The sequence below is a fragment of the Rhamphochromis sp. 'chilingali' genome (assembly GCF_963969265.1).
Source record: "Rhamphochromis sp. 'chilingali' genome assembly, chromosome: 7".
NCBI lineage: Eukaryota > Metazoa > Chordata > Actinopteri > Cichliformes > Cichlidae > Rhamphochromis > Rhamphochromis sp. 'chilingali'.
This window is the reverse complement of record NC_137934.1, coordinates 30,461,246-30,605,424: the sequence shown is the minus strand read 5'-3', so window position 1 is coordinate 30,605,424 and position 144,179 is coordinate 30,461,246. Positions and strand designations below refer to the sequence as shown.

At 39.8% G+C, this 144,179-nt stretch overlaps 1 protein-coding gene and 1 long non-coding RNA gene across 4 annotated transcripts; one reads left to right on the top strand and one right to left on the bottom strand.

Annotated features, from left to right (window-relative positions):
• Nucleotides 1–23,697: 23,697 nt before the first annotated feature.
• On the bottom strand, nt 23,698–24,812 carry LOC308400105. Its single transcript, XR_013972312.1, has 2 exons — nt 24,525–24,812; nt 23,698–23,946 (listed from the first exon to the last, which is right to left on the bottom strand). It is a non-coding gene; the product is annotated as an uncharacterized lncRNA (long non-coding RNA).
• A 41,250-nt stretch (nt 24,813–66,062) lies between these two features.
• Nucleotides 66,063–134,272, top strand: LOC308399183 (BMP/retinoic acid-inducible neural-specific protein 3-like). Of its 3 annotated transcripts, XR_013972084.1 has the most exons (10): nt 66,063–66,690; nt 92,701–93,069; nt 110,242–110,432; nt 112,902–113,092; nt 118,964–119,069; nt 119,246–119,482; nt 123,930–124,152; nt 130,112–130,454; nt 132,024–133,159; nt 133,815–134,272. XR_013972084.1 is itself a non-coding variant. In XM_080886248.1 (9 exons), exons 2-9 carry the CDS (start codon nt 92,849–92,851, stop codon nt 132,792–132,794), a joined length of 2,283 nt encoding a protein of 760 aa, XP_080742374.1. In that variant the 5' UTR covers nt 66,063–66,690; nt 92,701–92,848; the 3' UTR covers nt 132,795–133,311. The 3 variants fall into 3 exon arrangements, 2 of the variants coding, with proteins under 2 accessions (XP_080742374.1, XP_080742375.1); XM_080886248.1 differs by lacking the exon at nt 133,815–134,272 and having other exon boundaries at nt 132,024–133,311; XM_080886249.1 differs by lacking the exons at nt 66,063–66,690; nt 133,815–134,272 and adding an exon at nt 67,766–67,843 and having other exon boundaries at nt 132,024–133,311.
• The last annotated feature ends 9,907 nt before the right edge of the window (nt 134,273–144,179 follow it).

The window sequence follows — 144,179 nt, the reverse complement described above, 5'->3', positions numbered from 1 at the left end:
GCTGTCTCTCCCCCAGATCTCATTTAGGACATTGCAGAGTCACACCTTGTTATAATAAATTACCAAAACTAATGAAATGAAAGTAAAAAATCTCCATGGATACCTTCAGCAGGAGATGTACAGTACAGATAGAATCCATATAGATGAACATAAGCCCATGCTGCTGTTATAATTCCCCCCCCCATCTATATCAAACACATTCATATGAGCAGCGCCTGGTAAAGCACAAACAGGGCTTTTAGTTTAATCCACAGTCTGTTCCCAGCTGTGACAATTCATCTACCAAGGAAGTCACATGGGGCTCTTCTTTCCTCTATCCAGAATAGTCAGAGTGAGTTTTACATTTTTATTTCAACCTCTGCATTTTAAGGCACTGTATGTTGAATGTATGTAAACAGATCTATACGGATGGCTGGCAAATAAAAGGAAACAAAAACGTACCTAGAAAGCAAGGACTGAAAACGCCAACATGTATTAATAAGAATAGCAACAGCAAGCACAAAAAAAACAGCCTATCACACCGGCTGCTAATTGAGACGTGCTCAAGTGGGAATCAACATGGCATTTGACCGTCACTCCGTTTTGAACTGAACTGGGGTGTCTGGGTGCATGTATGCATTACAGAAGGAGAATCAGCCACTGCCAGTCTCCAAGGAGAACACTGTTGTAGGGAATGATTTATGAGAGTCACACCAAATATCACAGCATGATGTAGAAATCCCATGCAGAAAAAAAAGAGGCCACTACTTTGCCGTAACCTCCAATGTATCTTTCAGTAACATTGTGGCATTTCATTTAAGACAGTTATCCAAGGGTGCACATACTGGGGTGCAAAGCGCAGCAAGACGTTGGGTCTGTCACTCCATATGCGATTGGAAATGCACAGTTGCAGCCGACAACACATTCCACAGCTTTGCTCCTGTTCTCCTGGGTCTCTTCTCAAAAAGAGAAACAAAAAGGGAGCTCCCTCCCTCCCTCCCTGCCCCCCACCCAACCCACCCATCAACACGCCACAAAAATAGAAAACATGATTATTGAGGCTTTTTGATTTTCAATACAAGAGCTGACACTAGAGATGTAGCCATTACAGAAATACCACTCTTTTTTAAAAATTTATTTATTTTTTTAAGAGACAGCGCTCGTAACTGTGGATTCTTGCTGCACTGTTGCTCAGGGGAAAATTCAAATTTTGTTCCTTTTTTCAGCTGTCAGAATACACAAGAGACAAAACCAGCTGAAGGAAAGATGAGAGACTTCAGTTGCACTGTTCTTGTTCTGATTTGAGGACATGCTGGCTGAAGCTGCACGATGTATGTATGTATGTATGTATGTATATACAACTTTATACTTTAGTCGATTGCTACAATGGTTTCTGACACACTCCTATCCATTGCTGTTATTTAACATAAACACTGCTTTAAACACTGACATGGTGCTGAGCTGAAATGCAATTAGAAAAGCAGGACTGGAGGGAGATGTGGCAAGCAGTTGACTGCTTCACATTAAAATACCCAGTCACACAGCATCAACAGATGTTTTTAGTGCACTGATTCCTCTTTGTAGTGAGAAAATGCACTCTTAGTCTGAAAAGAGACCCCCACCCCCAACCTACCCTTATTAGCGAAACACAATGAAGAGTTCAGAATTTGATGAAATTTGTTTAAAAAACAAACAAACAACCCCCCCCCCCCCAAAAAACCCCCCCAAAAAAACCCAAAACAAACAAACAAACAAAAAAACGAGAAATGTGAAGTTCCTGATTCTGTTTTCCTCAAATTACTTGCAGGTATGTCTGACAGACAAACCATCTCTGGTTTCCATTAGTGTATCAATTTAAAGCTCTTTAAAATCAGAGTGCATCAAGTCTGAAAGGCATTAACACCCTCAAAAAGGCCAAAGAAATGATAAGCAAAACATAAGCACTGATGTATATTCTTCCACAGTAATTAAGAAGTACCTTCCAGTGCTTTTTGAAGCCATATAAAAAAAGGCTTTATCAAAGCATCAGGTCCACAACATCTGAGCAAATGTTCATTAAAAAGTAAAATTCTCATTTTACAATCTGATTCTTTTTTTCTTCTCAGATAACTTAATTAGAAAAATATCCATTGACTGTCAGTCATGGGCCGAATGCTTTTGATATTACAGGCAAATTGTGTTTTCTAAGTACTTTTATTCCAGTAATTTGATAGTGGTAAGAAAGAAAGTTCAAGCTCCTTAAATGTCAATTTTAATTATACACAAAACAGCATGCACAATGCATATTACATATTTAAAGACAAATTCAACACTTAGCTTTGTTTTTAGTTCACAGTATGAGGGCTGACAGGTGGACTACTTGGACAAAATTGCATTGACCACTGGTTGTCCTTGTAATTCTGTGGTGTCAGTCCCTGTATGTGAAATAAAGTGCATGTACAAAACTATTATATGATAAACAAATGTGGCTGTTATGATTACAGTTTGCTACAAAGTTGATATTTCACAGAGAATTTACTCCAGCCTCAGTTTTTGAGTTTATAGCCCCAAACTTTTGGTTTGGTCCCAACTCTGTGATTGTCTATACACACATGGTAGATGTTTTGCTTTAATAAATACATACATACGTATAATCTCTGACAAACTCACTGTATGTTATGCTTCTAGTAATAAATGTAGTGGTGGAGACCAAAAACCTAAAAAAAAAGAAAAGAAAAGAGTGGGTTTAAATCTCCTAAATTGAATTGAAAACAATCTTAATTTCACAGTGACTACTGGTTGTAAGAAGTTTACCATTATAAACTTAGCTCGCTATTTTACTAACAGGCCTCCAGAATTAATCACAAAAATTGTACTGAAAATAATAAACTATTGTCATTTTTTATTAATGAACACTTCATCAACCACATTCCAGTGTTAGAGAAAGATAACAACACGAGCTGCAATCAAGCATTTGTGATAAGTAGCAATGAGTCTTTCACATGGCTGTGTCCCACTCTTTTTTGTAGAATTGTTTTAATTGTTTGTTTGTTTTTGTTTTAAAGAAAGACTATTTTAGTTTTCTGCCAGATGTAATGGGACGCAAACTTTTTGTTTTTGTAATTTTGGTTTGTCAGTCCACAGAACATTTTCTTTAGAAAATCTTGGGAATCATCCGAGATGTTTTCTATCAAATGTGAGATGAACCTTTCTATTCTTTTTCACCATCTGTGTTTGTTGCCTTGGAACCATATCAACCATTTTTACACAGTCTCTTTCTTATTGTTGAATCGTTTTAACCAAGGCAAGTGAGGCCAGGCTCGCAGTTCTCGGTTCTTTTTGACCTCTTAGTTTTTGATGCACTCGTTGAGTATCTTTGGTATAACTGTGCCAAGTTTTCTCCATTTATGGCTAATGGTTCCTAACGCATTACCCAATCCATATCAATATATATATCCTGCCTATTATTTTTTCATTTTTTACCATTGAGCTCTATAGCTATCTATCTATATCCATTTCTATAAGTAAATAAACTTTGCTTAATCATTACTACATTTGTGCTCAGAGTGTGTCACAGTGTTTGTCTTCCACCATGTGAGGAATGTTGCATCAGTGTTTCAATTTTCTGTTTGTTACCTTTTCATCATTCGGTGGTTGTTATTGCAAAGCCATAAATGAACATCCTCAAAACTTGGGTGGCTGAGATAAAAAAAAATGTGAACAATCCAGGAACTTTGCCAAAAGATTCTCGTAATCAGTTTCTACTCGATTGCACCATCTGTTAAAGTCAACAATAATTAGCTCTACAATTACCGGTGAATATATAAAGCTCTTTTCATTCCACGTTGCCATGATTACTTTACTATATTTTCACTTTTTAATGTTACCAGTGCACATCTGTAGAGGATGACCAGGGAGAATACAGGAGACTCCAGAGATTTTCTTTCTGAAGATGAGAATACATCATTTAAACAGAATCTCATTTAGGCTTCAAACTCTGAAGTTTGTAGAAAGAAATAAGCTGTTTTATGCCAGCCTGCAGATGAGCCCAGTTAGGTAACCTGAATGACTGCAACAGATGTCCATATACTGCAAAGCAAAAGAGACATATAGGTTTAAATTCATCACAAGTTAAAAAATATGCACATACGTGTACACATGGTTACACTGTAAGACGTATAGTTCAGAGATGCAAATATAAGAAAACAAAGCTGGACAGGTGAACAGTTTTCCTCATTTATATTTATTCATTTCTTAAAGAATAATCACAGCTCGCTACAAATTTCCACTGTGTTCTATTTCAACTACTAGTTCTATTAGATATTAAATTATACATAACACTGCAATCACTAAAGCAATTACTGAGATCTGGCAATGGGGCAACAACAAATTAGGTCCAACTGCGAAACAAACACTATCAGGCATGTCACCATCGGCCTGGGTTTTGCACACATGGTTTTTCCTGTGCAATAAAACATTATTGCAGCATCTCTTTTGGAGCAATGCCATTATATTTTGCCATTTTACCCTTTACTTTTCTGATGAAACGATAATAAAGCCGTCAAAAAGGTAAATGGATCTTTAATAATGAACAACAAATTGAAAACGCCGACGCCTGACAAAAAAACAATAAGAAACAGTCAGAAGAAACCAGTTACACGGTCCAATTTTGCGGTAACTAACAGTGAGACCAGTAAGACCATGTAATTTATGTGCATGATTTAATGCTATAGTTCCAGCATGACTTCCACCTGTGCACCACTGGGTTCACCAAGACTTGGTTAGATTTGAAATCTACTACTTTTGTCCAGTAATTGCCTGTTAGGAAGAAGACCTTTTTAAAATGTATTTTCACTTTATACACTCCCACTCACTTTCCTGTTTTCTACAGTGGTATGGTGGTTATATTCATGCAAATGAGCAGCAAAAATGTATTTTTACATTATATTTGAACAAGGTTTCTTCGCCCGAGGAGAACACAATGAAATGAAAGTTAACTCAACTTATTTTCTACTTTAGTAGTGCCATTTTCCTTGAAACAAATGTCATCTATTAACTATATTGCAAAAATTTACCACTGTGCTTGCTGCAAATTACTGGTGTGAAGAATGATGGAAGACATCAGCGTTATCAACCTTCAAAATGACCTTCACAAACAATTCTCCACTTGCTTCCTCAGAATATACAAAGTAAAGTTTTCCATACTGTGAAAGTGCTCCTAGGATCAAACATTCTGTAAAATTGAATAACTTTTTCTCTATAAACATTCAATCAGATTTCATAAATCAATCAACAACGTTTGTACTTATCATTCATCATCAATAAAGCCTAATCACAGTTAAATTGGGAAGATAATTTTGAATGACACATTTGACAGATATTCTATTTCTATTAATAATGTTGTATAAGCGATTATTTTAACTTTATTGGCTTTTCCCACAGATGGCTTTATTTAACTGTTTAAATTCTCATCCCAGCTATAAAAATACATTTAGATAACTTTAATCTTCAATTTGTAATTTGATTGAATAATGATAAACATTTATTGGAACATGGCATATGACGGAAACATCAGTCAAACTCAGGAAATATCATGACTTGGACTAATTTAGTTTAGACTTCCAGATCTGTTGATACCTTTGCAGAAAATGATTTAATTTGATGAAACTCAGGTGACCTTCTTTCAATATCCTCTTGTTGTGCTGTAGCCCATACTGTAAATTCTCGATGCTGAGTCTGTCAGCAGTGGCGTGTCTAGAAAATTTTTGTTGGGGGGGCCAGGTAGGGGCACAGATTTGGAGAAGGGTGGCAGATTTAATTGGCAGATAATGTTTTTAAAAAAAAATTCTACCAACCATTAACCATAATTCAATAATCTTATAAACCTAATAACCAAATGCACTTTTAACTCTTATTAGAATGAGATTTTAACCACTACGGTGCAAAGTTTTTAGATACTGCGTTGATAAAGTACAAGAGATACAATCAGTGCTTTGTCAGTGTTTACTCAGCATTCAAGGACATCAATATTTGCATAGTATTTTTACTGACATATAGTGCACATATGTTTTGGGCAAAAACATTTTTGAATATTAAAATACGAACATTTGTAACAAACAATTGACAAATTAGCCAGTTCCAATGTAAAACTTTCTCTGCCTGTTAAAAAAAGAAGATAATCTTCTCACAAACTGGTGTTTGATTTTGAAACAGGAAAAAAGTGGAGAAACAACTGAAAAGACTAACATTTGAATAAAACCTGAAAGCAAGTAAATACTTTCTATGCTGCCTTATGGTAAACTTTGGTAATATTGATAAAGAACAGCACTGGCTGATGATGAAATACAGTCAGCTGGCATGGTGACACTGCCAGTATAACCTGCAGGGCTGGACTGGGACAGAAAATTGGGCATTTTGACTACTGACCGGCCCACCAGGTAGTAAAGCCATAAAGACTTTGAATGAAAACAAACGTTGTGGTGACAGTGATGTACAGTCTTTTTGGTATATGTATGATTTCTATACATTTTACGTCAGATAAAAACTTTGGTTGTAAGATTTAGATAATTATTTAATAAAAGCTAGATATTTAAATTGAGAATAAGAAAGAAAAGTATGTCTTTGTGCCCCCTTTCCCTGTTAATGCCCTACCTGGCCCCCTGGCAAAACTTTGCTAGACCCGCCCCTGCACAGTTACCAGCTGTCAGCTACTTAGAAAAGGATCCTGGTGTTATTTGTCTCTCAGAAACAGTTCATAACTTCCCTTCAACTCATTCATGTCACCTAAAAGGTAAACCTGTTTCTCCATCACCTGTTCAGCTCTGATGATTCAGTAAGGACATCTCCTGGTTTCATGTTTCCCTCTCACCACATATACAAACAGACATCATGACCAGCAGCTTTACAGCTGTGGCTCCAGCAAACATCAGCTGATACTAGAAATTAATATTAAATACATTCTAACAACAGCTGATCAAGCTTAAATGTGCTGCTGTTGTTTAGCGCAACATCTGCTGGTTTCCTGTTTCTGGCGCAAAGTGGGCGATAAATAAACAAGAGAGAAAAGCTGATCAGCTGATCATTGATCAGTTTCATGATTGAAGTAGCAACAGGAGAGGCAGGGGAGAGAATGAGAGAAGAGGCAGCTGTGCAGCGTAAAGACAGAATAAATCCAGCTTTGTGTCTTTTTCCATCCTAGCTGAAGTTCGGGACAAACTGCGTCTCTTCTCAGCTCAATACGAAACGTGTAATATTTTCTCTGAATGAGGGACCATTCCATTTTTTTTAAGGAGCCGTTGGCAACTCTACTAACTAACCTTATGAATAAAATAAAGTTCACTATCAGTAACATCATAGCAACCGAACAGCTGTATAAAAACTCCGTCAAGCTGGCTAGAACGCAGTATGAGTTATTGCAACTGACAGTAAAAAGTCAGCACAACGAAAATAAACTCCACCTAAACTTAGTTTATATCTGACCCAGATAGACTGAACTTCTTACCTGAAGTTCAGTTCACCTGACACTCGGACTGGTGGCTGCCTCGGGGCTCTCCTCCTGCCTCCCCTTCCCTCATCCACCTGCTGCCTCTGTGGAAGCCCCGCCATAGCCACCACCAAACAACGGAGTTATTTCTACACATCGACCTGCATCTGGCCAATCCACCACCTCTCATTGTTCATGCCGTTACAAAAAAAATAAAAAATAAGTCAAATAAGCCCGATGGCCAGTCCAGCTATGTTAACCTGCAACCAAATCTGCAGCTCCATACAGCAATGTTACGACTTAGATTACATCTTATAACTCATAACTCTTATGTTAGCTGCCCTCAGTAGCATACTGTCTGAAATATTCGACGGCTGCAATAATTCTTTAAGTGTTATTTTTTTCCTTGGTATTCTAATTTCACCGAAGTTTACTAAACTCAACAAACTTAATATTACTTACCGGGACATTTATTCTGTCCTCATTTTCTTTCACCGAAAAATTGTTTCCTGTAGTGCCGTCTTTCGTGCTTGGCTCTCCTACCTTTGCTAACGTGATGCACATAGCGCAGAAGCCGATGCTGCATTCACTTACACTCGGATATCTGAGCGTCACCGTGAAAACATAATCGGACATTTGATATTTGATTGAATTTTATTGTTTTGCCTTTGGGGTGGCACCTGGGGTGGCCAGTCTGGTTGGGGGGGGGTGGCCTGTGCCCCCCCAGGCCACCCCGCTGGACACGCCATTGTCTGTCAGTGAACACGGGCCTATTTGAGAGTCTGTTGGTGTGCTGTGTGGTGGTGCTAGGTCTTGGCAGATGCATGGGATGGTGAAGGGCTCTCACAGAGGTGATTAATCAAAGCTGACATTTGGATGGAAATGAGCTAAGTTGGCGGGCTCATCTCAGTAATAACAGAGTGCTGCAGAGCCATTGTCCAATATATGGAATTTAACTTGCATGAAGTATTGCAGTGAAACCATAACTGCTTTATGTCAGCCATAATATAAAAGAAATATTAGTCCAAATAGCTCATTGGCTGTATTAAATATACACTCAAATCAATTAAAGTCCAAGTTTTATTCAGAAACTCAAAGTCTTAATTATCATAAGATATTTCAACTGAATAAAAAGATGGGCACTCCCTCTACCAAGTCATTATTAGCAGCATTTTCAGAAAATCGAATTAATCAGAATAACAACAAAAAAGGTTTTTCAGTATAAAGCAAAGTGACATGAACTTAATAGTTTATTCCTGAGGGTCCACTTGCTGATTTACTGATTTTTGTTTTTCGTTCAATTCTCAAAGCAGCAATCTGTAGATAAATAACAGATGGGTATACATTCAAGGATTAGATATTTAATTCACATTATAATAACTGGACCATTTCCAGAACAACTGAGCAAAACTCCATCTGCTGATGGAAGTTGTTAAGACACATTATTTGGACGGTCACTAATGAATCTAAATGTTTAGAGTGGAGTAAATGTATGTTTAAAAAAAGTTGATGCACAGACCAATCAAAGCTCATCAAAACCAGAGCTTTATTTCCCTAATTCATTTTTTAAAAAACATTGTACAAACTATTAGGATCTAAAGTATGTCCAAATAGCTCTTCTTAAACTGAGTTTATGATGCCATGCTCGATGGGAAGTGCTTATATTTTTGCGAAGCACTGAATTTATTCCACAGGACCAGGCTGAAGTTATTAAAAGTTTCAAAACCACTTTTCACCTTACATAATCCCCACTTGTTGTAGTTGTAGGGACTTTTTGTGGATTTACAGAGTAGGTCTCTGAATCACTATAGGTGCAAAGCATGTACATTATGGATTCATTCTGCATATAAAGCAGAGTACGACTGAAGGCCACCCCAGCCAAAACGTTAAGTACATGGACAACTTAAATGCTTAGAAATGATATACTGCTGGGATGGGCAGTATGTATGAGCCTGTGGTCCTTCAAAATGCTGAATAGATCAGTAGTTGCGACTTTCTTAAAAACAGAATGTTTGTATTATAGAATTGCATGGCGTGACAAGGTAAGACATAAAATAATGATTAGCATATTGGTAGGAAATGCAGACTATCTATCAATGAAAAATTATTTTCAAGGAAGTTTTTGCATTCAGATTTGTGCATGTTAGACAGAAGATGACCGATGGTGTTATTGACCATGACACCACCCATATATCTGTGTACAGAATTTTAAAGTTGGCCACCAGGGTTAGTTTAATTGGTTGTATAGCAGTCACACGGTTTATATGTCAAGGACTTTAACTGTGAAAGGAAGAAACCGGAAGAAGCCATTTTTACACAGAAATGGAGCAAAATGAGTTTTGGGCAGTGACTGTTCTTAGTTTTTATTTTACAAACTGTCACTCACTTATAGCATAGATAATTTGAGCCCCAGCACATGAAACACTCAAACAGTCCCCTTTGGAATGCAGCTCAAGACAATAATTATGATTGGCATTGGTATTAGAAAACTAAACTAAAACTAAACCAAAAAATCAAAAACAAATAAACAAACAAGCAAAAAATCCTACATTAAATGTTGGTATCAAAGTTTGATATATGACCATGTGAAAATCCAACATTATGCCACGATGATTTGCACACCTTCCCTTTGCCCTGTTGGATTTTTTCTCTGTACATTGAATTTAAAATAAATGAAACACTGCACAGTCCAATATGAATGGAGGAATAGGGGACGGGTATACTCACTCTTTGCTGTTTTATGTACAGGACCTATACTAACTTTAAAACATGGTGCTGTTAAACACAACTCTCAGAGGTGCAATTACACAATTCAAATAAAATTGCAATACCACTGAATCTGTAGGCCCCACATGGAGATGCTGACTCCACTGAGATCAGTTTGCATTTAAGGAATACATAAAGAGTTTTATGTCAATACCATGTATTGTTGATTTAATCCCTGAGTCACTATGGCCTTCATCTGACTGCTGCGTTTTGGGAACAGCTTTGTGTTGCTGAATTAAAATGATTTCCTTAGTGTTAAAGCAGCATGAAATTGGTTCTGTTTGCAGGCAGTTCCTGTGACACATATTTCTTTTAAAGAGGAACACTAATCAGAAAACTCTATGTTCACCCTCTATGGAGATACAAGACAAATTGGAACTCACTGTTTTGGCTCAATCATAAAAAAAATAAATAAGCAGTGACCTCATGAGATGGCCTTTAATTTTGCAAGTCCTTAAGGAACTGACTATAGCACCAATGTGTGCTTATAATATTTTTTTTTCCCAATACGAGAATTTAATTGCTTCATACTGGATAAATAAAACGAAGCACAAATTAGATATGTTTCCTTTTACACACAATCCTTTATCCTTATAGAGGTTGCATTGCTTACTGCGTATTCTTTGCTGGACATAAATAGAGTATTTAAAAAAGAGATTTTCTTACTAATTTAAAATAAATAGGTTACCACATATGGCCTTTTTTTAAAAAGAAAATGCATAAGTGTTAACTGGATGTAACTGAGGCATCGCAGAAACTTCACTATTGCATTATCAACAATTCCATAGGAATCGTTCAGTACTTCTTTTACTGCATGACAATGTAAGAAAATGTAAGAAAATCAAGAAATCTTGGTTAATGTAGGACAAATGTTATGTTTTTATTCTTTTGTTTTTTTATTCTGCAACAATTAAAATGTAAAACAAGTTCAAAAACTGTTCTGTGATGCACTCAAAAGTTATCAGATTTCATGAACAAGGTTTCAAATGTCATGCAGTTTTTCGGGGTACTTCAACATGGATGTAAAGTAGTACTGATCTAATGCAACCAAACTTAAACTGTTGTACTTGGCATAATAAAAGATATGGATTATCCTCTCTACACAGTGGCATTGCTACTGGCATAAGACAAGTGCTAATTTAGCAAAAGCAGGGACAAGAAAATGTAAAAATCCCACCACCCACTCCTGGTAAATTGCACCGTTTATGAATTACTAGCCATGAGAGTAAATCACCTTAGTCTTATTGCATGATTAAAGGTAATTTTACCCTCTGCTTTTGTTACTTTTGCTGCTAAACTGTTATAAAATGCAACCAAATATGATTTTAATGAAATTCAGAGGGGTGCATGACCATTATCTGGAAAGAACTTTCAGAACTTGAGTTTAACTGTAGTTGAGTTCACCATGTGACAAACAGGGGGAAATGGGGTGACCTGTTTATTGTTTGTGACATAGCTAGTTTTTTTTTTTGCATGGGAAATGTTCCATATGTACCAAAAAAGAGAAAACTATCCAAAGTTCATGCTCTGTTTACATAGTTTTTAATTCTAGAATGTTTTTCCAAGTAACTTTTTCCAACACAGTGCAGTTTTGAAGAAATATAAATATGCACAATACGTTCTGGTGGGATTTCTTCATTGCCACAAACAAACCTATTTTTGCTTTTGAAATATGACTAATTTTGCTGGGGTAGATTATTTTCATCACACTGCAGCTCTATGCTGAGACAAACATGTAGCTGTTTCTTGATTGATGGAATATGGCGTACGCACGGTCATATTACTGTTGTGACAGCTGGCTCCGTTTGAGTAATTGCTTGCTCGTGTATCTTCTTTTATGAATAATTGGAGGATTTCTTTGTCAACAGGGTTCACTTTGTGCCCATTTTGACTGTTACAGTTTGTTTGAGGAGGCTGGATGTGTAGTGCCATGTATCTTTCCAGAAAAAAAAAAGGAAACACAAGTAGTTGTGTGGGTTTGTGCACATGTGCAGACTGCATGTGTGGGTGGATGTACTGTCAATACAGAATATATTAAACCAACAGATTGTTGTGAGCAGTAACACCATCATTTAATGAAGCTATCTGCTTGCTGGCTGTTCTTTGGTGGTACGCTAATGGTATAATTCCAAAAATAATGTGAAAATGAACCTGGGAAGACATCTGGTTTCTGTGTGTAAATTGTTTTTCTTAATTCATGCTATACATATAAAAATACAGTATGGCCCTTCAATGTAACACAAGACTTAATTATGCTGTTTGCCTTAATGTATTGGGATAGCTTTCACTAAAGTTGGATTCTGGAAACTTCATGTTAATGAGGATAATTTATAGTATATTCACACAAATCTCAAACATCCTATGCAAATATGAACATAATGGCTGAGGGAAATGGAAATATGAAAATACTTCAATTTTTATTCTCACTGAAAAAATGTGTGCATGCTCAGAGGTGTTTTGTCTTAACGTGGGAGTAGTAAGGCCACTGAAGGCAGGTGCTAACAGCAGCAGCTATAATGAAACTTCACCTGTTTTGATTTCCTATTTAAGCACCAATAGAGGCAGTAGCAGTTGAGGCTCCCTGTGCCTGATCGCCTCATTAAAGAGCCATAAAGCAGTTTGACACTCACAGGATGCCAATCCATCATAGCTAGGCCACTTCTGATAGGGGGGAAACCTCTGGGGGAGGAAAGCTGCAATGGCTGGAAGGAAAGGAAAAAAAAAAACAGTCCATGTCAAACTGAGCTGTCGTCTGGTGAGCTGAGATGCCAACACCCCTGAGGCGGCAGAGCTGGATCCAGATCCAGTAGTCGACTAACACGTCCCACAAACTCATGAGCGAGGCAATTAGCAGGAGCCCCTGTGGATAGCACATTCCTCTCCCAATGATTGTTTCCCTCCCCAACCCCCTCTTTCGTTTTCGTTTTGTCTTTCCGTCTCTTAAAATTCCTCTGCTTTCTTGCCAGTCCAGTGCTTACAATTCAGCTGTCATTTCAGTGCAGCGGTGGTTGTCTCCCCAAGCACAGTTGTGTGGCCTGTTGTTGTCTAACAGCAATGTTCCCAATTACTCTAATTACCTCTGCAGGAAAATAAAAAAAAATAAAATTTCATTTGGGTAGCCAATTAACAAAATGGAAAGTTAAGGAGGAAATTCAGTTTGTAATTAAGTTGTCAACCATCTCATCATTTTGTGCAGCATTTTTTTTTTTACTGTAACTCTTGATAGTTAAAAGTTAATGTAAAAAGAAAGCATATATCTGTTTTGCATACACTCATGGGGCAGGGATAGCTCAGTAGGTAAAGTGGTCGCCCCATGATCGGAAGGTCGGCGGTTCGAATCCACTTAACGGCTACCCTGAGGTACCCCTGAGCAAGGTACCGTCCCTACACACTGCTCCCCGGGCGCCTGCTTAGTGGGCTGCCCACTGCTTCACTGAGTGAATGGGTCAAATGCAGAGAAAAACAAGTAATTTCCCCATGGGGATCAATAAAGTATCCATTATTATTATGATGGGACTTTTAATGATTTCTTTGATTTGTTTTTTTTCCCATGGTGAAATGATTGTACAAAATAAATCTTTTAATACCTTAAAAAGACAGTTTCGTACACAAATTTGAATGTATTTTGGATTTAATCTAATCAATGCAGGGAACAAAATTATACATACTGACTCAAATACACAGATATACCCCCACCAACGTTTGGATATGTCAGGCGTTGTGTGGAGGCGAGGAAGAAGGAACCCAAACGCAGGACTGGCAGGTAGGTGAAGGTTTATTATAGGGAGTGGGTGAACAGAGGGTGAACGGACACTGACTGGCTAGACAACTGAATGGCTGACTGAACTGAGGGAACACACGGGAAGGACAACGTAACATCAATGACATGACAGTGAACGAGTAGAAACAGAGTGCTTAAATACACAGACTGATGAGGATGATAATGAGAGACCGGTGAGTACACAGCTGAACATAATCTGGCTAATGACACAAGACGAGCTGACACAGGAAAAGCAGGAAGTGAGCACATGGAAGTGGCAAAATAAACTGAACATGAACAAAACTGAAAACACTGGGTCACCGACCCAGGAACCCTGACAGGATAAAGGTCCCGTAGCAAGTTGTACCTCATTCAGATGCTTTTGATCACCATTAACAAACTTGTTGCATAATTTTGGCAAGATATTTGACCACTCTTCTTGGCAAAAGAGGTAGACTTCATTTAAATTGGTTGATTTCCTGGCATGGAACCAGCTTTTATACATCTCCCACAAAAGTGGGTTTAGGTTTGGGCTTTGAGAAGGCCCGACCAGAACCTTAATGTCATCCTACTTTATCAATTACAAAACCAGTTTTGATGTGTTTCGGATAATGAATCATGAAATTGGTGAGGGACACCCAGCTGTGTCGATGTTTCAACTGTCTGGCTGTTGATTAAGGTGAATTTGATGAATTTAGAAATATATATATATATTAAAAAAAAAAACACCCAGCACGCCGCTGCGGGCGGTTTATCCTTCAAGCTCGGGTCCTCTACCAGAGGCCTGGGAGCTTGAGGGTCCTGCGCAGTATCTTAGCTGTTCCCAGGACTGCGCTCTTCTGGACAGAGATCTCCGATGTTGTTCCCGGGATCTGCTGGAGCCACTCGCCTAGCTTGGGAGTCACCGCACCTAGTGCTCCGATTACCACGGGGACCACCGTTACCTTCACCCTCCACATCCTCTCGAGCTCTTCTCTGAGCCCTTGGTATTTCTCCAGCTTCTCGTGTTCCTTCTTCCTGATATTGCTGTCATTCGGAACCGCTACATCGATCACTACGGCCGTCTTCTTCTGTTTGTCTACCACCACTATGTCCGGTTGGTTAGCCACCACCATTTTGTCCATCTGTATCTGGAAGTCCCACAGGATCTTAGCTCGGTCATTCTCCACCACCCTTGGGGGCATCTCCCATTTTGACCTCGGGACTTCCAGGTTATACTCGGCACAGATGTTCCTGTACACTATGCCGGCCACTTGGTTATGGCGTTCCATGTATGCCTTGCCTGCTAGCATCTTGCACCCTGCTGTTATGTTCTGGATTGTCTCTGGGGCATCTTTACACAGCCTGCACCTGGGGTCTTGCCTGGTGTGATAGACCCCAGCCTCTATGGCTCTTGTACTCAGAGCTTGTTCTTGTGCTGCCATGATTAGTGCCTCTGTGTTGTCTTTCAGTCCAGCTTTGTCCAGCCACTGGTAGGATTTCTGGATATCAGCCACCTCCTCTATCTGCCGGTGGTACATACCGTGCAGGGGCCTGTCCTTCCATGATGGTTCCTCGTCTCCCTCCTCTTTCTTGGGTTTCTGCTGCCTGAGGTATTCACTGAGCACTCGGTCAGTTGGGGCCATCTTCCCAATGTATTCTTGGATGTTCGTTGTCTCATCCTGGACTGTGGTGCTGACACTCACCAGTCCCCGGCCCCCTTCCTTCCGCTTAGCGTACAGCCTCAGGGTGCTGGACTTGGGGTGAAACCCTCCATGCATGGTAAGGAGCTTTCTTGTCTTTATGTCAGTGGTTTCTATCTCCTCCTTTGGCCAGCCTATTACCCCAGCAGGGTACCTGATCACGGGCAGGGCGTACGTGTTGATGGCCCGGATCTTGTTCTTACCATTCAGCTGACTCCTCAGGACTTGCCTGACCCTCTGCAGGTACTTGGTGGTTGCAGCTTTTCTAGCGGCCTCTTCATGGTTCCCATTCGCCTGCGGGATCCCCAGGTACTTGTAATTGTCCTCTAAATCAAAATCAAATCAAATCACTTTTATTGTCACATCACATGTGCAGGTACATTGGTACAGCACATGTGAGTGAAATTCTTGTGTGCGAGCTTCACAAGCAACAGAGTTGTGCAAAATACAAGAATGGCTACATCTGAAACTAATAAATATATGTACAATATATAATAGTATATGCATTTCTGGATGTGTATACTAAATATTTTTCTACGTGTGTGTGTGTGTGTGTGTGTGTGTGTGTGTGTGTGTGTGTACACATTGTTTACAAATTAAATAGAGTAAACAATAAATAAAATATATAAAAATGTCTGCAATGTTGCCTTCTGGTAGTTCAATCCCCTCAGTTCTGACTACCTTCCCTCTCTTTGTTACCATCCGACTACACTTCTCCAGTCCGAACGACATTCCAATGTCATTGCTGTATAGCCTGGTAGTGTGGATCAGTGAATCGATGTCTCGTTCACTCTTGGCATACAGCTTGATGTCATCCATGTACAGGAGGTGGCTGACAACTGCTCCGTTCCGTAGTCGGTATCCGTAGCCAGTCTTGTTAATGATCTCACTGAGGGGGTTCAGGCCTATGCAGAACAGCAGTGGGGACAGAGCATCTCCTTGGTAGATCCCGCACTTGATGGTGACTTGTGCTATGGGCTTGGAGTTGGCCTCTAGTGTTGTACGCCACATCCCCATTGAGTTCCTGATGAAGGCTCGTAGGGTCCCATTGATCTTGTACAATTCTAGGCATTCCAGTATATATATATATATATATATATATATATATATATATATATATATATATATATATATATATATATTAGGGGTGCAACGATACACAAAACTCACGGTTCGGTTCGGTTCGATACTTTGGTGTCACGGTTCGATATTTTTTCGATACAAAAAAAATGTTCATGCATTTTTTATTTGTCATTTATTAAAATTATAAATATATATTTTAACTCAAAAGTACAGTTTTTAAATTTAACCCTAACCCTTGTGCGTGTTTTTTATTTTGACAGCGAATGCGCACCTGCGGACCACTTATGTGCAGCCCTGGTTATTTAGCTCATCATATTGCAGCCACAGAAATTCTTTTGTCCATGAAACCATAAAGCTGCACTTTCTTTTTGCCTTATAGTCTGATTTGTCATAACTTCTCCGTTTTGTGGTAAGCTTTTCTTTGGCTGTCACTTCTTCACCCTGACCTGTCTTATTTGGCTCAGCAGAACTGAAATGCTTTTACACATGCACTCACATAAGCTCAGCGATTCTCTGCGCGATCAACCTCTCACATGTTTAAGCTGCGGGAGATTTCACTTGTCATGTTTGCATAGTAAGCTAACGATTAATAAGACGATGTCAGAGGAATTGGTGCACAAATTATCATCACTCACAGATCAGTGCTGTCGCTCTCTATACACAGTTCGCACGATTGCAAAGTGAAAGCAAAAAAACAAGCGCAAATTCAAACGCGACTTCAATATGTCACATATTGACAGTGGCTCACCGATGCCAATGACATAATTACCCAGCTACATTTCTGAAAGAATGCAAAAGCATTGACATATATTTTTCCTACAATAGCCCGACGGGCAGGGAAGAGATAGATTTTGGTAGCCCGACTGAAAAAATCGCTAGCTCCAGGATGTCGGGCTAGCGATATTGCGAGCCCTGTATCTGATTGAGGAATCACTCATCTTTGGAAAAGAGAGTTTATTACAGAGAAATGGCTCTTTCCAAAATAAAAGCTATACTATCCGCTTCTTCTGGGCTATATTCTCAGCAGCATAAGGAGAATCATGTGCTAACAGCTGTCTAAATGACTCGGCTAAAGTTAGTAGCATGCTTGTTGTTTTTGTCTTTGCACTAGGATGATGTCGGCGTAAATGTGCAGTCATATTCGTTGTGTTCCCACTAGTGCTTTCAGGTTAATCTCGTTGAAATGACCTTAACGCCACAACACGGCAAATCTCCGTTAACGAGCTACCGCCGATCGCTCCGTGCATGGGGCTAGACGGCCAACACGTTAACGAGCTAACTGCGCTAACACACTAGTTCACACCAATGTAATTGAGCATTGCATGGCACATCCAACATACTGTTTTACTTTAGTCCATGACTCGCTTACCTTCAGGATCATACGTCACATGAAAACCAAAATAATTCCAAACGCCAGATCTGAATGAGAGTGGGGGAGGTCCATGTTAAAAGGAGAGCTTAACTTCTGTCTCGCTAGCTTGCCCTGCGCTCTTCCTTCTGACTATGCTGTCTGTGTTGAGCGCTCAGTGAATCTGCATTCGACTACTCCGCCTAGGCTGCACTGTCGAGCCTAGGCGGAGTAGTCGAATGCAGATTCACTGAGCGCTCAACACAGACAGCATCGTCAGAAGGAAAATTGATAAAATAAATTACAAATGTTGTATTGTTCGATACATATGCGTACCGAACCGAAAGCACTGTATCGAACGGTTCAATATCGATACGAATATCGTTGCACCCCTAATATATATATATATATATATATATATATTGTGGAGGGTGAAGGTAATGGTGGTACCGTGGTAATCGGAGCACTAGGTGCGGTGACTCCCAAGATAGGCGAGTGGCTCCAGCAGATCCTAGGAACAACATCGGAGATCTCTGTCCAGAAGAGCGCAGTCCTGGGAACAGCTAAGATACTACGCAGGACCCTCAAGCTCCCAGGCCTCTGGTAGAGGACCTGAGCTTGAAGGATAAACCGCCTGCAGGGGCGTGCTGGGTGTTTTATATATATATATATATATATATATATATATATATATATATATATATATATATATATATATATATATATATATATATATATATATATATATGTAGCTGATCTACAATACGGCAACAGTGATCAGTGAGCTGCTTGGCTACAAGTTGAACAGCGACAAGGGGCAGTACCCTCCATGGAGAAGGAGGCTAGAGGGCAAGATCAAAGTAGCACGGAGGGAGGTTAGCCAACTAACGGAGTTGCAGAAAGGTGCGACAAATAAGGTGCCTAAGAAATACAGCAAGCTGTCCATACCTGAGGCCTTGGAAACTGCCAAGCAAAAACTCACAGCCTTGGCCAGCCGCTTGAGGAGGTACACCAGAGAGATAGAAGGCAGGAGAATAAACCAGCTGTTCTCCACAGAACCAGCAAAGGTGTACTCTCAGTGGCAAGGGAACAATAAGAGAACAGCACCACCAAGGCTGGAGACGGAGCAATACTGGAAGAGCATATGGGAGAAGGATGCAACCCATAACGGCAATGCTCAGTGGCTAGAGGATCTGAGGGCTGACCACAGCGACCTCCCTGAACAGGGTCCAGTAACCATCACAGTGGCAGATATCCAAGAAAGGGTCTCCAGTATGAAGAGTTGGACAGCACCAGGGCCCGACATGGTTCACGCCTACTGGCTGAAGAAGCTGACTGCACTCCACGAGCGTCTGGCAGCACAAATGAACCAGCTGCTAGTTAACGAGAGACACCCGGAATGGCTAACCGAAGGTCGGACAGTCCTGATCCCCAAGGACCCCAAGAAGGGACCGGTCCCCTCCAACTACCGACCAATAACCTGCCTCAGTACTACATGGAAGCTCCTGTCAGGCATCATATCGGCTAAGATGAACAGGCACATGGGTCAATACATGAGCGGGACACAGAAAGGAATTGGCAAGAATACCAGAGGTGCAAAACACCAGCTACTGGTAGACAGAACAATCAGCCGAGACTGCAAGACCAGACTGACCAACCTGTGCACTGCCTGGATTGATTACAAGAAGGCCTATGACTCAATGCCCCACAGCTGGATACTGGAATGCCTAGAATTGTACAAGATCAATGGGACCCTAAGAGCCTTCATCAGGAACTCAATGGGGATGTGGCGTACAACACTAGAGGCCAACTCCAAGCCCATAGCACAAGTCACCATCAAGTGCGGGATCTACCAAGGAGATGCTCTGTCCCCACTGCTGTTCTGCATAGGCCTGAACCCCCTCAGTGAGATCATTAACAAGACTGGCTACGGATACCGACTACGGAACGGAGCAGTTGTCAGCACCTCCTGTACATGGATGACATCAAGCTGTATGCCAAGAGTGAACGAGACATCAATTCACTGATCCACACTACCAGGCTATACAGCAATGACATTGGAATGTCGTTCGGACTGGAGAAGTGTAGTCGGATGGTAATCGGAGCACTAGGTGCGGTGACTCCCAAGCTAGGCGAGTGGCTCCAGCAGATCCCGGGAACAACATCGGAGATCTCTGTCCAGAAGAGCGCAGTCCTGGGAACAGCTAAGATACTGCGCAGGACCCTCAAGCTCCCAGGCCTCTGGTAGAGGACCCGAGCTTGAAGGATAAACCGCCCGCAGGGGCGTGCTGGGTGTTATATATATACACACATATATATATATATATATATATATATATATATATATATATATATATATACACATATACATATATACATACATATATCTATATATATATATATATATATATATATAGTTGAGCTCTAAGGTTGAGTAGGTGCTTCTTTCTTGGTCAACACTCTCTCAGTCAATGCCAATGCCAGTGTAAAATTTACCTCAGCGTAGGCTATTATACTAGTTTTCCAGCTGCTTGAGCCTTGGTGGTTCCTGGGTTTACCCTGAGTATCCTAACCAATTTCCTCTCATCTTAGGGTGACAGTTTAAGTCTTCTTCCAAACCTTGGCATTACGCTGACACATCTGTCACAGTGTTTACAGTTGCTTGAAATAAAGATCTTGGAATCTGCAGATCCTCCTTATTAAATCTTCACTGTGTTCCTTTGACTCTGAGTGCTAGTCAGTCTAATGAATGCTATCAAAGAAATCTTTTATATGCTGTCAAAGACAAACTACTAGTACCAGTAGTTTAGTCAAACACTAAGCTTATAGGCCTTTGGTTTGTCAAATTAAAAGACACCTTATTATATATTTGTACCAGTTGGAGGGGACCAAACCATAGTTGACCTTGCTCCTCCAAGGAATAAAGGATTTACCCTACTTGAACTATAAGACATAGGATTAACATGTTTATCTGATTAACTCACACCATCTGCTTGGAGATTTGAGCTACAAAAATTCTACACTTTGGCTTGTAATACACTGGGAGAAACTGATATGCTTACAGCAACAGATGAAAACATATGAAATTTGTTTTACTATTCTGTTACTTTTGCTACTGCATGTGTTTTATATATATTAAAAAAAGTGATTTAATCTTTCAACCTGCAGTAAGCAGCAGTAGTGCTTCACCAAAATATGCAAACAGTTAACATCTGTCAATGTAGGGTATCTACCTACATTGACAGATGAATACTATTTGGTTAGGGTCATACCAAAGGTAAAACAGCACATACTTGACTTACATTTGTAAAATAACCATTACTACAAGTAAACGCTTGTGTGTGTTGGATGTTTGAAATATGGAACTTTATTACATTATTAGATGTTGTAGCCATGACTCAGAGCCCTCTTGCCCTATTGGAGCTTTTTGAAAGCTCATATTGCTTGAACATTTGCTTAACAAAGTAAAAGTGCATCGATGGCCACAAAAAATCTCCAGTGTCTAACTTAAAAACTATTTCATTTCTATCAAAGTATGATTTATGGGCATGGTTTTCACATTATCAAACAATGACAAGAAACAAACACGCACCAACACACAACACACTTCTCCCTGAGGATAATATTTTCACATCGATGATATTCTGACATCAGTAACCCCCAAACTAAAAGGCATTCATTTTTTTCTCTACCACACATGTTCACTGAAACAAAACTCAACTTTTTCACTCATGATGGTTTTAGCAGATTCTGACTTTGGTGAAAAACTCATAATGGTGTATTTATAACGATATATGCATGTTTTCACATTTACATGAAAAAAATCATTATTTTTTTGTAATGTTACATCTGTTCAGTTGAACCGTTCACTACCAACAACATTAGTAAGGGAACCAGACAAACTGAAAAAAAGTGTTCAGTGTCTCATTTGCAGGCTGGATTTCATCAATAGAGTGAAAGCTATGTCTATAGGGACTTCCTGTTCTTCTCTGCTAGTCAGAAAATCAGAAGAAATACATTTGATACAAAAATGTCTCAGAACCTAAGGGGCAAGTGGTAAATATGTAATTCCTGCCTCTGCACTGACACTGTAGGATAGAATACTGCTTTGAAAAACAAAGAGTGGCCTTTTTCCCCAGGCCTGCACATGCTGTGATATTAATAAATGTCCTTGATCATTTCCCACAGTGGGATCTTGTTAACCTATGCACCGCACTTAATCAATCTTTAGAAAAACAAACTATGCCACCATGTAAGTACTTTACCTTAAAATATACTGCAAGACTGTGCATTTTTTATCTTAACACACACGCACACATAGAATATAGTTGATAGAAGGATAATGTTAGATTTTCTTAATATACTATATATACATACAGTGTTGGGGAGTAACGGAATACATGTACCGCCGTTACGTATTTAAAATACAAAATATGAGTAACTGTATTCCGTTACAGTTACCATTTAAAAAGGTGGTATTCAGAATACAGTTACTTTGTTGAAATAAATGGATTACACTGCGGTACTTTCCCGTTTCATTTTGTCGCGGGTCAGGACTCGCTCTCTCTCTCTCTGCGACTGTGTGTTTCCTGGGTGAGAGAGCGCCTTTTCGTTGTTGTTGTTGTGCTAAGCTAACAGGCAGAATGCTACAAGCATAGCTCTAAAGAATGTAGCATCATGGCCAGTGTAGTCCGTGTTGCAGGGAGAATGGACTGCCATACACGTTATGGGTCTGTGAGCGCGAGGAGGGAGAGAGAAAAAGGGGAGTGGAAAGGTACGAGTTGTCATCGAGGAAAAACGGGAGCTGGAAGCATGTAAATATAATAATAACCACTTCAGCCAAGAAGAGAGCCTGACGAGCCCAGTTGTAAGTAAGCTATTAAGACTCGACTGTACGCTGTGTTCGTGTTTTCCTCCAAAAACAATAAGTTCCGTTGGAGCAGCCTTTCAACGCCTCTCTCTGTCTCTCGCAAGAAAAGTTGACCCACACAACAAAGTAAAGCTAGTTTTCGGCTACGAGCCGACAGGGACCCCGCTGTATTAGCCAGAGGTCCCTTTACTACAGTTCGGAGACGCGGACCTTCAGTAATAGTAATAAATCACACAGCAATAGTACATTCACGTTGTTGTAAAAAGCATGATGATATATTAAGTAATCCAAAGTATTCAGAATACGTTACTGTCATTGAGTAACGTAACGGAATACGTTACAGAATACATTTTGGGGCATGTATTCTGTAATGGAATACATTTTAAAAGTAACCTTCCCAACACTGTGTATATATATATACACAGCAAATCCACCATGTCCAAATTAACACTGTCGGATTTGATTTCAACACTATTAAAGTGTCTATATGGGTCCACACCAGAGAGTGTTAATTTAACTCTTTTTGGAGAGTTGGTACATTAACTCTGATTTAGTGTTAAACACCAAATCTGTCTGGAGTTGATAATTTAACACTTGGTGTTAAGAGTTTATATATTAACTCTCAAAGAGTATTTTAGTTTAACTACGTAAGAGTTATCTTCTAATTCATTCTAAAAAGCAGGAATTTTACTGTTCTGAACTTCTAGAAATTTCTTTTGGAAATAAACATTTACTAAAAAGATGCAATGGTTTTTGAAAAACTTTTATTCTGAACTGTGCACCACAATTTCAAAACATTTTCTGAAAGATGTAACAGTATACATGTTCTCACTTTCATTAGAATTTTGTTTATCAAAAGGTCTGACATGGTAAATGCAAATAACAGCATTCTCAACACTTATTTCTTCAATACAATATGCATGTCCTTCATTCATCACTTTGTGGAACTTCAGCGCACTTCTGCTCTCCCCCATATTCCATCTTCACAAGCATATCCTGTGCAGAGATTGAATAAAAATTAGTTGACACTAATTAACGGCACAAATAATCCAGTAAACAATTGCAGCACAGTAAAAAAAAGGAATCCTCTTTGAGCCATTACTTGTGTAAAGTATTTTCCCAAAAGACAAAGACACAGGCAACAGGTAATACTGAACTAAATGTAAAACCTCAACCTTTTTCATTTTTACCTAAACCGTGTGCACAAATCTCTGAAGGGATCTATGCTAACGTAGAATCGAGTCAGGACGTCAGTTATTGCTGTTTGCTCGTTTTTTTTTATGGGCGATCGTTTTCAGGCTTCAAGTAGCACCATTATACCAACATTTCACATTCTAGACATTGTTTTAGGTGTATTTGACCAAAAGTTTGACTGAAAATTCACATGCAAGCTTTTTTTCAAGGCTGTGGTATTTGCCCGCAAACAATACCTTTCAGCTAGCTAAAACAGAATATTATGCTATCACCGAGCAACATGGCTAATGCCTTTCACACAGCTTTGTCTCAACTCCAAAGAGCCACAGAAGTAAAAGCTCATAATAATAATTGAAACAATCTTTGAAAAAATGACTTACCAAGCATGGCAAACAACTCAAATATGTAGAGCAAAATGTTCTGAAACGGCTTCACTTCAGCTTCGATTGGAGCCGTGCTGGGGGCGGAGTCTGTGAATTTACTCTGTTGGTGTCATAGCCCCTGTAGGAGTTCAGAGTTAAGAGGTCAAGAGTTAATGTTTCCATTGTAACACCTCCAGATTTGACAGAGAAACACTCATTTTTAACACTCGATTTTAACTACTATCATTTTACACCTCAGAGTTACATTAAAAGAATGTGACTCTACTTAGAGTAAAATTAACTCTACTTTTGCAAGGAGACTATTAACACCAAAAAATGTAACACTTTTGAATTTGCTGTGTATATATATATATATATATATATATATATATATATATATATATATATATATATATATATATATGTGTGTGTGTGTGTGTGTGTGTGTGTGTGTGTGTGTGTGTGCGTAGCTAATACTAGCAGCTGTCGACTCTAGATTAAACTCTACCTGGGTTTACTTGCTCAGGTGGGAGCTGAGAAGTTTTTATTTCTATTAAAAAATGAAAAAAACGTTTTGAGTAGGTTTACACTTTGTTTTTAGCTCATGCATTTTCTAGATGTCTATCAAGGAGATGTTCATCTAAGGGATGACAATGGGCACACTAATTAGTAAGGAAACCTTTGTCAACATTTAGAGTTGGTAAAATTAACAAAAAGTATTTTTTCAATTCATAAACTCATTACATTAATAAACATAAGTAATAACAAACTAAAACTATTTGTCAGCTACCAATAATTAGGCTTTTATTTATTGTTAACAATAGGTATATTTAATTATTGATGGATACACACATACACACACATACATTTGCTGTTAGAAACTATTTTTATGTACTGCACCACATGCATTGCCTACAACTTGATTACTGAGCTATTACAGCACTCATGACCTTAAGCAGATTAGATGGAATAAATGCATTTTTGTATAGAGAGCATTTCCATTTAACAGCACTCAGGTCTGCTTGTAAAAATGCAGCTTACTGTGGGTCATCGCACCCAGCTCCGTGGGAAGAAATCTAACCAAAGTGATGATAAAAAAAAGAAAGAAAAGGAAAAGAAGAGGAGGAGGATTGGTTCCTTCTGACTGAACTCACAGTGATATATTCATCAATAGTGCTGAAACCATGCAAGCAAGGCCGCAGATAGTTTAGCTGTTCTATTCTTGGCAAGGCAGATAGTGCCCCTCTTGTTAAATTCATCTGTCAATGCTATTGGAGAAGAAGATAAGAAGTGGAGTGACCCCACATGGAATCAGTCAAACTCATATCGATCACTCTTGCCTTCATTTCAGCTGGATGGTTAAAAATGATTAGAGTTCCGGAACTGAAGTTAATTCTCGGGGATTGGCTCTCTATAACAAGAATCTGACATAATCGTTGCAAATGATCTCGCACTCTCATGCTATCAAATCCAGCTCCCCTCACAGGCAGAAGTTTAATCAAGGACTATTTATCATTGTTTAAGATTTGCATTACCCCTGTCTGCTAAAGTCTGACACTGTGTGTCCAGGCAAGGATACTGCTATGACTTTTTTGTCCACCCACTGGAAGTAAAATGATTGATTAAAATGTGGTTTTAATGTCAAAGGCTCTGTCAGCAGCACGCTGGTAAGAAATGGGGGAAAAAGATTACTTTCTTGTGTAGAGTAAACTGCAAATGACTGTTGAAGATGACCCTCCACTGAATGAAAAAAATGTTAGTTGACAGTGTTACAGTGAAACATGGGTATCTGGAGCTGTTCAAATATTTTGCAGATCCCCTGACTAGAACTGAATGAAAGTCAATGAAAAACAAAAAAGCCCAATTATCTGTTCCAGTTCTGTTTCTTCCTCCAGTGTAGTACTCCACAGGTCTCGGCACTGGAGTTGTCATAGCTGCTCTTGGATGTTCACAAAAAAGTATGACTGCAATGATTCACCTCACTTAGTAGCAAAAACAAATGTGAGTCTCTTCAAATGTCATAGTGTGGAACTCAGCACTCACCACTACTGTCATGGTCCGCGGCCCGGTGTCCAAGGAGCTGATGGAATGCCCTCGCCCACGGGTGTGGCTGTCGACTCCACACCTGCATCCCATCCCAGGCAATCATCAGGTGAACTATTTAACCCAGCTCAGTGTTTTGAGCCCTCACCTGCCTGTCCTCCTGCCCGCCTGGAGTTCAGATCACCACCGGTCTTCATCTCCTCTGTTTTCCCTGGAGCTCTCCCGCGGACCCTCACCCCTCCCTCTGGTTCCTACGGCCCAGCCTTGATCGTAAGATTAACAACTCTACCCTGCTTATGCTGTTATTTCCCCGTTCCCCAGTAACTCTCTTCCTCTTTCTGTTGCAGCCTCCCTCAGTCCCGACTACGGTGTTCCTGAGTTTTTTATCTCCCGGCCCCTTGGTTTCCAGTTAATTGGCGTGTTTTCCTTTGACCCTTCCGGGACACCCTTAGTTAAAAATATATTTTGCGCGCACATTGGCGTGTTGTCTCTGCTTCTGGGTCCAGCTTGTGTGCTGAACTACGGTTCGTGACAACTACAATTTGAATATATTCATGAAAAGCAAGGACCAATAACTTGCATCCATCCAAGCTCACAGCTGATGAGCAGTGTGTTTTGGTAATTGTGCTTCACTTCCATTTCTCTTTAGGATTAAAAAAAAAACATGTAGAAGTAAACATGAGACAAGTGGTTGCAGAGTGCAGAGTTGTGGGAACATAATGGAAAGAAGAGTTACATTCATTAGCAAGACAAACCTTTGAATATTTTGACTATTTTCATTCAAATCACATTCTACAAGTCATAGTTGTTTCACAACCACATCCATTGGAGCTCGCTGTTTCAGTGCCAAATACCACTGCAGTATTCTCCTGAATGATGTCCTGAATGGTGTCACCCATCAGGCAATTCCTCCACATCAGCACTGATATAGGAGGAGAAGAAGTCAAAACTGGAAGCGATGAAATTCCTGAGTTTTTTTCTCCAAAGCCTCATTTTTTTCAGCCTGTTGCAGCACCTCCCTCTTTATAATCTTTTATGCAGGTTGAAGGTGGACCAATGGGAAGCACTTAAATCTGTATTATAATGTCCCACCTACTGTCATGGAAGCCTGTTCACTTTGTAGATCTATCAGCTAATAGACCTCACAGGGGGGGGGGTCCCATCTTACAAATTCTGGCATATTCTCTCCTATCACACAGGCACTCGCTCACTCTTGCTTTCTCACTGTCATCCCCTTAGGTCCACATTCATTTGTGATGCCACTTTCAGCAACACCACAGTAAAATTTTTCATGAATTTCTAAGATTCTAACTCATCTGTTGTTTCAGAGTAGCCACACCTCCTTGCCCTTATTACCACCACATAAATCAATATGCTGAAATTAACCCACTATATAGTGCACAACACTCACAGGAGACTTTATTAGGTACACATTGCTAGTTCCGGATTGGACCCCCTGTTGCCTTGAGAACTCCCCTAATTCTTCATGGCACAAATTTAACAAGGTGCTGGAAACATTCCTCTGAGATTCTGGTCTATATTGACATGATAGTATCACACAGTTGCTGCAGATTTCCATGATGTGATTCCCCCATTCCACCAAATCCCGAAGGTGCGCTAATGGATTGAGTTAAGTGAGACTGAAAAGGTCATTTAAGTACAGTGAACTCATTGTCATTTTCAAAACACCACTTTCAGATGATTGGAGCTTTGTGACGTCCTGCTGGAAGCAGCCATTAGAAAATGGGCACACTGTGGTCATAAAGGGATGAAAATGGTCAGCGACAAAACTTAGGCAGTCTCTAACATTTAAATCATGTTTAGTTAGTAGTAAGGGGCCCAAAGTGTGCCAAGAACACACTACCACCAGCAGCCTGAACCTTTGATAGAAGCAAAATTCATGCCTTCATGTAATTTATGCTCAGTTTCAACTCTACCATCTGAATGTGGCAACAGAGATTGACACTCATCAGACCTAGGGATGGGTACCGGTTCTGACATAAACGGTAGTAACCAGACCGAAAAGCAGCGCACATTTCGGTGCTTCGTTTCTGTGCTTTTTTTTACTGAGACATCATACACTTTGGATTCCAGCCAATCATTTTACCTTTGCGAGCTTAGTAGGCGGGCCCAGGTACGTACGTTCTTTTAGAGCAGAGCGACAGATTAAAAATGCCCAAAGTGAAGCGGTCAAAAGTATGGCTGTACTTCACAGGAAAAGATGCAAACTCAGCAGCCTGCAACAAGTACTTGAAGGTGATACTGTGCAAAGGAGGTAACACCTCGAATCTGATGAAACACCTGGCGACGTACAGCATTTAGTATTTAGTATTTATTTTTAGTATTTATTTATTTATTGTCATTGTCAAGAACAATGAAATTGCGTTTGGGGCTTCCATACAACCCAAAAAAAAGAAGAAAATAATAAATACCCCTTAAAACCCAAGTGTACATATTTAACCCAGTGTAACTCCAATGCAATAAGACAATCCTTAGCAATAATGTTCGTAGAAATTCAGACAAAGACCTGAGAAACATGACAAAATACAACAATGAGCCGCATCGGGAATGGCGCTGTCCAGCCAGGTTTCAGTGAAAATCATGCACGAACAGTTATTAAAAGTCCGTCGAGTGGCGATCTGCAGTCGTATTTCATCCAGTTTGTAACGGATTGAACGGGCGTTGGAGAGGGATATGATCGGGAGTGGTGGTTTAAACGGACTAGTCTTTAGCCGTGCCCACAGGCCTCCCCGCTTGCCTCTCTTCTGCCTCCGCTCGCAACGTCTCCTCCTGCGGCTTGCTGTTGCGGGTAGCCCCGGGGGTTGCTTAACGATCTCCGGGGGGATGAGATACTCGGATGTTAGTTGAAGATCTCCACGGCTTAGTTGTAGTAGATCATCTCTGTTGTATTGAAGTAACCCCAGACTGTGTGAAATAATACACAGTACCACCAAAAGTGCAAAAGTGTAGGAGCTCCGGGCCGCTGCGTCTGTGCGCGCCGCCATCTTGGTGAGACACAGAGCATTTTGTTAAAAGCCGAGAAATGCGCCGTATTTGATTGCTTGCTGCAAGACCTCACACCGAGCACATCTACTGCGCGTGGGTTGCCTGTTATTTGACCCAGAGTTACATCCCCCAAAAACCCGAAGAGGAGAGTCCTGGCCCCTAGCCCTGCAAGTGTAGCAGAAATGATGACGGATGATGATGGCAGCAGCAGCCGTTCTTCTCTACGTGAGTAGCTTAATGTTGTTCGTGTGTAATTTACATTGAGTAGGCTAACCACGTTATTACATTAATGCATGTAAGGTGAACTAGCAAACACCGTCGTAATTACATGTGGCTGTCTTCTTGTTTGATGGCAGATGCTTCCTTCACTCTGGCCAAAAAGGCTAAAATGACCAAAGAAAAAGTGGAAAACAGCTAAACATGAGAGGTTTTTGGACAAAGTTTGTTTTTTCCATTGTTTAAGCACTGCTTCCAGCCAAGAGTGATGCCATAAATCCCCTATAGCTGCAGAAAAGGCTAACATTGTTTTCTTTTTACAAAAAAACAGCTGAACATGAGAGGTTTTTGGACAAAGTTTGTGTTCTCCATTCTTTAAGCACCGGTTCGAGCACCGTTTAAGCACCGGCACCGTTTCAAAAGTACAGGGTTGGTACTGGTGTCGGATAAAACCTAAACGATACCATCCCTAATCAGACCAGGCAATGTTTTTCCAATTTTCTATTGTCCAGTGTTGTTTCAGGTTCTTGGGTAACAGGAATGGCATGTAGTATGGTCTTCTGCTGTTGTAGCCCATCTGATTCATGATTAGAAGTCTTGTACAGAGATGCTCTTCTGCATACCTTGGTTGGAATGGACTGATTCTTATATTGCTCTTTTCTACTCTCCCGGAGTACTCAAAGCACTGTACACTACATGCCTCATTCACCCATTAACACCCACTCATACAAGCACTTCTAAACTCAAGTGCAAACTAACCAACAATTGCACACATTCACACTCCGATGAACGCATCAGAGTGTAACCCATAACCCCAAGATACAACTTAGGGTTAGTATATTGCCCACGGTGGCACGGTGGTTAGCACTGTTGCCGCACAGCAAGAAGGTCCTGAGTTCAATTCCACCATCAGGCCGGGGTCTTTCTGTGTGGAGTTTGCATGTTCTCCCCGTGTTTGCGTGGGTTCTCTCCGGGTACTCCGGCTTCCTCCCACCGTCCAAAGACATGCACTTAGTGGGGATAGGTTAATTGATTAATCCAAATTGTCACTAGGTGTGAATGTGAGTGTGAATGGTTGTCTGTCCCTATGTGTTAGCCCTGCGACAGACTGGCGACCTGTCCAGGGTGTACCCCGCCTTTTGCCCTATGACAGCTGGGATAGGCTCCAGCGCCCCCCGCGACCCTGAAAAGGATAAGCGGAAGCGAATGGATAGATGGATGGATGGATATTGCCCAAAAATGTTTGGCATGTAGACTGGGGAAGCCAAGGATTGAACTACCAACATTCTAATCAGTAGCTGATCTGCTCCACCACCTGAGCCACAGGCACCCCACTGAGTGGCTATTTGAGTTATCAGCTAGAAAAAACGCAGTCTATCCATTCTCCTTATACCTCTGACATCGACAAGGCCCAAGGATCATTCTCTGTTATTAATAATAAATAAAATGTATTATTATTATTATTATTATTATTATTATTATTATTATTATTATTATTATTATGTTAACCTTAGAGACTGTTGTGTCCGAACATCCCAGCAGTTTCTGAAATCCTTTTGGCACCAACAGCGGTGGTGCCAGTCACTTAAAATCACCTGTCTTTCAAACTTACACCCAGCATTTTGTCTTGACCATGTCTACATGTGTAAATTCATTTAGTTGCTGCATTGTAATTGGTTGATTAGATTTTTGTATTAATGAACAGTTGAACAGGTGTTGCCGTTTAATAGTGCTGTTCAAAACTATGCATTTCATCCAGTCTACAGTGTAATTCAAAACTGTCAATAAAAAGCGGTCTACAGATATTTTACACTATATCCATCGATCAGAACCGTGTCTCTTCATTTGTCTGAGCAGCAGGTTTTTTAAAAATGCTATCAAACCTGACACCTAGTTGAGACTTTGCTTACTGATAAATACAGTGCATTGGCAACTAATTGAAGATTAGTACATGCAAGCACAACTGCTGCAGTTTTCATTGTGCTTTTATAGGGTGATATGGTACAATCAAAGTTTGTTGTAAGTTAATTAATAACTCTCTTTATTAATGTGGAGAGATATGATATGACTATGCTATTTTTGTCCAAGTACACAAAGTAGCTTAAATACGGTGCAGGTGTTTGGACATTAATTTAGCTTTATTATGTAGGAGTGATGCATCCCTGTAGTGTCTGAACTTTGCTAACAACTGTCTGCATTTTTTCTCTAGTTACTGCACTTTGTAGATGAGGGAATGAGTAAAGTAGTTGCCAGCTCAAAAAAGCCCTCATCTCCTTTATCTTCTACCTTATTCACCCGTATGTACTTCCATTATTCATTCCCTGAGTACCACCAGTCCAACATTGTTTCATCATCAGATTCTCTTTGTTATGTTTGAGCTTTCCAACCATTTGATTTTATCTGCTACCTTTGAATTTAACCTTGGCCTTTTTGCCTCCTGTGTCTGCTTTAGTTTAACCTACAGCTTTCCAGTGTGTGTATTTGTGTCTGCTTTCTGAGTAACCCCAAAAAGTTATCAATTGTGACTTTTTTTGTATCAGTACCTAATTGTGCCTTTACAGTGTGCAGAGACATATCTAATACAGGATGATCTGAAGAGCTTGGTTATCATAGGTGGAATGTATTGTGTGATGCACAATTTCTGTTCCTGAGTTATCATATGACTCATTTCTCCATGTAGTCAGCTACAAGGTCTGATTTCTAACCTGTACCTGAGGTATATGTCCGATATGAGCTATCTCAGAGGACAGCCAAGCCAGGCAATGGCTCTGGTTTCCAGTTCTGTCTTTCCCCAAATTAGCAATCCAGTGGGGTCACCTCTCAGCCTTTGCTGCCATCATCAGGCCCATACTCCAAAAGGATTCCTCTGTTGCCACTGAATGACCTTAAGCTATTGAAGGTCTTCTTCCTCATCCATTTGCTCCAGAGGGGCTCTGCCTTTGTCATCAGGTGTAGTGTTTCCAGTTAGCATGAGTAGTTTCACCTGTGTTTACCTAGTTTTTCATGTCCAGAAGTATGTTGTATTAAAAAAGACTGTCCCCTGCAGTGTTCTCGTATCCACTCAAGCCCTTGGGGTCTTTTTCTTCCTTGTTAGTCTGTTAGTCTCTTGTGTTAGATTCTGTATCTCCCCTGCAGTGCTTTTTGTTTATATACCCTACCTTTTTCCCTTTGGTAGATGGGTAGGCTGCAGGTCTCCGTGCCCCTGATAAAGATAAGCAGAAGAAAATTGATGGAAGGATAGTTGGATATTAGAAAGTAAAAAAACAAAATAAACCTGCTTGAATAATGCATGAATCATCTATAATGGATGGCTCTGAGGAAGTTAACACCTATGTTGTCAGTTTAAGTGATTTCACCACCCTCAACTGATTCCCAAAAAGTTTGAACATTAACTAAATCACAGGTTTGCTAAGGAAAAAGTCAAGTCTAAAATAAGGTCAAATTGACTGTGATTTTTTTTGTCAACTAATGTTACTTTTTCCATTTTTAGATTCTTTGTTAGTTTGTCATGGATGACCATGTAAGGTCTAATCTGATCATTTAAACGATTTTCATACCAAAATAGATTTCAAATCAATTACACTAAGCCAGTGATGTTTAAAATAAGTCTCTGTGTCAAGTCATGTGACTCAGGTAGCAGAGCGTTGAGGGGCCTTTTAAAGAAATTAAACACAAAAGCTTGGGGTTATTGAAAAGTAGAAACAACGGTGTTGATGATGTAACAGTACTTTACTATTCAATGTGTTTTTTGTCAGCTAGTTTCTAGCTTTCTCCCAGTTTTTTTCAATTTTGTGTAATTCTGACGTGTCAAGACGTATACCTTAAATAACACTGGTAAGGTGTTCCTCTTAACCAAATATAGCACAGCAATGAATGAGGGCACAGCTTCAGTACTTTATGGGATGATAAGGCAGGCAGCTGAGAAATAACTAAGAAAGGAAAGCACTGGGCTGGCTGTAGGAAAACACAATGGCAGAGGCAGGGGGTTCTATCTGGCACTTCTGTCCTGTTTTGCCCATCAGTTCAAAGGCTGCATCCTCTGGCAGTCCATATTTCAAAACCTAGTATATCAGACCAGGTTGACAGACCTGTCCTCTACTAAAGGCTTTAAAATGGGAGGAAATTGCTGTACCTTTTTGCAGCTCATTGTGCAATGGCCACTTGTTTAATGGTGCATTCAGAAGGTCCTTGTCAACATGAGGAAGTCAGGAAATAAGTTGCCAAGTAACATTTATCAGGTCTTTGCATCCAGGATTTTAATCATTTAGTAGTAAATACATCACCTGTACTGCAAAGTATCAAAGCAAATGTCACAAATAAATCACAGTTAATCCTCATCTATCTAACTCTCTCTCTCACACACACACACACACACATGCGCACACACAGACACAGATGCTCATAATTTAAACTTGTGATTTTGCACCAATCTTCTGCATGTTGTCAGGCTGTTACAGTACAATTTGCAAATACTTCGCCTTTTTAATGACCGTTGCTTTCACTAACATATTAAATGTACTTCCATCAAAAGAACTCTATACCTGGGAGAAGTTTATGCAGGGGGGGGTGCTCAGTGTGAGGAAAAAAAAGAGAAAAAAATATACTTTCTCGTTATCCAATTCGATGTCCAGCTGGGCCACAAACCCACACTTTGCTCTTCTACTCAAAATAACAAAAGACAGCCTCTAAGCCTCCAGGCACCATTGGATGTGCTTTTTTTTTTTTTTACATGTCCCAGTCCCTTTATCCTCACAGTATCTAAAAACCTAAAACTGCACTATGGAAAGATAAAGGTCGGGGACATTGGGTTTCAAATTCTTTGATGCTGCTATTAGAGTAGTTGTTCGAATACTTAATACTTAATGAATTTTCACATTTATTAAGTATGCTTAATAAATGTGAAAATTTAATGTTACACCAAACTGGGGAGAAAAAGAGATTTAAGCAAACTAAATTCTAGCCTGATCTTGTTCCAGAGGCATCACACACTTTAAATTTGGACAAAGCTGCTGGCATCACATACATGCACACAAGGTGTCCCATGGTCGATGTGCCATGACTCAGCAGCAACAGAGAAACAATTATTGGCGTCACCTTGGAACATAGTGCGGAGCTTTGCTTTTCAGTATGAAGGCTTAATGTTGCGATGTGGCATATTTTAATTGTAACTCTAATATTTTCATAAACTAAGTGCCTTTGGATTCCTTAACATAACTCCAATTAAAAGCAAAAGCAAGTAAAAATAAAGCAAAGCAGATTTCACCAACTTCCCAAACAAGACACAAATCCTGGTCTCCTGGCTGATAAACTCTTGATTTGCATAACAGCAGTGCTTGATGCCGTGGGATAAAGACATACTATCAGTTCTGGGTTTCTTTATATTGTATTGTACACATAGTGAAGCACATGAAATGGTGACTTCTTTGAAATCCAGTGCTACTGATGGTTGTACCTTAATGGCATGTAATTGGTATCCCTACATTATTTCCAGTGGTTGTCATATTAAACAAATAAGGTGACAGGATGAGATGATTTGCTTTGACTCACCCAGGGCAAGAACAGCACAGTGTGAAGGGTTAACATAATATCACGAGTTGATATTCAGACAAAGTGATAGAGGCTGTACCCTAGCACCACCCCTGCGGGTCCTCTCAAGAGTCCCACTGACTTCTCTTGATAATAGTGTCAGCCGGTGATTGACATTTGCTAATTTCTCATTTTTGCTTTGCAAGTTTAAGGACAGATTAAAGCTTGAGGCTCTAAGCAGGAGTCCATGTTAATGACAGTCCCTACTGGGACAAAACCAGTTCATTTAGACCCCGTCTAAATCATGCATCCTTGGCTCTGGTGAGTCTAATTGGGTAAGTAAATTTGACCGAAAATCATTGGAAAAAAGAATTTACTATGAGCATTAATGCTGAAACCCTCACGAGCTCTTTATGTCTACCATTTTTGCTACACAGGTAACAGTGAGTTGGTATATCATATTCTTTTATTACAGCTAAACGAAAAGAGAGCAACCATTTAAAATGAGCCATTGCCTCTGGTTATTTCACCAGTTTCAGTATTTGTAGCCATTTTCTCTAATTGTTGTAGTCAATTTAGGTACAGTACACCACTTAATTAGGATTAATTTGTTTTTGTTGCAAAAACCTTTTTCTGGCTTTAAATAACTGTCATTAAAGTTGTACCAAACCTGGCTAAACTCAGCTTTTAGCAAAGAAATAGATTCGATTCATTAGGACAAACATTCAAAAGAACTTCTTTATGAAAGAAAACTTTCCTTCAGGGGTGGGGTGCCCCCGGCCTCTCGGCCTGGGGCTCGGTCACTCAGGCACGGCTGGCTGCCGGCGGAGCTCACGGGCGCGTCACTGCAACTCCCCCTGGCTTCTGCTCCGCGGCTGCTGAGTGAGCCCTCATCTGGGACTCTCCTCAGCTCTTTCTGGGACAGTGGCGCGGCTGCCCCTCTGTTGGTCTTCCTTGGTCTCTTGTGTTCTGGGGGCCTCTGGATGTCTGGAGTTTTGATCTCCTCCATACCTGCTTCATGCCCTGGAGGACGGGGCTGTGGCCCCCCCACACCCTCTAGCAGATCATTACATAAAGGAACCTTTTAAAAAAACAAGCGCGTCCATGCTCACAGGTGTACACACGGGTGATCGCACCCACAAACTACACCCTTTTTGGCTCCTACCTCAAAGCACACTGTGTTCTGTTGATCTTATGTGCTGCACAATAATGTTTAACATTTAGTATTTACTGTCATATTCCCATATATCATTGTGATGTTGTTTATTCTATTACTCTTGTTCTCTTCTGCTTGTTTTCTTTTTTCTTTCTCAGCAGGTGATCCAGGTGATCGATATATGCATTTTTATTTTTTTTTTTTTTCTGCTCATTCTGTTGGTTTTTGTCTTTTGCCCTTCTCCCCCGTCCCTCTTCTCAGCTGTTTCTCTTTCCCTCTTTCTTTCCCCCAGTCAAGTCTGTCCCGTATTCAGTAAGTGAAAATAAAAGAAACAATAAAAGGTGAATCAAATGGACCATTACGGCAAGGCTGGGATGGTCAATTTGGTAAAGTAAATCCGTTGGGCATCTTTCTTTGCCTTTAGACAACAATTCTGATGGCAAAAGAGCCAAACGGGACAGGCAAAAAGAAAGAAAAAAAAATGAAAGAAAACTTTCATAATATATACTAAACTATATCCTACATGTAATGGATATATTATAAGCACTGATGTGGTTGTTTATTCTCAGTATTTTGAAGTCATATTGAAGCCTTTTATTGAGCTTCCATTCATACCATTGCACTCAACCTCTTTAAGTCGTTTGATTTCCCATTCTAGACTGTTTATACTGAGCAGAAGACATCAGTCATAAATGTTGACAGCTGTATTGTATGAAGTTGGTAGTTCACCTAGTGAGTGTGCTCTTTCCATAAACTTCACTGCTCACTAAAAAGCTGCCTTCGCTCTGCCTTCCTGTTGAAAAACCAATTTAGTCCAAGAAAGCCAATGTAAAACTGAAACTTGGCATGCAACTATACAACAGAAAAACTAGTTACTTACAGAATAAAATGGCTTTGATATTGTCAGGCTAATGAATTGTGGTTCAAATGTAAATACAAGTGCAGTCAAAAGAAGACTGTTACTCTAAACTGCAGGAATTTATGTTTGCAGACATGTCTCCATTCTGGAGAGCAATGGTAAGACCCAGTAAAGAACGGTGTATTAGATATTCTCATATTTGTGTTGTTCCTGGATTAAGATTGCATCTAACCAATCACGCTGTTATGATGTCATAGCTTTGCAGCTTGGAAAATTTTAAGGAAAGAGAACCTAAAACAGGAGGCAGATCATTTCAGGATGAGGGTTATATGTTAGGATGTGATGATTGTTACAGTTTATGGGATTAGAGCTACAGTGTTGGTGTATGGTGTGATGATGATTCATGTCACAAAACTATGACATCACTACAATGGGACTGTTCACTCGCACTGTTGAACTTGGATCAATATTAGTTTTGTTGACCCAGGAATAACACCATTGTGACGATATCAGATCACGTGTACAGAACGGAAAAAGCTGCTCCTTCGTCACTGCTGGCTCCCACGCCGTCACCTGCTGCTGCGCCGCCGCTAGCCATCTCCTAGTCCACGTTGGATTTGGCGAAAGTGGCCACCTTCCAGGCCACTGACTGGACTTCGTCGCCGGCGTGGTCGACTTCCGGACCTGCTCACTTGCCTCAGCCGCTGGCCATGCGGCCGCCCTCCTGGCCGGTTTCATTTTGAACAATCTCTGCCCAAAAAATCACTGACTTACAGATTAATTGTTAAAAAAATATTCCTTCTCTGCATCTGTCAGCTGTTCTATTTTCATTAGCCAGCCTTTATATGTCCTTCCAGTGAACTCATCAGTAGTCCTGCTTCAGATTACATCATGAGCCTTCCATTGTTCTTCACCCCTGCAGCATCACATGTTTATCAACTGATATTTCTGTGCACCAATGTCAAGACTACCTGCTCAAATTTTGAATTTATCTTTATTTAACCAAGATGTCCATTGAGGTTAGTAAATCTCTTTTACAAGGATGTCCTGACTAAGAAGCAGCAGTGCGCCAAGTGCAAAACAAGCATTTATATACAGATGCAACAATTTATAAAATTTTTCACATTTACCACAAAACATGAAACTGTAAAATATATAAAATTCATTTCAACATTTAAAAACAATTTCATATCCCCCATATTTAAATTTTACAGGTACAGTTGGTGACTAAAACCTCTCAGTTTTTGTTTGAAACTAGATAAAGGGATGAGAAATTCCAACATCAACCTGAGCTGCAGATCTTTCCAGGACCACAGGCTGAAAAAAGACAGACTTAACTTTCCTAACTCTGTGCTCACAAGGGGCACGTTAAACACTTTAGCACAGCCAACTACTGGCTCTGAGATTGCAGGTGTTCTGGAGGGCAATGAACTTGGTGTAGATATATGATGGTAATTTGCTTACAATAGCCTTGTATATAAAAATATACCAATGGTTCATCCTTTGATTCTTGAGTGCAGTAAATCCAGCAAGGGTATACAAAGTGCGATGATGAGTCAGGAAGTGTGAGGCTGTTATATACCTTAGGGCAGTTTGCTAAATGGGGTCTAATTTAGCTAAAGTAGTGGGACAGGCCCATCGGTAGACGGCATCACCATATTCCAACTGTCTGTAAAAGAAGTTTATTCGCAAAGGACTCCTCACATTTTTCCTCAACTTTTCCTTATGTGCACACCATGTCAAATCATTTAATTACTCTTTGAGCTGTCCTCTAATTTAAGTCTCTCCTGAATGAATTCAGCTCTCTTGAGCTCTGAGTGAAGTTGATGTGGCACTTGAATGAATATGGATGGCCCTTTGAAGGGAGTCAGGGAAGAAGTTCCCCTGACACATATAGTACGAAATGTCACACAAAACATAAAAAAAAAAAAAAAACTATTTCCAGTATGAGCCAGCCAAATGAAGCAGAGCATAAGCTTACAGAAAACACACAAACCAGAAATCATATTTGAAAGGTGTTTAATTGAAATGGAGGGCAAAGCAGGCAGAGAGTGGGGTTAGCAGGTAAGTAAAGCTGGTGTGGAGGCGCAATGCCTGAGAACAGGTTGGCTTCGAGACCAATCTGTAGCACAGAGAAGAAACCCAGGTGTTTGTTCCAAGTACTTGGAACAAACACTGAGCGGCAAAACTAAACCTGAACTGGCCTGAGAATGTTCTCTACAACCTGAGCTGGTGGATCAATCTGGTGACATTTAATCATAAAAACTATATTGAAGCATGGTATACGATACAATTTCGCAGCTGCCAATAAGAACAGTAAAATTCACTCTATATTCACTGCTTCACTTTAGCCAAAGTAAATAGTTGTGATGGAATGTGTGCAAAAATGTTCACTTTGCAGGTCAAAATTCTGATTTATTTTCTTAGTTTCATGTTGATTTAATAAAACACTATTTCACTCTGTCACCTTTCCCATCTACTATTTCCATTTTTAGAGGTAACTGTTGCTTATACAACTGATTTTTACATGTATTTTTGGTCTGGTTGCCAATGCTGCAACAGCATACACCTACATCTAGACCAAACCCCAATGGAGAATACTTACCCTCAGTGGTGATGTTTACCACCAGTCAAAGCAGGCAACTGTTTGCAGCCCCAGGCCACTGGAGGTCTCCGGGGACTGAAAAACATTCACCTGTGGCAGTGGCGATGTGCTGAGTTTGCAGACCAGCGTTCCCTGTGGTTCCCACCTGATTCTTGCAGGTGCATGCACGATCCTGATCAAAAACCAACAACAGTGCTGGACTTGAGCACACGGCTTTCAGAGACTGTTCATCAGGTGTAGATAGCTGACATCTTCATAAAACAAAGTTTCTCTCTTGTGCTCCAGTTTCCTCAAATTTTTTAAGGATGCACCACACACTTTGCTATGATGCCAATGTAAGCCAAGTTTCTGACTAATAGCATGCTGTGAATTGCTTTATTTTTCAAAAGAACTATTTCATGTTTTTCAAATGTTGTTTCTGTAGCTTTAACCCAATAACTGCCAACATTTGCAATAGCTGGCAAGTAATAAAATGCATAAAGATCTTTTTAAGTTGGGTAGTTGTTCAGTTTTCTGTGTAAACACAACAGTGGTTCATATCTATATTTAATTAGATTTGTGCTGAACATTTGATTGTGCTTTTTTTATGTATATCTGTTTTTATATTACTGTGCAGCACTTTGTGGTTTTTACCTGTGAAGAGTGCTATATAAATAAATTGAATTCTATTGAATTCATATCTTTAGTTGTGATGTGTAGCTTTGTGTTAAGTGGTTTTACAAACAAACAATAAAAAATTCCTTTGAAAATTGCCGGGTACAAGGACTGGACCGGAAAAGCAGCAAATGTCCAAAATGTCCAAAAGCCTGTAGAACTATTGCTCAGCTTTAAAAAAAATGACAAAAAAAAAAGCCTGACTCCCTGGAAGCACAATATAAAAACATGAAGAATGACTCATGCTTTCACACAGTACTGTATATCAAACTTCATCTGAGGGATTGGTCTAATCAAAAACAACCAAAAACAAGCCCGTGGTCCCTTTCAGCATGAAGGCTTTGCGTAGGGGTTAAAACATGATGATGGTGATGATGATGATGATGTATCATCATGTTAAAAAAAGAAAAATCATTCATAACCACTCCACTGCAAACAACCCTCTGCTATGACTTCACAGAGAGCATTTCAAAACATGCCTAATGAATATTTTATGTAAGGAAAGCTTTGACATCAGCAAAGCAATCAGATAATGGCTACTTGTTAACTCATATCTGGCTGTAAGAAAGGAAAAGGCGACCAGTCTGTTTTTGCATCCCAGTCCTTTTTTCCCCCTTTCTTTGAAGAATATTTAAATGCTGACTCTACACCTGAGCACCACCATTACTCCTTCCTTTCCTCAAACATACAGCCCATATGAGTGACATTTGTACAGGACTGCGAGCAAGGCATGGGTCAAAGACTACTTGCAAATCAATCTTGGTATTTTTAATCTTGGTGCAGTACATGATGGCAGAGATTTTCTGCACCAGCACAATTAAAACGGTGTCAGCAATGTCCACAGGGTGCCAGTCAAACAGAAACATAACAAATTGACTTTCAAAACATCCCTGTTACTGTCAAAAGACTAATTGCATTTATCTACATTAAACCCATATGTTGCACGACTTTAAAAAAAACAAAAAAACAATGTATTTGAAATGTGGTTGACTGATACTGCGGAAAATCACGTTGGTATTATAAAATAGAAGTGAGTATTTTGTGGTGCAATTCAATATGATCTGAACCCCACTCCCTCCCCAAAAAAACACAAAAACAAACAAAAAAAATTCTTGTATAATCAAGTATTGTTGCCCAGAATTGTGCTCTCATCAAAGTGGAAATACTCCAAGAACAATGTTCAAGCTATTACAGGACAAAAGCTCTCAGAAACTAGACTGATGCAATTCTTAGTGACACTGCAGGGTGACCCGTTCCTCCCAGGAGAGAAGAACTTGAAAGAAAAATCCACATGACATGAATATTTTTATAAAGATTGCATAATAAATGTTCACTACAAATGTATTTCAGCTCTATGTAGTAAGTTGGAGGGTCAATTCAAGGTCTGTATGTTATCAACAAAATTGTGGCTCAAAGCACAAATTTGCTAGACTAACAAATGGAAAATAAACTAAACAACTGGCAAATGTCACAGTGATTAAATCAAACGGGGTGTAACATTTATTTAGTTAAATTTGTCATAGGCTTTATAACTCAGATCATGAATTCAAAATAAACCTTTGAATATTTGAGCAGGTGGAATCACTGGCACTTTTCCCAGCTTTAGTGAGTCTGTAAATAATTTTCACAAACTTAAATCTGAAAATTCACACATCACTCAATTTGCAGTTATTAATTTTGGCATGTTTGAAAAACCTTGGTGTTTATAGCTCTTTATCTTCAAGGTAAGGAGAGCTGAACTGGTGAAGCAACAGATAAGACAGCCGCTAATTCATTCAGTGGCTAATTGTTCTGCTTACACAAAGAGCAGCATCACAGACACCTCTTAAATCAGGTTTGGACTTGCTGGTTGCCAGTTTGTTGCTGAAGATGGACTGAAGGGCTTTTAGTTTGTTTGGTTTTTTTGATTGTTTTCTGTACATGTTAACTGTGTTTAGTAGGCAGTCTGGTGACCTGGGTTTCATTAGCCATACACAAAAAACTTTCGGATGCATGTATTAAAATTATTCATGACACCAAAATAAATAAATAAACTGAAAAAAAACTATGTATACTAGAACTGTTTGCTTTTTTAAGGAATTATGCTTCTTAAAAAAAACAAAAAACACATGCATGGCTTAGTTTTCTGTTCTCTTTTGTTGTACCTTGGCTCAGCACAATAAGTTGATAAATCTGTTTCTTTGTGCCTTTTCTTTAGGAGAGTAACCTGCTTAGGTGCACATGGATGCCTGTAGATGTCAGTGATAAATTCATTCATTTTAAATGATCACCCCTGATTGTAGCTCACATGTTTTTCAGCAAGATTTCTGCTCCCATTGCAAACGTTCTGCAAATATAAAACTTTTTCATGTATTTCTGTGTAATTTGTGTATTTCTTCTTTTAAATCATCTTGTAGCTCACATGTTTTTTTTAGCAAAACATTCTGCAAATAGAACAGATATGCATGTATCTGTATTTCTCTTTTGGAATAATGGACTTCTTAATTATGTTACTGCACAGTTGAAATGTACTACTTTGACAGTTCAGAAAACACAAAAAGGACATGCAAGATTATTTTAAGATCAGCTAGCAGATCAATTCATGGTCTAGGGTTATCTATTGCCCAGTGGCAGTTGAGATCGACTCCAGCATCCCTGTGACTGTGAACTAGATAAATGAAAGAAAATGGATGGATGAAATGATAGCATTAAAGAAAATATATTCATTGATTTGTGGAACAGTTAGTTCAGAACAAGTTATGAAAAAAAACATTGTGAATGTAATTTGCCCTTTGATCTGCTTGCAGCTTTTCCTGAGTGTCCAGATTGACCAATGCCACTTCCATGTGCACTACTGTATAAATATATTCATGAATATGACCTCTGAAGTTACACAAGAGTTTTTGGATATGAGGTAATAATGGTGGAAATTTAACATACATTAATCTTGCACATTGGTTCTTAATAACACAACATAGTTGCTAATACCAACAACCCCCACACTTGAATAAAACTAAGTAGATAGATAGAGAGCTCATAGATTTCTGTCCCTTCCTGTGCTATCCTCTGTCAGCCTCTGGCCTGAACGATGGCTCTCAGTAACTTATGTGACGGTGGAGTTATCGCTGTGACTAATGGGCGCCCCAAAGGAATCAATAGCATGCATGCCTTGTGCTGAGGGAAAAATGCGTACATATTTCAGAGCCATTAAATGACCACAGTTACCATACAGAGGGCAATGTTTCTCAATTTGACCTGCCTTTTCATATCAGGAGGTAGGCTAGATATGAAAAATTAAAGAGTCAGATACAAATTGGAACGGTGTGTACTGCTGCTGCTCTCTGCTGAAAGCATCAGGGCGGAGCAGGGGGGCTGCTGGTCTGCTTCTCGGGTCAAAGGGGATTTGTTAACAGCATTTGCTAGATCTCTACCGTCCCTTTTTAAGTGATAGTGTTTACAGGCATGCCAGATGATTTACGACCTTGCCTCCTGCAATCACATATTGTCTCGATTCAAGAGATACCACATGTAAAGCAAAGTTAATTAAATGATTGGGTGACATGGTGTTTTATCACAGGGGGCCCCATCGTCACTACCTTAGTCGGCCATTTGACCTTTAATTATCTTCACTCAAAACTGGATTAGATAAAGCTTTGCACTCAATGGAAACATGGTGCTATCTATCCTTTCAATTACCCCTGTTCCTTGATGAAGAGGAGGGATTACTCATGTTATCTTAAATACAGTGATTATCTCCATGTTCTGTGTTTAACGGTTTTCTGTGTCCTTAAATATTTTGGGGTTTTTTGGGGCACTGGGTGTTGTATATCCATTAGTCCTTATCACCAAAGGATTTATCTCATGGACACCACGGATACCTGTTCAGAATATCATGGAAATCCATCATGTGCCATGCTCTTGCTCATGCTGTTTATATGGAAATGGGGACAAAAAATTGTTCGTTCCAAATTTTGTAGTGTGAAAATGAAAACTTGTGCGCGTCTCTGTGTCTTCATAAATGCATATGTAACATATAACAAGTCTTTCCTGAACAAATTTCTTACCTAGTTGGATTTCCAGTTATCACAACCATCTCTTGTGTAGAAGCACAAGCTGCCTTTCAGATCTGACGGCATATGGAAGCCCCCCAAGAGCCATGATACTGAAATTAATCACAACATTTTTTGGAAAGCAAAGGCTCTGTAAACAAAATTAACAAAGCAGATGAGCAGGCCAATAAGGGCATGTCCTGTTGACACTGGTGCAATATTGTCACTATGGACACGTAGAGAGCAGAAGATTTCCTCCTTGGCATAGTATGTCTTTCTGAGGCCCAAGCAGCTGGGGTTCTATTAATTAACTTGGCATTAGCAACATTTGGTTTTTTGTTCAGCATCGACTGCACAAGGGTGGTTTAGGACTGTTAAATTAGGGCTCGGGAACAGGGGAATGCTTGCACCAGATTCAGGGAAAATTACAGCCAGTCTAACCACGAGGGAAGAAGCCTCTTCTGGAACCGCTGTGTAATTTAACATGGCTGTCAATCACTCTTTCTAAAGCACCTCTAAATCCCCTGTCTGTAGTGGGGATAAAACAACAACGCCAGGGATTGGCGACAGCTCTGTTTCTCAGTAAATATTCTCTCGAACCCCCCAAAACAGATGTCTAACATTCAATGTCTAAATAAATGTTGATGGATGGAAATTTTCCTTGGAAGGAAGCCAAATAATTATTTGGCATCCCAATTATTTTCCGAGGCAGGTGGTTCTGTTACGAAACCGACTTAACAGCTCATGTCAGAAATACCTGCTTCTAGCAATGACCTTTCAGTGTTTTCAAGTCAATGATGATGCATTTTCTTTTGACATATATTATTTTTAATTCTATGAGTAATGTATTGATTTGAAAGCATGTTAATTTGGTTAATTTGATTAAACTTTTTGCCTAGCTGCTGATAAATATATGTCTCTTTCCATTGCAGGTGAGCTTACCGGTAGAAGAAAGCTATTTTCATGACTTTATCTGCACATTTATAGACACACATTGTTATTTGCTCTACTGCACTCTGGTTTTGTACTACTGAAAGCAGCCAATAGCTTACAAAAATTACTTACTTTTATTACTATAAAAAAAAACAAAAAACGACAAAGTGAAAGTGATTCTTCATGATGATTGATGGACTTACAGAGACGTTTAAGCTGAATCTACAGCAGCATTATGGAGGCCTATAGCATGTTTCAACCCAGTGTTTAGCAATTCAGCCCACAGCTTTTAATACGTTGGATCACTGTCACAACATAAATCTAAAAAGGCCCACTGTGTACAACCTTCTCAGCATCATACAGATGGTGCACATAATAGGTATACACATAATTTAGTAGCTACAGAAGCTATAGGATTTGGTCTAGGCTAAAACTGGAGTTAAATGAGACTTTTGGAAAGAATAGTAAATGTGTGGTAACGTCATCAGTTTCATATCTGTTTTCGTTCATGCCTGCTCTGTTCTGTTTTAGGATCTTAATTTCTTCTGGGAGAGTCGTGCGCTCCAAGAACAAAACAAACCTACTAAACATAAATTATGGAGATGCAATATTTACATATGGAAATGTAAATTTTGTTTGGTTTCGTTGTTTTGTAATGATCCTGAGTGACTTCAAGGTATTGTTTATAATTCCTGGATTCATAAATACAAAACTATTTGCAAGATCAACTGCTTTCTTTAAAGTTTGAAACTGCTACATCAAAGTCCCCCGAAACATTTTTTTTGTTTCATTGTGTTTGGATGTTGGTTGCTTTTTCATTTAATTTCAGCCCAGTCTGTGCACCTGATCATTTTCAGAGCAATGAGTATTGGAATCCAAATTTGAAATCTTTGCTTCAGATTTTTAGTATGTTAGGGGGGGATCTTATTAAAACTGATGCAATTATGAAAGCAGATGAGTCTGATTTTGAAGCACCCAAAAAAAAACCCCACAATGGCACACTATCAGTCATGGATTGGCCTCCTCAGAGCCCGGCCCTCGACATTATTGAAGCAGTCTGTGATCATCTTGATTAAAAAAATGGAAGAAAAATTGGCCAAAATCTAAATCTAAATAATTCAATTCAATTCTGTGTCAGTGCTGTGTCTGCGAATTCTTTAAAGTAAAGACATCTCAGTAGAGGAAGAGCTTTGGAATATCATTCAAGAAGCCTGAAGATTACTGAAAAAAATGACAAGAAAGCTGCCTAAGAGTGTTCAGGTTGTGTTGAAGAAAGCAGGTGATCGTACCAAATATTGATGTTTGACCTTATATAATAATACCTTGTATTTCCATGTATTTTTGTGCATGTTTAAGTAAGTTACTACAAGCAATTTTCCATTTCCAGGCAAAATATAATGAGGGGTGCTCTAGACTTTTGCACATTGCTATAGATGTTGTTTGCAGCATCATGGACATTCAGTCTGTGTGCTACTCTGGAGCCACAGGATGCTATACAGAGTTTTTTCCCCCACCATGCTTTCTGTGGTTTGGTTCTATTGAAATGAAAAACCTTAAAGTCTGATGTGAAATTTGTTACAGTCAGAAATCAGAGCAAAAATGAAAGAAATTGGTGATGCAGAAAAACACCCTGAGCATGACTGCGATCGAGGAATATTGCACACAGCATTTTCTTTTATGATTTTTATTATTGGACAGCAAGGCGACAGAACGAGGGAAAAAATATGTGGTGAATGTTACGCCATGCATGATGTGATGTTGCTTTTAAATAAGGCGACAGGCTAATGGTTAGCCTGTCGCCTTATTGCATTATGAGAAGAACAGGAAAATCATTTGAAAAACACAAATGAGTGGCAGTTATTTAGATTGCAGATGCATTCATTTGTAAGTCTGATTTTTTTGTGTGTGTGCAGTATCAATGTGTAAATGATTGTCGAGTTGAAGTGATTGGCTTTTGCTCTCTGGCCAAAATGTTCTAATCCATTCTCCTAAGCTCCACTGTAATTGAAGTATTTAATTTGGGAAGATAGATAGGCCTATAAGGGTATTATGGTAATATAAAAAAATCGATTTCTCTGCATAAAGTTGGCAGTGCTGATTTTTGTAATATCGCCAGGGGGAAACGCCAGGTTATAGTTATTAATTTGTAATTTAATTTGTTTGTTTAATCAGGGGTCATAGACCACAGAAGAAAATTCATCAGTTCTACCCATGGTTTTGTGCACACTCTGTGATCGCAGAACCTCCTGTGAACACTTCTTTCTTTCTGCTTGCTGATTTTGGATACTTTTGTAGAATAACAATTGTTTTTCATTTAAAACACTGGAGTAGTTCAGCTCATATCAAGTGTCCATCCATCCATCCATCCATCCATCCATCCATCTATCTATCTATCTATCTATCTATCTATCTATCTATCTATCTATCTATCTATCTATCTATCTATCTATCTATCTATCTATCTATCTATCTATCTATCTATCTATCCATCCATCCATCCATCCATCCATCCATCCATCCATCCATCCATCCATCCATCCATCCATCCATCCATCCATCCATCCCTCCCTTTGTCTATCCTTTAAACGGATAGACAAACATGCAGGAAAGCTTCCCCTTTGATTTTCCTGAAAACGTGCAAGCTGGAGATGGAGATTTTGAGATCTTTAATGACAGAGAGCTGGACAGACAGTACACCAGCCAGCTCAGCTCTGATGAATTAACTGTGGACAACCGAGTGCCAAACCCATCACTGCTCAGACAGTTTAAGTAGTGGTAGGTGTAAAATATGATTCAGAAGTCCCAAGAACTGGGGTGTCAATTTGTCCTCCAAACGCCCAACCAGCTCTCCCTACAGCCACCGAGCTTACAGATTTGTCTGAAACCAGCTGTAAATTTAATTTTAATGGTGCAACACCTTTCGCTGAGTCATGCACTTTCCCCTCCCCATCTCTCCTTTCCCCCACTCCTCTCTGCTTTTCCCAATGCTGTCACAAAACCGTCTTTCTCTCTGCCTTGTATTATCTCTGTCAGCAGAGAGCCCATGGATCTATCAGGGCAAGCTGGGAAATACAGATAGTGACAGGGGTAATGTGGACCAGGTCACTTCACATGCCTTAACTTGTCCCCTCTTTCAGTGCTCAATCTTCCGCAAACCACAGGTTGAGAATTTATCTGTATAACTTCCACTCAGCTTTGTGTCATTTGTTTACTCTTCTACCCAAAGCAAAAGGTGAGATTAGAAGAATGTACCATAAAAAAAAAGAGAACCACTTTATTTTCCAGCAGTCCTTTTTCTAACACCCAGAGCAGCCTTAAATCTCAAAGCAGAGCAGGGATAAGACGGTAGATTCATTCTGTCTGTCCAAATATACTGTACCTCAACAAGCCGGTTACAGTCAAAGGGAACCAAATATCTGCTCTCAGAAACTGATGAATCAAATACTTTTTTTCTTCTCATCTCTAAGACTGGCCCAAGGCATTCTGGTGGCATAACTAGACTCAATTCCCAACACCACATTAGGTATGTTATTACAGCGATGCAGGCCTAAGTATATGTCTTAAAAGAATGGAAACATTAAAAACTGAGATTTCTGGGAGTGTGAAAGTATTTCTGACACATTCACACATACCTCCTGACTATTTTAATGATTGCAATTTAACTATCTTTGTCTCTTATGCACCACTGTGGGTTTCAGTATCTTGCTGAAACACAAACAATAAACTGGATGGATGACCTAATCGACCTCCTCCATAGCCACCCACAAAGCTAAGCAGCTAATTGTAAAGAAGGACTCTGATATTTATTGCAGGTTACGACCTATATATAATATCTGTAAACATATATCTGTATGTGAACATGAGTATCTGCAGATGTGAGAGCACAAGACTTTTGGCACTGGCAACTTTGAGATGCTGTGCACAAGGTAAATAATAACAAATTATAATGTTATGCAAATTCCTGCAGTTATCCAGCAGCAGCCCAAGTAACTGCTGTCCCATGTTAGTCAGCGGTGTAACTATCGCTCAGTCTAGATCTTGTGTGAAAACTTACCTGCTTTTTCCTGTCTTCATAGTCGGCTCCTGGAGTGGGGTTCTCGCCTCAGTCGTCCCCATTCAGAGCAACATTCAGAAATGTGAACCCAGGAGTCAAATGGAAATCAGAGAACACATCCAACAGGTTTGGTATAACTTCTCAAATGGCATACAAGTTTCTTCTCTGTTACAGAAAGCCAGCGTCTTTTGGATCAATTGGCCTGAGTACACTTTTAGCAGTGGAGCTAGCTAACCTTGCTAAGCTGCTTGCACCAGCTGTTTCAAGCATACAACCATTGCAAAGTGCCCTTGCTAGCCCAGGCATGGAGCCATCAAATTCAGCCTTGATCCACATATCAGAGGCTCCTCCAGCAACCAGTGCAGAGACATGTTGTCTTTCTTTGTGTATTTGAAAATAGCACACGGCTTGACAACACCTTAACATAAAGGAGACGATGTTTTCAATTGCAAAGATCTAAAACAAGTTAAAAACAGAGAGAAATCCAAACTTTTCACCATTGCTCCTCCAGATACACCTTACAAAACTCAAACCTTTCCATGGTCTTCCATAGAAAGCAGTTGCATTGTTTGAAGGGCAGCTCAAAGGTCATTTATAGACAGAAGCCGAGTCAGCCTAGAACATCTGATCTCATCTGAGACTCTTGGCAGACCAATGAAGAAGTCCTCTTGCGATTCTTTACTTTCTTTGTACCCACTTTAAAACAATGAAGAATAAAAGCTTGCTCTCTTCCTTAACAAGGCTGGCTCTGTCAACTCCTGCCCTGTATCTGACAAGGGAGAGTAGATGATCTTTCTCTGCCCTTGTTTCTTCTCCAGGCCCCAAAAAATAAAGCGAGAGTGAACAAGAGCACCCTGTACTTTTGTGTCAGACTTTCTTCATTTTAAGGAGTTTAACATATCCTTGACTTCCTGTGGATTCACTCAATCGCTCAAGTTCCACAATATCAGACTCCAGATCTCCAACAGATCTGATGATGTTACGAGTAACAGTAAGCGTGTGCTGTTGACACAGGAGTTGACTGAACCTTCCTATGGTCACACCACTCACTCAAAGAAGAGAAGTCACTTTTTCTCTGTTTAAAACATGACCAATAAAACATAAAAGTCTCTCTAAAACATCTGTTAGCAGTCATAGTTGAATTAAAATGCCAGTAGGTACTTTTAGGTGAAATATTTGTAAAAGAAACATTGCATTCAACCAAAGAATGATCCGTAAAACCAGCAGGTAGGAACTTGATCTTGAATGTTTTAACAACATCAAAATGATGAGAAAAGAAAGAAATGCGATCAAGGTGAGCCAAAGAAATTCTACTGTCTTTATGTTGAGACCATGTGTACTGTCTGCAGCCTGCGAGCATCCTTCTCCATACATCCAGGCGCTCCAGAGAACACTGGCAAATTAAAAGAGGTTCTGCATGATGATCTAAAAGCTCACTCTCAGTATAGTTAAATTCTAAAAAAATAAATAAGCAGTAACACTGCAATCTTTCAGTTTTTCATTAGGAAACATGTCTGCTCTGCTCCACCATTAGGAGCATAGAGATTTAAAAAAACAAACAACAACAACAATAACAACAATCAAACAAAAAACATTAAAAAGCTCAAAAACAGCAGTGACTAATAAAGTTCTGTGTTGGGCCACTGTCTCCACTCTTACAGATACTGGGGCAAATGCCTTGGAAAATAAAATCCCCACTCCTACACTAAGTGTTGTACCATGTTTTAAAAAGACCTTCCCTGCCCACTCTCTATTTCAGTCCACTTCATTGTTCAAATCACTGTGGGTTTCCTATACAAACAGGACATCTGTTTAAGGTTTGCAGTTTTAAAGAACACTGCTCTCTTTTTCTGTTTCATAGCGCCATTTACATTCAAACTGCCCACTTTGAAAATATTTACAAAGCCTTAAATATTAAAAAAAAAAAAACAGAAACAGTCAATAAACTAAGAAACAAAAGCCTAACTAGAACGGTGTCCATCATTGTCAAATCTGTTTCTTTATTTTGGCTAAAGTTTCCTTAACCTGTAAACTTCCTGGCTTGTTAGACCAGACTGAACTTTAGACAACCTGTATATCCTGAAAAAATGACTCTGAGTTCATCCTCTTTATGTTTTTTGTTTCCTGTAATAACTTTTTAACAGCCACAGCAGGATACAACTTGTCTTTGGTTTCTGACCTCTGAGTACAAAACAAGTCACTCTGATCAGACAACATGCTCTCACTGTCACTGTCATCAGAAAGCCTGGTTCTTCTACCCAGCTGGCTGATTCTCTGTCTTCTAGTCTTAGCGCCAACTTCTGCACCAGCTTTATCCACATTTGTTTTCTTACTGTGCCGTTTTAATGGAGGTGCAGGATCCTCGTAGCATGGTCCACCTCACCAATCTGAACAACTCAAGCATCAATAATTTCATCATTTGGACTCACTTTTATCATATTTCCCTCTTCCTCACAGCCAAAGCACTTCATAACAGTGGACACTGCAAAAAAAATTTAATCATAATCTTCCAGTCTGACACGAAAGTGCAGCTTAAGCTCATCTGATTCATTGTGAAGAATCATAAACACCTGGTGTCTATAAGAGATGGAATGACTAAGTAAGGGTGATTTGCAACCAGACAAAACTTTCTTAATGGAAGACAAAACTTTCAACACAACACAAACGTCTTGAAAGCTCGCATCTCTGAAATTCATCACTTATAAATGGGGGCACATTAGAAAGAGTGATCAAGTAGCAGGCTGTCCCAGCAGAACAACTGACACAAAAGCTCCCCCAACAGCGACCCCTTCCTCGACTAGCCTATTAATCCGATCTACCTTCTCAACAAACAGGACCACAGCTCTGTTCAGCGCCCACAGTCAAAGCAACCTCCTCCACCACACGCAGAAAACATTAACCCTGATGTCATGCTTTCGTGTCAGCATGGAAAAGCAACCTGTACTAACCATGGTGTTTAGACACCAAGTGGCCAAAAACTTTACTAAAAAACCCACAAAATAATGAAACAAAACCAACTGATGAGGAAAAAAAAAACAAATAAAAAAACTAGGAAAGAAGGAAGTATGGAAAAATACAGCTACACAGATCAGACACCCTCTTGCAGTTCAGACCTTTCAAAGTCAAAGTCAAAGTCAGCTTTACTGTCAAAAACCATATATACAGATCATGCACAGGAATCTGATATTGCAGTGCTCACATGGCCCTCAGTGTTACAGGCCATGAGATGTAAGATGTAAATAAGGTAGTCCAACAAGTGCCACTCTAGAAGTCTCCAGAAGTTTACTGGCTGGTCATAAAATGTTGGGGGAATGTCACAGTTGTAAATATGGTTCTATCACAACTTTTTTTGTTTTCCTGCAATCAAATTTAAAGTGACTTTACATTTTTTATATAAACTAAAGGTAGATTTTTTTCCCTTTTAATATTTGATGTGTTTTCTATGTTCAGTTGTGAATAAAACATTATTTTATGACATTTCCAGTTCATTGCATTCTGGTTTAATTATTTTACACAGCATCCCCGTTTTTTGGAATTGTGGTTGTATCAACCAATTCAGGCACCTGCAAGTAAACAGTCCTTGTGGATAATAAAAAGAGAGATTGGACTTTTTTGTAAATGCAATCTGGAATCTGCAGCTCTGCTGTTGATTGTGTTTTATTTATTTATTATTTATTTATTATATATTTATTATAAGCAACAACTGGGGAAAAGAACAGGACCACTTGGACCTAACTGTCACTTGCAGACCTTGCTTCCATCCCATTCTTATAAAAGCGATCTCTGTGAGCAAATTTCCTAAAATCTGGCATAGTTCACTTAGAAGAAGAACCTATTAAAATTTGATGGTTGAAATTTAAAGTCACTGTGACCTCCAGAAAGCTGTTTTTCTCCCCCAAGGATAAGAAGCTCTAGATGACAAGATTTCAAACAAATATCTAATAGGATAAAACAATGATCTGATAACATTCTATATAATGTCAGTGGCTGACTTCACTGTGACATCATTACTCTCCACAGAAAGAAGAATCTGTGTCTGTTTTAATATTTTACATTTGATTGAATACCGGATTGGTGAGATTAATCTCTGATGCCAAGAGATCAAATTCTCTTGAAAATCTGTTTTCTTTAGGGTTGCCTGTGCTGACATGGATGCAGACTGCAACCCAAGGATTTGTTGGAGGCACACAACCCTAGGGAATAATTATTTAGTCAGACAACTGGTGTACAGAGTGGGGATACAATACCCAGGGCATATAAAGCAAATTTTGAAATAAACACACTGTGTCATCTATTTCAAAGGAAAGGGAAAAAGCTTTAGTTATGACAGGCATATATTAAAGAGAAAAAAATAAAGTACAATTAACATTTGATTCATAACTTCAACAATGGATTTAATAACCTAATCTAGGAAATATTATTCACCTTCACCTTATGTTTATTTGAAAATAGTACATAGAGAACATATCAAATCCTTTTGTTACCTAGCCTGCAACACAGTGCCAAACATGCCCCAATTTCAACCTCACACCTATAATTTCAAGATCAGATCATTTAAGCCAATAAATAAGGTGTTGATTGCAACTTAAGGCAACTAATGGAAACAAAATCATTGGATGACACAACAGCAGCCACAAATGAAAACTATAAAACTGTCTCTGTAGTTTGGAAGAAAAAAAAATAGGAGCTTTTTGATCAGCAAGTGAAATTTTCAAAGGCCAAAAATCACATAATCTATTCTGTTGTATTCTATTCTATATCACTAAGAGTTAAGGTAAGGGTCACTTACAGCTCAGAGTAATCTATGTGGAATCTATGCGATCACCTACCACAGAAGAGCAAAATTAGTGTTGATCAAATGACACTTTCTGGGATGCCACTACAGTTCACTTGGCTGAGCAGGCAATCCATGTGCCCAAAGGCTGTAGGGCCCGAGTTCAAATCTGCCTTGGCCCATTTCCTTTGTGTCATTCCCTCCTGCTCTCTACTGCCCTTGTCTAAAACCAATAAAGGCTGAAATAATAACAAATAAAGCTCCAAAGAAGTGACATCTTCCACACAGGTGCCTAAAATTCTAACAAATGATAATTAATGATGATAAGCAAGATGAGAATGAGCAAATCCTGAAGCAGCTACAAAAAATTCAGACTGATGCCACGCCCCCTGTCACAGGACACTTTGATTAGAAAATGCAAATATTTAAACATTTTAATGTGGGAATCTTGGAGTGCAGACACCATGCTGCTGTCCTACAGTATAACGGGAAATGTAAATATTAGGTCTGCCTCCTTCAGCACGCACTGTATTATGGCAGTGTGGGTTAAAAACGTAATTGGGGCATCGGTACTTCAGAGGGATCCGCTATTGCTGGGACATTAAGCAAAGTTTTTGCTGAGAGTCATGTTTTCCAGTGCGTTCTATTTCAAAAGACCAGCCACCTCTTGGAAAAGCCTTTTTCACCCACCGACTCGGCTTGACAATGCATCGCTTCATTGGTGCCACTGATTCCTGGATTTTTAAGTCCTCGAAATATGTCAAAAGATTTTACAAGACCTCGTGCTCATCGTTTATTTTCACTTAACTCAAAATACGGGCTCAGCTGCAGTCTGTTTACACGAGCCTGTGTGAAATAAAACCAGACGCTCTAGCGAAGATTCACCTCAGCGCTGTAGAGCGAGAACAGCTTTTTGACTTAACCTTCAAGCACTGATGTAGAGGCATGCGCCTTTCCATCCCAAGTGCGGAGACAAATTGTGAGTTTGTTCAGTTCTGTCAGTATACACACACCAACCCCCAACAAGTAATAGCGTTGATATGAATTCCCTTGTACAGAGACAAGCTCTGACTGTTGTATTGAAAAGAGGGGGCTGTGTACTCCGCGATGGCCATGGGGGAGTTTTTCGCTTTCATCAATGAGGTCAGCCTCTCAGCAAAAGCTTGTTGCTGCCTAGTAGTTTATCTGCAATACATCATAGGTGATGGATGGGTAATGGAGAAGCCATAGCTTTCTCATTCACAGCACTATATCATTTCAGATAAATCTTCAAGCTATCTGTTCATTGGGTTTCGGTGATATCCTCCACGGCACAGCCTAGTCCTGGTATAAAGGCACACTGATCTATCCATATCTCTCAATTTTTCCAGCTTTCTTTCTTGAAATCTCTTTATTGCTAAGAATAAATATGACTACACAGATGGATTTAGCTGTGCTGCGGATCATGATGATTATTTTTGAGTCTTTTAATATTTCACCCTTGTTATTAAGTTTATTAGAAAAGAAAACATTACAGCAAAATCAAAGAGAAGCTGTCATGGTCCTGGGCCATGTGGGCCCAGTATTCTTAGTTCTTTGTATTTTTGTATTTCGTTCCTTATTTTAGGCCATGTTTTCTGAGTTGCCCTCTTGTGTTGTTCCCTTAGTGTTTTCCATTCGTGGCTTTTGCCCCCTGTGTGCCCCTCTGTGTATCTGTGAGCCCTCGTCTCTCCTTATGTTTTATTCCATGTTTCCCCAGCCCACTATGCCCGCGCTCTCTCTCTCCTCCTGTTTGCACCTCTGTGTACTTCCTGTTTTACTTTGACAGTCTCCCGTCAGTGTTGTTTACTCCTGCCATGTCTTGTTATGTTTATCTGTGTCAGCTGTGTTCCCATGTGTGGCCACTTCCCCTGATCATCCCTCTTGTGTATTTAGTCTCTGTGTTTCATGTAGTCTGTGTCGCGTCGTCTGTGTTATCTCCCCTACCCCTTGTCATAGTTCCCCAGCCTCAACTAGTCCTAGTTTGTACCTTGTTTAGCCATAGTTTTCCCAGTCTATGTTCAGGTTTTCCCTCAGTTCCTTTGCTGCCTTGTTCCTTATGTTTTCGGCCCTAAATAAAGGCTCGCCTTCTGTTAAGTCCGGTTTTGTGTCCTCACCTCTGTTTGCTCTTGGGTCCTCCACTCACTCCACACGGTCTGCCCCGGCGGTCCGTGACAGTACGACGCGACCAGTATGGACCCAGCGACACAGAGAAGGGAGGTCGTTCAGACAGTGGAAGCGCTATGCTGTCAGTGGATGCAGCGTTCCGGGGAGGAGGATACGGAGGAGTTGCTTCACCCATTGCGGGTGAGCGTAACCGTGTTCCCCTGGCTGTGGGAGGCGCTACCCCCCCTGATTTCTGATTACCTCCGCACCATCCTCCAACCCCGTCCTCAGGAGCAGGCGCCCAGCGCACGGGCCGCGTCACCACCGTTCCGCTGTCACGCAACTTCCCCATCACCGCCTCCACCATCTTGCGGCTCCGGGGTGATTAAAGTTGGCTCACTGAGACTCGGACGCAACCTGGGGTCGCTACCATCCATTCCTTCGTACACGAGCCGCTCACCCTCGCCGTTTCGTTCGGACTTCGCTTCTCCAGCCTCCTTTCTGGCACGGATGTGGTCGGAGGATGAGGAGCCAGCCGTCACAGCTATCAATGTTGTGTCAACAGCCGCTGCTAGGAGGAAGCGGCGCCTTCGTCGCCGCCGCACGTCAGCGCAGCCAGAGTCCGGGGTGTCGTCAGAGCAGTCGCCTGGGCCGGAACCGCTGGCCGAAGCCGCCTCCGAGTCCATGTCAGCAGTGATTTTCGGCTCTGAGGAGATGTCCCCACAAATCACTGCCCGGGACATCGCTGAACGGGAGCAGGTGGTTCTCGCGGAGCTGGAGGAGAAGCTCCGGTGGAAGCCGTGGCTGACCCCCGACTGTGAGCAAGTCTTTCGGGGAACGCGCCTCGCTCTTGGGGGCCCGCGGAGCTGCCAGGGCCTGCCCCGTTTCACTTCCCCTGCAACCGGAGCTTCCGTCACCGCGTCGCCTTCAGGGAAGAGGCGACGGCGACGTCACCGTGGCGCCGCGCGGCAGCTGGCGGTTGGGGAGGGTCTCGTTTCATCTCGTGCCCCTTCCGAAATGGAGGTGAGTGACTGTGCTTTTGCTCCACGTGTCTTTTCCATGGGCGAGATCATGCCCACTGCTGAACTGCTGCCTACCAGGCTCAGCCATAAGAGAGGCGATCGTATCAAAGAGCCAGAGTCCGTGCAAATATCTGTTTTACCGGCCAAGACTAAAGAGACTGTAAATGGACCAGCTGATAGTAATACTACAAGCAGCAAGACTGAAATTGAACAGCTAGAGAGGCCCCCCAAGGGTTGTAGTGTCTCAACATGAATGTTTAGCGTTTCCATGTGTGACCTGTCTTAACCACCACTCAATCACTGATGATGAGTCTGGGGGCATTCTTGTTGCTGGAAATGTGAGCAAAACTGAGCGTGACCCATTAAGTGGGGTTTCCAGGAATTGTGATGTAGAAGCTCTTCATGTGGCCGTACAAGCGCCAACAGAAACCCTGCCAGTGTCATGTAGCGAGGATGGCAGGGCTGTGTCTACCTGTTCTGAGGGAGCAGATAAGGAAATTCGATACCATGTTAATGATTTAGAGAAACCAGAGACTGTTTCCTGTGTGGCTTATATAACTGAGCCTTTTGACTCCCAGTTGAATGCGTCTGAGAATTGTGACCATGAACCCACTCTAGTTGGTGAGGACGCCACTGTGAATTCTAGGCATGGGAACTTAGACCCAGAAATTAACCCTCCTCCATTCCGTGAGGGCAGGGCACCTGTTTCCACCTCTGCCAGGAGTAATTCAGTCCAGGACCTGAGACCAGGTGGCGAACTGATAAACAGTGAGTACATGGGCACGTTAGCCAAGAAGGTGTATTGTGTGTCAGAACATGCTCGGCCTGAGACAGTCATGACTCATGCTAGAGGGCCTATGGATAACCTGGACTGTGTTCTGGATGCTGTGAGAGATAAGGAAACTGTGTTTAGCTCCACAGCGAGGGCAGCCAAGGGCAGCAGAAGCCACGTTAATGGCTTAAAAGGACAAAGTTCTGTTTCAGGTGTTGCTCCCTCAGCCACGCCCCATGAAGCTAATGATCCCAAGGCTGAGTTTGAAGTGCAGTCTACTTTGGTTTTCTGTGACATGACGAATAACATTGTATGTGTTACTGATCGTGACACTGGAAACGTACCCCTAGGCAATATTTCCGCTGGCAGCCATGTGGAGGTCGTCCATGTGACCAAGTTTTCTCACATTAAACCTGAGACAATGAACTCTGAGTTTAAAGATTCTAAGACTGTTGACTCAGGAGACATTGTGTTCTCAGAGTCTAACGCCGGTACTGTGAACATTAAAAGCGTTCACTTTCTTGACCCCTGTTTGAAGATTGCAGGTGCTAAGGACAGTTCTTCACCTGCCCTCTCTGAGCGTGGAGTTATGTCCCAGCGGTCTGTTTCGCCACAGGCTTCAGCCCAGCTAGCAGCGCAGCTCCCTGCCCAGTTCGCAGCCCGACCTGCATCTGCTGCTGGATGCCCGGGTGTGCCAGGCCGGCACCCCGCAGCGACTCCGCTGCTTCCTGCCACGCCAGCTGGAGGGCCCGAGGAGCCCGTTCAGCCTCCTGTCTCCGCTGGAGGGTCCGAGGGGCCCGTTCAGCCTCATGCCTCGTCGGCTGTACAGGCTGCTTCTCAGCCTGCTAAGGATGGCGTGAGCTTTCTCTCCGCCTCAGACTGCCTTCTGCTTCAGCCGTCTCTTCCAGCTGGAGGGCCCGAGGAGCACGTCCAGCCTCCTTCCACGTCGGCTGGGGGGCCCGAGGAGCCCGTCCAGCACCATGCCACGTCAGCTGGAGGGCCCGAGAGGCCCGTCCAGCCTCACGCCTCGTCAGCTGGAGGGCCCGAGGAGCCCGTCCAGCAACATGCCACGTCTGCTGGGGGGCCCGAGCCGCCCATCCAGCACCATGCCACGCCTGCTGGGGGGCCCGAGCCGCCCATCCAGCCTCACGCCTCGTCAGCTGGAGGGCCCGAGTCGCCCATCCAGCCACCTTCGGCTTCTGCATCTGCTTCGTCTGCTGCAGCTCCGGCCTGTGCTTCGTCTGCTGCGGCCCCGGCCTGTGCTTCGTCTGCTGCGGCCCCGGCCTGTGCTTCGTCTGCTGCGGCCCCGGCCTGTGCTTCGTCTGGCCCCGCCTCGTCTGGTCCCACCACGATTGGTCCTGTGCCCACCGGGCCTCGGCCAGTATGCCTGACACTGGAGAGCCGCCATTGCCTTCCGCACGGCTGGCCTCCGGACCAGCTCTGTCACCTGTGCCACCCGCCTGGTCGGCCCCCCGACCGTGTGGCCCGTGAACTCTTGTGCCTGTGGGCTCTGGGTCGGCCCCCTGAACTTTCTTCGGACTATGGTCATGTGCTCCTGTGTTTTCTGTTGTTTGTTTTTGTTTCCCGTTCTGGTCCCTCCGTCCTGGTCCCCCGCCTCCCGCCCTGGGTGGGATGTTTTCTGTTTTTGTTTTGTTTCTCGGGTTTGGGCTGTCGGGAGCCAGCCCTTTAGGGGGGGGGGGGGGGTGATGTCATGGTCCTGGGCCATGTGGGCCCAGTATTCTTAGTTCTTTGTATTTTTGTATTTCGTTCCTTATTTTAGGCCATGTTTTCTGAGTTGCCCTCTTGTGTTGTTCCCTTAGTGTTTTCCATTCGTGGCTTTTGCCCCCTGTGTGCCCCTCTGTGTATCTGTGAGCCCTCGTCTCTCCTTATGTTTTATTCCATGTTTCCCCAGCCCACTATGCCCGCGCTCTCTCTCTCCTCCTGTTTGCACCTCTGTGTACTTCCTGTTTTACTTTGACAGTCTCCCGTCAGTGTTGTTTACTCCTGCCATGTCTTGTTATGTTTATCTGTGTCAGCTGTGTTCCCATGTGTGGCCACTTCCCCTGATCATCCCTCTTGTGTATTTAGTCTCTGTGTTTCATGTAGTCTGTGTCGCGTCGTCTGTGTTATCTCCCCTACCCCTTGTCATAGTTCCCCAGCCTCAACTAGTCCTAGTTTGTACCTTGTTTAGCCATAGTTTTCCCAGTCTATGTTCAGGTTTTCCCTCAGTTCCTTTGCTGCCTTGTTCCTTATGTTTTCGGCCCTAAATAAAGGCTCGCCTTCTGTTAAGTCCGGTTTTGTGTCCTCACCTCTGTTTGCTCTTGGGTCCTCCACTCACTCCACACGGTCTGCCCCGGCGGTCCGTGACAGAAGCAGTGGGAGTTCTTTGTCAAATGTTTATTACAGCTCTGCTTTGCTGGCTAATGATTAGCTTAGCAGGGGTAGTGGTTCAGTTTTTAGCTAACCTAAGGGCACTCTGAGTGTGGGTTGGTTTGTTTTTTGTTTTTTGACCTTGTAGAGGGTTTTTTTTCATACAACTTTTCAAGTTTACGTCATTAACAGTGAACGGAAATACAATTTACATTTCATTTGCAATTTGTCTTTACTAAAGTCTCCAGTGTTTCTAGTAAGATGGCTGTCAGAAAAGAGCATTATCTGTATGAGATTATGAATGTGATCTGTGTTCACTAAAGGACAGAGAAAGCAGCTTACCTTAGTCCACAGCTTTATCAATCCCACAATCCAAATGAATTAGCAGCCACACAGTTGAGCACTGCCGCTGTCGTACAGTGATAAATATCTCCAATGCGAACACAGATCACTATCAGAGTGTTACTGTTCACAAGGTTATCTCACCTTTATTATACTACCTCTGGTGTCAGGTTAATTTCTCTCCTCACAGGGGTCAGCATTAACGCCTATGCCGGCCACTACACAGAGTGTTGCTAATTGCACAATAAGTCCAACAGAAAGAGAGATTTCATTGTCGCGCACTAAAAGCTAAACAACAATGATTCCAACTTACCTCCTTAAAAAGTCAAGGGGAAAAGCAGCAGTTTTCCTTTTGCGGAGAGAAGAAATGTTAAATATTCTCTCTGAGCCGTTTTAAAAGTTCCTTCTGTTCACGAACCTTTTGTCCTGGGTATGCAAAGATAAGCACATACCATAATAAACAGGGTATGATACTGCTGCCACTGGCTTATATTCTAATACCAAATCTGTAGTGCAGCAATAGATAGAAGGTAACACAAGATAGCTTGGGGTAATCTGTATGAAGCATGAGGTATATTCATCCCCCCTGCACCAAATAATCCTAGCTGTTTTAAATATAGAATAGATAACTGCTGCTCTGGTGGTATTCTGGGGGAGATGATAGACGGTGAAATGGAGCCAAAATGAATGGGCCCTTAGTTGAACAGGCCTAAATTCATTTCACAGACCCAGTGGAATGGAGTTATCTGAATCAACTGTCCTCCATGGCTGCCTGAGGGATATTGGAGACTGCTAAGGTCAAATTACAAGCGAGGATTCGACTTGTGTGTGACTGTGGAGAAATTACCTTAAGAGTTTGCAGGAGCCTGACAGGAGCCTGACAGTCAGCGTGTCTGCTACACTAAGATCCACTAAAACAAAAAGAAAGAAAAAACAACCCTTCCTGTTGTGTATTGAAGTCCCTATTGACAAAAGATGTCAAATCAAACAAGCGTTCACGCAAATTTAAAGGTTACATCTCTGATTCAGGAATGACTAAGCACTGACATGGATGTGAACCCCTTTTCTGAAGCGATCGCTGGCATTAGAAGATGAAGAATGACAGCGAAAAAGGCCAAATATCACACTCCTCTTCCTGCTAGAGGGACATCCTCCAGACAGCAGTGGAGCTCGGATGAAATGTGACGCTCTCCAGACACCTCCAGGTCCTCTAATGAGATTGTGCTTAAGGTGTAAATTAGTTACACAGTCTTGCTCATCACAGACACTGGAGCAGCAAATCCACTGGGTTGTTCCAGTTCCACCAGCCATGATGGAGATCCATTTCATGAACATCGCTCATTAATATGGTAATGGAAGTCATTAATGCTTGATAGCGAAATTAATAGAATTATAGTACTTGGTGGGTCATAGCCAGGAACAGTGAAAAGGAAGGGGCTTTGTTTCCAGTAGGAGCCATTTGCAGGAAGAAACATGTTTCTAGTGAGAGTGTTTAAACATCCAAAAATCAGTGAATATGTTTTGTATTTAACACTCACAGATACGAAATGACTAATCCAGTGAAATGTGGACGTGGTTTGTGTTTCAGCACTGGTGAGTGAGCAGAAGCAGAGAATTTTGAGCATCAGCCTCCTGGTAGCAGTCACCTTTGACCACTGCAATCATCTGCTTCTCATACGCACATGCACGTTGTCACGGTGGTTTATATATGCATCTAGTGTGTGATTATTTGAAAACCGATGCCACCAAGGGAGTGTGCTCTGTCTTAAATCTTCAGTTGACCAGTCGGCACGCATTAGAGATGAATGCACCAATCTAAATACTGATACTATTGATACCAGCACTGGTATTGGCATTGGATCGATACTAGTGCGATAGGATCGATACTTTGTTTCTATCCTCCAAGTAGAGCATGTAGCCCACTGCTTTATTTTGGACATGTTGATACAGTTTCTGCGAACACTAAAAATGATGAGGGAAATTCATTTGCAATTATTTTAGCCATTTAGCTTTACCTTTTCATCGAGGACAACCTTGTGAGCTGGACTACTGAATTACAGCTATCTCCCATAAAATGGGTAGTATAAAATTGAAGATCGCCTCTGGCTGAGTCTTTAAGTCTAGAAATGAGTGAGTGACGTCATGGTGTATGCAACAATATTGACTTCAGCACACAACAAAACATTTGAACTTTTATATACTGTCTAGCCCAGTGGTTTTCAAACATTTTACACAATAGGCACAACCTTCACATATGCACCCTGGCTTCTCTGCCAAGTGAGCTGCCATTGGCCTTTCTTTTAACTGTCTTGTTAGTTAAACAGCATCATCTGCATATTTATAAATATTTCTTTATAATTTTCCCTTCATTACCTTGTCCAACCTTTTCACATAGTCTAACACATAACCCTACTGTTTCTTGCATTCTTCGGCATTCTTTTGAGTTAAGCTGAAGGCCATACAACCTTTTACAAAGCTTTCCTTTTCTTTTTCCTTTACTTTGTGTTTTAGTTTGACCAGATGGACTTGCCCGTCATACGAGATTTGTCAGAAGACAAATCAGGATTATCAGAGTCTTGGTTGGTAAATAAATACTAACAGTTGTGGGCAGTAAATATATTGCATCCATTGTTTTTTGTTTGTTTGTTTGTTTGTTTGTTTGATGCAGCTGTATAATGTAATAATTGACTCAAAGTGCAAACTGTGTCTGCCTTCCTTCGGGAACTACTTGTTTACCCAACCAAGCATTGAAAGTTTTTAGCTGATCAGGAAGTTTAACCTCCACGATCCCTGTCATGGTCCTGGGTCGTGCGACCCAGTGTTTTGTGTTTAGTCTATTTTGATGTTTATTGATTGTTTAGGTTCTTTAAGGTAGTCCAGTCCTTTTGTAGTTATGTTACCCTTGTATCAAGCCTCCCTTGCCCTTCGTGTGTTTATGTCTGTGTGTCTTGTATTGTCAAGTTCATGCTGTCGCGTCTGTCACCTCCCCCTGTACTACGTCTCCCCGGTTCATGTCCCATGTTTCCTGTTTTACTTTGAAGGCCTGCATTCACTGTCAGTGTATTCAGTTTCACTCCTCCTGTCCTGTCGTTAAGTTCATGTATATCAGCTGCGTTCCCATGTGTGGCCACTTCCCCTGATCATCCCTCATGTGTATTTAGTCTCTGTGTTTCTTACAGTCTGTGTTGCGTCGTCTGTGTTCCCACCCTCCATGTTTCCATGCCCGGTCTGTTGTATTCATAGCCTTACCTTGGTTCATTCCCAGTTTAGGTTTCTGTTTAGTTATTGCTTTTGAGCTGCCCTTATTCTTGTTTGTTTCTCTTGCGTTACCAGCCACAATAAAAGGCTCGCTTTTGTTTAAAGTTTACTCCCGTGTCACTCGTGTCCGCACCTGAGTCCTCCACGCACTCTCCACACGGTCTGTCACAGCGGACCGTGACAATCCCAGGAGCTCAAAAGATCGTGGTTATTCTGCCCAAGGTCGGCACCCCACCCACAAGCTTATCACCAGTAACAACTACGCAGCCAGAGGCCTTTAATATGAATGACAAATGAGCCTGATAGTGGGACAACGCTGTCATCTTTGTACTTGCAGCATACAGATGGATGCACGCACTTAAGGAAATGCTTACCTTAGACGCATTTTTCTAACAAGTTGTCACATTTTGCAGCACCGGTCTGATCGGAATTGACAGTTGGGGATATAAAAAAAATCAGAGTCTGTGTCACGCTGAATCTGCCACAAATCTCTGCTGGGACGCGACATAAATCAACTTCAGAACCACGGACAGCTCCAGTACGGTACGGCATACTAAAAGGAGGCTGGAACGCACGGGGAAACTGGGTTAATTAGCACCACACCGAGGCTACTGTGCCCACAGAATTCCACACCCCGATTGCTCCCACGGATTAATTTCTGCTGTTTCTGGGTAGATTCGGGTGCCGACAGAATTATGAGATGAGGAACGGCCCGGGCACCCCCCGCTCCCCCAACACACACACACAAACACACACACAGAGACACACACAGAATTGTATATGTTGCAGTCTCATCATCAGCGTTTATCAGTGCATGCAATATGAAATCTCTGCAGTGAAGTATTTAGCATTCACTTTTTTTTGTTCTTGATGTTTTAGGAATTATGGGCTGCTCTCTGAGAGGATTCAAATTGCATTTCAGATGTAATTCGGGCACAGTGCGCACGCTTTCCCACCAGCCTGCATGTTAATTATTTCTGCAAAGTAGTAAGAGCCAATAAAAAGGAAACGGAATCCGCCTCCCTGACCAATTCACATCCTGCACGCTCTGGCGCCGCTTTTGATCAATGCAATCTGAAATGAAATCAGGTGCCCAGGCAGCATACAGTTGAACAGCGCTGATCCCTGTTGCTATAATGTGTGCTGTCACAGTCATTATGAAAATGCCAGCATCTATTCATTCACTCAGTTGCTGTATCTCTGCTGCATGGTGATTTTTATTTTTATTTTATTTTATTTTGAAGCAGAGCCGCCTTTGCAGTGCCATTTAATGACTCATGGTTCATGCATAGGCATGCTCCACAAGACAAAACCAAAGAGGATTAGGCATTATGCTCAACACCTTCTCCTCCTCTAACTAATGTGACAGCTCAGACACATAAGGACTTAAACACTGACGTCCTCTCTAGAGGGGCTTTTTTCTGGAGTTTGCAGCCAAGCAGTTATGAGGGATATTCAATGACTTCCGATGCTCGTGTCTTTAGAAATAGCTGCAGCATTAAAACAAGTATATTGGGGCATAAAGTTAATGGCAGGAATGCCATTTCGAGCATTTTGCGAAAAGGGCTTTTCATCTGAAGTGAGCGGGGGGAGAAAGTCACGCATTATTATTCTCGCCACGTCGGCTACCTTAGTCTACCCTCCTTTGGCAGCTATTACAGAGGGCTACTTGTGTCTTAAACATGTGACTAAGTGAGAGAGGGGCACAGGGGAGAGCCGAAGCGCCCATGCCTGTTATCTGCTGAGCGCCTATACCTTCAGTTTCCACAGGATCTGCGCTCCTCCACACAGCGCTGCGGAGTAGGCGGGTCAAGTAGGTGGAACAAAAAAAAAAAAAAAGAAAAAGAAAAAAGGTGCCGGGGCGGAATTCACAACGGGATATTTAACAATCTTCGTGGGGTGGCAGGTAGCCGCATTCCGTCGCATCTGTCCGAGGCTGGACCCCGCCGCTTTCTGGTAACTGCGCTAAGACAGCTTTTAATCTCCTGAACGTTAGCTCCTCTGCGCTCCTGGAGTCTTTCTCCTCCTCCTCCTCCTGCTCGTTTCTCCGATTGACTACATCTCCTGCTGGATGATTTCATTTTGTAAAGTCATTATCCCCAGAAAGGTCAGAGCCTCTGCTTCCAGGAACGTTGAATTAACTGTGGGATAAGCCGGTTGTCAACCCCAAGCGCACCCCCGACTGCTTTTCTCAAAGTTTCTCACTGGTGTAGAACCGACCGTCGGATTTGTCCGGAGCAGCTTTACCTCTTTTTTTCTCGGAGTGTTTTTTTTTTTTTTTTTTTTTTTGAGTGGTGTTTTTTTTCCCTCCGTGGAGTTGCAGTTGAACCCTGACAAACTGTGAAATGAGTTTCTCCACAATCTGGGCAGCTGAGAGCCACCGGGATTCGGCGAGAGCATGGGACACACTGAGTTAAACTTTCTCTGTCGTCCTAAACCGCGGTGAGTTCTTGCAATTTAGCTTAATTTGTCGAATTTGTGCGAGTATAAAGTAAAAGAAAAACCCCACGCTACCTGTGGATGTTCACCCTCAGCACCGTGTTTGACCCGAATAGCTCTTTGCATCTGCTGTGACTGTGACATCAGTGAATTTCTTTGTTGCTTGACCACAGTACAATGTGAAACTCTCACGCACAGACGCATACACACAGTCTCACCCCTGCATACATGCACACAAACTCCCGAACTGTATCTGCTGGCACTTTCAGGAGAGCATACACAATATTACTTTTCATGCCTTGTCAGTTTATACATGAGCACAATCAGACTCATCTCCTCCTCCTCATTTCTCATTGCCTGTCTCCTCCACCCACACACCCCCCCTCCTTCACCCACACTGCCACTCTTTATCTGCCTTAACAACAAACATTTCTAATCTATATTCCTCAGGGGTGTATTGGCATTCGCTCCTGTGGAGGATCAGATCTCTTACACTGATGTGTGGACAGAGTACTGCTCGCCAAGCTCCCAGCTCTGCTCTCAGGCTGGAAGAGTGAAAAAAATAAATAGTCCCACTGATTTCATAATTATACATTGCACCCTCAAGCCTCACCCTCAAAAAAGGCACATGAGTCAAAGGCAGCCTTATGGGATCAGTGGAGGCTGCGATAATGAGCCAAATACCCTCCAAGAAAACAAATAACATTTAAAATGCTATCATAGTGGCCCGAGGGCATGCTGGCGTAGGTGCTATTTGCAGTATTTTAAATGTAACTTCATGTGAAAACCCCCAACTGCAGTGGCAGGAAGGTTTGTTTTATTGCAAAGCTTCACGGTAGGAAAAAAAAAGTCAGTGAATCACTGCTGTAATTCTCATTGCCACTTGCCAGTGTTAGGCACAAGTGCCAAAGCCTCAGACTGTTTATAGGGCCACAACAGGGCCACTGTTCAGCAGTGTCCTCATCTATCCTGGGAGACTGGTGAACTCAACCGTGTCCAGGCCTGAAAGGCACACTGTCTCCTCCTATGAAAAGAGAGATTTCTCTCCTTGCATCGGTCATCTGAGCAACAAAAACGGAAGGAGCTCAAAACCTTGTCTGATTCTTTTTTTTCTCTACTTCACTGCTGCGATGCCAATCGAGGCTGTATATGGCATGTAAGTCTAATTTTCTGTGTTCGTGTCTGTTTGCTTGTCCGTCAGAGTGACGATGACAGGACCATCTGTCTGTGATTGACGTGTACTTGAGAGGAAACAAATCGAGCTTGAACAGAACTTTTACAGGGCAACTGTGACTGAGCAGGAAACCAGCTATAGGCTTTTTAGACTGAGGCTAACAGGAGGCACTACATGCCTGAGAGGGCTCCTTGTTCTTACAGTTTAGTGGTGGGCAGGAGGCAGCTTCATTTGAAGGTGTGATGGCTGAAGAAGGGCGGATGTGGTGGGAGGAAGTGGGGAAAAAAAGAGCAGAAAGCACAGGAAAAAGGACGAGAAAAGCTCTGCGCAGAACATTAAGTTAATGCAACGTAAAGTAGTTTTCTGTTGCTGACTTCAGGAGGATCGGTGGATGAGGTTTAGAGGGTGGTACCAAGTGTTCAGCTTAAGAAACCCTGTAATTGATCATAATTGCTATTTTTAGGGGGCAAATTACAGTTGGCATGATGACACAATGACATAAGGAAGTAAAGTCATAAGCTAAAGAAGAAACGAGAAGAAGAAGAAAAACAAGAAGATCACCCCATCTTGGTTTAGGTGGTATTTCGAGGGTCGAGTTTTGCCGGGATCTGCTCAACATCTTCAGCCCATTAATTTATGATAATGAGCAAACTGACAAAGTTTCACTTCAGACAGAGAAGAGCCGCTGCAAGGAGAAGAGGGAAAAGTGGGAGAGATGAGAAGATGAGAGAAAAGCTAAAGAGGAGAAAATCAAAAAGTTTCATTGAGGGATTTGAGGCTGACTTTGGCGCTAAAGTAGAATCTCTCAGATTAAGACCGACGGGGGCATTAAGCCAAAAATCTCTCTCTGAGGCAACTGGTAATTGAATGTTGAGTCTGAGCATATTCTGTAGAGGCGCACAAACGGATGGACACAGGGCTGCTTTGAGAGCAAAATTGTACCATATTGCACATAATTCTTTACAGATCAAGGACAGACTTCCTGTCATTAAAACAGGCAGGTGTCACGCTGTCACCCTGCCCATAAATATGCACTGACAGAGGTGGCTGAGCATGTGACTGGATGACACATGAGGGGGGTTGCTTTTCAAATTTTAACTAGCTTACCTGATCAGTAGTGGAAGAATCGTGCAGTGAAACATGTATTTCCATTTACAGATATTCACAGAGTCAGAGTTGCAGCAGAATACCAGAAGAAAAAAGAGCCCAGAGTAAATAGTGAGGGAGGAATGTGTGCCTTTAATTTAAGAGCAACCTTTGTGTCTGTGTGTACAAGGCCACCAGCAGAAGAGGCCTATTTGTGTTCTCCAGTGATTTATAGAAGCTTCCTCTCTGTATGTTCTTGGCCACTCAGTGATATGCAGCCATATAAATGCTAGAAAGTGAGAAGTTTACAGTCTGAGGAGCAATCATTAAGACAGCTTTCCCCCTGTTTGCTTTCAGCTGAACTTTTACGCACGGCACCTTATAATGATTTACAATATTCTCGCGGATTAATCCTCACAGAGTTTTACTCGTTAAAACCTCCAACCTGCTTCACACGCCATCGATTGAGCTAAACGATTGATCTCACGTTGCCTCCACAGACAGCCACCGCAAGGAAAAGACGTATGCAGATACTGTACGCTGCCGGAGAAACACTCAGAATTTTTTCTGCCTGTGCTAACATAATTATATTGATAGTCAACACTCGGAAATCAAAGTTTGCTGTGGATTGATTTGGAGGAGCTTGAAGTGTTGCGAGCTAACGTTCTTTGCATAGTGATGTGAAATGTTGATGTCAGTGTGTGAGCTGACTGGGCGCGCCGCTATTCATCTTTCATAATGAATTGTCGCTGTAGTAAATGAATGGTGCTGGGGGGGTGCTGTTTTTTGTTATCAGTTTATTGCTTCCTCCAGCCAAATTTTCCGTCCTGCGTTTGCGAGGAGAAGGATTTGTCGGACTGATCTATTTCCATGTTGGCCTAGAAGACGTCTGCTGTCGAGTCTCTCCGCCTTAATAAGCTACTGTCTCATTTTGTAAATAGTCACAGAAAGATTAAATTGGATTTTTTTTAATACAAAGACATAGAGTCTTATGTGGCACATGCCTATGCCTGTTAAACAGAACTACACACTGTTTCACTGTAAAGTCCCACCGTGCATTTGTGACAATAACACGGGCTGGGTTATTGGGTTATATGCTGCCTGGCTCCACTGTTGCACAGCTGCATGCATTCATTTCATATGGAGAACAAAGAGTTTTTGTTTTTGCTGTATGACAGTAGCATCCACACTGAGCAAATGCATCATTAGTACACAGTATATTGCCTTCGCCATACTTAACTCTAATGCATTGTTTTTGGGGTCTAGTTGCTCCAGACCCTCGTAGAGGTAGGAGATACCAACCAAACAAACAAAAAACATTGTCTTTCAAAAAAAATCATCTTAATGTTTGCTGAGTTTTAGACATGTTGTTACAATTGCTGTTTAGCGAGATTTGATTTGAATAAATTCACCTGATTTCTTGTGTGTCACAGATCCATGACTTGCACGGTTACATGATCTGTTTTTTAAAATATATAAATTGCTTACTCTAGTAGCACCATTCCAAAATAAGTAAATATTTCTGCTTAAACATGCTCGTAATATGTTTAATCTTCAGTTCGAGGATCTATCCATATCAAAAACAACAAATAATTATCAACATTTATAGGATATATTGTACTTTTTTGTCACCTCATTTATGAAACCAGCTGTATATTAAACTATATACTCTTATTCTTCTGCTATATTGTTTTTATTATCATATATATTATAAATTTTAATCATGAAAATGTTTCCTGAGTGTCATGAATCTACATAAAAGAAGCATGGAAGTAAGTAAGATTAAACATGAGCCTGACTATGATGCTATTGTGTTTTGTTGATGATTAAAGTATCACAGGGTCACAATTTTGTCTCTATTTTGGTCTTGAAATGATACTAGTGTGCTGTAATACACAATTCAATCAAACAAACAGAAGTTTTAACATGTATTTGTCCTTCTGTATTGTTGAAAAATAAATGTTTCGTAAGCCACAGAAAAAGATTGGCTGAGTAAATGTCATTTTGTTTGCATGATTTGTTTGTTGCACTCCTTTTTACGTAAAATGATTGGAAAACACAACTATTACGTTGGAGCATTTGTCATAAATAAAGAAAGCAGCCTAGGTATGATAATCAGAGCCATTAATAGAGTAATTTAAAATAGAATGGGGCCATAAATCATCCCACTCTGTCATTTTATTTGCTAAAATAGCTTGGTTGCTTTAGAGTTAAAAATACATGAATATACAGTAGTATATATGATTATAGCAGCACCAGCCAGTTTAAATAGGAAATGTAAATAAGTTTCCATTTTTTCTATGAGTAGACCGGAATGTATTTGCATACAAAGAGGATTAGTAAAGATAAAGAAAACTGCAGAAAATCACAAAGTCTGATAGCTTTACAGGGATAAAATGAGTTTAAAAGAGCAGTTTAATGTAAAACATGAAATTAGGGCTCGTTGTCTTCTCTTATTAATTCAGATTTTAGTATCCGAGAGCATCCTGGTGGGTGTTTTTTTTTTTAAACATTCCATCATTAAATTGGATCACCAGCATCTTCAGAAGTCTCAGAAGTAAATTTGAGAGTCCACAGAAAAACACCTACACAACAGTTTGTACAGGGGAAAAAAAAGCACTCAGTCACACACCCACACTGCCTACACACTTCCACTGACCTTCCCCGCAGCAGCTTAGCGTTGCTATTCATGTATTATTGTTTTGGGTTTTCATGTCTAAAGTTTTTAAATGCATGTCTGTAGATCTGTAAATATGTGTGTTCATGGCTGGGCATGTAAGCACTTTGATAGTGACATTTTTATTTATTTATTTATTTATTTTTTGGTCTTTGATGTCTTTTTCCCAGGACACCATGGGAGCTGATCCTTTTTATTTGTTTGTAAGACAGCCGGATGAGTGCAACTGGCAGTCATATTATAATTTCACAAAGGCTGTGTTTTACCCGTGGCACTGGTATGAGAGGCATTGTTGACAGTTGTAGCGGGGAAGATAACTAGGTTAATTAGGGCCAAAAACCTCATTAGTCAGCACGGAGGGGAAGATGTAAAGTTTATCAGTTCCTGTTTCCCTACTTTGAGGATGGTTTCAGGGTTGGCTTGCAGACAAGTTACAAAGTGGATCCTGTTGAAGAAATTCTAATGAAATGTTTTAATCAAATCCTCCCCCCTGCAAAGCGCATGCCTCCCCTCCATCTATTTTTCTACTATTGTTTTCCTTCAAATGTGTTCAAATTGTGAGATATCACAAAAAGAGACTTGTTTCAATTTGCATATTTGCTGTGCCAAGAAAGTAGATCTGCTGTGTGTGTGTGTTCCAGACATGGATATGGGGACACTTTGTGAGAACACACATACATACATTTACACTTAAACACACACATACACACACAGCTCAGGCAGGTGACCATTACAGCTCTGGCATTCTTCAATAAGTGAGCAGATGTTCGGGGGCTGGAAGCTCAGTTCTGTCCCAATCTCCGACTAGAACGGCTGCTGAAATTCTCAAGAAAGATTAGGCTTGGGAGTTCCCTCATCTCATCAAGCTTACTGTATCCTCCAAAAGACGGGGTGAGAGTCAAGATCCAACACTGCAGTCGGTAGCCAGCCCTATATCTCTGGAGGAAACATGTAATTTTGGCTGTTACACAAAGTTACTGGAAGAGCTGCAGCGCAGCCTGAAAGAAAAAAAAAATTGTGCAGACAGATACATCTATTCATCACAAATGGAGCAGATTGGTAGGCAAGGCGAAATAAATGAGCTGTTTAGAATATTCTGTTTAGCAAAATCAATTGAGATATTAACTCAAAGTGGAACACTGCTAATTTTGTTAATTTAGCTCAAGAAGCCTGTGAATCAATCACCCGCTTTCAAAACGAGCAACGAATAATGTCGAGGATATCGGCAATCACGGCTTCTGTGAAATCATTTCTTTGACCGAATGAGGAATTTGCAAACATTTTATTTCATCCCAGGGCTGCTAATCTGTGAGATTTTACAGCTGTACCATCTGAGGGCATTACAAATAATGGTTTTTATTGAATCTTTCAGTGTTTTCTGGGAAAAACGGGAAAAACAAAACAAAGAGAGCTGTCGTTTTCACGCAGATGCTCCAAATAGCTGGAGGAAATGCTGGCTCCGCACTGTGCACGTCATACCTTTAATGTAACCACCAGTAGTTCTTGTGATGAAAAATGCTTTGACTCAGTGTCTCATCTTTTCATTGACTTTTTTGCCTCAGGGAAGAACATTTTGAGAGATGACTAAGTTATGGACATGTGTTTCATTTTTGCTTGACTGGTGTTCTCGCAAAAATAAAAATAAAACAGCCAACCCTGCTTTCCAATCTGAAGTTATGTTCCGAGAAAAAAACGGTAATTCTTTCATTGTGAAATGACTGCACGTCCCGCAGCGTGTCATTATTGCAGTTGAGATATGGCACTTAATAGTCCGATAAATGTAATATCTAACAGAAGTCCACAGTAATACACATGCAATTTAGAATGGATGATACACCTGCATTAGAAGTTTTAGGGACTGAAATCACTGATTTGAATCTGAAAATTCATTCAAAAGATTAAATGGCTCTACTTGTGTTGGGCTCTCAATATTTGTAAGTCACTAATTTATTGTTAGGAGCTCAAATTCTTGACCCACATTAAGGAAATAAAAATATCTAAACAGCAAATTAAATATTTGCTTTTTTGGGTATTTTAAAGAAAACCCTACGGCAATACTGGATGAGACCTGCAAGGGATTTTGTAGAGCTTTTTTTTCTGCCATCCAACTGCTATCAACTTAATGGCTAATAACGTCGTGGCTCAGACACGGCTGTATATGTGGAGACAGGAAGAGAGATTGAGAGACAGTTAGGGAGGAACAGAGAGAGAGACTGGGGAGTTTATTTCTCAATTCCACCATTAAGCAAAAGTAATGCATTAACATTATACACATTCCAGAGCACACAGAATCATATTTAGCCTCAGCAAGCCTGTCTTGGTTGATGGTATCAAATCATAAAAGTCTTCAGGTTCTTCCCTTTGTCATATTTCTTTTTTCCAAATTACCTTTAATACGCTTGATGAGATACAGCAGCAAACCCAACGGTTGTATCTTTAGCCTGAAAAGAAGAAAATAGTGTGGTCTTTTATATCACCGCCATATGCTGAAGGTTAAGGATTCTGATCATAAAATTGCATTTTTGTTCATTTATAGGACACAAGGTTTTCTTTAGTGCTGCACATACAAGCACTTTTATAGATGTTGGCAGTCGATGTCAATAAGTACAATCTGTACCTTAGTGTGACTACCTGGATTTTAAGATTAAGAAAGAAAAAACTAGAAGGAAACCTGAGTTTTGAGATGATATTTTACAAATCCAGATGAGAAAATGTTGTCTGAAAGTATACTGCAGAAACTCTTTGCTCCTTTCAGACTTTATTGAGCACACACCATGTTGTCTGTGTTTTTATGTTCCTTCTACCTGCGTACTCCTCAACCGGTCGCAGCAGATGCCGACCCTTCCCTGAGCTTGCTTCTGCCAGATGCCCTTCCTTCCTGTTAAAAGGGAGTTCCTCCTCCCCCTTGTTGCCAGGTGCTTTCTCAGAGGGGATTATTGCAACATTGGGGTTCTCTGTGCAGCAGTGTAGGGTCTTTATCTTAGATTATCAAGTGCCTTAGAATGAATGTTTGAATGTTGTTGTGATCTAACTCTATATAAATGAAAATGAGGCGAAGGGAATTTTCTGTGATTGCAGAGAATGGTTTAAACCCCAAGAGATGAAATGTATTTGGAAATAACTTGACAAATGTTTTATTCAGAATTTGAATAAGATGAGAAAGATGTATCACAGAGTTACGCATCACTTTTTTCTTTTTTTTTTTGCTGTGCCATCGACGTACGTGGCCTTTAGGTCACGTAATGACAAGAAATTAAACCTTGCATATGATGAGAGTCATCAAAGATGCCTTGTTAAGTATTTTTTCAGCTGAAATATTTGATGTTCAGCGGTGCTTACTGAATATAGCCTGCCATTATGATGAGCAGTGGGCGTAAAAATGTTGTAGTTTGATCCACTGTTGGCTGTGCTTCAGTGGAATGGCCATTTGTTTAACACCCTCCTCTCTCTATTGAAGTAGCAGGACAAAAAAAGGAAAGCATTTCCAAATGGATATTTCTTCCCCACAGAAATAAACAGGACCTTGTCATAGGTGTCATTTCAAAGATAAATTGCAATCTCTGAGTGTTCCCGCTGCTCAAAGAAACATTATGTTTCCTCTGCAAATGTCTTGGACAATTTTTTTTCTTTTACATGAAAAACAATCATGTGTCACATGACAAGGCTGAAGTGATTGTGCATGGGGGCACGTGCTGACTGTCCATTTCGTCAGAGAGCTGCTGGAAACCTTGAGAGCACAATGACAGGTGTTTACAAATCTAGGAAAAAAGGTTTATGGAATATTATGTTTTACTTTTTTCAGATTGTAAATTGAAATTATAATTACCTCAGTCCTCATAGAATAAGCCCAGCAGCCTTTTTTGAGACTTACAAAAAGATTATGAAAAGAGTGGAACAACAATAGTCACTTGATTGTTCACATAAACATGGATTTGCTATATGATGCCACATCTCGCCTCCTTTCAATATTGTTCTTGGTATTTGCCAATCCGGAGGACGCAACTCTTCATTAAATTCATGTGTGGGAAAATGTGGTCCCCCATCATTTGCACTCCCGTCACAATTCCGCTGAGAGGACCTCACATGAACAAACAGTGCTTTTATTTTATACAGAGGTTCCAAACAGCCTCGAGCTAACTGCTGGCCCACGTCGTGCAAAATCATATTGGAGTGGATCTGCTGGAGCTCCGGTTGCTTCCTTACTGCTTCACATGAAAATTCCTTCCATCTTCTATCTCCCATTTGTTTTGTTGTTTCTAGATTATACAGGGGACTCAAGGACGAGTGCTTTTAACACGGCTTCATGAAATGCACTGAGTGCACAAGTTGAATATTATAGCATAATCTAGAGGTAAAGTAAGAAAAAAAAAGAGAAAAGCATTTGTCTGAAAATAGCAAATGTCCGTATGTCATTAGCGATTTGATGCAAAGTTGGCTTTTAGAGGTAATTGAGGCAGATGAGGATGAGAGTGGGTTGTGTGAGGAAGGTGAGACAAAAGAAGTATGGTGGGGTGAAAAAGAGAGAAAGCGAGGCGAAGAGATTCGAGAGAGGCCCATGTTCTCCTGCATCAGCGTTTTGGACAGCTGCCTGTTAGATGATAGGATTAAAGAGTCTTTAAATGTGACCTCTGAGCTGTATTTTGATATTAACATGCCAGAAACTGCCCTCTGAGCAAGGTCACTTTATACACAACATGCACAATGTAAAGTAGAAAAAAACAAAGCATTTCATCTGTGTTATGAGAGGCTGGAGGTAGGTGTGGATTCATCTAACGGAGCTGCACTAGCAGCTTATTTTTGGGGCCATTTTACTGCAGCAGAGGCACACTGTCAGTACAAAGCAACTTGTTCTCAAACTTCACACTATAGGATAGTAACCCATAACTTTGGTGTCAGATTTTTGACAAAACACACACAAAGCATAACTGCTCACTGTGTGGCAGCGTCTCTGCTGAAGGAATAGGGACGGAGAAAGAAAAGTGAAACGCTCAAGCTCAAACGGAGAGCGTGGCAGACGATAACAGAAATGCTGGGAAGACAGAGGTCTCTCTGTCACAGTCCAATAAACTATTCAGCGCTGCTGGAATGTGAGGAGAAATTGCTGAAGGTAACACTCACAGTTTAACTGCATCAACAACAAAGAAGTTGAAAGAGATACGGGGGAGGATTTGCCCTGTTTCGGCACCGGGTAACACCGTTCTCGGCCCTGTTTCATTAAAATTGTACCACGTTTCTGCCTACTGCATGTTATACAAGACCTTAAGGTAATGTGTACTTATCAAAACTGCAGACTTGTGGGTGTAGTCTTTGACCTGACCTGATCAGTTAGTTTTTCCATTTGATCAAGTCTTTCCCAGTTAGATTATCATAAAGATGATTTTTCAACAATCGGCAAAAAAAAAAAAATAATAAAAATGTTATGCAAATGATAAAGCAGTGGGCTGCTATGAGAGCAAATAATTTTTCCGATCCAGTTCATCAGGTTTCAGTGCAGGGTCACAGCTGGGCAAAGTTCACCTCAGTCTCATAAAGCGCTGTCTCCATCGGCTGTCCCTGCAGAGTTCTTCCCCTCCCACATCCAGCTTTTCATCGCCTCATCCAAGTCTGGCTTTCCCCTTTGTGTCTGTGGCTCTACAATGTAAAGCTGTAACATACATTAGCAGTACATCTTTTTCTTTCTGTTTGTCTGTGTCTTTTTTTGTAAAAGGTGGGATTTCAGGGGCTGGATGCATCCCAACTCCAGTCACTGAGTCAGATGTCCCACCCTTCAGCTGTTAACACCGAGGAACCCTGGCATGTTAGGAGGAGTCTAACAGACAGGGAGTCTGCTCTTTGCAGGTTTTAATAAACTTAAGGTCTATTCCCAGCGGTAGAATCAAAGACTTGACTGCTCCGGACTGCTCTGAAATGTGACTTTTTGACTCACCTCCCTGAAGTCTTGAGCTCACAGAAGATTTGAAAGTAAAACTAGAAAAATTTGCATTTCCTGCGAAAATGCAGTGTGGATGCCTTAACGGCTGAAGATATCTGCTGAAAAAATTGAAAAAAAAAAAAAAAGATGCCCTGAGCAGGATTCGAACCTGGCCCTCCTGGTCAAAGGGCAGCTATTTAGCTCACTGAGCCAAACACTTTCTCACAAAGAAAGGTGGAGAGATTGACAATTGTGCTAGCAGAATTTGGGCAAAAAAAAGGGGGTGAAAATTCTGCTGAAAAGAGTTCAATCAGCAGAATTTCTGCTGAAAAGAGGTGACTGAGCAGAATTCTGCTGAAAAGAGGTTTTTGCTGAAAAAGAGCTGAAAAAGTTTGGATTTGTGCTGAAAAGGGGTTAAAAAAACTGAAAATTTTGCTGAAAAGGGGTGAAAAAAATGAAATTTGTGTTGAAAAGAGTTTAAAAAAAGTTTAACTGTTAAGTGAAAGAAATGTTGCCATAAGCTGGATTTGAACCCAGGCCTCCCAGTCTGAGAACGGATGCTTATCTCACTGAGGTAAAACACAGCTCAGCCCATCATGCAAAATCAGTGACCACATTGATAATGTGTTCCATTCATTTCAATGGTCAAAAGTCATAACACACATCAGCAGAAATAGCAGAATTTTTTAAAGTTTAAACATAGCATTTCTGCTAAAACTTAGTATTTATGCTAAATAATATTTTTTTCCTGCCAAATCATAGCATTTGTGCTGGAACACAGAAAGTTCCACCAAATCATACAATTTGTACTAAAACATTATTTATGATTTAGCAGAAACATTGGGACTTGGTAGAAATACTATGATTTACATAAAATACTTTGACTTAGCAGAAGTACTACAATCTAGGAAAAAAGTACTAAAGCATAGCAGAAATTCTATCATTGAGCAGAATTACTAGGATTTAGAAGAAATACTAAGATTTGGCACAAACACTGATGTGGCTCAAGAACCTTTATTATGCAGTTATACTATGATTTGGAAGAAATACTATACTTTGGCACAAATACTATGATTTGGAAGAAATACTATGTTTTAGCACAAATACTATGATTTGGCTCAAATACTATAACTATCCTCGGTCAGAAGGAGAGGCTGACATCCAGGGATTAGATTACCACGAGGTGGAGTTTATTGCGGTCAGATGGATGGTACAGGGAGGTATGGCATACAGTAGGAGGATGTGGAGAGGTGATATGGTGTGGTTTCTATGATTAAGAACAGGGTATGCATTACAACATGCATACAGATTAAAGATTAAGAAAACTGGTAACAAATTCCTCCACTACGAATCAGTCTGATGCCACTTTTTACAGGGTTCCCGTTTACTAAGGCACTACCCAAAAGGCGCCACAAGAGGGCACTCCAACACAAGAGATGACCTATTTACACTGATGCACTTAGTAAACAGCCCCTACTTAGCCACTACATAATACAGTGATATTACAGTATACAAATTCACACAAATACTATGATTTGGCAGAAATACTATGACTGAGTAGTAATACTATAACATAACAGATTTCCTAAAAAAAACTATTAAATTGCAGTAATTCTATGACTTGGCAGAGATACTACGTTTTAGCACAAATACTATAACAACGCAGAAATACTATGACTTAGTAGTAATACTATAACATAACAGTTCAATGTTCTTGCACAAATACCACAATATGGCAGAAATACTATGTTTTAGCACAAATACTGTGATTTGGTATAAATACTATGATTTGGCACACATACTATATTCCGCAGATACACTATAACATAACAGATATTCTACAACTTAGTAGTAATACTATAACATAACAGAATTATTATTTGGGCACAAATACCACGATTTGGCAAAAATACTATGATTGGGTACAAATACTATGATTTGGCAATAATACTGCATTTTAACACAACTACTGAGATTTAATTGAAATACTATGATTTAGAAGAAATACTATTACTCCATACAAATACGATACTTTGGGACAAATACTATGTTTTGGTTCCAATACTATGATGTGCAACAAATACTATGATTTGGCACAAGTACTATGATTTAGTACAAATACTATGATTTGGCAGAAATACTATGACTTAGTAGTAATACTATAACATAACAGATTTCCTAAAAAAAACTATGAAATTGCATTAATTCTATGACTTGGCAGAGATACTACGTTTTAGCACAAATACTATAACAACGCAGAAATACTATGACTTAGTAGTAATACTATAACATAACAGTTCAATGTTCTTGCACAAATACCACAATATGGCAGAAATACTATGTTTTAGCAAAAATACTGTGATTTGGTGTAAATACTACGATTTGGCACACATACTATATTCCGCAGATACACTATAACATAACAGATATTCTACGACTTAGTAGTAATACTATAACATAACAGAATTATTAATTGGGCACAAATACCACGATTTGGCAAAAATACTATGATTGGGTACAAATACTATGATTTGGCAATAATACTGCATTTTAACACAACTACTGAGATTTGATTGAAATACTATGATTTAGAAGAAATACTATTACTCAATACAAATACGATGCTTTGGGACAAATACTATGTTTTGGTTCCAATACTATGATGTTCAACAAATACTATGATTTGGCACAAGTACTATGATTTAGTATAAATACTATGATTTGGCAGAAATACTATGCCTTAGTAGTAATACTATAACATAAGAGATATACTATGGTTTTGCAGACATACTATGTTTTTGCACAAATACCATGATTTGGCACAAATGCTATGATTTAGCAGAAATACTATGATTGGGTACAAATACTATGATTTGGCAATAATACTGCGTTTTAACAACAACTACTGAGATTTGATTGAAATACTATGATTTAGAAGAAATACTATGACTCCATACAAATACGATGCTTTGGCACAAATACTATGATTTGGCAGAAATACTATGACTTAGTAGTAATACTATAACATAACAGATTTCCTAAAAAAAACTATGAAATTGCAGTAATTCTATGACTTGGCAGAGATACTACGTTTTAGTACAAATACTATAACAATGCAGAAATACTATGACTTAGTAGTAATACTATAACATAACAGTTCAATGTTCTTGCACAAATACCACAATATGGCAGAAATACTATGTTTTACCACAAATACTGTGATTTGGTATAAATACTGCGATTTGGCACACACACTATGATTTGGCAGAAATACTATGCCTTAGTAGTAATACTATAACATAACAGATATACTATGGTTTTGCAGACATACTATGTTTTTGCACAAATACCATGATTTGGCACAAATGCTATGATTTAGCAGAAATACTATGATTGGGTATAAATACTATGATTTGGCACAAGTACTATGATTTAGTACAAATACTATGATTGGGCAGAAGTACCATGTTTCAGTACAAATACTATGATTTGGCAGGAATACTCTGGTTTAGCAGAAATACTGTAATTTGGCATAAATACTATAATTTGGGATAAATACTATGATTTGGCACATATAATATATTCAGCACATATATTATAAAATAACAGAAATGTTTGGCCTCAAAACCATGATTTTGCACAAATACCATGATTTTGCAAAAATACTATGAATTGGCAGAAATACTATGATTTAGCAGAAGTACTAAGATGTAGTAGAAGTACTTTGCTTTAGCAGAAATACTATGATTGAGGAGTAATACCTAAACATAGGAGAAATATTGATACACAGACACACATACACAGACAGTAAAGGGAACAGGAGCTGTTGAGAGTCTGGGCTTGGTATATGTAGGTCAGTTAAATTAGCTGCACCTGCTGTAGTCAGCCCTTACACACGCAGGCACAGAGAGAGGTGTGAGTTTTCTTCAGTGTATTTCTGACATTCAGGATTCCCCTCGAACAAATGGCCATAATTTCCTAACCGTAGAGGCTAGAACGGTCATTCAGGCATCGTTTTATTCAGAAGAGATGGGGGAATCTTCAGGTCTTCATAATTCAGAGATAAAACATAAATTATTAAAGATATATGACTTGTAATACACTGTAACTGAGTAGAGGCGAAGCAAAAACTGCCTTGACTTGCGCTCAAACAACCTTTGGTAACTCTAAATCTATATGGAGCATCAAAATCATTCTTTCACCGTAAGAAACAGCAGGCTTTGGTGAACAGTCATGGAAATTTTCAGGGCTCTGTGGAAATCCATCAAAAAGATATGACGAGAGAAAAAAGTGGTTCATTTCCAGAGATTGAAATCTGATGAAATCTGAGCGAGGGACAAATTTCCTACCCTCAAACAAGTCCAACTCATTTCAGAATGGTAATAGGTGAGAAAGAAATTCTTGAATTATGAGCGTCAGGAGTGTCTGAACATATACGGGGACAAGCCTCATGTCTTAACTTCGCTTCGTTAAGGAGATATGACAATTTGAAAATGCCTCTCATTAGAGAAATCCAGCGGTGATTTTGAACAAACTCTCCATTGAGTTTATATGGAGAGTTTTCTGACTTTGTGTTACTCTGAGGAGATTTGCAAAATATCTATGAGTCCCACAACAATGATAGTGACATTTTCTGAAAGCCAGCAAAAATACCTACGTTTTGATGTATAATTTGTGGGGCTTGAGTGGAAATTGAGCGAGTAGCAAGAAGTTGTTTGGACATGAAGAGAAAATTCAAACAGTTTCACTGTCCCCTCTGAGTTAATTGCATAGCAACCATAGCAACGCATGTATTTTCTGAAAAATCACAATTTTGCAACTGAAAACTCAAAGAGGGATAAGATTAAAACGGTAGAAGATCTGAAAAAGCTGAATCATACAGGAATAGCCAAATCATTTGAGAACATTTTAAAGTTTGAATGGAGTTTCTAGGTGAAAGTATGAGGCAGTAGTTAAGTTTCAAAGACAAGAAAGTTTTAGCAGAATTGTGGAAGTTTCCCATTCATTTCAATGGGACAAATTAAAGGAAAAAAGTGTAATATTTTAAAAAGTATAATAGTAATAAACACCAAAAGTCATAGCCGGCATTAGCAGAAAGAGCAGAACAGTTTAGAGTTTGAACGGTGAAAATAGCACAAAAATTGTGGAAGTAGATCCACGGCAAAAAGTGTACGGAAACACCCGGAATAATAACTAGAAAAATTTGCATTTCCTGCGAAAATGCTGTGTGGATGCCTTAACGTTGAAGATGTCGGCTGAAAAAAGCTGAAAAAACATTGCCCTGAGCAGGATTCGAACCTGGCCCTTATGGTCTAAAGGCGGCGACTCACCTCACTGTACCAAACTCATTCACACAAAGAAGAGGTGGAGAGACTGACAATTCTGGTGAAATTAGCAGAAGCTGCTTAGAATTGTGCTGATAAGAGGTGAAAAGGCTAAACATTTGGCAGAAAAGAGGTGAATCAGAAGAATTTCTGCTGAAAAGAGGTAAAGAAGCAAAAAGATGAGCTGAAAAGAGGTGTAGAAGCAGAAGTGCTTGCTGAAGATGGCTGTATGTGTAATGACACACTGGAGAGTGTCAAGAAAGCAGAGCGCATGCAAGCAGGGAACATGTGTAGCAACTGTCACAGGTAGGATTCGAACCTCTGCCACCGGGTCTCACGGCAGCTGCCCTACGCGCTGAGCCAAATGAGTTCTGGTCACATATGATGAGAGGGAAAATGTGCACTGTGGAGCAGAAGCTCAAATTAGCAGAAAAGAGGTGAAGAGGAAGAACTTTGTTGTGAAATGAGGTAAAGAAACTGAAATTTGTGCTTAAAACAAGTGAAAAAGCTGAACTCTGAAATCCTGCTAAAACAGCAGAAGAGGCTGATATTTTTCAGCTACTCATTGAGCCAAACTGGTTCTCACGTAACTGAAAAAAGGTGGAAAAGCTTAAAATTCTAATGAAAACAGCAGAAGAGGCTGAGATTTGTGCTGATAAGAGGTGAAAATGCTGAACCAATCAGAGGTACTGCTTCTGTCTGCTTCATCAGGCTGTGTACTTGTATGTATTTCTGCCATAGACTGTTAACAAGAATCTGAGGTCCATATTAGAAAAGCTGCTAAAATCATAAAACTTTGTAGAATTGTAATAAATTATCAATATGAATTACCGGTCTGTGATAGTATATAAATTTGTAGTTAAAAAAAAACATGTGGGCCAAGGTGGAATCGAACCCCCGACCTTTGGTCTGAAGAGCCGTGTCATTACCAATCGCGCCACCTGGAAAGGGGGCGGGGCGCCTTAAAAAGCAGGGTGATCAGCAGTCAGAATTTGATCGCGGAGAGAGGTGAAAAACGTCATTTTTTGGAGTTACAAAACGTCGTGTAACTCAAAAACTAGGTGGGATAGAAGCATAATTCTTGCACTGGGTGAATCAGCGGACTTTGGTGTACTTTGACTGTGATTTCCATAGCTCTTCGTATCTCCGTCGCGGAGATATGACGAGAGAAGAAATGGCTTAATTTTCGGAGTTTGAAAAATGAGAGGAGGACAGATTTCCACCCCTCAAACATGTTTTTGCAGAAACACTGTAATTTCGCTTAAATAGTATGAAATAGCAGTAATACTATGATTTGGCAGAAATACTACTTTTTAGCACAAATACTATTGTACAGAATGGTGTACGTCAGTTTAATGCTGGGTGGTGCTGCAATAGTAACTATCCTCGGTCAGAAGGAGAGGCTGACATCCAGGGATTAGATTACCACAGGTGGAGTTTATTGGCGGTCAGATGGATGGTACAGGGAGGTATGGCATACAGTAGGAGGATGTGGAGAGGTGATATGGTGTGGTTTCTATGATTAAGAACAGGGTATGCATTACAACATGCATACAGATTAAAGATTAAGAAAACTGGCAACAAATTCCTCCACTACAAATCAGTCTGATGCCACTTCTTACAGGGTTCACGTTTACTAAGGCACTACCCAAAAGGTGCCACAAGAGGGCACTCCAAAGTAAGAGATGACCTATTTACACTGTAAACAGCCCCTACTTAGCCACTACATAATACAGTGATATTACAATATACAAATTCACACAAATACTATGATTTGGCAGAAATACTATGACTTAGTAGTAATACTATAACATAACAGATTTCCTAAAAAAACTATGAAATTGCAGTAATTCTATGACTTGGCAGAGATACTACGTTTTAGCACAAATACTATAACAACGCAGAAATACTATGACTTAGTAGTAATACTATAACATAACAGTTCAATGTTCTTGCACAAATACCACAATATGGCAGAAATACTATGTTTTAGCACAAATACTGTGATTTGGTATAAATACTACGATTTGGCACACATACTATATTCCGCAGATACACTATAACATAACAGATATTCTATGACTTAGTAGTAATACTATAACATAACAGAATTATTAATTGGGCACAAATACCACGATTTGGCAAAAATACTATGATTGGGTACAAATACTATGATTTGGCAATAATACTGCATTTTAACACAACTACTGAGATTTGATTGAAATACTATGATTTAGAAGAAATACTATTACTCGATACAAATACGATGCTTTGGGACAAATACTATGTTTTGGTTCCAATACTATGATGTGCAACAAATACTATGATTTGGCACAAGTACTATGATTTAGTACAAATACTATGATTTGGCAGAAATACTATGCCTTAGTAGTAATACTATAACATACGAGATATACTATGGTTTTGCAGACATACTATGTTTTTGCACAAATACCATGATTTGGCACAAATGCTATGATTTAGCAGAAATACTATGATTGGGTACAAATACTATGATTTGGCAATAATACTGCGTTTTAACAACAACTACTGAGATTTGATTGAAATACTATGATTTAGAAGAAATACTATGACTCCTTACAAATACGATGCTTTGGCACAAATACTATGATTTGGCACAAGTACTATCATTTAGTACAAATACTATGATTGGGCAGAAGTACTATGTTTCAGTACAAATACTATGATTTGGCAGGAATACTCTGATTTAGCAGAAATACTATGTTTTAACATAAATACTTTGGCAGAAATTCCTGCTAAAAAGGACTATTTCTGCTTTTTAGCAGAAATACTGTAATTTGGCATAAATACTATAATTTGGGATAAATACTATGATTTGGCACATATAATATATTCAGCACATATATTATAAAATAACAGAAATATTATGATTTGGCCTCAAAACAATGATTTTGCATAAATACCATGATTTTGCAAAAATACTATGAATTAGCAGAAATACTATGAATTAGCAGAAGTACTAAGATGTAGCAGAAGTACTTTGCTTTAGCAGAAATACTATGATTGAGGAGTAATACTTAAACATAGGAGAAATATTGATACACAGACACACATACACAGAGAGTAAAGGGAACAGGAGCTGTTGAGAGTCTGGGCTTGGTATATGTAGGTCAGTTAAATTAGCTGCACCTGCTGTAGTCAGCCCTTACACACACAGACACAGAGAGAGGTGTGAGTTTTCTTCAGTGTATTTCTGACATTCAGGATTCCCCTCGAACAAATGGCCATAATTTCCTAACCGTAGAGGCTAGAACGGTCATTCAGGCATCGTTTTATTCAGAAGAGATGGGGGAATCTTCAGGTCTTCATAATTCAGAGATAAAATATAAATTATTAAAGATATATGACTTGTAATACACTGTAACTGAGTAGAGGCGAAGCAAAAACTGCCTTGACTTGCTCTCAAACAACCTTTGGTAACTCTAAATCTATATGGAGCATCAAAATCATTCTTTCACCGTAAGAAACAGCAGGCTTTGGTGAACAGTCATGGAAATTTTCAGGGCTCTGTGGAAATCCATCAAAAAGATATGATGAGAGAAAAAAGTGCCTCATTTCCAGAATTTGAAATCTGATGAAATCTGAGCGAGGGACAAATTCCCTACCCTCAAACAAGTCTAACTCATCTCAGAACGGTAATAGGTGAGAAAATAATTCTTGAATTGTGAGCATCAGGAGTGTCTGAAGATATATCGGGACAAGCCTTATGTCTTAACTTCGCTTTATTAAGGAGATATGACAATTTGAAAATGCCTCTCATTACAGAAATCCAGCGGTGATTTTGAACAAACTCTCCATTGAGTTTATATGGAGAGTTTTCACACTTTGTGTTACTCTGAGGAGATTTGCAAAATATCTATGAGTCCCACAACAATGATAGGGACATTTTCTGAAAGCCAGCAAAAATACCTATGTTTTGATGTATAATTTGTGCGGCTTGAGTGGAAATTGAGCGAGTAGCAAGAAGTTGTTTGGACATGAAGAGAAAATTCAAACAGTTTCACTGTCCCCTCTGAGTTAATTGCATAGCAACCATAGCAACGCATGTATTTTCTGAAAAATCACAATTTTGCAACTGAAGACTTAAAGAGAGATAAGATGAAAACGGTAGAAGATCTGAAAAAGCTGAATCACACAGGAATAGCCCAATCATTTGAGAACGTTTTAAAGTTTGAATGGAGTTTCTAGGTGAAAGTATGAGGCAGTAGTTAAGTTTCAAAGACAAGAAAGTTTTAGCAGAATTGTGGAAGTTTCCCATTCATTTCAATGGGACAAATTAAAGGAAAAAAGTGTAATATTTTAAAAAGTATAATAGTAATTAACACCAAAAGTCATAGCCAGCATAAGCAGAAAGAGCAGAACAGTTTAGAGTTTGAACGGTGAAAATAGCACAAAAATTGTGGAAGTAGATCCACGGCGAAAAGTGTACGGAAACACCCGGAATAATAAAGAATAAAGAGAAACAGGAACTCAATAGTGTGGATGCCTATTAAGGCATCCACACAATAAAGAAGAAAGAGAAACAGGATCTCAATAGTGTGGATGCCTATTAAGGCATCCACACAATAACTCAAGACCCAAGTCAGGCTAGAGACTAATTTCTTCAATTTTAGCAATGTACTTTAAGCACCATGCAGCAACTGTGAAAGAAAAATGTTCCACAAAATACTCGAACAGCTTGGATTATGACTCAGTTTAATACTTATAACCCAACTTGGACATTTGAGTTTAGATTTGAGACCTGCATTGGTGCAATTAAGACTTAACTGCCTGTTGGAGATCTGAATATACATGTTGTCATGGCTACTGAACGGACCCACGCGCAGACAGTTCTTTCAAGGAAACAAAAGGGGATTTATTTACAATAGGGATCACCTTAGTGCAAAATAAATGTACAGTGAGTTGGGAGGGGGTCCAGGGCTCCAGGGAGAGAAGGGGGGGGAATCCACACACACGCTTCCTCTTCCACTCAGTCACCGCCACCGCTCCTCCGCACACACGCACTCCTCTTCAGCCGCACTCACTCCAACACTCCACACACTGCCCCACTTGGACAGGTCCGGTGATTCGGTCCAGAATTCAGGTGGTTCGACGTTCCAGCGGTGAGCTGCTCTGTGCCACTGCCTTAAATAGCAGCTGGGGAAATCAGCCAGATCAGCCGCAGGTGGACACCATCCACAGGGGTGCGTGGGCCAAGAGTGAGAGCCCGTAATGAGCTCCACCCAGGCAGAGAGGAGGAGGAGAGACAAAAAACTAAAACTAACAACAACAAAACCTGTAGCCAGCGTGGGCCAACCAGAGAGACACGGGGACCGTGACACATGTCTTTTAAAAAAAACAACACATTTTGCATAGTTCAATGATGTCATGCAAAAACCAAATTGCATGTACAGGCATTAGCATGTGCTTTCTGTTAATTAAAAGCACACTAAACCATAAAGCTGGTTATACAGATGTTTACATAAACACAAGTGAGAATGGACACACACACCAGGGCTTGACAAACTGAGTCTGGGGAGTGCTGACAGCGATGTCAGACTGAAATCAATTTCCAAATTGCCAGCTCATCTCATCTCATTAAAATGACTAAATGAAAGTCCTCCTGCATGTTTAACTTTCAATAATTAACCCTGTAGATGAATATATCATCGTATTTGATAGCAATTTTGTTCTTTTTCTTTCTTCCCTTTACCCACCTCAAGCTGTGGTGTGTTCTTCCAGTGCTATCGCCTGCATTGTCTGAGAGCAGTGTTTTTTTTTTTTTTAAACCTTCACACCCCCGGTCATATGGCTGACTTAACTTGACAGATTGTCATCACAATACTGTAATGGGACTGACCCCCCCACCCCCAATACCCCAACACACATACATGTACACACACTGCAGGGGAGATGATTGACAGAACTCAAAATGGTGATAGAGACTAATGCGAGCTCTGGACAACAGTCTGAACAGCAGGTAGTCTGATAAATCACAGCAGCCAAGACTTTTTATCTTAAAGTGTGTCTGTGCATGAAACTGCAGCTCTTAATAGATGTGTTGCGGTGTGACAGTAAAGTGTTCGAGTATGACGGGGATAGTTTTAAAAACAGCAGCAAAGCAATTATTCACCAAGTTAAAGAGATGAATTTATAATTAGAATCATGCCAGTTTAGACTTTTTTCTTCCTGGTGGAACTTCTACATCCGAATATTTCTGCAAATCACAGCACCAGGCTGCAGTAGAAGTGTGTAAAATTAGTAATCAAGTCTTTTCAGTTCAAATTATTTTCTTTTGGATGGAAATCCCAGCTCACATGGAGCAGTGAATGCGGCGAATTGTAACAAAAGTTAAATACACTTTTTTTGGGTGGGGGGCTAAATGGTTTTGTGTCTCTCTAAAGTAAGATGGATTCACAGCACTTTATTGCTAGAGATGGCACGATACCACTTTTTTATGTCCGATACCAATACTGATATCATAAATTTGGATATTTGCAGATACCGATATGAATATGAATATGTATTTTTTAATGAATAAAACTGTTTTTTTTTTTAAAAATACATCTTGCTGCATTTTGTATAAGTTCACACTCGAGTTTTAAAACACAAAACACCAATTTATTTATTGTCATTTATTAAAATTATAAATATATATTTTAACTCAAAAGTACAGTTTTTAAATTTAACCCTATCCCTTGTGCGTGTTTTTTATTTTGACAGCGAATGCACACCTGCGGACCACTTATGTGCAGCCCTGGTTATTTAGCTCATCATATTGCAGCCACAGAAATTATTTTGTCAATGAAACCATAAAGCTGCACTTTATTTTTGCCTTATAGTCTGATTTGTCATAACTTTTCCGTTTTGTGGTAAGCTTTTCTTTGGCTGTCACTTCTTCACCCTGACCTTTCTTATTTGGCTCAGCAGAACTAAAATATATATCTGTCTGTGAAGGTTCTCAGTCATCCAGGTCATCGTAGTCAAATATATATCCTGCTGCTTTTACACAGGCACTCACATAAGCTCAGCGATTCTCTGCGCGATCAACCTCTCACATGTTTAAGCTTGCTGCGGGAGATTTCACTTGTCATGTTTGCATAGTAAGCTAACGATTAATAAGACGATGTCAGAGGAATTGGTGCACAAATTATCATCACTCACAGATCAGTGCTGTCGCTCTCTATACACAGTTCGCACAATTGCAAAGTGAAAGCAAAAAAACAAGCGCAAATTCAAACGCGACTTCAATATGTCACATATTGACAGTGGCTCACCGATGCCAATGACATAATTACCCAGTTACATTTCCGAAAGAATGCAAAAGCATTGACATATATTTTTCCTACAATAGCCCGACGGGCAGGGAAGAGATAGATTTTGGTAGCCCGACTGAAAAAATCGCTAGCTCCAGGACGTCGGGCTAGCGATATTGCAAGCCCTGTATCTGATTGAGGAATCACTCATCTTTGGAAAAGAGAGTTTATTACAGAGAAATGGCTCTTTCCAAAATAAAAGCTATACTATCCGCTTCTTCTGGGCTATATTCTCAGCAGCATAAGGAGAATCATGTGCTAACAGCTGTCTAAATGACTCGGCTAAAGTTAGTAGCATGCTTGCTTTTTTTTGTCTGCTTCCACTTGTCTTTGCACTAGGATGATGTCGGCGTAAATGTGCAGTCATATTCGTTGTGTTCCCACTAGTGCTTTCAGGTTAATCTCGTTGAAATGACCTTAACGCCACAACACGGCAAATCTCCGTTAACGAGCTACCGCCGATCGCTCCGTGCATGGGGCTAGACGGCCAACACGTTAACGAGCTAACTGCGCTAACACACTAGTTCACACCAATGTAATTGAGCATTGCATGGCACATCCAACATACTGTTTTACTTTAGTCCATGACTCGCTTACCTTCAGGGTCATACGTCACATGAAAACCAAAATAATTCCAAACGCCAGATCTGAATGAGAGTGGGGGAGGTCCATGTTAAAAGGAGAGCTTAACTTCTGTCTCGCTAGCTTGCCCTGCGCTCTTCCTTCTGACTATGCTGTCTGTGTTGAGCGCTCAGTGGATCTGCGCTGGACAGTGCAGCCTAGGCGGAGTAGTCGAACACAGATTCACTGAGCGCTCAACACAGACAGCATCGTCAGAAGGAAAATTGATAAAATAAATTACAAATGTTGTATTGTTCGATACATATGCGTACCGAACCGAAAGCACTGTATCGAACGGTTCAATATCGATACGAATATCGTTGCACCCCTAATATATATATATATATATATATATATATATATATATATATATATGCTTTACAAGCATTCAGAGATGAACTTACACACTTGCTTTACTTCTCTTTGGGATAACTTTCTCAGAGATGAAATGCCGGCTTGGTAGAGCGAAGCTCCAAATGCTGAACCACACCGCCGACAGGTCTGGCACACCACATCCGCTCTATCACGTGACGCATACTGCTCCGATGTGCTAAGGTTGTGAGCCGAGTTACGCCATGTCGCAAGTTTTGGGAGATGCTGTCGTGATATTTAATGGATCGGATTACATTTTTTATTTCCCTCCGATATCTGATCCAGTAATTTAGTTCAGTATCAGACCAATGCGGATACATAATATCGGATAGGTCCATCCCTAATTATTGCTGGGTCTTTTTGCTTCCAAATACTGCAATTAAACTATGTTACTGCTTTCTCATCATGCTCCAGAAAAATTATTTCTCTTTATTTGTGTAAAGTAGGGTTATAATTAATGATTGGGTGTGTTTAATTATTGGCAATCTCTTTTTTTGTGTGCATTTGCATTATCAAAGTAATCATGTCTGAAAAAACCTGTAAAACACAGAATGGATATTTTGTAGCTGCTTTTAATTTTAGTTTTAGTTTGTTGACCATTTTATTTATTTATTTAAAATAGCATGATATTTTGAAGTCCCTTGTTTTGTACAGTTTTTTATAGTCTGATGTTTTCAGTATTTTCAGATATATTGCAGACATTTTAACAGTTTGCTGTAAAATGCATAATAATTATACCGTAACGTTTATTTTTTTCACTTTAAGACAGCAAACTACTGTTACATTTAAATTCAGATTTCATTTAGAGGTAATGGTTCCTTCGGATTAGGCTTTGGTTGCTGTGGATCAGTGATGTGTTTTCCTGTGCTTCTGGGAGTGAGAAGGTTTGAACTAGAACTGGGACACCACGATAGAGGCTTTAGTGGCTACTTCCATTAGGCCAGGTTTCATAATGTTCCATATCTGTGTGATAAAAGAAGAATGGAAACTTGGAGGAAAAAGAAAATGCTTAAATAGGGCACAGGTGTAGACATTTTACAGTAAAACAATGAAGCAACAGTATAATGGCAACCAAACAGTTGACAGTATTCTACTGCAGATCTTATATTCTATACATTACAGTGCATCATTTCTTTTACAGTAAGAAACTGTTTTTATAGATTACAGTAAACACACTGTAAAATGACTTGTCATTATTTTACAGTAAAGTAACATGAAATTTTACTGAAGCAGCACCATTAAAGCAACAGGCGCTCACAAGCTGAAATTAGCAGGTGTCATTTTTACATTTATTAATTCAAGTTCCACATAATGAACCTGATTCAAACAGCATTCCCACACCGTACTTATTACTCTGCATTATCACAGAATCCCTGGAGAGGCTTCTGTCAGCTGCAACATATTCTGAGGATTTTTTTTTGTTTATTTCTGTCTTTGTAGCCAAGTTTCTTCCTTGCTGGTTGTGGGTGTTTGTTTGTTTGCTGAACTGTGTGTTTGTGCTTTTGCCTTAGGTGTTCGGGGGGCATTGAGGCGATGCAGGTCCCTCGGTCATCCCAGTGGAGGAGCCAGCTAATGACAAGTATCTTTGGCTGCTGAACGCCCCCCACCACCACCACCATCACCACCACCCTCATCCCTCCTACCCTCCATCCATCTCTGATGGCTCTATGGGGCATTCTCAGCCTCAGCCTTCACTGCTGGGTGTGTTTATGGTCCAGTGTAACAGCAACAGCAACATCAGCCAGCCTCCCAAATGACAAACCCGGGGGACCCCTGGACTGGCTCCTGTCTGATAAGGGGCCCTTCCACCACTCCCCAGAGTACATCGACTTTGTGGAAAAGAACCGACAAGGTTTCTCCACCAGATACAAGATATACAGGTGAGTTGTGACTGCAGCACGAGGAGATGCTTTTACACTGTATTTACTACTGCCAAATCGCTACCCTATTATATGCATGACAGATCTCACAGCAGTCGCATCAAATAGTCTCTGTGGTTGTCCTTTGAAAGATCAGCTGTGTGTAAATAAGGCCACATGATATCGATGTTAATGTGTTTACATTTTGAGGTTAGTCACAGTCTCAGCATTTTGTTAACTCCAGGCTTCTGTGTACAGTCAGTATGCACATGCTAAACACTTTAACCGCTAACAGAGAAAGGCTGACACCAAACTTATTTAGCTTGTGAATATATTGCACCTATTATTACAATTTAAAAGTCTTAAAATATATTAAAAAATCAGCTTATTTTGATTCAATGCAGTTAGCAACCAACAATCTAGCAAAAGACACAGTTACAGTAGGCAATACATTCATTGTGTGGCCTATGCACTGATTTTGGGACTGTTCAAAGAAAGAGACATTGACAGTGACTATTTCCTGTAGGTACCACCGAGCGATTATCAGTCTGCTGTTGCGTATTTTGTGGTGTGTAATAAGAAAGATTTACACATGTACTCTTCATAATTAATGTGAAATGTGAATTTCGGCAACCTGAGAGCTAAATAAAAGTCCTTTACTGACCCACATAAAGCACTGTAGTGAAAATGATAATGCTTGCAATGAAATGAAGCCGCTTCATGTAAATGAAATGATGGAGATGAGGAAGGAAAGGAGTAAACATTTATCTGCCATGGTTGGAAAAGCTTTTAAAAGCATGCTCATACATCTGTTGTAGAATGCACGTAAGGGACAAGTCAAAGTTAAAGAGAAAGATATTGCAGGGGGATTTTATTCTGAAAATACACGTTTCAGGGTACCAAGGGTTTTTAGGGCATCTTCCATTCCTTGTTTTCTATTTTTACAACGTGTATGGGAGGAGAGAGAATTTAACATAACTGTAGAGCATTTGGTGGGCAGTATGCTTTATGAAATCCCTGTTCATGGCTCTTTAATACACAGACTGTATTATTTGGCTTGCATTGTCATGCATTAAAGCATCCTCACAGCACAGTGCTCACAGGATAATTGACACGCCTAGACAGAATCATGATGTATTACATGCACGCACGCTGCTATCAGCTGGTTCTATATCACATTCTGCTGCTCTCCAAACCCTCGGGGAGTCACCTGATCAGGTGGTCAAATGAGATCTGTTGATTAGCACTGTAAAAGAAGAAAGATTTGTCATGACAGCACAGTCAGAGGTATCGCCACGTGACCAAATTAGTGGAGATTGTGTCATGAATCATATCCGTCGTCGTTTAGGAGGATGTTGTCCAGGCTTCTGGAAATGGACAGACGGGATTCCTGTCATCTACGGATCGTTGTAAGGATGCTTTATGGCTTCTGTGATCGGTTGCTGCGTTCGAGCTTTTTAATATTTCCTTCCCCGGCAAAAGGCAGTGGTCTGCTGGAGCTGAGCTGCATGGGCGGCAAGATTAATAGTCTTATCATGTGGCCAAGTGATTAGTGAGCTCTTAGTACTTATTACTCTGCATTATCACAGAATCCCTGGAGAGGCTTCTGTCAGCTGCAAGGTTGTGTTTGAGGCCCTCTAGATTACTACAGTGCGGCATTGATTAATAGTGATTATATTAAAAGGAAAAACCAACCTAAAAAGTAAATAGCCTGTAAATCTTCCCAAATTGAATTCACTTGGATTCAGTCCCATTTGATTTCAGTAACCGACACAGACATTGGCGGATACAGCTGCGTGTTTTTGTTCTAGCAAAAAAAAAACAAAAAAACAACAACTTCCTTTTCAGTCCCAGTGTTGGGGGGTGAAGTGTAGTGATGAGTTTGGGCACACACACCTGGACATAGCTCATAAAAAATTCAGGGAGGATTGTTTTATTAAAGAAATGTGGGCCCGCTGCAGTTTTCTCCCAAGGGGGTCAAACCACATGGTTATGCCCCTGTTGTGTTACAAATGTCCTTAAATTTCCAGTCAGGCTATTTCTGTACTACAAGAACAGATCGCTATGCACTGTTAAGGTAGTCACTGACCCTTTTTTGGCCTGCGAAAGATTAAATGAATCCTACTTACTACTCCTCAAAACCAAAAGATAGCGAGCACATCTTCAAAGACTGATGTTTGCATTTATTTAAATAAAAGGGACCTAAATAGGTGTGGTGTTGATTGGTTGATTGGTTTTGATTCAGCTTTTTTATTAGTAATTGAGCTGGGTATTTCCTCAAAAGTTACAATCCTGTCTAAACTTTAAATTGCATTTAAACAGAATACAATTATTGAAATTTCATGAACCCATATTTTATTCATAATAGAACATTGAAAATTTATTAAGTGCTTTCACTGAGAAAATGTACCATTTAAGAAATAATAAGCTTGTTTTGAATTCAGCATCTCAGAAAGGTTCGGTTATGGCAACAAAAAAATTGAGAAAAGTCAATGGTATAGGTCAGTAACATGATTGGGGGTAAAAGGAGCATCTTAGTGAGACAGTTTCTCAGATGTAAAGATGGGCGGAGGTTCACCAATGTGCAAAAATCTCCCTAAAGACTTGTTTAAAAAAAGAGGGGATGCTACACAGTGGTAAACATGGTCCTGTTCCAATCTTTTGAGACATGTTCCTGCCATCACGTTCATGATCGTATTTTCTTTTTCAGTTCTTATTTTTTTGCACTATGTCACTAAAACATGTTTTTATTTACATTTTACACAATGTTTTTGGAACTGTGGCTGTATAATAGTAATTTACTTTATTTCTTATATCCATAATGCAATGTTGGAATATTGTCCACTAGCAGCTACACAAGGTAATGTTTAATTTGTATGGCAACATAGTTTTGTGATTTAGAAAAATCTGACCACATTATATATACAATCAATCTAATAAAAATTTACTGAGGAATTACAGATTTCTTTATTTTATTTTTAAATTAGACTGTATTTAAAAGTTGGAACTACCACCCTGCGGTTAGAGATTTACCACTGTGTAGCCTAGAGTATTAAACTTTTTGTTATTGTGACTCGTAGGAGGGAAAACCTGACTATTAAATTGCTTACTGGCTGTAGAAGTATAACTGGCCAATCCTTAGTATTTTCATTATGACTTTAAGTGATAATTGAACCAGTAACCAGTATAAATTTGGTCAGCTGGTCATTCCTTCTTCTATATGAAGTCATTTTGTAACCTGAAGAGTCATCATTGCTGACAATTAAATATAATACAAGTTTAAGCACATGGTTTCACTCTTCAGACACACCACCACCAAGCAGTTACATATTTTGCCAGTATACATTGGTGTTTTCTGGTTCAGTATATATATATATATATATTTCGGAACTGCTCAGCATTATTTTGCTACCCCATTAGTGTTTGTTCTGGAAGTTGCTGAGCTGAAGCTCTGGTCATCCTACACCGCCTTGTCACTTGAATACATTTAAATGACTTTTGTGTGGAGATAAATATTCCTGGCTTATCTAACACAAACCTTGCAGTACCTCTCACGATGAGACAAGCCCAAAGGTGCTTTTACTGTAATATTTGTCACTACAAGCAAATTGCCTTTCAGCTCAATCATTATCTGCTGCCTATTATCATTATTATTAGTAGCATTAGCAGATAAAACCAATGGATTCCTTATAGCATATTATATTATAGCTGTGTTTATTCAATGCTCATTGTTTTAAGAATTGCACTAAATTCCAGATAAAATCCTTTTTGCTGTATGAAGGGATTTGGGAGCTATTAAAACTGTTTTGCACTAAGTTTGCCATCGACATGCAAAAACATTTTTTTTTAATATTCTGTAATATGCTCAGTGATATGTGAAGTGATCTTGGTGATCCCATAGTGTGCAGATTAAATAATATTGTTGTTCCTCCTTTTATTTGGTGCGAGATTTTGTAGATGTGTCTTGGTAGTAGGATGCTTCATTTTGATGAACGTTTTTATTTTATTAAATGTCACATGTAACTCATCTGTCTGCCTATGCAGAGAGCAGTTCTGCATAAGCCCTTTAAATTGGGTTGTGGTGGGTTACCAGATTTTGTGACAGATGAGTTCAAAGTATGCGTATTATGTGGAGTGTGTTAGATTAGAAAGATTAGCTGGCAATTACACACACACACAAAATAGAATTCGACTTAAGTTGTGAAAGTAATAACAGATAGTTTTGAAATAATAGAGAACCTCTGGAAACACAGAGGTGTTGGCAAGTATTACCAGAACATTATGTATGCTGTGATTTCTGATTGAATCCCAGTATTAAAAGATCCATTCCTTAGTCTCTTCCTCAAAATGAGGACTTTATGCATAAATTAATAAGCTAGAGTAACATCAAACCTACCATAAACATCTCTCTCTTACTCCGTAAAATAAAATGTAGCTAATAAACACATCCAAGAATATAATCTGCTCCCAGTTTGAGTGCATCTCTCTCACATACACAAACATGCCACATGTGGAAGTTAGCTGAACAAAAGACAGGTGGAGTAAAATAGGAGCATCAACATCACCGACTTACTGACATGTTATGTTACAGTAAGCAATAGACCGAACACCAAGAGCTGGAGTGAGAGAGAGCGAGAGAGAGAGAGAGAGAGAGAGAGAGAGAGAGAAATGCATTGTCATCATAGGATGATTTCAGGCGTGTCAACTCACTTGACTTGAAATTTGCTGTTAAATGAAAAACTTTTGCAACATACAAAATAAAGTTGCTGGTGTAGCCTGAATATCCTGACTGCTGACTAATAATAGGTGCAATATATTCACTTTCTGTTCTTCTAGTATGTTGCAAGCTACTGCTAACATGTAGGGGCCCTTAGATTGATTTGCTCATGAGTCCGGATTGGACCAACATTTGATCCAAAGATGTGTGTCCATATTACGCATAGGTTTCCTGTACATGTCGAGGACCAAGATGTTTGACAAAAGCGGAAGAAGAAAATTAATGGACAGGATTTTTGTTCCTAATAACAACAGTAGAAAAAGGTTTTAGTTAACCATTTTAACAGTGATAAGTATGAGGCTGCTTAGTTTTCAGTTAAGTTAACAGTGCTCACCAGGTGGTTGCCAATTTATAGTTACATACCCAGCTTATTATACCAGCTGGGTGTCTGATGACCAGTAGAGTGTATGTATTCTATTTTATTTTATTATTATTATTATTTTATTCTATTCTTACTACTGAGCTGGGTGACCTTCCTGCATCCTCATTTTCTAGCATTTGTCCCCCTTCAGTGTGGGTTATTCCTTTCTTTTTTCATTCAACTACATTTATTCACTCCAACACATCCCGATTCCCTTGCTGTGGATCCTGGTGATGTGGATCAGTGAGTAAATTTTTTTAGTCACTCTTGACTTAACTTGATGTCTCCAATGTGCAGGTGGTGGCTGATCATCATTCCACTTGTAATTATATCCACTCTTTGTGATGAGCTGGTTTAGAGGATTAAGGCCTATGCAGAACAGCAGTGGGAACAGTGCATCACTTTGATCTTTTTTGCACTTGGTGATCACTGACTTGGAGTTGGTCTACAGCTCCTCTCCTTTCCCACTGAGTTGCTGATGAAGGTAATGGTCATCTGTGACACTCCCCATGTGCATTAATAAGCCTTGGTCGCCCGTGACCCCGTCACTGGTCACTGTTCCTTCTTTGGATCACGTTTGATAGATACTGACCACTGCAGACCAGGCATGCACCACAAGAGCTGCCATTTTGGAGAATCTCTGAGCCAGTCGTCTGGCCATCATGCTTTTGCTTTTGTCAAAGTTGCCCAAATTCGTATGATTGCCCAGTTTTCCTGCTTCTAAGACATCAACTTTCTCATATTTCAGCTGTGATAGACTTATGACTCTATGGGTCTGTTTCTGTGCTGCCACAATCAGAGCCTCTCTGCTGTCATTTAAGTGGGCCTTTTCTAGCCACTGGCAAGATTTCTTGATGTCAGCCCCTTCCTCTATTTGTTGATCGTACATCCCAGGTGCATCGGTCACTCAGTCTGTCTTCAGCTAGCTTGGGCATTCTTGAAGCAGCTCATCTCAGGGTAGGGGGCATCTTCCTGATCTATTTTTTCGGATTGTTGATTGTCACGCTGACACTCACTAAACCTTGCACTCCCTCTTTCTGTTGCTCATAGAGCCTCAGGGTCCTGGACTTTCTGTGGCCTGCTTGTTATTCCAACAAGGTATCCGATGACTGGTACACTGCAAAACATCAAAATCTTACCAAGTATATTTGTCTTATTTCTAGTCAAAATGATCTCATTACACTTAAAATAAGACACAGTCAGCTACAGGGCAACATTTCAGTAAGCTAAAGGAATTTGTTTCAAGACAGTGAATCTTGAAACTAGAGAAAATTAGAGATTTTTCACTTGTTCCACTGGCAGATTTTTTTCACTTATTTCAAGCTAAAATACCTCGTATTAAGTAAAAAAAAATCTGCCAGTGGAACAAGTGAAAAATCTCTAGTTTTAAGATTCACTGTCTTGAAACAAGTTCCTTTAGTTTACTGAAATGTTGCCCTGTAGCTCACTGTCTTATTTTAAGTGTAATGAGATAATTCTGACTAGAAATAAGACAAATATACTGGGTAAGATTTTGAGTTTTTGCAGTGTAGGGTGTATGTATTGATGGCTTGGATCTTATTCTTATTGTTGAGATGGCTTACCTTTTTAGAGGTGTTTTGCTGGCTGACCTTCTTGTGTCTTTATCATGGTTCCCATTGGCCTGTGGGATATCAGGTACTTTCCTGTTTGTCTCCTATTCTGCCATCTGGCAACTCCAACTCAATCCCAGTCCGGATCACCTTCCCTCTCTTTCGTCTGTCTTTCTGTCTGCTGCTCTCTCTTTATATGTATGTGTGTGTTTATGTGTTTTTGTTTTATATCAGAGATTAGATGTAACAGGACTCAAACCTTCCAAAAACCTCAACTCTTGAGTGATCAATCCACAGACAATTTTCCCAAATGTCTCATGGCTCATCAAGACATTTTTGGCTAATGCAAAATTAACCTTTGTTGTTCATATAGGCTCAGACAGATTTAGAAAGCTTTTTTTCTTTTCTGTAATAAGTGAATCATCATTTAAAAATTTCATTTTTGGTTATTATGGGTATCTTTGTCTAATAAAAAAGTAGGCAATCTGAAACATGTAAATGTGACATGTTAAAAGATAAGATCAAACCTTTAAAAATAAACTCCAGTCTTTCAACATGCTGAAGTCAATTTAGTCTACCACTCCTAAAGCTGCTGTCAACATAGATATTGAAGTCACCAACAACACATAATTGCTTCACACTTTAAATTAAGGACACATAATTAAACTACCACAACAGTTTTCAGTGGAATTAATTAGAGCACAGATAGCATCAATGTGTCTTTGAGCGCCACTGTATATTAACGAATAGTAGACTAAAACAATGGGATTCTTCTAATTATTCCTAATTTATTTATTCAACATGCCAGAGTACTTATGATGCACCCATTCTTTGTGTTCAACTTGATCACAACAAAGCGGCTTACGGTTTGATATAAGAGGCACTTCAGCTACAATGAACAACAGCAGAGTTCCTAAACCACAAGGGAGACTGCAGGTGCTCTGAAGAGGGTTGAGGTGAGTGTTTTAGAGCAAACTCCCTCAGCGCTGCTTCTCAACATCCCACTGCTACATTCTAACTGATGTTCTCTGTCTTATCTCCTCTCCTGAAATCCCCTTAGAGGTTTTGACAACTCCAAGTTCTCCCATGAGGTAAATAATCTGGTAAAAGAACCATAATAAATAGTAGGCCTTTAAAGACTCTTCCCTTTGATTGTCTTGGAAAAAGTGTTGCTCTCTTGGCACTTGGTTGTTTTGGAAGTGAAATAAAAAACATTTCACAATTATATAAATCAGTAGAAATCGTAAAAGTATTAAAGAGACAATGATCCCACTGTAAATGGACAAAATACAGGCTCATTTGCTTTAATTCTTTTTCTCATTGTCATTGTCATTCCTTTAGTGCCATCATGACTTTGACGTTTACAGTTTCGAGTGAAATATCTCTGTGACTTACAGCTGGCTTACCATTTAGCTCAAAGCAGTGTGAGAACAGCACAGCCTCACCCAACCATTGCAGTCACAGCATCAGACTATAAGTCCTGTTGAAATAAATTCACCCTGATTGTGTTGCTATGTCACATTAAAGTTATGTTTTCTTGGATGCATTTAAAAAATTATAGAAGATAGTGAAGAGCCACAGTATCTTCTAATGTATTGATACATTAATCACAATACAACACTGTCTCACCTGTTTCTCTTTTGAATATTGGAAACTGTCCTCTATCATGTGAGAAGCTTTCACCAGTAAGTGTTTTTCACCATCGTGCTACATTCGTAAGTAAATGTGGCTTTCGCTTGTGTTTGTTGCCAGTGATAATTTTTGACAGTCCTTTTTTAGTTGAAAGACACGCTGCTTAGCGCCGACTGCTGGGCAGAGGTGATTGAAAGTGACAATATTATTTTCTGGTCTGCTCTTCCACATGTGTAGTTCAGATTTCTGCTAAATCCTAATAAATGCTCAATGACAGGAGAAGATGAATTACCAGAATCGGTGGCTCGAGTTACAGTGTTTGAGCTGGCTCAGCAGTGATGGAGTAATGAATTCACACCACGTTATGCCTCTACTCAATTTCCCACTTTTCTTACTGATTGAATTTGAAAGATTTTTTAACAAGTTCTGCAAAGGAAATGAAAGAGGCTTTGTGTTTTTGTGGGTGTGCAAGTGTGTGTGATTGTTTGCTTTGGGGATTCACTGGAGAGCATCCCCACTGCTTCCAATGCAAACACAATGTGGGCCTTCTGCCTTAGCCACCTGTTCATGGCGAACACTGCCAAGAGGAAAGCTGCCAAATTCACCAGGGTGAAGGTAGGAGTGCTGACATGCATTTGGCCTTACTCTGAACCTCTTGCGTCTAGAAAATCCATGCGGTTATTTTTTGTGTTTTAAGATTTCAATAAAATTACAATTTAACTGTGAATTGATTGAATTGATTATGCTGATTAAAGGTTGTAAAACCACTTACACTCATGAAAAAAGCCCACCTTTCTTAAATCCTAAAGGTTTATGTTTCAGGACAATAAAAACAGTCTGGTCCTTTCGGCAGCTTCCTGGTCTGGAGTATTCAGGTGTTTGTTAGCTCAATGCCACAGACAAAAGCAATTGTCGCCGGCCATCAAGGCGAGGGATATAGGATCATTTTCAAACAGTTGGAAGTCCATTATTCTATAGAGAGGAAGATTATCCAGAAGTGGAAAACTTTCAAAACAGTTGGCAATCTTCCCAGAAGTGAACATTCTAACAAATTCACCCCAAGGTCAGACTTTATAATGCTGAGAGAAACTGCAAAAACCCAAGAGCTACAGCTCAGACTCTGCAGACCTCAGTTAGCATGTTTATGACAGTGATATTAGAACAAGACTGAACAAGTATGGCTTGTTTGGAAGGGTTGCAGGAGAAAGCCTCTTCTTACTAAAAAGCCTCTTCTTACTGGCAGCACAGCTTATGTTAAGTTGTTAACAAACCACAAGGCTTCTAGAACAATGTCCTCCGAAAAGATGAGACAAAAGTGGAGCTGTTTTGCTAAAATGCACAGTATAACATTTGACAAAAACCAAACACCACATGATCTTGGCACCTTTCAGTCATTGGGGCAACAGTGTAAACCAAAATATTCAGTAGTCTAATGTAATACAAGGTCAACTCTCTAAAAGCTAAAGCTTGGTCAAAAAAAAAGCAAACCTACAATAGAATGACCAAAAAAGAAAATATTCAAGGTGCTGCAATGGTCAAAGTAAAGACCTGAAACTGATTGAAATGCTGTGGCTGTTTCTTAAGAGAGCTGTGCATAAATGAATGCTTGCACACCTCAAAGAACCTAACACTGAAAGATGAGTGGCCCAAAATTACTCCACACTACTGTGAGAAACTGATAAATTCATATGGGAACGTTATTGCAGTTATTAGTTATTATTACTAGACCTATTGCTGCTGAAGGTGCCTCTATAAACTATTAAATGATGGGGTATATTAAGCTTCACACAATGCTTCTGGATTTTGGCTTAGTGTTTTTTTTTTTGTGTGTGTGAAGTAATGACATGGTGTGATATGTCATGTTAGGCTGTTCGTCTCAGGTTGTATTTACCTAATTGTAAGACCTGGTAGGGATGTTACTGAACTGCAGTTTTGTGTAGCTGATATTTGACATTTTTGTGTTCTTTTTAAGTCTGGGGTGGTTTAGAAGTTGGAGTGCAATCATCCCTCTAATTTGTAGTTGAGCAGTACAAAATTAACAACACATGGAAGTATTTTAGTTTAGTAAAAGTGCATCAGTTGTTGAGTCCTTTATATTTATCCAGGACTTCAGAGTAGACTGAATGTTTATGAACTCAAAATATCATTTTGGATTGCCTCATCAAATATCCTCACACAAAGACAACAAAAAAAAGAAAATATCAACAAAAACAGAAATGTACACATGCCCTGAGAAAAAACACACTTTAATTATTCCACTTACCCACTCAGTGGAGATAAAAGAGAGAATAATATTCATATGAAGGCAGAGTAATAATGATTCTTCTAGTTTAAACAGCTAATAGCTGAAGGGACAAAAGATCTCAAGTATTGGTTAACTGTAGGCATGCATATCCTGCATGCTGATTAAAGTAAAAGAAATATCATGTGCAAAGGCAGTAGCGGCTTGTATAAAGTTATCTTAGTGGCTTTTACCCTAAAACGATGGTCAGGAACATTCAGATTACTGCCAGTGATCTTCTGACAGACTCACTGTCCATTTTGTTAACCATACTAAGGCTATCGAGGCAACAGACGAGCACAAAGGAATGTAGCACAATGGTCAAAAACACTTAGTGGTGAAAGCTCCTGACATGATAGAGGACAGTTTCCAATATTCAAAAGAGAAACAGGTGAGACAGTGTTGTATTGTGATTATTGTATCAATACATTAGAAGATACTGTGGCTCTTCACTATCTTCTATAATTTTTTAAATGCATCCAAGAAAACATAACTTTAATGTGACATAGCAACACAATCAGGGTGAATTTATTTCAACAGGACTTATAGTCTGATGCTGTGACTGCAATGGTTGGGTGAGGCTGTGCTGTCCTCACACTGCTTTGAGCTAAATGGTAATGTCAGCGCTGATGCTAATAACCTACGTTTCTATTTAGCAGGTGTAACGCATGTCAAGTGCCACAGTGCTGTGTGTTCATTGCAAATTAGCCTAAAACAAACTGCGGCTGGAACCAAGCAATCTGAATAAAATATCTGACAAGCCAGCTGTAAGTCACAGAGATATTTCACTCGAAACTGTAAACGTCAAAGTCATGATGGCACTAAAGGAATGACAATGAGAAAAAAATTAAAGCAACACTTAACTCACAGCCTTTCCACAGCAGCTAACAATATCATCTACAACCGGACAATGTTTCATCGCCATATCACTGAAGATCTACGGTATCCATACGAACATCAGAATGCAGAGATGGTCCAGCTGAAACAGGACCTTTTGGCGTTTGAAAGGAGGAAAAAAAAATCAACAACTTGGCAGTAATGGTGTTAAGAGAGTTGAAACTGATGAAACTGATGTACCCCTGCAAAAAGAAGAAATGAAATTGATAATAATAATGACTTAGCTGGGTGTAGAGAGGACTGCAGCCCCTAAAATCAACTCTGTAGTGAAACCCATTTCATTTTATCCTTTCCCTGCAGGATGAACCATTTGGCCTATTGGGGGTTTAAGATAAGACAGGCCTAGCTTATCACAGTCAACGATAACTGAAGAAACGAATAACAGCGGGGGATTTTCGAATACTCTTCCTGTACCTGTAACTCCCCCCGCCTCCCCCCTTTCTATTTCTCTTTTTTTTTGGTCCCACAGAACGTGCTGTGGCTTTGAAGTAGTGCTTTCACACTGCAAAGTGGAACTCAAGAGACATAGTGTCCCATTTGAAGAGGTCATTTATTTGTACGGCATGAAATGAGGTGAAGATTAATAGCTACACTAGATATATCTGAGCAAGAGATTAGTCAAAGCCTTTGTCTGAATACTACAGTGTCAGCAAAAAGGTCAACTGGTACCACATATCCATTTAACATCATTATGTTTACTTCGCACACTGCCCTCAATTTCTGCTTAATTTTGTGCGAATCAGTCTCGCTTTATAGTTCTATAACAGAAAAGGAAAATGATATGTGTTGTTTATAATCTGTGTCACCAGCTTGCTCTAACTTTTGTATGCAGCAGCCTGAGTTCTTGGCGATTTACTCTTTGTATCATTTAAACATCTGTGTGTTGGAGCTTTCCTCATTACTCCTGGTTTAATGTGATATATACCCTTTCAAAAGGCCACACTCCCTCCATCCATCATCTGCAGCCAAGGTTGTTCAACCCATTCTGATTACAGCAGTCAAGCTTTTACTCAGAAGACAGAAAAGTGCAACATTTGACTGATTGGACAATGCAGCTCACAAACATTTACTAAATGTTTGTTATTTCCTGCCACACAGTGAAGTCTGACAAAAATAATCCATCACTCGGGACAGTCGCATTCATTTCTGCATGGCTCATTTGTGCTTTTGATGCTCACGCTGCATCAGGATGTAACCCATCATAAAAAAGTTTTAAATGAATAGAGTGCTCTCCAAAACAGGCAGAAGGGTTTTTTTGAAGAACATTTTTCCCGTTACTTTCTTCTCACATGAGCGTGATTATGTGAGTAAATTGGGAGCAGCGCCAAGCAGAAATTGGCACCACACTCTGGTACCCTCCAAGAGAAATTTCAAAGTAATCATAGTCTATCTGTTATAATTACAGCTGTGATATCTGTCTGTGACTTCATAAATGTCTCTTTAGAAATTCATTGCAATGTAGATTTGCAAGGAAAGAGCGAAAAAAATCTATCTTCAGCAGTTCTTGGCTTAATAACTAAGTTTTACATTTTTTTTAAACATCAAAAACATTGAACGGCTTTAAAAAGGAAACAGCCTTCATTTAGCAAAATGGCAAACTAGGTTATTTCTCTGTAGGCGGGATGTCTTTTTCATGTTTATCTGTTCTTTTTTTATCTATGTCATGATAATATTAATACAAGTCCAATCATAAATTAAATATCTGTGTTTTATACTTAATCTAACTGTCAGGAAAACTGTAACAGAAAAAAGTTTTTGTTTTTTTTAAAAAGCCTTCAAATTGAAAATGTCAAAATGCTGCTCTGCTTCCTGAAGCTGATTTGTTTGTCATAAACAGAAAGTAAAAGATAAAGTAAATTAAAGTAATATTGATTTTGTGAAGTTATGGAAAAATATATTAATGTGGGGTGGACAGCAATTGAACAAGAAAAAGCATCCATCCATCCATTTTCTTCCGCTTATCCGGGGCTGGGTCACAGTTGCAGCAGCCTAAGCAGCCTCCTCCAGCTTGTTTTGGGGACCACCAAGGCGTTCCCAGGCCAGCCGAGAGATATAATCTCTTCAGCGTGTCCTGGGTCTGCTCTGGTGCCTCCTCCAGGTGGGACATGCCCAGAACACCTGACCCAGGAGGCGCCCAGGAGGTATCCTTGTCAGATGCCTTGACCATCTCAACTGGCTCCTTTCGATGTGAAGGAGCAGCGGCTCTACTCTGAGCCCTTCCCGGATGGCCATACTTCTCACCCTATCTCTAAGGGAGAGGCCAGCCACCCTTCGGAGGAAGCCCATTTCCGCCGCTGGTATCCGCGATTTCGTTCTTTCGGTCACTATAGGTGAGGGTAGGGACGTAGATCGACTGGTAAATTCATTCAAAAAGTCATGCATGTTGCTGTTGATGTTAACCCCACAACTGCCACTGCTTTTAAAGAAAACAATGAAGGAGCATCCACTGCAGTTTAATCTCTCTGATTAGACAGTTTCCACAATAAAAGAAGAACAACATAACAGCAAAATCAAATCAACAACAGCTAACAAAACAGCTGTCAGGTATTGTTGGATAGATTTTATAGTAACACCTTTTTCAACATTTAGCTTGTTGAGTTGTCAGTGGATTTTATAAGCAGTTCTCTTAAAAAATCCCAACACAAAATGAAAGGTAACTAAGATTATCATCTAAATTTTACAAAATCTGATTGGTAGGTGGAAAGAAATAATAATAATTTTCATGAAGTCCCAGAAAATTTAATGTGAGCAGCACCAGCATAGATACTGAAGTTGGTTGAAGTAACTGTTGCCACCCTCGTGTTATATCTTTTGGGCCTTTAAACATCGATACAGATTAGGAATCCCTGAGCTCAGCACTCACTTCTAAGCGCTTCTTTCCTGTATAGTGACCCTGTGTTTTGATCTTCGGCTACCTTAGTCGCATGGAGTTAGGCCACGGGTTCTCTTATCCTGTTTGTTATGACAGCAGGGTAGCAATGGTCAGAGTACAACTTGAAGCCTTGCCTGAAAGTCTGCAAGTAGCAGTGCTTTTATCAAAGTTAGCAGACTTTTTTCTCCCTGTTGGAGATACTGAAATAAAAAACCTTCCACCTGAGCTCAGTGGGTACACAGCATATGTTGCAACAGTACCCTATAGGTTTGAGAGCGTGAACCCGCAGACACACTTTTCTATTGATACTTTGATCAAAAGACCGAGTCAATATATGGTGAATGAGTGCGTATAAGCAAAGTTTTTTATTTGTTGTTCACCCATGTGTGCAGTCAGCTTTTCAGTCATTTCCTGTGCCATGCTTTAGTTTACGAGCCGTGAATGTTGTGTATTGTAGGCTTTGGGCTTTTTATGTCAGAGCACAAGCCTGTGAGGAGCCTCAGAAGTTATTTAGTTTTATCTCTTTGGTTTCTTTGGTGATTAACTTCACATTTGTGAGGCTTTTTCAAAGCAGTAAATAGTGTCTTGGGTCAAAACCACACTGATAAGAAAAACTTTGTGCTATCAGTTAGACTGATATTGGCAGCCGACATTTGTATTTCAGTTTTGGCAGTTGCCATCATGTTGATGAGGGGGGAAAAAAGAAATAGTGGATTACAAATTTTACATACTGCATTTGTATGTGCTTTAGTGACTTGATTGATATATTTCTTTATTCTTACTGCTTTTTACACTTCTATACAAGGTGACCGTGAGTACTTTGAAAGGTGCCTAAAATAAAATGCATGATTATTATCACTTTATGTTTTGTTATGACTTGGTTCTTAATCAAAACAAATATATTGGGTAGCAAAATTAAAATGCATTATAGCAAAACTCCAAGGAGATCTTTTTACACGAAGGATACCATGCGAAGTTCTCTTCTCACAACACAGTGTTCTCAGCCAGTACTTTTTTGCCACATGCTAGACAAACAAAGCACACAAGAGGCTACATTTGATTCACTGAGGCTCACTCTGTTGAGAAAAGTGTGTAAGTGCAACTAACGTAAACAGTACTATGTGTGAAGGACGCTTCATGTGGAAATTTATCATCCTTGAACTTTATGGTAACAGAATAACTTTGTGTGAAGTCAAAGCACTGCCAAATGGAATCCCAGTACAAAGAGCTGTGCCTCGGGCAAATGTTGCACACAAATACTTGGAAAATGCATGCAGGGTGCAAGGTTGGTCTTTATTGATTGAACATCTGTATCCTTTAGTTGGTTGCGTCTCACTCCGCTTCAGTTTATCGTGCTGTCTTTGACATACGGTATCTATTTTTCCTCTTGTGATGTCCTTGCTGTGTTTTCACATGGAAGTCGATGAAGTCTCTGCAGCATATAGGCTGTATGGAGGAGAGAGGTGGTAAGATGGTTCTGCTTTATAGTATTATTCATTTTTCTTTCTTGAATTATTATCGTCTGTCAAGTGCAATCCTACACGAATATGTTCATACATATTCTAGTAAATAACAAGTATTAATATACAGTAAATGCATCACATAAGCTACACTTGACGTGAAAATAATTTGAAGGAAATGACAGAGAGGAAGAATCTGAAGACGTAACAAAGGCTCAGAGTCTTTTCTTTAGGCTCATCTCACTTTGTTTTCTTTTTCAATATAGAAAACATCCATTATTGTTTCTTTTACTGCCTTGTACCTTGTCCATTTTGATGTATATCTCTGTAATGATAGGGTTATTAAAGAAAACAGCTGGAAGCTGCGTAGTTGGAGCACATTTTTATCCCATGTGGCAGTCGTGGTTTCAGTTGATAGCAGATTTTTCTCTGGATGTTATTTCTAAAGAAATTCTTGTGAATTCATTCATTCTTTTGTTTCTCACTCTTTCTCTGAGCTGCACCTTAATTCAGGCTGCGTCAGCATGGTTGAGAGGTTTTGAACACTGTCATAGCACACAACATAATAACGTAAATGCAATGCACTACTCTTTCTTTCACTATTTCTCTGTCTTTGCTGTTTCTGTCTCTTCGTGTAATTTATTCAGCTCAGTTTTAGGCAGAAGATCTATCTGTATGATGTCACTGTATCTCTAATATGCAAACGTGGTCAACTCTTTTACCTTAGAAGAAGTGATGCCATAATGACTACTTTAAGCCATGTTTTTCCACTCCTAATTGTTTATTCTATAATGTTGCTGTGACGTTTTGGATCAACTGAAGGCTTTTCAAGGAGTTTTATAGCATGAAGTTTCCATATATCACATTGCTAAGTGTAGCAACAGTTCAAATCAAAGCAATTCAATTTGCCATTATGTAAAAAGGCCAGAATACAGAGAAAATACTAAAGAACCTGTAATAAGTGATTATGACATATTTTAGCTGCATAAATGATTGAAAGTCACGTGAACTTTTCTTTTAAATGAAGATTACTTTTACATGTAGTGTTAATCAACAAAATATAATCTGTCTATACTCTTCTATATGTGCTTTTTTCTTTCTCTTTGCTAAGCTGCTGTCTTCTTCTTTGCTGGTGCATTTCTGCATATCTTGGCACATTATTTTCATCTGTTAATCGGTGTGAACCAGTGAGCACGTCTGCTTCAGAACTACAAGCTGTTTGCTATAAGTCTAAAGTTGCGCAAATCTTGTTTTCATTTGTTTTCAGGTAATCTTATTTTCTCTTATCACTTAGAAACCCTAATCTAGTGGATATTAATAATAATCACTTCTCATTTTCCAGGGAGTTTGGAAGATGGAAGGTGAACAACTTGGCGGTGGAAAGGAGAGATTTTCTGGAGTCTCCGTTACCTCTTACTCCTGAGTTCATCAGGAACATCCGACTCTTGGGCCGCAGGCCCACCACCCAGATGATCACTGACAGCCTGATCAGGAAGTATGGGACTCACTTCCTGTTGTCAGCTACCCTGGGAGGTAACAATTATTAACCATCCTCTATCGATTGTTTTACGATTCACTGTTGTTTCCTCGGGCAGTTCAGGACCACCATGTAGCTGCTGTTTTTAGATTAGATCACACTTTGGAAGAACTGTTGAAACTATGTGTATGTGCACATTTCCATTTTTGCCATGAACTTCAGACAAAATAAGAAATAAAATTGAAGTTGAAGGGTCAAAATGACACACTGGAGCAAAACAGATTTAACAGATGAAATTACAGTTTTTGGTAAGCGTTCTTCTATGAAATCTGTTGCTGGCAGATCTTATCAGCAGTAACTACCTATTTAGATATTCAGCTAGGCAGTTTTGCTCAACTCACAGCTCTGATCCTGATTTTCATATCTCTGACATGCTTTCAGAGCTAAATAATGAATGATGCAAAAAGACTTTGGTCCCAGGTCAGCACCTGCAAATGACTAATAGAAATAAAAGAGCAATGTTGCTACTCCAGCGTAGAACTACTTAGCCCATATATTACAGCTTAGAATAAACAGGGAAATGTGCTTTAAGGAACTAGTTCTCACTCAGGTGATCTGGGGTTAAATAAAGTATGCAATTTGTGGTAAAAGCTTTTAAAATTTGGTTTTCCAGGTGGTCTGTATGGAAAACAGATGGACGGGACATAATAATGCAATACACTCAGAGTAACCGAAAAACACATCACAGTGGAATTATATGCCACTAGCAGCTCAGAAAATTGGTCTCCAGAGATGTATGAATACATGTAAAAGCCTGTGTATCGTGAACCTGCCACTCCCACTCCCAGTCACAGCCACGGTACTTTTGATTTTCTACCGGCTGATGAATGGATAAGCACTAATAGTTCTCTGACTCAAGAGACGAAAAAAAAAAAAGTCATTTAAGATGCTGGAGAGTCCCGGGCAAGTCTTGAAAAGCACATTTGCTTTTTACAAAACAACACATGTCAATTACTTTAGACGCAACTCCTGGCTTTGAAAAGGTCGCTGTTGTGAGTAGATGCATAAAATGCAACCCTCCCAGCTACCAGAGCTGATGCAGCCCTGCACTCTGGCTCTCAGCCAGGACTGAGTGGTATGAAGAGAGGAGAATGAGGAGTTTGCCTTGGATCTTTGCCAGTGATATGCCTCTGTGGTTCTGAATGGATAGCCTCTGTGTTCGGAAACATATGGACTTAATGAAATTAATAAATAGATTGCAATATTAAGAGCTTGCCCTTCAGCAGCTGAGTAAGAAAGGCAGTGGGCAGAAAATGGCCCTGAAGCATTAGCACTGCATTATGATGAGAAATATGATGTGCAGTGTCTTGGGAACTCTCAGAGCTCCAAGTGTGCTGCATCACAGCTCCTAGACTTATGAAGTCCTGATTGCAGTGATCAGTGCCGTCTGATTCGGGGTGACGTGACTTATCCTAATTATGGTCAAGTGTCTTTATGCTTCAGAGGCGCCTGCTGTCGCTGTGCTCACAACCACCTGGAGTTTGGTGCATGTATCTCTCAGCAGGTTTTAAAGTACCCTATCAATTGAAAGACCATTTGCATCAATGCTAGCTAATAAAGCAATCATGAAAGGATTAGCTGAGGTACAAGATCAGCTCCTAAAGTTTGAATGAAGTAGTTGACCTCAGTGACACTTAATGCATTTAGCTACATATGTGGAAGAGCTTGCACATGATCTTCATCTGTATTTGCAGGCATGCTTGCTTTAGCTTACATGCGCTTGAAGAAAGGCAGCACTGGGTGGATTTTATTCAAACAATCATTTATTCTTGGTGTTTTTGATAATATTTGTCCAGAGTTCTTTACACAGAGGTTATTAGAGGCAACAGAGAGGTTTGGGGAAGGTCTCATTTTGAAGCTCTGCTGCAAAATATTGTGACACTAGAAATAAATGCCTTCGGGAAAAGTTGAATCCTAGAATGCATTTATTTATTTCATGTTCTAAGTGTCTTTTAAAGACCACCTATGTAACATTATGCGGGAAAACATCTATAACATTCTAGTTCTATATGCTTCAAATGCTGCTGACATTTTCCCCTTTTCAAAATTTCAAATAATGTCAACTTTAGGTTGTTTAGTGGTGCTGGTTTAGCTCACCTGGTGGATGTGTGTTCTTTCTGTCTACCGAGCCTGTCCTGTCCTAATGAAGGCTAAAAATCCCTCAAAATACTTTATGGGAAATTTTCTTTTTTCAGTTAATTAAAAAAAATCTATTAACATGCATAATGAGCTTTGGTCAGGTATGACAAAATGCAAGTGAAAAGATCTGAGCTCCACGATAAAGAAAAGCAACTAAAAAAAAAAACCCAAACAAGTCAGGGTCAGAGCTACTGACCCTGACTTTATGTTAAAAAAAAAAATTGAAGGGCCTTAATTTCAATAAGCAATGTGAACTCTCTATTCCCTTTTCTAAAACTCCGAGCGCCATTTGAAAACAATTAAATTTGATTATCTTTTAATTGCAGGAGAAGAGGCCTTAACCATATTTGTGGATAAGCGAAAACTGAGTAAGAAAGCAGAGGTGAGCGATTACTCGGGCAACTCTTCCACTGTGACTCTGGAAGCTCTGCACCAGCTGGCTGCCTCCTACTTCATCGACAGGGAGAGCACTCTGCGCAAGCTGCACCACATCCAGATCGCCTCCACTGCAATCAAGGTATCTTTGTGTGCTTGTTATGAGTTATATAGGGACATATTTAACTTTACACATTATTAAAGCTTCTATCTAGTTCAGTTTTTATCCATCAGTCAAATCACAATGACAGTAAACTGACATGGTTATACTATAATCTAAGGCTAGAACACTTGTGCTCTCAGTAGATCACTCTCTCTCCTTCTCAACTTGGAACATTATTTCACTTCTGCTGCATACTTGGAGCTAAATCAGACTCCTCTTATATATAGTGCCTAAAAATGTATTAGAGCCCCACCCAATGTAAGATTTATGCCAAAGCTGCACTAAAATAACACACTTGGTAATTACCAAAATAATATTTCTCGTGTCTGTAATGGTTCATCCATTAGCATGAGTAAGTTCTTTAATCAAAATAATATTTCTGATGCTAAACTACAATTAGTGTTGTTATTCATGAATTTTCAAGTTTTGCAAACAATGAGAAACAATACTAAAGTACATCATCATTTTGTGATAAACCTGTCAAATTACAGTTATTTACTTTCAACAGATAAAAAAAAATCACCAGTTGAATGATTTCATTTTTTATATCAAATTTGGGTATAAAAATATGAATTCAGTTCAGTGAATTGAGTAATTTTTGTGTTAATACTACGACAGACAGACAGACAGACAAGGATTGTTTTCTCATTGCAAACATCAAACTATGTCCAACAAACCTTCCTTTGTATTGCTTCTGCATTACAAGGTTCATTTTCATGAAAACACAGGTAGAAGTGGGTGGGAAAACTGTTGCCATTTAGCACTAGAACCCACTGGAACCACCATGGGGGTCATTTTAACCACCTGCCGCAGCAGTGTCAAAACTGGACATAAAAGGAATTTAAGATTCATTTCATGTGATTGAATTATGTTGCAGTTGCTTTAGACTTTCATGAGGAATGGGAAATGCAGAAATTCAAAACTTCTACTTCAACAAACAAGATAATTAACACATACCAGTCTTTTAATTGTTGTAACTGATGAGTGTGTAAAACTTTAAAATGAAAATGGGTTTTTAGCAATGAGTGCTAGCTTTTTACTGAATAGACTGAACATGACACACATATTAAAATTCATCAAGAAAGTAACTAATGCTTTCTAATTGTTTGAAGAAGAACACTAAGAGTTGCACCACTGCCACACACTTTCCCATCCACAGCTTCCAGCTCTTCAGCTTTGCTCCTCATGGCTATGATTCCCACACAAATCAACTACACTATATGTTTCCACCCTCTGGGAACTATGCTTGGGTCAGCTATAGCTTTGCCCTGAAACTTGACACTGATTCAAAACTCACCAGCAAGACTATCTCTGAATGGCTCAAAAAAAAAAAAAAAAAAAAACTAGCCTAATCAAATACCAGAAATAAATCTGAGATGTTTTGACATAAACTTAACCACACTCAACAGCCCTCCAATGCAGCTGAATTAAAACAAACACTTTTTCATAGCTCCGTATTATCTATTAATCAAATCAAGCTCTTTTTGGCTCATAGTTTTAAATTGTGTCTAAACAACTACAGTTGCTAGGCAACAAGACAAGACAATTGTTAACATAGGAAATGATTATACATGATAATACATCTAATATGCGCGATAGCAAAAAGTAGGTTTATTCCTGCAATTCTCAAAAAGATAAACATAAAAACATCTCTTAAATTTTAAAGACCAGTACTAAATGAAAAGCATTAAAAATATATTGCCTAGTTGCATATAACTGTTATTATTCTATAAATGATGAATAAAAGTTTTCCTCTTATGAGCTATCAGAGATCTATAATTTTTAATTTCAACCTTTTAGCTTTTGAAAACTGGTAAAAATGGTTGTGGGTGCAGTACTGTTTCCTTTGTTAACGCTTTCCCTTGTTAAAACACGGCGATAACGCCAATGAAAATAAAGCAGAAGATTATACTTTTTATCCTCCCGCTTGTGATGAGATACGATCTTCAGCTGCAAGCACATCCGAGTCTGGAGGAAGCTCCGTGATGAGCACATATGGTGAGGGAAAGATAAATGAGCCTTGTGAAACACGCCTCACGACAGTTTTCTGCCTCCAGTTGTCACCTTCAGGTAGCATGGGGTTAATAGGGTGACAGAGGGAGGGATGACCCTTCTTTTCTACCTTTTTCATTTCTCGGTACACAGCGGCGGTGGTCCTGTGAAGTGACGCTTTCTTTGCTGTAGCAGAACATGAATCAGATCCCCCCTACTTATATCAAAGCTCTGTCCTCTCGCTACATTGTGTTCGGGGAGGATTGGATATTTCTTTCTGCAGATCAGGCAGGCACATGTGAGGTGGAGAGGCAGAAACTTTTGTCTGTTTCATTTCTTGGGAATCAGGGCTTTTTTCAGTTTTTTTTTTTCTTCTGAAGCTACAGACGCGAAGAGAAGACGAGAGAGTGTTGCTTTCATGCTCCAAAGGCAGTCATCTGGTGTAACTGACAGGTGGGAAGTAGTATGAGGAGACATTCACCTCCAACGCTGGTGGGAAGAGAGTCAAAGGAGCGACAGATTCCTCCACACTTGCGCATCATTTCCACAGGGTGTTGACCCGTACAGTAGCAGAACAGACCTGCATGAATTGAACTTGAGGAATGAATGAGAGGGTTGCAGGTGAGGCAAAGGCCCCCTCCGGCGGTCTCCATGCAAAGAGAAATTTGAAGCTCATTTCGAAGAAAAAGCACTTTGCTGTGGTTTGCCGGGGGGGACGACTTTGGAAATCTGGGCTTTATTCAAGAAGTCACAGTGCAGAGGAGAGTCTGATTGGACCAGCTTGTTTGTACAATGAGTAATGACTGCAGTTGTTAGAGAACAGAGGGGAGCAGTTTTGCTACAATTTGAGAATTTCCTAGACTGAATCAATGGTCAGTTCCCCACCTGACTCACACCATATTTGCCAGCCCATCTAAACACAGTGTGCCGGTCACGAAGTAGAAAACAGCAGGATCGTCTGGTTTTGATATTTCCTTCTTGTGGACAGTCAATTTATTGGGCTTTGTGGCTCACATTTGAGTGCGCCCAGTCTTGTGACTCGATCGATTGGTGGCTGAACTATCACAGAGCAGATAGGCAGCTGCTGTGGTCATTTATGATTTCCTTCAAACTAGTTTTTTCTCACAGGATATGTCTAGCATGAAGATACCAAGGAGAAAAATAATAAATCAGTCATAGACATACTGCACACACAGAGCCACAAATTGACACACTCATAAGGGCAGTTGGAGGCAATTGAGAAGGCTGGTTTTTGTTGTTTTTTAGCCCGCACATTTCTGCTGTCTGCAGCGCAGCGGTCACTTCTCTCTCTCTCTCTCTCTTGTTAGGAAAATTTGCATGTATCTCTATTCCTGTTAGGGAATGGATCAATTTATGAAGAGTAGCTTTAGAAAACAGAATTTCTGAGATAAAGTTTGTAATTTTTTAGGATTTGTCAAAAACTAAACAGGAAGTGAGAATGGACCTGAAATCCATCAGGTTAACAGAAACAGCAACTATGAAACAGAGACATCATTTCATAACAGCCAGTCACTAATGCTAACTTAGTCAGATATTAGCTCAGGTTCATGTCATATGTGTGAGTCAGAGTTTTCACACTTTTATTATAATTATTGCCAATAATTATGTGGTAACTGTCATTTTACATCTTAATCAAAAATAATAATTTGCTTTATTATTTTTCTGCTTTTTTTTTTTAAATAAAACTGACATTTGAAAAATGATGAATAACACCAATAATTATATTTTATGAAAAAGTATGCTTGCGTTTACTAATGGATTAACAATGACAGAAACATACAAAATGATTTTGATTATTACTAATGCCGTTCATTTAGGACAGCTTTGGCACAAACCTTGATCTAAGAAATGTGTTAAGCACTGTGTGTGAGGCGGTCCGTCACCGGTCCACGCTGAGAACACTGAAAATTGGCCAATTCAGTTTCCCGGCTGGTCGATCTCCACCATAAATAGCCCTTAAGTGAGCTAAAAACTGGGAAGTCACAGAGATCGGTTCGATGAAATGACAACACTACAGATTAGATCATGCACGGTTAGTGTTTGTGGCCCATGTCACGGAAAATACATAAAACAAATATCAGGATTTGAAAAGGATACTGCAAAAGCAGCATTTTTTAATGCATCCTGCACAGCCGTGTGCAGCTATGTGGCAGAATGTAAGTAGCTACTAGAGGAATCTGAATGCACATGTATTGTTTCCGTTATATTGTTCTGTTTTTCTGGCACACGCCCAAACTCCCACACTCCCTCACTCCTCCACAGACACCTTGCATAAAAGATAAAAAACAAAAATGGAAGGCCTGTTCCTTTTTTTACGTTTGCAGAGACGGTGTCTGCAGCATGCTCACACAACACACACACGCTTATCATTACCTCTCGCGTCTCATGTATCTATTGTAATTGACTTTAGTGGAAGCATTCGTGTACCTGTGGGGTGTCAATTTTCCTCATCTTTAAAAGCGTGTGCCAGCCTGGTCAGCCAGACCACTGCACTAAGGTTATAATTTTAGTTCCTCGCTCCCCCAAAGAAGTTTTTGTCAATCACTCCTAAGCTCACACTTCTTGCTGGACGCTTTAAGGCTAAATGAACAGTTTTCTGGGAGGGTTTTGCAGAATGTTTGTGAATACTGCCACTGGACTATAATTTGAGATGGTAAAGAAAATGGCCAGACAAAGACACACATTTTCCACTTTCATCTTCCACATTTGCTTCCATCCCTCATGTAGTCTTGCGCTGAGGTACAGGTGGCCAATAATGTCCTATTAAGTATTTTTAATATACCAGAATGTATCTACAGTGAATAGCAGCTGCTAAGCAAAGCGGAAATTGAATGCTCTGCTCATCACTCAGTGTTTTGCCATATGGCATATCATATGGCATATCAAATAATTCCTTATATGGATTCAATATTCATGGGGTCTGAAAGCCAGCATTGTATCTCATTTCCTCACAGTCATATCGGCATTAAAATCCCTCATAAGGGAAACAAGGGATTTATAATGTGATATAAATATTATAGTCAGAGAATTGCACTCAAATTATCTTCCATTTTCCTTTTCCCATTCACAGAGGATATTTATTCTTCCTTCCGAATCTTTCTTCTGGATTAGGCTTTTGATTAAAGAGCCCCGTACTGAGTTTTCACTTCTCTCCAGCACCGGCCTGATATTAGTTCCCAAGCCCTTCAGCCCTCTGTGATGGCGCTACCGATCGTCTGACCCTTATTGTCTTGCCTCATCCATCTGTCACTTTACACCAACTGTCCTCTGACAAGCCTGACCAGGACAAATCACTGAACAAAATATGGTGTCCCGCAACCACAAAGAGAGAAAAATGAGAAAGTGTTAGGTGCTCCTCACTATGTCATGGAAAGAAAAAAGGAGAGAGCTGAAATAGGATCTTGTCTTGCAAATGAAGTGAAAACAGAGTCTCTGTTGGAGAGGCTTTGTGACAAAGGTCAATCGAAACATCTTCAATCAGTGGCTGGGGTTGGGGGAAAAAAGGAAAAGTCGACTTCTTGCATAGAAATAAGTGCAACAAAGCACTCTTACAGCAATTTAGAGGAATCAAAATGAGCTTAACCTCGTTTCCATTCCTTTCACATTCACTAGTGCAATCGATTATGGAGGAACTACTTTATTTAATCAGAGGCGAGACAGCCATTTATGTTGCATTAGGTACATTTTCTGTGACCTACTATGCCCCATTTGTGCCTGAAATGTAGAAGTACCTTTAAGCATATTTTTCTATAAAGAAATCTAACTTAATCATGCACTTGTCCTAAAATGGATGCAGTTGGGAATTTATAAATGAGCCTTTAATTTGTTGTTGCCCAGGTGACAGAGACCCGCACAGGTCCTCTTGGATGCAGTAACTATGACAACCTTGATTCTGTGAGCTCGGTGCTGGTTCAGAGCCCTGAAAATAAAGTCCAGCTGCAAGGTTTGTTGAATTTCTACCACTTTTATTGTGACTGTCATGACATTATATATTTTATCTGAAAAGACAGAAGTATGGGGATTTCTAGATTGCATTAAGTGTGTTACACACTCTGGCAGCAGACTGACTCTCCAAGGTCTCAGTTTGATGACAAAACTAAACCCAGCTTTGTTTTACAGGCTTGCAAGTGATCCTTCCAGACTACTTGAGAGAGAGTTTTGTACAGGCGGCTCTCAGCTACATAGCCTGCAATGGAGAGGGTGAGTTTGTCTGCAAGGACAGTGACTGCTGGTGCAGCTGTGACCCCAAGTTCCCAGAGTGCAACTGCCCCTACATGGACATTCAAGCCATGGAGGAGAGCCTGGAAAGAGTCACCGAGACATGGGGCATGCTGTATAAGGAATTTGAAGAATCAGGTGAGGAGGGCCTCTTGATAAAAATGCATTATTGGAGCCTTTCACGTCGCAATCCTCATTTAAATTCAGGAAAATCAGACAGTTTGAATATAAATCATTTATACGAGTGAAAGTAGGGATGATTTCAGCTGTTTTATCTGCACCATTAAATCTGAGTGAGAATTCTCTATGTATGTCCCTCCCTATTCTATGATTTATAGGTAAACTATTATAGTTGACTGAGCACTGGGGATCCTGGCATCCTGTCTGGATATAGCAAATTAACAACGCAACATGACCAGATTAGAAAAAAAAAAAAAATCAACAGCTTTCGGCTCAGGTAGTTTACAATATGTCTGGAGCAGATTAAGCAGCTATAAAACCCATTTATTCTCCGTCCAGCTTTTCATATCACCAGTGAAACAGAGTTTGAATGGAACCTCTAAGCATAATGTTTGGTTATTATTGCTGTGCTCGGTCACCAAGCCTTGGTGATTATTACTCAGATGAAATCAAAATTGATGGGTTTTTTTTTTCTTCCAGTCTTGAGATTTGCCTGAAATATCCCTAAGTGCAATTACTTTCAAACTTTATGTTCTAGTAGCTGGCTGTGAAGCTAGGGCAGGAGCGTGCCCAGAATATAGACACCCACAGGTGTCATAAATGTGTCCTTTAGCAGGGGAAAGTGCCGATTTTTAGCTCGCTGCTTTATCAGCAGAAGCAGAAGTCATAAAGGCTGGCTGTGGCACAGGTGGAAGAGCGGGTTGTCCAATAATTGCAGGTTTGGCAGATTGATCCCCAGCCTCTTCATTTGCTGAAGTGTCCTTCAAAAAGACTGAATGCCAAGAGGAGCACGTTGCATGGCAGCTGAGTATATGAAGCGTAACTGACAGGCATTGTAACGAGCTTTAGAACATGCCTAAATAACTATATAAGTGCAGAACATTTACCATCTAAATCCAACCAAGAATAAAGACTCCTAATTCTGAAACAACAGGTGATAAAAGGATACATTATATATCTATTCTTCTATAACTGCTGGCCTCAGATGATCTTAATTCACATAGTATATGTGCAATTTTGCTGATAACGAGACATTTCTTAACACCAATAAGGCTGTTTACATCATAATTGTTTAATTACAATGCTTTCAGCATCAAATAAAAACTGTTTTTGTCGCAATGCTTTTTCAGATTTTGCTTTCTCAAATTTGAGCCATGATCCACAGAGAGAGAAATATATCTTTCTGCTCCAAAGTGCACCCAATTTTTTTTTGGGCTTTACTGAAAATGATGAAAGGGTGAGAAGTGACTCTGCATAGCACCAGCTGCCAGATGCCGTCCCTATTCAGGTACTCCAAAGTCTACATTTGTAGTCAAAACAGACAAGGCCGCCAAAATGTGTCGACATTAAAAGGCTCCTTGTTTGTTTGCCTCAAACTGCGGAACCAATAGATAAATATCCTACACGAACTAGCCGCTGCAGGAAGTCAATTATGGCAGGAAGCCATAAAGGTTTTCCTTGTTAGCATCCTACACATTATGGACAGAAAACTCACAGTAAGGTCATGCAGAATTTTTTTCATCCAAGCTGTTAATCTGTGTGAAAGTAAAATCCCACAGCTGATACCATACAGTTTTTAGACTTTTCCCACTTAATGGCAACATATCCTTATATTACAGTTTAGGTAAGGCTAACATACAGCCCTGTTTAATACATAGAACCTATATCCATTTAATATAGTCATGATTCTCTAGTAGAAGTCAGTGAATATACTTAGAAGTACTTCCAAAAGTAGCTGTTAGCAAACACGGTTTGCAGCATCTACAAATGCAAGTTTAAAAAAAACAAACAGACAAAACTAGCATAGAAGATAAATATACACACATTCCAGAAATTCTGCTAGCAAGATCTCACTCACAGAGTCTGAAGAAAATTACTGCAGTCTGATCAATACAAGTATGAAATTACTTTTGGAAATCGTGGATGTAATTGTGGATGTGTATTCATTACACAAAAGAGGACAGAGGAAACTAACTTTAAGCATATGCTTTAAATTTCAGTATCCATGATGGCATAGGGATGCATTATAAATGGTAACTGGAACGGTACTAGTTTTTTTCTCTTTTAAACATGTTTTGGCCAACAAATTATATATCTCTAAAATAAACAAAACAAAACAAAAAAACAATAAAATGTCAAAGGTAAAGACATTATGCACCATCTCATTTTTTTCCCCATTTTTCACAGTTGTAATAGATGCACGACAGACCGGACCATGTTTCCATGCTCTTCAGCATACTTTTATTCACCAGTTGCTGTTGTCACACACACACACACACATACACACACGCACACACACACACACAGACAGAGCAGCAGGTTTTCAGCTCTCAGCTGAACTCTTCCACAACAACAACAACAACAGTACAGGATCTAGTTCAGCCTTTAAGCCGACGAGGCATGAGTGCGGATGCCACTCAGGTGCGTCCGCCTCCCCTGCAGCGGCACCGCAGACCACACCCCGCCACAACAGTCTTGACACAATTTTTTGAAAAGAAGAGTGTAAATGAAAAGTTACTTTCAAATACATAATGATTTGATCTACTACTGACCATCTTAGTACAATAAAATATAAATCAGATATCTAGCAGTGTAGCAATGAACTTAGTAAAATGTGTTTTAATGGGTGGCTGTAGCTCAGGTGGCAGAGCAGGTCAGCCACTAATCAGAAGGTCGGTGGTTCGATCCCAGGTCGGTGGTTCGATCCCATGCCATATATCCTTGGGCAAGATACTAACCCCATGTTTGCCTACTGGTGGTGGTCAGAGGGCCCGTTGGCGCCAGTGTCCGGCAGCCTCGCCTCTGTCAGTGCGCCCCAGGGCAGCTGTGGCTACAATGTAGCTTGCCATCACCAGTGTGTGTGAATGACTGAATGTAGTGTGAAGCACTTTGGGGTCCTTAGGGACTAGAAAAGCACTATACAAATACAGGCCATTTAATGTGACTGGTTTTGTCTTTCGCTTTATCTCTTGATTTGTTTTTGTACGACACTTTGGGCAAACTTAAAAATTAAATGCACTAAAAATTGAATTCAATTCATTTTTAGTTATCTAGCCCTAATTCACAACAACAGTCATCTCAAGGCACTTTATATATTGTAAAAAAAACAAAAAAAAACCAGCATACAATATTAGTGAGAAAACCCCAACAATCAGACAAACCCCTGTGAACAAGCACTTGAGCAGCACAGTGGGAAGGAAAAACTCCCTTTTAACAGGAAGAAACCTCCTGCAGAACCAGGCTCAGGGAGGGGTGGCCATCTGCTGCATTCGGGTGGGGGGTGAGGACACAGAGAACAAGTGAGGGAGACAGGAGAAAATACAAACGATGGTAGAGCGAAGACACAGTTTAATGACATGCATTAATTGTCAAGGAACCAAACCAGATCTGGACTCGTGAGACCATGACAGTAATGGTGTATAATCACATGGGGATGGAAGAGACGGGAGTGTAGCACAAGCAAGCCTGCAGTCTGAGAGCAAGATGCTCTGTTGGGATGATAATAATGCTCAATGTCTTAAAGATATGATGCGGCCTGATGTTTTCTGAAATAAAATTAAATATTAATTTGCATGTATAAGGTTTAATTTTATTATATTTTCCACATTCTCCTTTTATTTCAGTGTATTGCTTGTAATGTGCAATTTATTTATGTTTTGATTTTGGGAGAAAAGTCTCATGAAGTCTCACGAATACGATACTCTTGGAGTTACAGGGTCACCAAAGGTATTGCAGGATTGTTTCAAAGATCTTTTTAATACATTTTGACTAAAATAACTTAAATACATGGATGGTTTTACTTTTCCCAACAGTGGTGCCTCCTAAATAAATAATTGCACTACATAGGGTACAGTTAACACCTTTATTATGGACTGCTGTGAACACTGGCTAGGTCTTTGATTTTCTGATTTGGCCCATTTCTTTTGTCTGTACACTTGACTAAAATCTTCAATATATACTGAAATAACTTGGTCATGTTTCATGTTGAAGTAGCAGCTTTTGTTGTTCTTTTCATTTTGCTGTCTTTGTCCTTAATAGTTGAGCTGCATGGCTTAAAAAAAAGGGAGGGGCCTGTCAACCACTAGTGTGGGTCTGTTATCATAACCAAAATATTGTGATCATGTGCTGTCCAACAGTCAATGATTGGTTGTGGATGAAATGAGGATTGAGAGATTTAAATTTTGTGTGTTAAGATAAGCCAGCTTCATAGCGGGCTGACTGCATAATTCAGTCATGACAGTTTTGCTCATTGACCTGAACAAAACTGGTTATTATTTCAGTTATATTTTCATATCCCAGTCCTATTGCCAAGATAAATTCTTAATATTTCTACTTACTTAGTAAGACTGCAATAGTGGTGATGAGTTATGCCTTTTACCTCTTTCTCCTATGTCTGTTGTTGCAGATGAATTCAAGGCCTTCTATGCAAGGCTGCCCCAAAACTATTTCCTGAACATGTCAACCATACAGCACATGTGGTCCCTGGATAGCCTGTTCCAGTGGCGATATGAGCAGCTGGAGAACAGCATGCGGGTCCTCTCCAGACGTGCTGAGAGAGTCATCTTCAAACTCTTCAGTCTCAGTAAAAGATGTCACAGACAGCCCCAAGTACGCATACCAAGAGAACGGTGAGCACAACCACAGTAACACGCATTCTCATGCTCACCATTATTATGTTCACATTAAATCTCAATAATTCTGCACAGCTTCAAAATGTTCTCATAACACAACTCTATATACTGTGGCCTTTTACATTAAAGCGGTGTCTTTTGGTGCAGTGTTCTTGTTTGAGGTTTTCCTCATAGAGGTTGCACATCACAAGTTTACCCTATAGACTAATCCAGACACATTGATTAAAGTAAATAAGTTGCCATTGTAGTTCTGGCATTTAGCCTGCGTACCCTTGCAATTACTTTTTGAATAGGGGGAGATTATGGAATAGATTTTTCTGTGGAATCACTCTTGCACCTGCATTTGCTAAGAATTTTTGTACATCTTGTTGCAGTCATTGAAATGTTGTTAAAACAGATCAGGCATTTTTAAATAGCTTTAATTTTTTATCCAAGGTTTTTACAGCTGCATTTCAAAAGAAAGGAGTTCACATAGCATACATTACTGTAGCATTAAGCTCCTAACTCTGAATCCCCCTGCAATGTTTTTGAAACCAGAGTTTCTTGACTTGTTTCATGTCTGAATGTTGAAAATCTTCATAAAAAATGAATAAAAATCCCTAATTTGTCTAAATACAAAGACAGAATTATGAGGTATAAAGCCTTTTGTTAATTAAAACTTAATTAATGAATTGATTAATTAGCAAGTTAAGCTAATTAAGTGACAACATTACACTTACACATCAGTGTTAAATTTGGTTTTAGGCAAATTAAGTAACACATTCCAAGACTTATTAACGCATTTATTATACATAAATGCTTGTGTGGCAATATTTCGTTAAAAATATAACTATCACTACATTTGTTCCAGAATGTTTTCTGATGTGTGACTTCTGTGGTTCAGTTTAACCTACTTGAATTATTGAGTGATGTGCAAAAGGCACCTGCATTTTTTGAAACAATTACAGACACACACACATAGGTGGATAGCTATGACAACCTAGCATCCACCATCTATGTAGAGATGGGCAAGTAAATGTATATTCCTGTATCCACTATTTGCTTTCAGAGTTGTTTGAGAGTTGTCTTATTTTTGGAGGGAAGCACTTTTTTTTAATTACGTAATATTTTGATGTTTTAATTGTCCAGATTTAGTCACCTAGCTCAGAAGAATGCTATAATGTGTGTTGATTTGACTGTCACTAGCTAATATTTGCTGCGGAGATGCTGTTTTTTGTCTCCTTAATATGAGTTACTTTATAGTTGAAGACTTGGAAGGACAAGCACAGTACACACATAATATATATGTACTTTTGTAGCACAAATACCAAAGTCCCTTTATTCCCTTTAGTTTTTTGAAGCTATGAAGATTTCCCACTCACACAACCACATATTCATTCATTTAATAGCATGTTTTTCCAAGCAGTTTGTAAAAATCTAAAAGTTTGTTAAAAAATTAATCCTTTAATTTAAAAAAATAACGCATTGGCAAACCCTAACATCATGCACCTTAACCATTTGCTGCTGAGAGAGGAAGGTTTTTATTTCTATGGCTTGAGTGTGACAGTCACGGGGGACGAGGCACCAAGCGCAGGACACACAGAGGTAGGATAAGATCCAAAATCTAGTCTTCAGTTCAGACAGCTAGTGAAGGCAGGCAAAAGGTCTCTACAGAGAAAAGTAACAGCAAACACAATTTAATACAAAAGGAAAAAGTACACAGGAAAATATAGATCCACCCAGCGAACACCAGAAGGCTAGAGTACAAGTCATAATGAGGCAGTAACAAGCCACTCAACACTTTTCAAAAAATACAGAGGTGTGTGATTGGCTAATTGGAAACAGGTGTGAGAGATATCACAGGGGAGACCAATTAGGGCAGGGCATATAGTCACAGAGGAGGGAAAACTAACACAGGCTGGAAGTTAAACTGATAATGGTGTAAACAGACCAAAAATTACAAAAGGAAACAGGAAGTTACTCAACAGAAACCCAAAATGAGAATAAAAAGGTAACTTGTCAGTAAAACGTACAGATCTGCCCTTGTAAGTGTTTGAGCTTTTTCTTGGAGGAGACAAATCACACACTAGTCTTTTAAGATTGAAAGAAATCCACATTTGTAATGGGTACCTTTTACCTGCCAGAAGAGGCAATTGGAGAAGGTGACGAATCTAGCAATCACTGTCAGTCACACTACGCTCACCTCGATTCAACCGCCACGGTAATGCTGCAGAAATGGCGACATAAATCAACACATAAATCAACTTTCAGATTAATCTATTAGAGTTTGCTCTGTTTAATGTCCAGCCCATGTCTCTGTTGTTCTTTCTTTTCTGTTTCTCAGTGCACCCTCTTCTTAATCAATGTTATTCTCTTCACCACATTGCCAAAACACACATTAATCACTGATCTATGCAGCTGATATTCCCACAAGTTTGCCAGGAAGTGTCATCGCACTCGTCCAGGCACTGTTTATCTACGTTATTATTGGCACATCAACTGTGAAGCCTTCCCTTTCTTTTCTGTCTTCATAGAAATCTCCATACTTAGTAGAAAGAGACTTGGAAAGGGGTGTGCGTCAGCTGGCTTTGGAGAGAAAGGGAAGCTCTTGAAAACCACCCTTAGTCTCTCTTTAACATCCTGTTCGTAGGACTTTCGATAGAAGGGAGATGTGTGATTGATTTTGCTTCCTGCGGGCTAGTTTTCCACTGCGCTGACAATTATGAGCAAATAAGCCAGTGGAAGCAGCAGTCGGCTCAGCTTTTGTTCAGCAGCTAATGATGAGACAGCACAGTACTCTTTGTGCTGAAACTTTGGCCATTATGCATAATGCTCCACATTGCCATTCAAGTGATGCTTTTAGTACTTATGCTTTAATCAGGTTAGAAAATACCTTTCTTATGCATAGATCTCTCCCATATAAAGGTGCTGATTTTTCCTTTTCTATGTACACTTTTGAATGTTTCTCTGGTGGAGTCCTCTCCTCTTTGACTTCTTCCAGAGTGTAATTAAGATTTGACTTGAAAAGTGTTGAATAGCTTTTTAATGACCCTTTCAAGGCATTTGGTAGATTTGACAACTTTGTCTTTAAAATCATAGTGTTTAATGGACATTCATTTGTACAGATAAAAAAAATGGCCCAAGTGCAATTATTGCACTTCATGACTCTGGTGACTTCTTTATGTTCTTCATATTGATTGTTCTTGATGGCTTGGTCTGTTACTGGCTGACTAATAATATACAGTGCCTCTAGCAGAAGATAAATATGATGAAATGTTCTGAAAATAAGTAGCACAGTGCTCCTCTGAGGAGCCTGTACTGCAAATCCAACAATAGAACATTAGCAGTAGAAATAGTATTTCAAGCGCAGTGTTATTATTGTAAAATACCACAGTGATAATAATGATTTGATTCAGTCTTGGGGTACCTGCAGAACCCAGAGGTTTTTTTTGTTTTTTTTATAAATCCGTTTTATGCTACTATTACAATTCACCATTATTTTGATCTTATGTTTGTTCCCTAAAGACTCAATATATAATTTCCTCCTGCTTTTGTTTTCAGTGCATTTTAAAAAATTTCACTGTACACAACCCAATGTACAGGGATGATCAGTGACATCAGCTAAATCCGCCAAATCCCATGTGTACATCTTATGCAAATACATACACGGTTTACTGATTTCTTGCTTGCACAAAGTTCTGACCTCAGCTCCATCCAACACCTTTGAGATAAATTGGAACTGAGCCGGTCCTTATCGTCTAAAATCATTATTGAATCTCACTAATGCTCTTATGACTGAAAGGTAGCAAATCCCTGCACCCATGTTCCAAAACCTTCCTTCCTTCCCAGAAGACTAGAAATCTGATTAATGGCAATGGAATCAGAATAATAAGTTCAATTATCACATTTGTATATAATGTGCAAGTCACCATATGTTGCACAGTATTTTACTTGAAGCTTGACTATAATATTTTATGTACTTTATCTATAGAATTAAATGACTCACACAGCTCTGCATTTGCTTGATTGTATTATCAAAGCTCAGTGTTGCTGGCTCCTCGCAGCGCAAAACTCTGTGATTTACAGCAGCGGTTTGGAGAAAGAGTTGTGGGGAGCACAAAGCCTGTACATAATCACAACCGCAGTCTTCTATTGGTGACTGCTTTGCTGTGCTGAAGCTGTCAGAGGTGAAATGCCTTACCCACAGGTAGCGGTTGATGGAAAGGAAGAGTCCTTTCGGTTCATTTCCCATGACCGCATTTTCCATTAGAGGGTTTTGATATTCAAATCAGTGATTTTCCGAGCTCCGGCTTGCTTGCCACTGTCAAGCACACAATAACAGCAGAGTACAGAGGAAAATACCCTAAATGTAATCCAGCAAACATTTTCAGATTAGCATAAAGTTTCCTTCAATGCATCCTCATCAAAGAAGCCTTTTTTCTACAAGTGAAGCCAGCGGTATAGAGTGAGCATTGCATTCATAAAGCAAAGAGGATAAAAGCCATAAAGTCCTACAGAAGGGAATCAAACTCAAGTGCTCATGGGGGAATTATATGTATGTCTGAGATTAAACTCCCCCTACAACTGCTGTGCACTTCCAATATTTATGTCACTAACTCATCAAAGACAGTTTCTCTTGCTCTCTATTCAGGTTCTCACGCTTTACCTTCCAGAACTGCTTGTACCCGCAGTCTCCGCATGCATAACCTACATCATAAAATATTAAAGTGTAGTAAAGCAAACTAATACGAGCGACTCAGGTACTTCTATAAGTATTTTGTTTAAGTGTTAACATGTCTACATATCTACACATTACCAAAGAAAATATAAAAATATCATTATTTTGTGTGCTTTATACTAGAAAACATAGAACGACAAATCTTTTCAGTATAAAGCACAAAAATATCAAACTATTGGGACATGGAGATTTTATAACTAGCCGAGATATTTATTTTGATTCAGTCAACACAGGTAAAGTTTCACAGTTTTGCTGGCTACTGACCAAATGGCATTATGTAAGAATGCTCAGAATGATAATCTCTCTCTGGAACAATGATGGGTTGTAAACTCACGGGCATGTGATTATTGCCTTATTGGTGAATTTTATGCTTTTAAGAGCTTTTATCTACATGCCAAAAAAGTTAAAAGAGTTAATGGTCGTTATACGCCTACTATAAGTGTTAACCTATTGTTAGATCCAGTAGTGTTTGGTCTAACAGTTCGGGATTCTGTACCCTTCAGTACAAAATACCAGTTCTTAGTGTTGTTTGCTCAGGAATGAATTCATTTTCATATTTGTCTTTTTATGTACCATATTTGTGTTACGAAAATTCTTTGTCATCCTCAGGCTGTCAAACAAGCTGGAACTTTCATATTGACCTTAAGAAACCCTTATGAATTGTTCTGTTTTAGTTTACCATCCCGTTGGGAAAAATAATGAAAAGGACTGACAAAGAACCGACAGTCCTTTGGTGACACTGGGACGACTGTGTTGTACTCATTTTAGTCAAACAGTAGTTGGTTCCACTTGATCTAGGTTAGAACAAAGTTAAATCAAAATATTCCACAACTTTCAGCCATCTCTTGTGAACCTTTCTTTTGGCTGATGGAGTTTGATCATTTGTCACTATCGCATAACCTAATTAATGAAAAAAAAAGTCTTTGGACGTTTTGCTTTTCTAAGTAGTAAATACAAAGTCAGTGACAACAAAGTGTCAAAACCTCTTGAAATAAAGATTTCGTAAAAAAATAAACTTTTTGCACAAGTCTTTTGACCTGTAAATGACCTAAATGATCACTAAAATGATGTCAGGTCTTTCTTTCTTTTATTTTTTAACAAGCAAGCTGTCTGCAGACCCAGACAAGTGTCCTGGGCTTAATAAAACACTTCCCTATTAAAATGGCTCATCCTTAAAGCTAGTTCAATAACCAGTCCCTCTTTGCCCTTATCTCTTTGTCTTCTTTTTTTCCCCACCAGGCCTCAGTCCTACTGGCTGAGTCATTTCCAGTCACTCCTATATTGCTCAGAGAACAACCAGCTTGGTGCATTCTCAGAGGAGCTCCACAGCTGCAGCTGCCGATATGAACACAGCTCCTGTCAGCTGCCTCCACCCTGCTCTGTTGGAGAAGGCTTGGCCTGTGCGGCCTGTGCATCAGACAACCAAACCCGCTGTGGGAGCTGCAACCCAGGCTTTGCCCTGACACAAGGGACCTGCAGGCCTATGGTGGCAGACTCTACAGAGAACTATCTGGGGTTCGAGACAGACCTTCAGGATTTGGAGCTGGGCTACCTACTGCAGAGAGCTGACCGCAGGCTTGAGGTAGTTTTCTTTTGGCCTTTGTGTAATCATGTCAGGCTCAGTGAGAGCTGAGCTGTCTTTTCCCAGCAGTAGTCTTGGAAAGACACATGTAAAAAATCTCACCCTCTTGGTGACTGAAACCCTTTAGTTTCACCACTTTTTCTTTCTTTTATTGTCCTACCACACAGAAAGTTTGTGGTTTCTTTTTATTTTACTTACTTTTGCTAGAAATGGGAATGAAAAAGTGACCTGGAGGAGTCACTCTAGAACAGGGTCTCAAACTTAAATGAGCTGTGGGCCACTGCTGGCACTGTCATCTCATGTGAGGGCCGCTTTAGCGTTCAAGTAGTACAAAAATCAAACAAGAAAACACCCACAAATATTTCTGAAAATGTAATGTTTTGTTTGTTTTTTAAAACAAGATATTGTATAACAAGTCAAAACTGCAAACATGAACACATTTTTTTCTTCTCACTCTTAACTAACTGAAGCCTTTCATTGAACTACCACATAAACAAATTGGTGCTCTCTTTCTGGCCAGACATGTGGCAGCACTCCTGCTATAATTTTGTTCATATTTAACAAAATATAAATGCAGACATAAGTGTACACATTAGTTTTTGGCTGCTAGTGAAAATTGTTTTCTTTACAAATAACTCTCTGACTGAACTAACACAGCCAATCCCTCAACATGTTTGTACTCTCTGCTTCCTACTCTTGCCATCCTATTAATGTTATATTAAACTTAATTTAACATTGCACTCAACAACAAACACATCCTCCATCCCCGAGAAAAAAAAAGTAACTTCAAGGGCCAAATTGCATTATATTCCCTCATGTCAATATAGGAAGTGGCGTGGGCTGCAGATGGCCCCCGGACCACAAGTTTGAGACCCCTGCTCTAGAAACTACAGTATGATGCCCTTCACGGCCTTCCTTTGTGATGTTGATGTTGTCAAAAAGGATTGCAGACTGACTCTATCCAAAGGCCACGGTATAGTTTTAACCCATCCTTTATGCCCTAATCGGGTTCATTCAGCTCTATTAAATGACAGTGGACAGTGGATTAAATGACAGATTTTGGCATGTGGATGCGTAAAAAACAAACAAACAACATTTTCCAAGATGGTTTCCATAGTGCCAAAAAAAGTCCATGAAGGATCTTACATTTTGGTCTTAAGATACAGTGAAAACAGAGGACAATTTTCCATCTGAGCATGTCACAATTTCTAATATCTTAATATCATGTGTAAACCATAAATACATTGTGCCTTCTTCAATTCAAACCAGGCTCTTTTGCCTTGTAATATGCCTTTTATAAAGTTGCCTAAAAAGGCAGCTTATAGTTTTTAGAATACTCCACACCTTATTTGGCTATCACTTTAAAAGTAATGCACATAAAGTCATGTTGTTCTCCAATAAATATAGAATTTCTCCAGTAGACATGGAGGTGAAGTGAAAGCCTCGCCTCCACAGATTACCAGAACGTATGAGTAACATTAGTACCATCAAAAATCTGTTTTAATCGAATTTTTATTTTTAGCACTGCATCTTATTTTACTGAAAGTATGTATTTACTTTGTCTGACAGGTCCATGCAATCTTCATCAGCAATGACATGCGACTCAACAGCTGGTTTGATCCATCATGGAGGAAGAGGATGCTGCTGACGCTTAAGAGCAACAAGTATAAGACCAACATGGTCCACATGCTGCTGGGAATATCCCTTCAGATCTGCCTTACAAAGAATAGCACCCTGGAGCCTGCCCTTACACTCTATATCAATCCTTTTGGCGGGAGCCACTCAGAGAGCTGGTACATCACTGTCAACGAGAATAATTTTCCAGACTGGCAGGCCACCAAACTGGACCTGCCCTTTGACTGCTACAACTGGACTCTGACATTGGGCAACAAGTGGAAGACATTCTTTGAAACCATCCACATCTACCTTCGTAGCAGGATAAAGACTCAGGATGGACTGAATGACAGCATTTATTATGAGCCTTTAGAAATGGCAGATCCTGCTCGGAACCTGGGCTACATGAAGATAAACAGTATCCAGGTCTTTGGCTACAGCATGCATTTTGACCCGGAGGCAATCCGTGACTTGATTCTGCAACTGGACTACCCATACACTCAAGGGTCCCAGGACACAGCTATGCTCCAGCTCTTGGAAATACGAGACCGGGTCAACCGGCTGTCCCCTCCCGGTCAACAGAGATTGGACCTGTTTGCCTGCCTTCTCCGGCACAGACTCAAACTGACTGCCAGCGAGGTGGTTCGCATCCATGCTTCCTTACAGGCCTTCAGCTCACGTCTGCCCAATTCAGTGGATTACGAGACCACCAAGCTGTGCAGTTAACAGCTGCTTGAAAGGAAATACAGTCTGTAAATGGCTAGAAGGAGAACTCATGGACATAGGATTTGTGCCCATTGTGATACAGATGCTTATATTTGTGCTCATTGTCTATGGATTACCAGACTCTACAATTAATCAGGAGTTGATTGGCTGTGGACAGCTGAAGAATGTACTGTACTGGTTGTTCTGGGTTTTTTTTGTGGCAACTACCTTCAGTGCTATAGTATAATGAATGGGAAGGATCAGTAAGGAAATACACAACTCTCCAGAACAAAAACTCTTTACAAAAGATGTCTACAGTAGAAATTCAGATATCGCTTCATAAAGTTGAACCATCCTGTTTCGAAATGACTCTGCTCATTTATACTGTAAGTACCAATGACAAATGATTTATGTTAAAAATGGTACAGTCTGTTTGTTTGTAATTTTTATATGTTCCTTTGCTTTAGTGACAGTGCACTTTCCATGGAAACCAGAATACAGTGGTGTCAGTCAAGATTTTGTAGATAAATTGATATTAAAACATCACGTTATAACACATTCCAGCTGTCAGAAGAATTCTTGGGTCCCTTTCGTATTAAGGAATTGCATCACAGACTTTTTGTAAGCATGGTTCAAATTTTCGGGGGGTGATCAGGATGACAGTCAAGAGTACAGAGTACCATGTATTTAGGGATTTGTACAACCAGTTTGACCAGACAGTTGTTAGTCTGCACCAAGAACCTTAGTCAGTTAAATTAATCATTACTTTTTTCATAATGCACAACACCAGTTAAATGTTGATTTCTATGATATTACAGACAACAGTCGCCATCCATTTAGGCAAATTGTAAGTAAGCAGGTTAAAAAGTACAGCTAATGACAGGTGCACTAACCAGCGCAACTCTGCAGTACTTGGATTACAAAATTAAGTGTTGTTTAGGCTGTTACTTGATATTAAGGAGAATGGAAGAATACATTACAGCAGGTCCTGTCTGAAGTTCAAATCTTACACTGGGCTTCATAAATGACTTTCTATGTCAGCTTTCCAGATAAGGAAACACAGCATGTCTGTGCCATATCTACAAGCAGGTGGGCTGCAGGTGGGCTGTCCTTGTGGTCCACTGTACAAACCATTCAGCAGTCTCAGTTGACTTACCTTTGTTCAGGCTGTTTCTCAGGTGAGTGAGACCTCATTAAACAGAGCGGTTAACCCCAAGAACTCGATTACAGTGCATAACGTCGTCCTACACAAGATGTTAATTTGTAAGGACACAAGGTGGTACTAGCACTGGATATGTCAGTAACACTCAGCAAATTAATTTGACATTGTGTGCAATGTTATGCATGGTGTAATGTGCCACACCTGTGATATGTTTATATTAGAATGTTATTTACTCTTTCAAGGGGCTCTTAAATATACTTGTAAAAATGTTCCATTTGTCTCAGATATTCTTTCCTCTTTAAAAATAATTCATGCAGGGCATGCTGTGGGGATAACGTTATGTGAATTAAGGGTAGCCCCCTTAGCACCCACAGCTGTGTATTTGGTATAGCCTGTAAAAATAATTTTATAATTCTTTCACCTATATTGTGACCTATAACCTGTAAAATTCAATTGAAAAACAGATTAAAACCTTGAGAGTGTATCAACATGGAGCAATTTGGATTAGGGCAGTGTTATTTATAAAAACATCCCAAATATCTCAAATTTGGGTCATCTTGGTACAGTCCTCAGGTCACCTCAACCCTGGATTCAGGTCTGTGCAATTGCCAAGTTATTCCAAAACTTGTTCTGGTGGAGCCTTTGGGTTTTTTGGTTAGTTGATGTGCTGATAGGTGAAACATCTCTTTGTCTTAAGTTTTTCAGCAGATTTTGTCTCAGAACTAACTATGACTTGGAACTGTCAGCAAATGTCAGAAAAATCTAACTAATTAAACTAGAACATCTGAAATATATTTGATTTAAATCTGTAACTTTGACTGATTGGTTACATGTCGTAACTAGTGGATTTGAATGGGACTGGTTAATTTTGACAAACACTGACATATCTGCAGTAAGAGGGATATGCAAACATTATTCAACACCATAAAAGATGATTATAAAACTGAATTATACAAGTTATAGGTAAGATGAAAGAAGTTCTGAAAAGTGTGCAGAAGTGTTATGTCCATTGTAGTAGTTTAAAAAGTAATAATGTAAGAACATATACAGAAAATACAATCTACACACAAACAAAAGAGCTGGCCAGTGGCTCACAGGAAACAACATTTATGCATTAAATTATCTGTTACCTCTGAAAAATTCCCTTTGTGTTTGCTTGTTTGCAAATCATATCTAGTGGATGTTATTGCTACAAAGTACATGCATATTATATAAATACAGTATTACACAACAGCAGCTCTTTACTTTTTTGCCAGCGGCTGTGGGTTGAGACGTTGATTCTGATGATGCACTGATTTTGCTATCTGTGAATTAAATGAGAAACTTAATAATCACCTTTGGCATTTCTAGTACACTTAAGTGCCTGCTTACAACTGAGGACACTTTGGTCAGGGACGTTACTTGAACTAAACAACCCATGATCCACCATTAAAGAATAAAGACTCACTCACTTATAATTAAATAAATACATGCAATATATCCATCCATTTTCTCCCACTTATCCAATTCAGAGTCATGGGAAGGGGCTGGAGCCTATCCCAGCTGCCATAGGTCAAGTGGCAGACTGACAACCGGGACTGGTCGCCAGTCTGTTGCAGGGCTAACACTGAAAGATAGATAGCGATTCACACCTAAGGCCAATTTAGAATCAACACTTAATCTAACCCCACTAACTGCGTGTCTTTGGACTGTGAGAGGAAGCTGCAGTACCAGGAGAGAACCCACAAAGACATGGAAAAAAAATGCAAACGCCACATAGACAGGCAAGATGGCGGATTTGAATCCAGGCCCTTCTTGCTAAAACACAACTGAAAATGTAAAAAGAGAGAAAAAAAACTGCAATTTTTCTTTCAGCTGTCAATTAGTAGAGATGCAGGCCCTCAATAATTCCCCCAGAGTGTGCTGCATGGACTTCAGCACCTGTGATTCCCACGGTTTTGGGTTTAAATGTCTAGGAACACTTGTTAAGCCTTCAATTGTGATTAGAACACCCAAGCTACTTGCCAAGGTGGTTTGTAAATGCTAATGTATTTTTGCCAAAATGAAAGTAGTCAATAATAATAATAATAATAATACATTTTATTTATAGACGCCTTTCAGACCCTCAAGGTCACCTTACAGTAGCATGTAAACATACCATAAAAAACATAAGAAAAATGACAGAGCATGAGCAGAGAGTGACAAGAGCATTGACAAGTATGGCGGTACTGTGTGGTGTGAGTGAGGGATGAAGATGGTTAATATTACGGAGATGAAAGTAGGAAGACCGAGTGATATTATTTATATGTGCTGTGAAGGACAGAGTGCTATCGAGAATGACACCAAGAGTCTTAACCTGAGGGGAGGGTGTGACAACAGAGTTATCAATGGATAACGAAAGACTGGTTGGAATTGTAGTCAGTTTTGATCTGGTGCCTATTAAAATGAATTATGTTTTATTGCCACTAAGTTTAAGAAAGTTATGAGTAAACCAGAGCTTGATTTCACTTAAACAGTCAGAAATGGATGTGGGTGGGAGAGTAGCTGTGGGTTTGGAGGAGAGCTGGGTGTCATCTGCGTAGCAGTGAAACTGGATGTTATGCTTCCTAAAAATATTACATAGGGGTAGGAGATAGATGATAAAAAGTAAAGGACCCAGGACAGAGCCTTGGGGTACACCGGAATTAACTGGAGTAGATACTGATCTGTGAGGGAGTAATTGAACAAACTGTGAGCGGCCAGAGAGATGACCATCACCCGGGAACCTTAGCGTGACGCATAGTAGCAGGGCTGAACGGTGACATGTGACTTGAGCACCAGAACACAAGAAAGAAAGTAGAAAGCCAAGAGTGTGCCACACATTTATGTCTGTTTATTTATTTCAAGGTTTTGAAACCACTTCATTTAACAGAAAACTAAAGCTCAGAGACATGAGAAATGCGCTCCACATCTGATTACATCTGCTGCATTTACTAGCATTATAGTATTATTTCAAACAAATAAGTTAAAAGGTGATACATATAGTTACTTTGTTTTTTAGATTGCTTGCTGTCACTTGTCTAGTAGGGTTTTCCAAGACCATGCTGGATGTGTTCCCTTTTATTTTATTTGTGTAGGTAAATCTGCAGAAGTTAAACAGTACATTTTCTCTGAACAATATTTGGTTGGTTTGGAAGAAAATCCCTTATTTACTTTCTCTTTAAACAACAGCGTGTGTTAAAAAAACACAAAACAAGGGGGAACAGTGTGAAATTGAAATGAAGAGGTTCAAGTTGCAGAAAGGAATTGTGTGTTTAGTCACTCGCAATTTTGTGCACGTAGACCTGCTGAGCTGATTTCCTGAAAAACAGGAGTGGTAGATGCAGAGACGCACAATCAACACTGGAACTCACAGGTGAGTCAAGGGCAGAGGGCCACTGCAGTATTTGACTAAAGCCCGAGGGCCAGATATATAAACAATGCATGTGCCTTTCCATGTGCATAAACTGCTATTTACAAGTGTGATAAAAATGTGCCGGCCGCACATATATTTCAGTACACATATACACTCGTTAACATAAACAGAAGTTAAAACAGAACAAATGATTTATACTGAGACAGTTATTACTGTGATATTATCCCTATTTTCCTGCTTTTCAACCTACAATTTTTTTACCAGGTCGTGTTGTATCAATTCTTATAAGGTGACTAATTATGGGTCTATATTTTATCTGTATTTTCTGCTGAAATGGAAATGATGATCATTTTTTGGCTAAAGGGAAGAGTAGCAATGATGTGCATATGTGTAAAACAATGACTAAGCTTTATAAAGAGTGGATTCGTAGCTTTGTTTAATCATCCAGTGTCAGGTGCCGGGTTTAGGAACATAAATATTTCAGTGTGTTTGGTTTTTCAGAAATATGTCAATCTCTCTCTCGCCTGTAGAAGATAACATCCCATCAGCAATGGATGTGTGAGTTTAACGTTCCAGTCTCTCCTCCTGTCTCTGTGATTGATATGGATGGATGGGTGGATGGATGGGATGTGAGGTACACTATACCTATGCAGCTGGCTACACCAGCTGTGTAGTGGCCTCCCTCCTGCTTTACACATTTAACTGCAAGCTGAAGCCTTTGTCAACACTTTCAGGCCTCTTAAACAAACAGATATGCTTGTGTGTTGGGCTTTGAGCTCTGTCAAATAAGTCTTGAGTGCACAGCGGTGCACTGTTGTCGAACAGATCCAGTGTAGACCCTAACAGAGGATAGCAGATGCTGCTATTGTGATGTTGACATGCTGCTTCCGCTGTGTGGCCGCTTTAGACAAGGTGATGGGACGAAATACCAATTAGCTCAGGCAGCAGACAGCACTTTCTGTTCAACTAAAGTGCATAGCAAAACCATCATTAAAATGGTGCCTGCAAGAAATGCCTGTGTGGGGTTGTGTCAGTGTGTCAGGGCAAAGGGGGAGAAAACAAGAGCTTTACTTTTAACATCAGGGGCCATTTTGTACAGACAGACAGCACTCAAAAATATTTAAGTACAACCTCAATCTTTTCATGACCTTTAGTGAATTAGAGGTACACTCGTCAAAGTGAAATGTACTCATCATCATCTGCTCTTTTCAGTTCAAAAGAGAATTGCAGAATTCCAGTGCTGCCTGATGAGACAAAGCAAACCACTATGCTGGGTACATTCTGGTCTAAGCAACTAATAGCTGGAATTAAAGGGGTGGCCGCTCTGATGCAAAATTAGAACCTGTCTATTTAAACACCGAATGCAATCTTGCTAGTGAGCAAGTGAACTATCCGGCTGGCAGTTTACTGTTGCTCAATGAGAGACTGTCTCTTTAGAGCATGTGTAAAATGATGGTAGGAGGCTGTCAACACGACAGCAGCAGGTAGCCATTTGTGTTTTAATCAACAAAAGTTCAGTTAAGCTGGGAACACTCTACCGGAAACAGTCTAAGATTTCACACATTTACTACAACATGTTTTTTTCTACATGGTCTTTGCTAGTATTTTCTCCTCTGTGAGAGAGGAGGACAAACTTATAATAAATCACACCTAAAACGACTGTTAGCAATGACCTGATGTTAAAAAACAAAAAGAAAGAAGATTCTATTCAGATCAGTTCATAGATAGATAGATAGATAGATAGATAGATAGATAGATAGATAGATAGATAGTGCCAGCCACCAACAGCCAAGGCAAAATTTTGTGTTATATTTTTGCCACACGCTCAGTGTTGGAGGGCCTTCAGTCTGGGCATCTTTGTTTTTCAATACCAGACATCACAGATGTGGGGGAAGATTTGACTATGAAACAGTGGACACTGCACGCTGAATGACAAGTAGCTAAGTGACCATGCCATTTATTTCTCTCTATTTTGACACTAATTGGGGATTATAATTCGCAAAATTAGTATGAATATGAAACTACCTATTGAGTGCACATATAAATATGCCATAGAAGCGTTTCCCATAAACCTTTCACAACTCCCTTCAACAGTTTTCCAACCAGGAATCTGCATCATTTATATGCGCTGCACACAAAACTAACTGGACCCAGAGGCACTGAACATTAATCCTGGAATAATGCACAAATAGTAAAACTCTTCTGGCTTTTAAAAAACCGAGGCCATAATTTGCAGACACTATATAGTGCATGACCTCATTTGGTTCAGTCAACCGTCACCTGTCAGGTTAATAGTAAATGCTGAACTACACCTGCTTCTGAAAAAATGCGTACATGCAGACAGTGAGCATGAAAAAAAACTACAGAGTTAAGAAAGTCAAATATCACTTGATGTGTGATGAAAGCATGCTGTAAATTTAATGTTACATTAGCTATGAGTTTAAACTTTAATTGTAGGCAGCCAAGCTTCACTGTGTAGGTTGTGTTTCACACATGAGTGGACTCGGGCTTTTTACTTTTCCTCACATTAATTAATTACTAATGTCTCCCGTTTAGGTGGGATTAAATAATGCTAAAGAGATAAATAAACATATGGGCTTTACGTTTAGCTGCTGATTAAATCCTGTTATGCGTCTGTAGTCTAGGTCAAAGATCCTGCCTGCATTATTAATCTCAGGTGCAAGATGTCATCTCTGATCTGTTCAAATGTACGTGCGTCAGTGACACCGCACACCAAAGGGAAGTCAAGCACCTGTGAAGGTTAACAGTCATCACCTCAATTTGTCTGCTCCTCCCATCAACTCCAACTCGTGTCAAAAGCTACGGTGGATGAGGACTACATGGATGAGTAGCGTTTGATGAGATGTGAGTGGTGGAATGTATTACCAAATGTCAGCATGTCTTTTCCTGGATACAGCCGTGTCAATTACACACAGGAAATGAGCGCTTACCACTGCACGGAATATGCAGCTCGGAAAGATTGAAAGACATCACCTCTGGTTATGACATAGTTTCAACTTTGAGGTCGTTGAATGTCCAAAAACCGACTCAACTGAGTAGGCAATCCTGAAGTTGTTAAATAGGTTGTAACCCAGTGTACAGGAGGGAAAGGCATTACAACATTTCCCCCATCTTCACCAAACTAAAGAAAAAGAAATACATAAAATAGCAACAAGATATTCACACAGCCTGAGTAATTAGGGATTTGGAGGGTGATTTTCAAAGAAAAATGGAAATGGAGGAGTGAAAATAATTCTGCCCTACGGTACATATTCCTCCTCCAGCAAAATGAAAAGATCCCAAGGTAGTACGCCCATAATTATGATGTTTAACAGCACTCTGCTCATTGTGCAATTACTACACTCGGTTCTAAAAACTCATCCAGCAGAGGCAGCTATAGCCATAATTCATTACCTCAAGCTTGTAAATAGCTCTCTCTCTCTCTTTTTTTTTTCATTCCACAGATGACTCTAGCCTCCCATGTGACAGTGTGAGTGGGTGGCAAGAAGAGCGCTTTGATTAGAGAAGCTTTGACCTTTAGTAATCTGTCAGTCAGAGGCATCAGAGGCTAGAAAAGCGTGTCTAATTCACTGTAAAGCGTCTTGATTAAAGCCTCCATCTGAAGTTTCCTGAAGATGTTTGCTTCACCTTTATTTGTGCATTCATTTTCTGTTTTGAATTTGAAGAGAAATTTGCCCAAAGGCAGAACAGTTATGCAGATGATGACCTTGGACATTTAAAATAAACCTTTAAAAAAATAAATCACTCAAAACAAGAAACCAGACAAGACGGGTAAGGTAATTTGTAGAGGCTTTCAGTTGACTAAAAGCAATTGCAAACACATTTTGAGCATACTGAATGGATAAAAGAGAACTTTTTTTCTTACCATATGTGTTGCTGTACTTCTCTGGACACCTGAGAGATCTCTGCTATCTATCCTCAGAGGTCTGGTGGGTCAATATCCCTGTGCAATGTCTGATTTGTATTTCCTTGCCTAAACCACTTAGAGTAGTGATTTATAAGGAGCAGTTTTATTTTAAAATCAATTTTTGACAGAATGAACCCCAGAGCAAATATTTGAGAACTGGAGCGATGAGAACTTTATTAGAGACACGGTGCTCTTATTGAGCTACATCTGAGGTGTCTGAGTTGATTTTCACAAAGATGTGAGAAAATCTCATTACTATAGATAAAAGTTTTTAGTATATTTCAGTAGTTTTTCTACAAAATCTGCTTCTACAAAATTGCTTGATTCTGGCTATAAACTGAAGTGGTTATTTGTGAGGTGAATTTTAGGTATGAAGTCAGGACTACACTAAATCTCAGATTCTATCAACGTGATGAGCAAACATTGTTAAATAATTTTTCTAGGCTGAAAAATGAAAAATCAGAACTCTAAAAAGTTCTGATCAACATCATTATTTTTGTGTTTTTGCTACTATTAAAATAAACTCTAGCAGCAGTGGCAGAATAAAATTAACTACAAGGGAAGATCATGGTCTCGGTTAAGGGTACCTTGTTGAGTTTTGTTGTAAACAAACCAAATTTATGCTAGCATTCAGGGTTCTTTGGTAAACATCCTTGAGCTTTAACAAACACATTGAATAGATGGAAATCTATTCAATGTCAAAATAATTATGGGCGTACTAAATGTTTTTACAAAAACACAGTTAAGCCTTTTTTGTTTGCATGCTTGTTTACTCCAAAGAGCAACCTCTGGTTAATGTGAAACACAGTTCCTCTAATGGCCACTTGAGGCTGACTTCAAAATCAAGTCAGGCCCCACTGGCGTTTTACATGCCCATTCAAGTTTCAAATCCCAACTTCTGACTTATTCAGGGGTGCACATTATATTCCAGAAAAAGTGATAGGAATATTGCTTAATACTTATAGACAGAGCTCTCCGTATGACTTAATGAGTCAATAGTGGAAGTATAGATTAAAGGTTTACAGTTTTACTGCTGCTTACTTTTGGTATGTTGGACTTTCCGAGCGGAAAATCCGACTTGAGGGAGCGGTCCCTAAAAAAAATCTGATAGGGAACTTGAAATTTCCGACTCCCACTGTATCTACAAACCCACCATAAGATGGCTAACTACAGAGGTGCAAAAACCAGTTTGTTTCCTCCCTTCATAACAACTACATGATGGCTGTGGGAAATGCAAATACCCATTCTGGAGTTATACTAGAATGAATTTAAGTTATTGTGTTGTGTGGTAGTGACCATCCAAGAAATAGTTTCAGCTTTTGAGAGTGAATGTCATGTACTGAGCTGGTTATACAGTACTAATATATGTATGTGTCCACAGTTAGATCCGTACGTTTTTTTCCTTGAGTTTTACTGTACACCAGTTTTGTTCTGTACACCAGCACAGATGATTTAAAATATTTTTTATACACCCATTATTAAGACAAAACCTATAGATGGGAAGTTGTGACACTATAGTTTTATTAATGATTAAGACATGCATATTGTAATATAATGTTCCCTTTGTCATCTACAAATTCAAATAAACCTTTAAAAAGTAAAAAGTTGTGCAACTAATTGACGTATTATCCCCCCCCCCCCCCCCCCCCCTTTTTTTTTAATCCCTGCTAGAGCAGATCACCTGAATAGAGAATCCTATGGTATGTGATTTATCATTTGAGAGACTCAGAATCAACAAACATATTTGTACACTTCTGTCTAACACCCTTTCCAGAAAAATCTACTTGTTCAAATCAATATCCCTTCCATTGTATTTTTGCAGACTTTAAATCTCAATGTCAGTGTGGATGTGCATTTACTGTAGCATAGTGTAAGACTTCAGCTTCTGTAAAGACCAAACTTTTCCTCCCTGGAGATCCGACACTGGAATGAAACAGAGAACAGGAGGAGAAGGCAAAAGGTAACTGTCGCCCGCCAATAAATCAATACGCTGCTTTATTACTTCAGAGAACAAAAGGCTCTGCACTGAGATCGATTGCACCTCTGAGGAGCCTCCGATAAGAAAAAAAATAAATAAATAAAACTCTCCTGGCATCTGGCTGCTCCGTCCCTACGACCAGATCAGCATCAATTTATTACTGATGTGATGGTTTCCGCCTGATGTGTTTTTGTATAAGCACAAATCAATCCCGAGTTTATTAGCCACTATGATGCATTGTAAAATGACATTACTCAGGGTGCTAGATGAATGCCATTCATTAGGAGGTGAGGCTGCATCGACCGTGGATGTGCAGAGAATGAGAGCGAGTGAGTGAAAGACATAGGCAAGTGGAAGAAAACAGTTCTGGAGTTTGGGCTGAATTTATCTGTACTGGGGATGAAATAAGTGTTAAGCTAGATTACAAGGCGTAGAAGAGGACAATATTAATTTGAAGATTAACCCCTTAACTGGTATTTGATCAGTTTTTTAGACTTTTACATCATCATTGCAATTCTCCCCTAATTATATGCAAATTAATAAAAAAAAATACTCCAGTTTCGAAAATCAGAATTTTTCGTGATTCAGGTTTTTAAGTTTAACATTTAAGCTGGACAGAAGAAAATCAATGTAGTGTAACATACCGGTATATGTTTCAAAGAAAGATTGTCATAACGCATTCTGCAGGGTTTATGCAGCAGGAGGGAAATAACTTATTTATGACTATTCATGTAGGCTTATTAAAAGTCAATCAGGTGCTTTCATTTTAGAATTTGAGCCTTTGAGCAGTACTACTTTACTACACTGGGTTATGTAAAAAAGCTACATTCAAAATTTCACTAAAAAGTGTTTAATCCAATATGTAATTCATGTATATGATTAAAATACTGTACTTAGGGATCACGCGTAAAAGCACTGGGCGGCACAACACACGATATGAGAAGAACGACTTGGCTGGTTATTGG

Bases quoted from the DNA above. Each gene is read 5' to 3' on its own strand.
- LOC308399183 (XM_080886248.1), top strand. From the start codon at position 92,849: ATGGCTCTATGGGGCATTCTCAGCCTCAGCCTTCACTGCTGGGTGTGT. The intron at 110,433-112,901 runs GTAACAATTATT...TTTTAATTGCAG, and splicing joins GTTGTCAGCTACCCTGGGAG to GAGAAGAGGCCTTAACCATA. The intron at 130,455-132,023 runs GTAGTTTTCTTT...TTTGTCTGACAG, and splicing joins GAGCTGACCGCAGGCTTGAG to GTCCATGCAATCTTCATCAG.